This window comes from Rhinolophus ferrumequinum, chromosome 2 (assembly GCF_004115265.2).
Source record: "Rhinolophus ferrumequinum isolate MPI-CBG mRhiFer1 chromosome 2, mRhiFer1_v1.p, whole genome shotgun sequence".
Classification (NCBI taxonomy): Eukaryota; Metazoa; Chordata; class Mammalia; order Chiroptera; family Rhinolophidae; genus Rhinolophus; species Rhinolophus ferrumequinum.
Genome location: NC_046285.1, coordinates 87,447,289 through 87,591,467, shown reverse-complemented (window position 1 = coordinate 87,591,467; position 144,179 = coordinate 87,447,289). Strand labels below are relative to the sequence as shown.

The 144,179-nt window shown below is 39.1% G+C and overlaps 2 protein-coding genes and 1 pseudogene across 3 annotated transcripts; 2 read left to right on the top strand and 1 right to left on the bottom strand.

Annotated features, from left to right (window-relative positions):
- The first annotated feature begins 49,128 nt into the window (after positions 1-49,128).
- BTG3 (BTG anti-proliferation factor 3) lies at positions 49,129-67,292 on the top strand. The gene is made up of 5 exons (XM_033128261.1): positions 49,129-49,300; positions 53,082-53,260; positions 57,315-57,452; positions 62,135-62,342; positions 65,232-67,292. Exons 2-5 carry the CDS (start codon positions 53,088-53,090, stop codon positions 65,469-65,471), a joined length of 759 nt encoding a protein of 252 aa, XP_032984152.1. The 5' UTR covers positions 49,129-49,300; positions 53,082-53,087; the 3' UTR covers positions 65,472-67,292.
- Positions 67,293-70,402: 3,110 nt separating this feature from the next.
- Positions 70,403-112,251, bottom strand: CXADR (CXADR Ig-like cell adhesion molecule). 2 transcript variants are annotated; one of them, XM_033128247.1, is made up of 8 exons: positions 112,038-112,251; positions 91,249-91,415; positions 87,210-87,414; positions 79,778-79,933; positions 78,727-78,849; positions 78,068-78,206; positions 76,610-76,793; positions 70,403-70,444 (listed from the first exon to the last, which is right to left on the bottom strand). In XM_033128247.1, exons 1-8 carry the CDS (start codon positions 112,078-112,080, stop codon positions 70,418-70,420), a joined length of 1,044 nt encoding a protein of 347 aa, XP_032984138.1. In that variant the 5' UTR covers positions 112,081-112,251; the 3' UTR covers positions 70,403-70,417. The 2 variants fall into 2 exon arrangements, with proteins under 2 accessions (XP_032984138.1, XP_032984127.1); XM_033128236.1 differs by lacking the exon at positions 70,403-70,444 and having other exon boundaries at positions 75,267-76,793.
- An 11,463-nt stretch (positions 112,252-123,714) lies between these two features.
- LOC117014767 (uncharacterized) lies at positions 123,715-123,805 on the top strand (annotated as a pseudogene).
- Positions 123,806-144,179: the final 20,374 nt, after the last annotated feature.

Sequence of the window (144,179 nt, the reverse complement as noted above, 5' to 3'; positions counted from 1 at the left end):
AAAGCAGAGCCCTGGAGCAGGAGCACTGGCACCACCTGGGTGCTGGTTAGAAATGCAGGATCTCAGGCCCTAGCCCAGATCTACTTAACGGGAATCTGCATAGTAACAGGATTCCCAAGTGATCTGCACACTTTTTAATATTTGAGAGACTGAAAGACCATTGTGGCTGGACCTACAAAAGTGAGGGTTCGGGTGTGGTGTGAGCTGAGACTGGCCAGTCAGGACGAGCCCAACAGCCAGAGCTTCACTGGCCATGGTTAGAGTTTGGCTTTATTTTAAAAGTATTGAGAAATCATGGTGTGTGTGTGTGTGTGTGTGTGTGTGTGTGTTGGAGGGAGGTAGGAGACAATCTAGCTGCAATGCAGAAACTTATTAGACAGGAGCAGAATTAAATGTGATTGGCAATTAGAAGGTGATTATGATTGTCCAAGTAAGATAACGTGGGAGTTTGGGCTCTGGAGATGGTGGTGGAGTGGAAAAAAGTGAATGGATCTGAAAAATATTCCGGAAACAAAGTCGACAAGACATAATGATAGTTTAGATTTTTGGAGAGGGGATGATAAAATATGACATGCTTTCAGACTTACACAAATGGTATTTATGATGTTTGTTGATTTTTACTATCATAGTCATAAACCCAAGAGTTATATGCCAGCAGGTGCTGAATATTTATTGAGTGAATGAATGAGTGAACTGAATTGAAAGTTTGAGGTTTGGTTTTAGGGAGTAGATTATGAGTTTAGCTTTAGAATTGGGGATTGTTGTGGGTTGAATTGTGTCTCCCTAAAAGATATGTTGAACTCTAAACCCTGGTACCTGTGACCTTATTTGAAAATAGGGTCTTTGCAGATGTAATCAAGTTAAGAATAGATCATTCTGGGTTAGGGTGGGCCCTAAGTCTAATGACTGGTGTCCTCCTAGGGAGAGAGAGATTTGGAGATACACAGGCACACATAGGGAGAAGACAGCCACCTGAAGATGGAGACAGAAATTGAAGTGATGTGTCTACAAGACATCAATACTGATTACCATCAACCACCAGAAACTCGAAGAGAGAGCTGTGGAACAGATTCTCTCACTGAGCTTCCAGAAGGAACCAGTGTGTGTGAGAACTATGAGAATAAATTTCTGTCGCCTTAAGCCACCCCGTTTGTGGTATTTTGTTATGGCAGACCTGAGAAACTAACACAGGAACACCTTTCCAAGGAGAAATGTTTCCATGGTTCAAAATTTAGATGACACTGAGCAATTACCCTAGTGAAGGCTCTTGGTTAGAACCTGCTATTACCAAGATAAATACCTGTGGTAACCCCTGTGCCCTAGGAAATACGGGAATCCACTTTTGTTGTAAAGAACAGTCTATGCGCCCCAAGCACCCCTTCGGCAATCTTAGAGTTGAGAAAAGATAGATATACAAGAAAAGGAAATGTTACACATAAACCAAGGTAGGGTAGAGAGCACGGAGAACGCTGTAGCTAAGGAGCGCGCCGAGTTCTGCTTCACGGGACTGAAGATGCTTTCCTTATGTTTGAGACTGGTGTGGGACTTAACTACCCAGAAGTTTCTTGGAGATTTTCTCTAGTTCAGTCATCACTTTTTAAGAAGGGCTGGGAGATCACCTTTCAGGGCCTGTCCTGGAATGTAAACTTCATTATCAATTCCCTGTAAGACTCGAAAGGCCATCCTCATTTATCATGGGCCTGTCTACTTCCCAGGTAACAGATCAAATTGTTGCACCATGCTCCTCTCTTCAGTGCTGTCCCACATCCAGCACAGGCTCCGGTCTAACCCGGCCTTGAGCCCAGAAAGGAGAAGGAACGGGAACTGCTAGGGAATGAAGGTCTCATTGTCCATCCCACCTGGGTTTCTCTGGGTTTCTGTGGGAGATGGGTAGCCAGCTCCTCCTTCAGAGCTGGCCATGAGGGATGACCCTGACCCTTTGACCTTCAGCACGAGGATTAATTACTAGGAGCCACTAGAGGATAAGCCACTATCACATACAGATAGTTTCAGACAACGTGTGCTTCCAGAGTTCGCATCTATTTCAGTTGTCCAGAACTTGAAAGCATATCTTCATAGAAGGAAGCATGGGTGGTGGAAAGGGCCCCAGGTTAGTCCACCTGCTGAAGCCTAACTCACTGAATGCAACGATATCTGCTAAATGATTACGGTCTTAGAATTCCTAGAACACGCGGACTTACTGGCCAAAGCAAAGAGGCCTCTCACCTCTCCCCCTGGTCCCACCCTGTCCTACCGGCTGTGCAATCAGAAGTAAATATTTCCACAACTCTAAGCCAAATCAAATAATAATCCTCTAGGCAATACACAGAGACGGGCTTATGCAGTACACAACCCTAGGTGGTCAGGGAGACGTGGTCAAGTTGTCTCTGGCCAGATTTCTCTCTCCCTGACTCCTCTCCCCGGCTTCTCTTACTGCCAACTACTTAACTGTAGTGCTGTGTTACATGGATCCTCTCTGCAAGCTGAGGCATGAACCAAAACCTGTTTTCCCCTTCCCCTGGTCACAGGAAAGCGGATGAATATTTCTAAAAGAGAACTTGCAAAACAACAACAAAAACTAAAATAAAAGAAAGTACAGAAGTGTAAGTGCTCAATTTCCACATCACTGCCCAAGTGGGCCATGGATTGGAGAAGAGACTGATATTAATACCTAGGAAGCAACTGCCACTCACTTGGCTAGCACACAGCATGGGTGCTGCCCCCGTCCCCTGTGCCCCACCCCCGGAGCTGAGGAGAATGAAGCTGTTCTCCCTACTAAAGCAGGCCACTAAATCCATGCTAGGCATGAGCCAGCTCAAGCACACTCACTACAGGTGGATGGGAACAGACAGAGGAAAGGAGTAAATCATTTAAGACCTATCTGTGCTCTGATAAGAAGTGTTCAGCGTGACCAAGCAGTTAAGGGAGTGGTGAAAATTTGGGGGGTTGGAAGCCAACCCTGGCCATTGGGCTTGGGCTTCTACTTCCTTCTTGTCCTCCTTACAGGTGCCGGGTGTTGTGCAGCTCATCATCTTCTTGTCTCTTTAGATGTGGAGAGGGAGGGAGGGCGGGGAGAAATGAGGGAGAACCTCAGGCAGGCTCACACTTGCTCAGCAGGTGGTGAGAACTTGGGTCCCACCCAGCCTTGGAAATAATCAAGGCCTTTTGTTGGGAGAAGATGAAGTGACCAGAGATGCCTCAGCCGGAAGCAGTACTGCTGTCTGAAAAGTCTGCCTGGCTGCAGCCCCTCAGCTCCATTGATCTGCACTGGGGAAGAAATGTGAACCTGTGGGGAACTAAGAGTGCAAAGATAACGAACGTGTAGCAAGGACAAATAGTCTTAGCAACTCCGCACCTGGTTGCTGTAGACAGTGTCCATGAAGACTGAAGGGGAACAATTCCCACACCGGGAGAGGAAGAGGGCGAGAGAGAAAGAGAGAGAGAATGGGGAGGGGAGGAAGAGGAGGAGAAAAGGAGAAGGGAAGAGGAAAAGGGAGAATGAAGCAGGATGAAGGGGAGGAAGGCAGAAGACGGTGAGGTGACTGAAGAGGAGAATACTGAGGCTCTGACAGCTAGTGCTGGAACCCCCTTGTTCCCAGCCCCTGGTCTCCTGCTGATTATCTCCCAGGGCAGGCTCCCGCCTGACCCTATCCCCTAGTCAGAGGAGGAGGCTGCTTCACCACAGCCTTCCTTTCTGACACTATGTCTCAAAGTCCTCAGACAGGGCCTGCTGACGGAGAAGGAGCTGAACTCTATAGTTGCCCGCTGGCTAAGATTCTTTTGCTACTAAGCAAACCCTGGACTTGCAATCCCTTGTGTTCCTACCAAATATTTTGATCCAGCTCTGGGTTTCTGCCTGATTCTCCTCCTTCCTGATTGTTTTCCTAATACTCCGTGTTCACTATAGCATTACTCACAATAGCCAACAGGTGAAGCAACCTAAATGTCCCCTGAAGAATAAATGGATAAAGAAAATGTCGTCACATATATAGGGAACACACACACACACACACACACTCACACACAGGACGGTTATTAGCCTTAAAAAAGAAGGAAATCCTGTTACACACAACAAGATAGATGAACCTTGAGGACGTTATGCTAAGTGAAATAAGGCAGTCACAAAATGACAAACACTGCATGATTCTACTTAGGTATCTAGGCAATGAAACTCAGAAACAGTTACTGGGGATTCAGGGGGGGAATGAGTAGTTGTTCGATGGGTAGTTTCAGTTTTGCAAGATGACAAAGTTCTAGAGATCTGCTGCACAATATGCGTGCAGCTAACACTACTGTACTATACTCTGAAAAGTGGTTAAGGTAGTATAAACGGTAACATAAACGGAGCCACGTTAAAACAGAGTCCATGCTGCCAGGCCAGAGGAGCTGCCTTGTATGTCATATGTCTCAAATCTCTGGAACGTTAAAACGGCAAAATAACCTTTGGACTAGGCCTAGGGAAACATTGTGCCCCCAAAAACGATTTGCAAAGATAACAAGAAAGCAGTTATTCTGACTACCAGCCTGATGACTACTGCACTGAAAATCACATGGTTTAGCAAAAACATTGCTATGTTATGTTCTCTGCACCATAGAAATGCCTTCCTTCTATTGATGTAATTCTTCCCCTTCACTTTCTCATAAATACCCACTGCCTTTGTCTCCTAATCAGGATGTTATTTGGGCTTCTGCCTGAATCAATGCTTCCCAAATAGCTATTCTATTGATCTCAATAAATGCTTCTTGCCTCTCTCTTTGAAAGGCCCTTTTATCTTTACGTTAACAATAGGAAATTTTGTTATGTGTTTTTTTACCACAATTTTTTAAAATGGGAAACAACCCAAGTGCCCATCCACGGATGCCTGGGTAAACAAATCGTGGTGTATACAATAAGGGAATCTTAACTGGCTATAAATAGGAATGGAATACTGACACATGCTTCAACCTAGATGAACCTTGAAACCACTATGTTCAGAGAAAGAAGCCAGACACAAAAGGTCACATACACATATTATGTGATTCCATTCATAGGAAACATCGATAATATGTTAATCCACAGAGACAGAAAGCAGATTAATGTTCGCTAGAGGATGGGGGAAGGAAAGAATGGAGAGTAACTGCCTAGCAGATATGGGGTTTCCTTTTGGGGTGATGAAAATATGTCAGAACTAGATACAGGTGGTGGTAGCACAACATTGTCAATGTACTACCGTGCTTCCCCGAAAATAAGACCTAGCCAGACCATCAGCTCTGATGAGTCTTTTGGAGCAAAAATTAATATAAGACCCGGTCTTATTTTACTATAAGACCGGGTCTTATATAATATAACATAATATAATATAATACCAGGTCTTATATTAATTTTTGCTCCAAAAGATGCATTAGAGCTGATAGTCTAGCTAGGTCTTATTTTTGGGGAAACAGGGCTAAGTGACACTCAATTGTTCACTTTAAAATGGTTAATTTTATGTTACGTGAATTTCATCTCAATAAAAAAATTAAAACATTTTTATAAAGCAATATACAAACAGAGCTCTTGGACCAACGACTTCTTACTGCCTAACTAGATTAAATAAGACAATTGGGGGCATCCACTATAAATCCCCTCAGTTTTAAATCCTATCACCTTACATGCAAAAGTGTGGACATCACACTTTTGCTACCTCATTTGATGCTAAGAGAATGACGTGTCTTTCCCATGTAAAAATAACGCATCCAAACACCTTCATTCTTTCTTCTAAGTTCTCACTCTTCCAACTTTCCCTTTTCTCTTAAATATTCGATCTTGTCTTTTCTGTTCTTTTTTCCCACCCTAAAAAATATTCCACTAACCTTGTCCTGTTGCCTGCAGTGGCTTTCTTCCATTCTCTGCCAAGTTTTCCAAATAGCAGTCAGCATTCAACTTCTGCCTCAGTTTGCCTCCCGAAGGTCACCAATGACTCCATACTATCAAATCTGATGAACAAATGTGTCTTCATTGTAAAAACAATTCCTTTGACTTCTTTCCACATTTCCTTTCTTGATACTGTTCTCACCACCCACTCTTAAAATATTCTTGTTCCCAAGGGCCCCCTCTCAGCCCACTCATGCTTCACGTTTTCTGGGTGACCTCAGACACTCTGTGGCTTTAAAATCACCTACATGACGATGATGAGTCTCTCACCTATACCTCTGGCTGAGACTTTCCCCAAAGCTTCAGACACATATATTCAATTTCGTATTCAACGTTTCTGCCTGGAGGCCCCATGGGAACCTTAGATGCCTAGAACAACACATCAACTTCCATACAAAGCGTTCTCCTTCTGTAGCAGCCACTCAATTAGCTAAGTCAAAAACCTGAGCGTCACTTTGGAATCTCTGAACTTCCTCACTCTACTCTCTCCTTTTTATGTGTTTTAGAAATTGCCTAATTCTTCCTATTATACCTCATAAATATATAACAGAATTGTAGATCAGATGACGAGATTCTATCACTCCCGGCCTCTAACTCTCCTATGGCTTTGCGTGGCCATTGACCTAAAATGAGAATTCCCAGGCCCCACAGAAACTGTGCTCCCTCCCTCTCCACCCACATCTCCCACCGCTTGGCCCCTCTGTTGCTGGGCTCTTGTCACACTGTGTCTCTTTGTGTTCCTCAAACACTCAAGCTCATTCATATCTCCAGGTTGTGCCACCTGAGGTTTCTTCTTCCTGGAAAGGTTTCCTGCCAGCTTTGGCATGGCTGGCTCTTTCTTCATACTCACTTCTCAACACAAAAGCCACTTCTGAGAGCCCTAATCCTACCCTACTACCCTCAGCAAGCAGACCGAGCCTCTTGGACACATCCCGTTTTTTTCTTCATGGCACCTACCATGATTTGAGTCACCCGATTTGTGTATTTCCTTATTGTCTGATTCCTTTCCTAGCATAAGCACTTATCCTTTTGGAAATATTATATTTGTTTAGGTTTTGGCCCATCTCCCCTACTAGAATTTAAATGTTATGAGAACTGGGATCTTGTATATATGTCTTACATAGCCAACTCCAGTCTGCTCTCTGGCCTGCCATGGATTCCTCCCTTACCCTTCTGGCCCAATGCTACTCATTTCTCAGCATGTTTTATGCCTGCTCTTGACTGAGCTATGACAAAGAAAGAGAGAAAGACAAAAATATCTCTTCATTCACTTTCTGAGAGGAGTCTGGAGCTCCTAGTTTCTGAGTGGTGCTGAAAGTAACATGCCCTCGCAATGGTGGGACCCTGTTCACACAAACACTCCATGATTCAACATTTATTAAGTACCTTCTATGTTTCTTGTGCTGTATTAAGGGTTGAGTGGTTACACTGGTGAATTCAGCATTATCTCTAGTCTACAAGGGCTCACATTTTTATCAGGGAAGACACATAAGCAACTGCAATTGTGGTCATCAAATATCTTACATTATCTGAGATGATTCCGATTGCTGGATCATGTGTCCTGGTTTGTGATTCCGAATATCCTGACCTTGTAACTATCAACTTCAAATGATAAATACCAACGGTATGGACAGTTATCTGGAAACATAAAAGCGGCAGTTAATTCTGCTGGTAGGATCAGGGGAAACCTCATAACAGACCAGTTGGATCTTGATGTAACTACAGGCTGTTTCAACTGGAGAAGATGGGGAACAGCATTCAAAGCAAAGAGAAAGTTCTGAGCAAATGTACAGAAGAGAATGGGCTCATCAAGTACTCAGGGGAGAGAGAGAGAGAGAGAGAGAGAGAGAGAGAGAGAGAGAGAGAGAGAGAGAGAGAGAGAGAGAACCACAAGGTGAATGACCACAGAATGTTGGGAGCTTGGTAACTGACAGCCTTGAATGCCATGGTGAGGAATATTGATTCACTGATTCCCCACCCCCACCCCCCCAATTCACCAGTTCCCCACACCTGTGCTGAACTGGCTACAGAAGAATTACCTGGAAAACTTATTTAAAATGCGTATTTCTGGGGGTCAGACCTGGATAATCTGATTCAGATAATTTGTAATGGATCCCTGGAACCTCCCCGAGAAATTCAAATGATGAGCTCAGGTTGGGAACATGATTGTAGAGAATGGAAGAAGCCCTTCTTAGTCCTGCTCTGCTTAGCATTACCAAGATGTAAAACTGGTCTGTTTAGCCTCGCAGTTTCCAAATAGGACAGGAAGTCGTTTGGTTACACCATACCGATGGGAGAGTGGGCTCTGGGTTAACTTCTGCTGTGACTCTCCACTGCCCAGTGAGTTTTGGCACTCAAGGCCCACTCCTCATGTGCCCAGAGCAATCATCGGGGCACTTGTCTCAATGTCCTCATCAGCAATCCAGTTTCCCCATAGACTTGCAGCTTCTGGAAGAACCCACGTTACTTGTTTTGGGTCTAACAACCTGCCCAACCCTGAAACTCCTTTCTCTGTAGAGCTGGGTCCTAACTGTTATAAAAGTCTTATTTCAAAGCAAAGAGAACCCCAGAGACACTGGTCCTCAACAGAATCAACAGAGTTATGGCCAACCAAGGTTTTCAGCAGGAAGATGACATAATCTGGTCTACATTTCAAGAGGATGTATTCCAAAAAATAGGGGGAAACACAGGAAAACATTTAGAAGGCTGTGTAGTCGTTTAGGGAGAGAGACAGTGAAGCATTGTGCAAACAGTGGCAGAGACAATGGGTAGGAGGGGGCTGAGAACTTGGTCACAAATTAGAGGCAGAAGGACAAAAACAAAGATGATGCCAAGGTTTCTAGTTTTATAAAGTGATATTTTAGTTGGATTAGCTATTTGCTTCTATATCACTTGTTACCTATTTTTAAATCTTACTCAAAGTGTTCATTGCATGGGGAAGGACCATTATTAAATGATGTCACAGTGTGTCACAGCCCATTTGTAAAAAGCACTTTAAGTACCTCAGCTTAAGCCTTTCTCCTCAATTGAACTAATTTTCTCCACCACAAATATCAAGTGTCCAGCAATGTAAAAAGCAATCCTTTTCAACCATGAAAAATAATGTTATTATTCAAACCTCAAAGTAATCCCTTGAAATATTATTTTGGAATTTTTTTTCTGCATTCAAGGCTGCTAACCTGAAAATAAAAATATTAGTGGCAGGCCACTCATCTTTTTTTTTTTTTTCACATGAGTATTTAAGCAATTTTATTTCTGATAAATTTGAACAAATGTGCCTACTTTAGCATTTGGCTTGGAGAAATTTTTTTTTGATAAAAATAATGCAAAGTCATGTTTTGTTTCTGAAATGTTTATTTTTCCTGAGATTCTGATAGATGGTCACAGATTTCAGGGAACAACTTAAAATTTACATTTACTTTGGGACCTTGGAGTCATCATTCAATTTATAAGGCTATTGACCTAAAAAACACTAATTTTCAAATGCTGTCCAATTAACATATCTTGATTCCTTGAAATATTACAGCTGTCTTCTTTACTCTGCTTGAAGTTGCAAAGTAGAACCACTAGTGAAATTAAACCGTAAACCTAGGGACTAGGATTCTTCATTCCTAATTTAGCTAGGGCCCAGCTCTGAATTAGAATACAACAAAACCCTCAGGTTTACTGGCAAAGAAGCGTAACTCAAATGCTGTGTCCACAGACTCCGACATGCAGCTTTATCTTCCTGACTTGCCAGCCACAATCGCTGTAGAAGTCACCACGGACCTGTAAATTAAGGCAACTCTTCCTTTGGCTGGAATTTTCGTTTTCCTGGCTTTCTTCTTCCAACAAAATAACAAAATGACTGCCAAACTCCTCTTCTGTTCCACAAATACTTCCCTACAATGGAGGGTGCTTTGAAAACACACACTATGAAGTTATTTTTCTCCTTGATGAGTTCGTTTCAGCCTTGAGTTCAGGAAGGAGGACCAACCCTTCTCCCCAAAGAGCAGAGGAGTGACTGCTTACAAGTAGGAAGAATGCTTCAGGCTAGAGGAAGGGAGTTGCCAGCTCCGGCCTCCGTATCACATCCCTGCCAAGTAACAGTTGGTAGGCTGCCCCGTGATTTTCCACACTCCAGATTCAGAGGGAGTGATGTTCTTTTTCATTCAGATCAACCCGAGAAAAGAGAAAAAAAAAATAAAGGAGCAATAGGTGTGGCCTAATTCACTACCGCCTGAACTCCTGAAAGAGAAGCAAAACCTTCTGACACCTGCATGTCTGAGCAAAGCTCAGCTTCATCGGGAATGTGGAATGGAAAGCCCGATTGCCAGCAGGAAGAGTTGGAATTGCCTTAAGCCAAGCTGCAGAGTGTCAGTATAGGTTATGACTTGATGGGATGCCTGAGGCCTTGACATCTCCCTTCTGTGGTTTCTCCCTAGCTGGTGTGTAAGAGGAGCTAGAGACCGAGTGACCTGAACCCAGAGTTCTCAGGAAATTCAAGAAGAAAAGCTTCTGTGGAGCAAAACTGAACTTACAAATCTTCTTCTTAAAAATGCTCTACACTTTCAGTAAAATTCTGTGTTTTAGTGAGTGGAGCAAATCCAGCTCTATTGTCTCCATGAGGAACGAGGAGAGAGGATGTAAATAAAAGAGCTGTTGAAATAACTTTCTTGGCCCAAGATGGATCCTTTCCTGACCAGAGGGCCACGTCAGCAAAGCAAAACTGAGATACTTGTTGTATCCTTTAAATGCTCTGCTGGACCAGAAACACAGTATACCTGTCAGCCAATCTCCAAACACCAAGCCAACTCTGGCCCTTCTCACCTCAACAAAGGTTGACTAGGTGGCCCCAGCCAATCAGATGCTTTCTGTCTCTTCCTTGTTCTTTATTCACTATCCTATGAAAGCCTTCTCTGAAAGGAGACTGCCCACTTCATGAAGTGTTAAATAAAGTGTGTTTTTATCACCTAACCTGTCTTCTGTAATCATTTTTTCACAAAGCCAAAGACATGTATACACCAAGCCTGCCAGAGCCACATCAGATTTTCAGTCCTTCCTGGACGGATGAATGTTGGCGCCATGTAACAGGCATTGTAACTGAAACTTGGAAATGTTACATCACTAGCTCATGGTCAAATGACTATTATAAGACAGAGCCTGAATTTGAACCCAGCATGGCCAAACTTCCAATCTGGGTGTGTCCTTTGTCTTAGTGGCTCCCAAATGCCAGCCCCTGGGCTGATGCCAGCATCCACTTGGGCAGTGTGGTCAAAATACCTGGGTCACAGGCTCCAGAAAATCTAATCCAATAGGTCTGGAATGAGACCTGGAAAACCCTTTTTGTTTTTTTTAAATATCCTTGACAGTTTTCTGCAGCCAGACTTGGGAACCATTGCATTATATACTCTTCTAAGCTTTTTTCCCATCAATTCATTAATTGATTTCATGGAAATCTTAGCTCGTCTCGTAAATCAAAGTACAATGCATCTATCGCTTTTAGGGAATATAGGTGACCTTTCTATGAACCGTAAAATATATTTTCCAAATATTTAAAGTTGCAGTGGTCCTTTAGAAAATGTCCTCGAGTTGGGACTCAGGGGTGCTTCTTTATGTTCAAAAAATTAGGGTACATCCTTGGGGCTAATTTGTCACCCAGAATTGTCTTGCTGCAAAACTCTATAGTTTTCTGCAGGGCTCAAAATTTTCCTTACCTCTTGGTGGCTGAGAATACCAGGGCTACAGATGCTCAGGGAAAACTCCCCATCTCAGACATTTTTGATTTACTAAGCCCTCTGGGCTTTACTTATTTTAGACGTGGGGCTATGCATCTGCTTCATCCAATTTTCTAAAATACACTGTCTCCTAAGACAGTTTTTTTCTTTTGGCTTCTTGCTAAGGACTCTGTTGAGCATTTCTTGAGGCCTGAGGTTAAGCTTTTTATATCCTATGCTCTCCAGTTAGAGATTCTGTGTGTGCGCCTATATCCAGGTCTCCAAAGTTTATTTCTCCTTCTCACTCACCCCTTTTCTGTGAAGGGGTCCACAGCTAGATTAAAGCAGGGTTCAGCCAACTACAGTCCTGGGGCCAAACCTAGCCTGACATCCGTTTTTGTAAATAACATTTTATTGGAACACAAGCAGGGCCATTCATTGGCCTGTCTATGGCTGCTTTCATGCTACAGTGACAAAACTGAGTAGCCAGAAGTAGACAGACCATATGGCCTGCAAATCCAGAAGCATTTTCTATCTGGCCCTTTACAGAAAAAGTTTGCCAGTCCATGGACTAAAGGAACATTTCCAATGAAAATATTTATAAATTTTCCTCTGATAGAGAAACACCACGTAGACTTCCAGGATGACTCCACACCACATACGCTGTGAGGATTTTGTAGTCTGCCTATTTTTCTTTATTTTTAATCTGTAGCTTTCGGGCACAACATATATATTCTTTTTCAATCCGATGTTCAGATTTCAGTGGTTATTAAAGAGGCAATACTATGGCCTAAAAAATAACAGACAGTCTTATCGCTAAAAGCCATTTTTGAATATATAATGAACCACTGTGTTACATGGATAAGGGAAGGAGTACGGAGAAGAGTATTTGAATCTATTAATTTGCCGTAATTCTCTCCAATTACCCTTTCCCCCTACTGCTAAAAGGAACCCTGATTTCACCAATTTGACTTACATTCCTGAAAACAAAAGGAAACAATTTTTTCTTTTGATTTTCCCCAAATCATCTTGATAACCGGTAATGACACAAAGTATATACCCGGGGTGCCAAAAAAAATGTACTTGTATTCATCTTTTGTTATCGGCATATATTATTATAATTTTAATAGTTTTTTCCTTTCTTAAAATGTGTGTACCTTTTTTTGGCACCCTCCATATCTAACAAAATATTAACGCAGGAAAATAAATTTTTAGAAAAAAATCTCATTTCTTTCTATGAAAATAAGAAGCAACGTGCCTTTAAAAACTTTATTGCTGTTTTCTCTTTTTTAAAAAAACTTTTATTTATTTACGTGTGTTTTTCCAGGACCCATCAGCTCCAAGTCAAGTAGTTGTTTCAATCTAGTTGTGGAGGGTGGATCGACCAGCAACCTTGTTAAGACCACTGTGCTCTAACCAACTGAGCTAACCAGCTGCCCCCACCTTATTATTGTTTTCAAATCTCGCAGATTTACTATAGAAAATCTTCCTGATTTCGTATGTAATGATTGCAGAAACGCAACCGGCATGTAGCTGAAATCTGCACCTGGTCTGTAATTGTGCCCACTTCGCCTGCCGTGTTCTTGATACTTAAAAGTACCAGCGCGCCCTCTGGCGGTAAATTGCAGTTACTGTTCTCTTCTACTAAGAATTTAGAAGTGTGGTATCGGCCCATTACGTTTTATGTAACTCATTTTACAAGAGCCCACTCCACCTTACATTTCATCTGTGATTGATTCATATGGAACAATAATCAATAATATATGCTGAGACTTGCAGAATGAACTGCTAAAATTTCCCTGGACTGTAATGAAATATGACGACCACTGTCTGACACCCAGTCTGAGTTCCCAAGAGCAGTAATAAATCCGCCGTCCATCTCTGGTTCATAGAATTACTTTGTAAGAAGGAAAAACGTAAAGTCTAACATTATCATATTCTTGCATATAAGGTGTTATCAAGAACTTCTATTTGCTCTGCTTTCCAATTTGAAGATGTGGATACACACATAAGGGTAAAAACTTTTTATCAAAGGGCACATGAAACTTCCCCAACATGGAAGAATAAAAAGGCTTTATCAAAATCAAATCTAAAATCCCAGTTTCTGGTTGTCTCCTTTCAAAGGGAGCTTTGGGTACCTGTTCTGGCCGCTCGACTTTGTGAATTCACTGGTTTGGACTATAGTGCAAGCCCTATGGAACCCCTAGTTTGTATTTTGGCACTTGTGAGACCAACTACCCATGATATATCCTCTAGACTGCTTGCGGTTTTTTTGTTACTGCTGTTGTTTTAAATATATACAAGCCCCACCACTTACTAGTTTAACTGGGATCCCTTGAGATCTATCAGCCTTAATTCCTCATCTGTAAAATGGACCGATTAATAATGACAACTTCATGTACCTGTTATGAGGATTAAACACAATAATAAAAGCTAAGCTGCCCAGCTCAGTGCTGGTCACATAGGAAGAGTTTAATAAGTGCTGTGATCATTATGATTTTGAGGTTTCTGAACATATTTTAACACTGCTTTCTTAGTATTCCTTCTCTCCTTGTCACTCCCCCCTTTTCTAATGTATTTTTTGTCTGTTTACTTTTTTGCCTGTTTATGTTTGCTTTTGCTTCCTGTGTAGCAATGGAAAAGCTAGGTTTAAAAGTGTGGGGCTTTGTTTTAGAGCCCTACATTTCAATAGACTTATTACTATCTCTAACCCGGCAGTCTGCACCATAGAGCCAATACCAAGAAATGTGAATAGTGAAATATCTCTGTGGTACTCAGGTATTTGGACCCTGTTTTTATTGGAGAGCTGAACTAGGTCTCCAGAAAGACGTTTTTTTAAAAGTAGGAAGAACAATACAATGAAGTACTTACTGTCTGTACTTTCAGAGGTCAGGAGATTTTCTTCATCTATCTGGAAGTTCCTAATGCAAGTTGCTTTCGTGAGGAAACACTCCCCCATCATGGATCTGTCCATTAGAAGAAGAGTAAACGTTGACTATGCTACATCACTGGACAGAAAGATGCTCCAATATTGAGGGTAATATTTTGTCCACAGCTGCATCAAACATCAACAATGACTTTATAGGTCAGCTCTAGCTGAAAAGTAGTTATTTTAGAACAGTGATTTCTCTGTTTCCTTAGCAATGCTGTGATATCACGTCAAGGTTCTTACACTCAAAATTAGGGCCTAAATATGTTTGGTGGTTCTCCGTATACAGCTCTGTAGCGCAGGGTGTCACGCGGGGTCTCTGGTCCCGCTCCCTATATAAGAACACAGGACACGGTAAGGCCAAAAAGGAACACCCACGGAGCCATAGGTAGGGGAGTCATACTACTATACTCTCACTGGCAGCTGGGTTGGAGACACAGGAACCAGGAGCAACACAATTCTCAACCCTCACTGTGCCGTTTGCTAGCTCAGCCACCATCTTCTTGCTAGCTCCCATTTTTCTGTTAGCGTAGACACGGCAGTTATATTAGTGGCCAATAGCTCACTGGTTACAGCTGACGGCCAACTAGCCACAGCTGACGGCCATTTGATCACAGTCGACGGCCATTTACTACCTGAGCCAGCACCTTTCTATGTGAGGCTGAGAGCCTGGAAACTGCTTTTTGGGGCTCTGTCCCCACAAGCTCCTATTTGCAGGCGTTGCAATCTCCTCATTATATGTAGCAAGCCTAAAATATGCTAGGGGTGGGGGTGGGGTGGGGACTTTTCAAACATCTAATATTTAAAAAATAGAATTTTTACCTGTGCCCACTCTAGTATCCACGATTGTTGTCTGTTACCTAGGAATTAACTGGTGAGTTGCAAGGAATGATCACCATAGTAACTAGAAGGACACTGAAACGTTGTAAATGTGGGAAGATGTTAAATTTAGATCAAAGTGAGTATATGTCACATTATCAACCCTCTTCCTGTAGGAGCTAATTTTCGTCAACAGATCTTCCTTATACATCACATGAAAGGCCCTTTTTCTTCCTTTGTGCCAATTTTCAAAACTGTTTAAATTAGCAAAATTTTATTTTTGGTCTTCAGAAATACTTGTTTTTGTTTTTTCAAACTATAATCATGTCCCAGTGCTATTTAGCTTTCACTGGATGACGAATAATACAAATGTCTTGTGTTTTCTGGATACACACTTTTAAGTAACGCTTTTATATTTTTAACACCAGAAATACAGCATCTGACCTGCATTGTGACTGTTTGCTGTGAGTCATTCAAAAGCTGGCATGTTGTAGGATTTTAGTGCTTTTTGTGGCATTAACTTCCCAACCCACAAACAAACAGCCTTCATACTACCAAGATGAGATCAAACAGTTGATGGCATTTATATTTTCCTAAGCGTCAGAAAGAATGCAATCCCACAAAATTAAATGCCTTTAGAAGAAAAAAAGTTACCATGTGGATGTTTGACATCAAAGACAGAAATATCTTCCATCTCTGTTTAGTGTTCCCAAACTCCAGGCAGCCTTTTTTTTTTTTATAATTTTGCTTTTTCTCCATTCTCTTTCCTTCCTGGCTCTCTGAATTATAATTAGGAACCTGGAGGATAGATTTCCTTCACTTGTGCTCATTTTCAGTAATATACAGAATCTAATAAAGGACCATTCTGCTTCTTCATAAAAGATTGATTCTGCTCCTTTGGTGTTCCCGACACAAACCTGTGGGGTATTTGGCAACTGTCTCACCAACAGTGAACTCCTGAAAGAGGACTGTGTTCCAAGTAATGCAAAAGCTTGTGTTGCTAGTTACATGCCTTGCTTTGTCCATCACCTATTGTTGTCTAAAAATAACAAACATTCATGATCCAGCTTTTCACTAAAGCTTTCAGGAGAAGTTGACCTTCCTTGGATCGTGTCTCTGGAAGAGCTGAGTGAAGGGCTGTACTTTGAAAGACTGTATTTTGCTTCCAACCAGACCCTCTGACAGAGCAGGCACCTCCCATTGGTCTGGACTGAAGAATGGATGAGAGGTGCAGCATTTCCGTGGTCCAACAAAACCAGCTGGATACAGTTCGTAACAATCGAAATATACCCCCCTCTTTTCTGCCTAAAAGTCCGAGAAGAATGAGGTATATAGCTCATTACCAAAAACAAACAGTCCTTCTGGTAACTAGTCCAGAGAATGTCCAGAGGTGAAATATTCATGTTCCAATGAGTTGCCTGACAGTCTTGGTAGAGTCTGTCTTGAGTAAGAGCCCAGGAACCCCTTCCCCTACAGTCTCCTTTCTCTCCCCACTTCTCCCATGATGCCTAGTCTCCTCCCTGGTGCTGGCTCCATCTCGGGAGTGGAGTAGACAGTAGGATTTCTTAAAGTAATGATGACCATTTCTCCTAGACAACTCAAACTCCATTATACTTGCATTCTCCCTTGTAAGGCGAGGCTTCGGCATTTCAGAATCTTCTGATTAGAGCATTGAAAATCAAGATAAACCCTTTTACTTATAACATTCACAATTGTACATAGCATCACATGCAATGTGCTTAAAATTTCATTCACTGAAGTCTGTATTACAAAAGTCCCCTAATCACAGGTAAAGAAAGAAGAAAAGATAAAAATCTATATGTACATATCCATTCAAGAAGTCTGAACATGACTTAGTGCCTTCTTTGAACCAGGAATTGTAGTAGGTGCTGGGAGTACAGAAATGAGTAATTCATAGGCACACTCTCAGTGTCTATAAATTCAGAAATTAACTGTGGGTGGTGTAGGAGTGGTAAACAGACATATAAAAAGTTAATGGCAGTGCAGTCCTGTGAGAACTTGCATCTAGATATGAACAAAGTATTACGTTGGCTCCGATGAAGGCACTCGTCCCTGGGAGAGGCTGGACAAGTGGGAGGAACGCAAAACAACACAAAGGAAAGCACATACCTTGATTAGTTTTCCTGGACCTAGCCTCAGCAGAGCCATTTCCAAAGTGGGCGTGCGCCGTTTTACACAGTGGGTCCGCATTCCACACGGGTGTGTAACTACCGTGAAATAGACACAGCCACATATCAAGTGGAGATGCCAGGAGGCAAAGGGGACATGGGTTTGAATAAACTTAAGATGCTCAGACAGACCACTGTAGAGTGTATTCATTTGCTAGGGCTGCCATAACAAAGCACCGCTGACTGGATGGCTAAAACAACAGGAATTCATTTCTTCACAGTTCTGCAGCCTAGACGTCTAAGATTAAGGTGTCGATAGGGTCAGTATCTTCTCAAGGCCTCGCTCCTTGGTTTGTAGATGGCTGTCTTCGTCTGCTGTCTTGACATGGTCATCCTTCTCTGTGTGTGTGTGTGTGTGTGTGTGTGTGTGTGTGTGTGTGTCTTAACCTCCTTTCCTATAAGGACACCAGTCATATTACAGTCCACCCATATGATCTCATTTTACTTTAGTCACCCCTTTAAAGGCCTTATCTCCAAATGCAGTCACATTTTTAGGCACGAAGGCCGGGGGCAGATGGGGGAGGTTAGGACTTGACAACGATTCTCTCGTTGACCAATCTTTGGTCGAGCTCTTCTGAGCTCTCTTTTTGACTAGGCCTGACCTTAGGCTCCCATGCCCTTCCCCGTAGAGTCCATTTCTAGCAAGAACCCTGCTAAGTCATCACTTTAACCAAAATCACCCATCATCATCCAGGTGAATTGATCAACATGGTCTGCCTTCAGCCAGAATCCTGCTAGGTCCATTTAAGCCAGAATCCTCCCTTACGAATGACGTTTCTTAGTAATTTCCCATCTACTGACCCCCTCCCCTCACACACACACACCCTTTTTCTTGGCTACAAATTCCCATTTTTCCTTGTATTTGGACTTGAGGCAATCTCTCTCCCCTACTACAAAACCCTATTGTAGTGGTCCCTATACCTATTTTGATAGTCCCCAAAATAAAGTCGGCCTTACCCTTCTCTAACAAGTGTCATGAAGAATTTTATTTTTAACAGGCTTCAACATATGAATTTTGGGGGACACGATACAGCCCATAACATAAGATCTTGACTTTGGCAAAAGTATGGTAAGGAAGCTCCAGTCACAAGCTTCTCCTTCAGGAAACAGGGAGAGGGAGAAGGAGAGGGAGAGAAGAGAGAGTCCTCGTTTTCTTAGAGCTCTGTAGGACATTGATTGTTTGGGATAACCAGGAGAGTAAGGAGGGGAGAAAAGGAGAACAGGACAAAGTAGTTTGTTGTCATCCTATAGGATGACACTTCCATTTAGTTTAGGAAAAATAAACTTAAGAAAAAAACCAAAATCAACAAATGTTACGACATTCTGCCATATGTACCTCATGGCAATTGAAACTCCAACTACTATTTTACCACCAAAGAATCATTTTTATAATTATTACCAGTTATTGACTGCCTACTAGTTCAGTCAGGCAGAGAAGGTAAGGGCAAGGACCCTCGAGTCAGACAACCCAGCATTTGAGTCCCAGCTCTACCACTTACCATGTTTCCCCAAAAATAAGACCTAGCTGGACAATCAGCTCTAATGTGTCTTTTGGAGCAAAAATTAATATAAGACCCAGTCTTATTTTACTATAAGGCCGGGTATATAATATAATATAGTACAATATAATATATATAATACCAGGTCTTATATTAATTTTTGCTTCAAAAGACTCATTAGAGCTGATTGTCCAGGTAGGTCTTATTTTCAGGGAAACAGGGTACCATGTGACCTTGAACAATTCAATTTCTCTGTGCCTCATTTTCTCGCCTGGAAAATTTGAATAACGGTGTCTTCCTCAGAAGGCTCTGGTGAGGATTATATGAGATTGTAAAGATTATTGCTATCTATTGTTAATATTTTCCCGGACTCTGTGTAGGCGGCGCTGTATGTAGTTTCTCTATGTCACTCTCCTAAGAAAGTCCTACGAGGTGTATATCAGCAGCCCCAGAGCCTCCTAGTACTCCACCTGCCCCTGCTATCACTGACAACAACTTCCATGAGGACATTCGTGAGAGTTTTACTCCCGAAAACTGATGGAAAGAGTAGCTTCACAGTCACTGACTTCTTCTCTTCTTTGGATGTTGCATTCTATTCTGCTCGTAGCCGCTCTCCTGGCATAGTTTCTATGACAACCTGTCTCTGGGATATTTTTATGTTCATCCATAGTACTCATGTCTCTTCTTGTCACAAAAAGAAAATCCATCAAATAAAGCCTTACATAAAGGTTTTGTTAATGGAAAAACTTCTGTTCATGGGGACTCTCACAAAGGAACCATGATGCTACATCGACCACAGCAGTAAATTACTTAAAATTGCTTTTGTTTAAATGTTATAAAGCCCCATATACAACTCATTCTCTCCAGCATAATAACTGGAAACATGTGTAATTAGATCTCATACTAGTACAATGCAAAACAGATGTCCAGTTTCATTCTGATGTTGGAGCTTTCGTAAAACTTTTGTCTTGATGTTTCTTTTGGCTTTATTGCTCGCTGTAATTTGCATGACCATACTGCAGTATGTAAACGTTGGGAACTCTGTGCACAATCTCATCTACACCCTAGGAATGGATAAGCGTATGAAGTGGCCTGATAGAGTTCATGCCCTAAGAACTGGCCAGGCGGTAGTCAACAGTATTCTTGTCAAAACGAACACCAGAAGTGTTATTATTTAGCACATTGTAAAGAATTTCTAATCGGCGAAATAAGTGGAGTTTAAGTTAGGCCAGTGTTAGAAGTTGGGCATCTCCACCTTTGCAGGAACAACGTATAAATAAATACCTGTCCAGGCAGATACTTCCTACCAGGGGGACGCCGCTGAGGCCCTGTGCCTCTCCCATCTGTGGATGACCTTGTCCTCCGATCTGAAAGGCCTGACCTGCCTTACGTCAGTACGTGCTTGTCTTCACCTTGAAGGTGTGGGTCATTTTGTCAAGGGTTGGGCCTGAAAATATTGCAAGGATACACAGGCAGCATGATCATTTTGTGCCTGCTTGCTAGCAAATATTTGTTTGCTTAGAATATTATGGTCTGAAATGTGCTTTTGCTACAACTGCCTGGTAGAAAAGGGGTGGGTAGGAGACACAGAGCTGACACGCCCCCTTTAGGTGCTGGAGAGTTCTGATGATGTCCAAACCGACCTGACATTGCTGGGATGGTAAAAGGGGTTAAGGTCGTTCAAATTCTCATTGTCTATTCTTCAACATATACCTCCTACTACCCCTGTGTACCTGAATTTCCTCCTGTCACACTAGTACTTGTCTTCAAGAACAGGCTCAGTGATCTTGACACAAGGACAGCCTACTGGTCAGCATACTGGTATTATATTCAAACAATGTAGAAATGCTCTGGTTTCCATAACCACCGCTTAGGTACTGAGTCATGAATCCTCATGCTAGCTCCCAGACTCTGTTTTGTTTTGTCTTTTTTCCTTTTAAATAGGCTTTATTTTTTTAGAGCAGTTTTAGGTTTACAGCAAAATTGAGAGGAAGGTACTGAGATTTCCCATTACCTTCTGTCTTCACATACACACACACCTTTCCCCACTCTCAGCACCTGCCCCCCCCAACCCCACCAAGTGGTACATTTGTTGCAGTTGGTGAACATGACCTGTCACATCATCACCCAAAGTCCACAGTTTACATTAGGGTCCACCCTTGGTGTCATATATTCTATGAGTTTTGACAAATGTATAATGACATGTATCCATCATTAGAGCATCCTACAGAACAGTTTCAGTGTGCTAAAAATCCTGTGTTTCACCTATTCATCCTTCAACGTATGAATTGGGGTGGGGGGATGACCCCTCCCCCACCTTCACCCCCACCGGCAACCACTGATTTTAGTGTCTCCATAGTTTTGCCTTTTCCCGAACATCATCCAGTTGGAATCATATGGTGTGTAGCCTTCTCAGGTTGGCCTTCTTCACTTAATAATACACATTTAAATTTCTTCCATGTCTTTTCATGGCTTGATAGCTCATTTCATTTTAGGGCTGAAAATATCCCATTGCCTAGATGAACCAGTTTGTTTATCCATTCACCTACTGCAGGACAACTCGGGGTTTCCAAGTTTGGGCAATTATGAATAAAGCTTCTATGCATATTCATGTGCATGTTTTTGTGTGCACATAAAATTTCAACTCCTTTGGGTAAGTACTGAGAAATTTGAGTACTGTGTCATATGATCAGAGTATGTTTAGTTTCATAAGAGACTGCCAAACTGCCTTCCCATTTTGCATTCCCACCAGCGGTGAATGAGAGTTCCTGTTGCTTTTGGTGTTGTCAGTTTTATGGATTTGGGACATTCTAATAGGTGTGTAGCTGTATCTCCTTGTTGTTTTAATTTACATTTCCCTAGTAACATATGAAGTGGAGCATCGTTTCATATGCTTATTTGCCATCTCTATATCTTCTTAGGTGAGGTGTTTTTCAGGTCTTTCGCCACTTTTTTAAATCAGGATGTTCATTTTCTTATTGTTGAGTTTTAAAAGTTCTTTGTATATTTTGGCTAGCAGTCCTTTATCAGAAATATCTTTTGCAAAGATGTTCTCCCTGTCTCTTGACCAGGCTCATCGTCAATGCAGTGAAAACATGTGTATATGCTTATGCACTGGACTAATTCATTCATTTTTTCTTTCATTCGTTCAGCATGTATTTATTAAGCACCTGCTAAGTATGAGGCACTGTACCAAGCACGTGGTAACCAACATAGGCCTGGGGTTGCATTTGCCTCTAAGCCATGATAGGTCATAGTTTAAATCCTCAAACATATATTCCGACCCTTAGTGATTTAGCCTCTGAAATGTTGTGGAGCCTGACCTTTTTTGATCCCCAGAGACTGCCCTGATTACTCTCCTTATTGCAGATAATAATCACACCTAAGTGGTCTCATTTTTCACTCACATCTCCCTGTTCCAACTCTTCCTCTGCACACAGGTGATATTTATCTTTCTAAAATTTAGATACAATCCGGTTATATTTCTGGTTTAAAAATGTCTATCACCTATAGCTGTAGCAGATATCAGCTTATTCTATAACACTGGAGTGCAAGAGACATCACTTCTCTTAACTTCTTTAAAATAGTTAAATTATGCTGAGCCCTCTTCTACTCAATAGGAAATACAATTGCGGTCTTTTTATCAGGCTCCTTCCTTCCACCCAGGTTCTTCTGAAGTGTACAGGAATCTCTTACAGAATATTCAAGAATGGGCCCTCTGGTTTACAACGCTCACCTCTGATCTTCACCTTGACTGTATCCAGTTGGTCCTATGAAAGTAGGTAAAACCAAGCCTAGCTCTTTAGAAATAGTTGGTTTCTGCCCAGCAATACAAAAAAATATGAGACAAGGAAAAGCAAAAGTTAGACACCTTCTTTGGTGGTAGAAAGTAAATATGTATATATGTATATGTACATATACATACAAATATATATGTATACATATATATGGAGAGAGAGAGAGAGAGAGAGAGAGAGAGAGAGAGAGAGAGAGAAAGAGAGAGAGAGAGAGAGAGAAACAAAACCATTGAGTAATATTTCAAATTATCCTGCTTTGTGGAGACAGTCCAAATTCTTTAGCCTGGCTATAAGACACATCTACATTTTGGAGTTTCACCTTCATCCTGTGATGTGTTGGAGCCAGTTCACACCAGCTCATGAAAGCCAAGTGCTAGACTTTCAGGCATGTTGTGAGCCAGTTGCTAAACATAGCTATTATTAAAAATTAAATGGTATAAATATCCCTCCCTCCCCCTTCCCATCTCCCTAGAGAGCCTTCTCATCCCCATCTGAGCTCCCAAAGTACTTTGTCAGTATTTGTATTACAACAAATCTGACATTGTTCCTGATTGTTGTTTTCACTAAAATATCCCCAGACTATGATCTTGTCAATAAGACTTTTCATTCATATATGTCTCACTTGCTCTGAGACCAGGGCCCGGCACATGGTAAGAATTCAATAATTGTTTGGTGAGTAAGTGAGGAAATGACTCTTGGAGATTAAAACCTATTCTCCTTCTGATATCTTGGGATCTCCCCTCTACCCAGCAGCACCCACGGTTTCCCAGCTCAGGCTTTACATACCTAGGAGTCTGAGTCCTTCCCTTTTTTCATCAGTCACCACAGGAAAATCTTGGTTTCCCTCCACAAGAGACGTGACTTTCATTCTTCAAGGCTCTTACTCGGGGGAAGAATTAAAATACAGATCAAACTCAAGTAGCAAAGAAACAAAGAATGTTTAACAATACCCTGACATACAGAAAGCCAATTACAAGTCTCAACATCCACATATAATGTCCTTTGTACATGAGCCTAAAATGGAAAGTTTATGTGACTGGATGGTAAGTCAGTGCAGGGGCTCTCTTCAGCCCAATCGATACTTTACAGACAGAGCATAAATTTGGTGAAAACTGTGGGAATGGCTAATGTGCCTAGCCTTGTTGGGTGGGTTGGTAATGGACAAAATAGCCAAGAGCATTGCTCATTACATCGATATGCCTGGGAAACATACTTCAGAATAGAATGTCATGAACATTCTGGAAGGTTCGTGTCAGAAATGTGACAAAGACTGGGAAAAACAAAGGTTGAAAACCATTGCTTTTGATTTTAGACTGTGCAACCTCAAGTACAGAACTGCTTAACCTAATTTCTGATTCCACAAACAGCTTTGGGGAAATAGTCATTGCTTTGCCCTAGTCTTCCCAGAACAAGAACCAAACGTCCCTGAGGACACCAAATGACACCACCACCCCACCGCCAAGCTGGCACTGGCAAGGATGTAGGCTATTTGCAGAGAGCACACCGCCTCTGCTGTGAGTGGGCAATAAACTACCGGCGAGATGCATGCTGCCTGCCTGGAGACAGGGTTGCTAGGTACCTCTGAAGTAGTGAGACCGAGAGGTGTACATGATTTCCCCCCCGCTTCTTATTTTACACAGTGACAGTCGTAGCCTGGAAACAACAGCGAAGAATGGCATCTGTGGTATTAGAAATAATGGCCAGCCAAGTGCCCTATGGGGCACGAGGAGCGGGTTGAGGCTTTTATCAAGAGCAGGAGAAAAAAGTAATGTGATTTGGTTTCACCATAATTGCTTAAGCAGCCTGGGTGAGAACTAATTGTGAGTTCATCTGGCTCCAGAGAAACCCCCCTCTTCCCTTCTCCAGGATGATACTAAAATATCAGCATTGCATCACCAGAAATCACTCCCATTGGTGGCCTTTCTTAAGGAGAGCAGTGTGCTCCGTCCCTCTGAAAGCCACTGGAATCTGTATAGACCCAGGAATTTCTATCTTTCCAAGGCAAATAAAATATTCCTGGCACTTACTTGTCACTTGAAAACTCAGAGTGCTTGCCCGTTATTGCATCATAGAGGAACTGTTGTTTTCAAAATGTGGGAGTGATGAAATGCAGAGAAGGAAAGGAAGGGACACATTACAGGCCCTATGTCACTACAACAGCCCTGCCGTTGTTAGACTCGAGGGAGATCCTGGGTTTCAGACCCATGCTGTTCATTGATGATATCTTGACACTCCAAGGCACTCACCAGGCTCCCATGGCCCTAAAGAGACAAGTACATTTGCTCAGAAAGTTGGTCGCCTAACTCTCAAAACAGTAGCGCTAACACTGGAAGTCAGCAGGATAGGACTTGTATTCTATGTAGGTTAGTAGTCCAAATTACAAATCTAGATGAAAGCTAAGTAACGCTGCTATACTATGCTTATTTGGGTCCTATGTGAATGAGAATGAGGTGAGTTGGATTGCGGGAGTAGAAAGAACATGGGTTCAATTCCTGACTCTGATGCTTAATAACTATACGTGAGCTATATGTAAGTTAGGTTGGTGCAAAAGTAATTGCGGTCTAAAAGCTTAAAAATAATTGCAAAAACCACAATTACTTTTGCGCCAACCTACTAGTTGCCTTCACTGAGTGTCAGATTCAACTGAGAAATGAGGTAAAAATATCAGTCTTCTTGCAGCATCTTCTCCAGGATGATACTAAATAGTAAGGATGAGAAATAATATGTAAAGTGTCTAATGGCACTTGGAACAGAGACTATACAAGATAAATGGCAGCACCTGTCCCAGTTCTCTCTAGGTGAAAAAGCCTAATCTGAGCACCTCTACGTGACGGGCACTGTGGAGGTTACAAAGACACACCACATATGAGTTTTGTCTCCTAAACCATCACAATTTAGATGGGGAGGGGAGTGGGGCAGAGGAGGAATAAGGGCTATGTGAGACAAGCAGCAACAAAACAACACTATAGAATTCGATTTGAAATCATGTGGTGCAAACTCTAGGTGGGATAGGAGTTCAGGGAAGAGGAAGAACAATCTGAGTGGGGTCATAACTTCAACCACTTGAACAGAAAGACAGATACAAGTGGTATTTGCCAACGCTAAGATTTACACAGAAGTCAAACTGTCGATTTAACAAAAAAAAAGGAAGACCAATCCACTGAGAAACGGCTCGGTATAGCACCCAAAGGACTGGCTAGTAAAACCAGCCAGCTCTGGGTCACATTCTCAAAGAAAATGGGAGCTCTTTGCAAGTTCGCAGTGTGGACCTTGGCTGGGCTCACAGGGAGTGGATAGGAGCTATGGGCCATCTTTATTTTGCAAATAAAGTCAGTTTACGCTTAGAAAATGAGGAGCAGAAATGAACCATTCGACTTCATAAAAAGTCCAAAGTTCAATACAGTTTAAAACGTAATGCTTTATAAAGTTAAATGGCTTACTGTACCCGTGACTCTGCTGATCTCCCTTGCCATAGATTCCGTTAAATATATATTGGGCTTATGCCCAGTTCCATAAACATGAATGAACAATAAATAGCACTTTATTTTCTGTAATTCATAGTGATTTGAATCTGTACCCCCAGGAAAAAATTCATTGTTCATCATTAGTAACCACCTGCTTAGTGCAAGAAGAGAAAAAACACAACAGCACTGACAATGTATTTAAGTTACTCCCATGCTTTATATTTTGTACAGATTTTTTTGCCTGAATACCATAGGATTTTGAATATAAATATTTTCTCCAAAAAAGTATGCCATAGAAATAAAAGAAATTGCCTTCTATTTAAGTCTCTACAAAGCCCCTTCTGTTGTAGGAGGTCTATTCAATTATTTTAAAAAGCATGTACCTGAATTAAAGGTATAATTTTTCCCCAAATTTTCCTTAGAGATAAAAAAGTTCACCTTACTTTGAACCTGTACAAAGCCTCTCCTGTTATAGGAGGCCTAGTCAATTATCCTGATTTAGTTTCAATAAGTAGAAGTTCAAACTGCTTGTAGAATTCAGCTAAGAAAAATAAATAAATAAATAAATAAATAAAAAGGGGGAGGCAAAAATATTTTACATATCGAAATTATTCCTGGAAGTATAAATTCTAAATTATAATAGTTGGGTGAAATTATAAATAATTCTTTTAAAGATCAACTGAAAAAGCAGTACAGTAAGTGATTAGATTGGAAAGTTATAAATACAGACCCATGGTATGGACTGAATATTTATGTCTCCTCAAAATTCCTATGTTGAAATCCTAACCACAGGGGCCAGCCCAGTGGCTCAGGTGTTTGGAGCACGGTGTTCCTAACGCCGAGGTTGCTGGTTCGAGTCACACATGGGCCAGTGAGCTGCGCCCTCTACAGCTAAGATTGTGAACAAACAGCTCTCCCTGGAGCTGGATTGCTGTGAACAGCCAGAGGTTGGCATGGCATGTGCTGCTGTGTGCTGCCGTGGGCTACTGTGTGCTGCCAGGAGCAGCCGGTGGCCAGTGTGAGTGGCCGGCAGCCAGGGAGAGCTTCTGTGAGCTGCTGTGAGCGGCCGACCGACGACCAGTGACCGACTGCCTCAGCCGGGGAGAGCGCAAGGCTCATAATACCAGCGTGGGCCAGGGAGCTGTGTCCTACACAACTAGACTGAGAAACAACAGTTTTGAACTGGAGTGGGGAAGGGAGGCGGAAGAAGGGGAGAAAAAAAAGAAATCCAAACCTGCTGGCCAAGTGTTGTTGTATGAATGACTACTTGTGTCTTGGGAATAATTTTCCAATGATAGCATCATACACAAATTCTTTTCATCCCTAGTGTGGCCATCTTCTCTTCTAAGCTTCCTATAGGTTTTCTGTTCTATATCATGATTCCTGACTCCAAATTTTCCCACTCAATTTCCCTATGGCCTCCCCCATGTTTCACCTGCCTGCATTTCTTGCTTAGACATATAAACCTAGTACTTCTAAATAGTCCTTGAAAAACTATAGGTATGTCTTATGCTTTTTTGAAAACCTAGCACCTGATTCTATTCTTGCAACAGTATGGACACATATAAATATTTCCTGGTGATAATTTATTGAATATACATTACGTGATACAGTCACTTTATACATGTCATCTAATTTAATGCTAAAACAACTCTGCAAGGTGAGTTTAATATTCACCATTTTCCAGATAAAGTAGGGGAAAGAAAGGGCAGTGAACATTTCACCATAACTCTGAGGGTAAGAAATATCATATGATTTTGTGTAAATCAAATTGAGTTGCTTAGAGCAGCAATGGCTGGCAGGAAATTCCACTTCAGCATTTCTGGACTGCCCTCCTCCACTCCCATTTCCAGGTGATAACAAAGGTCAGGAGTGAGGGTGCCTTACGCAGTCAAAAATATTGGAAGGAAGGCTAGTGGTCCACACTGGTCCCCACTGGTCCCCACTGGTCCCCACTGTTATGCTCATTGTCCAGGCCACATGATCTGGTCCCTGAGGGAAGTTGTACTCACAGATAAATTTGAACAATTGTCCCTGTCATCTCAATTTCTGAGATCATGGCTCCTGGAGTTCTTCCTCCTTAGTATCCTGTGGCAATCCACCAAACCAGGAGTTAACCAGCAGGACTTGTGCTGTTTCTTTGGAAACTACCCAAGTCCCCTTCCCCTGGCTCAACCCAAGGAATTGCTTGCCTATAGTCAGTTCTATTTCCAGCCATCTCCCAACCCCAAAGCTCTGTCTTTCTTCTCTTCCACTCTGAATGAGGTGGCCTAATCCCCATAAAGGGTCTAGTGTTCCAAAACAAAAGGAACAAAAAGGAATAAAGCTGTCCTCTGGCAACATCTGCTTTCCATTCAACAACCCAAAGCCCCTGGGGCAAAGAAATACAATGGCTTGGCTACTTTCTTGGAATGGGAAAGGAAAAAATACCTTTAGCAGAGAAAACAACGCACAATGTTTTTTTATTGTAGAACAATAAAAATTAAAATACTACCTCTAATATAAATACACATATACATATGTAATATAAAGAAGCAGGTATTTATACAGTATATTTAGAACATACACAGTGGTTGAATGAATACCTGTGTGAAAGGGAGACTTTCACTGTAAAAGCAATAACTTTTATTACAATGACCTGTCTTATCTTCTAGTCTTCTACTAGTATTGCCTTTGAACCACATTCCAAACTCAGGGAAAACAACATGTTTATAAAACTGCAAAGGTCAAGGCCAGTAATGGAAATTGATTTTACATGCTCAGCGGAGTGTTTTTAAAACCATGGAACAGTCGAAGGGAAAAGAAATCTATTTAATTACTCGACAGTATTTTGTAGTCCATTAGAAAAGGCTCCACAATTGTCTACCTCTCCTGAACCAACTTAACATAAATCCCTCCCATTAAAGAAGCACTTCTTAGAAATTGCACAGAATGCACCCTTCTAAAGAGGTGAAAACTCCAGGGGATGAACTCAAACTGAGAATAATGATTACTATATGAGGACAAGATGCTTCCTATAAATGTTTGTAATGAGGCAGAAATGTTCATTTGAAGTTCCTGCCCAACACCTGAGTAGCTGGTCACTTTGAACTTGTCTTTTTCTCCCTTCACTTTCTGTTTGATGAGATCATGGGGAAGAAATCAATAATAGCTTATGCTTCAGGAGCAATTACGGTCCATTTCTGTCTTTATTCTTTTTGAATTTCAGTCTATCATGGTCAACACTAAAATCTTTTTCCCACATTTCAAAACAAATTCATGATACGTAATTTGAAAAATGATTTTACTGTTATTAACAATGGACTGCTTTTTAAATTCTTACCATTTTAGATGGGAGACAAAGAAGACGAAAACGGTACATAAATTAGGCTTAAGGAGCTGTATAGCTCAACGACTATTTGGTTATACAAGCAAGTGTGCTTACCTTGATAGGTCAGTGCTCAAATGAGTCTCTTGGGACAATTGTTCTCCAGTTAGGGGAAGTCAGACTGCAAGTCCTTCTAAAGATCATTACGTTCATTAGATCATTAATTCAATTGATTCCATTTAATTAAAGTTCTTGAATAATGGCAGAGTTAAGTACTATTGTCTGGAATTTTAGTAGCCTTTCTACATAAACCATAATTAATTAATTATGCATTAACTATTCAGCATCTGTTCTAAGATAGTAACTAAGAAACCACGATGATTTGTAACACCATTATTAGCTTAAACAAATTATATTTCAGGTTGATTTATAGTGCTCGCTCTGCCCATACTAACAAGATTTCGCTATATTCAACTGTTATGTCAAGGTAGGTACTCATCTAAAGCTACTTCAACTCTCTTACCTGAAATTTAGCTTTCTCCAGATTCCTTCCCTTACAGCCTATTCCATTACAGCCTCTTCCCTCTCTTAGTTCTAAATCTGCAAGAGAGTTGCCATTTTTCTTCTTGCAAACTGTGGTTTCCAGCCTGCTTTTGAAAAACTGCCCTCAATAATTTCTATTGCTCTTTTTGAAATTCATGCTATTTGCTTCTATTAGCTAGGCCCACCTCAGCCAGGTATTCATGCCCTTCCATAAGGTTTTGAACAACTAGATTTGTTTTCTTCTCTATCTATGATAAGCTAATAAATGGGACCTCAAAATGCACCCATGCCCTAATCCCTGGAACCTATAAAAGTTACCCTTCTTGGAAAAGGATTTGATCTGATTAAATTAAGGATCTTGAAATGAGGAGATTGTCCTGGATTATCTGTGTGGGCCGTAAATGCTGTCACATGTGTCCCTTATATGCGAGATGCAGAGGGAGATTTGACACACACACAAAGAAGAAGGCAACGTGAAGACAGAACAGAGATTTCAAGATGCTGGCCTTGAAGACTGGAGTGATCACAAGCCAAGGAACGCCAACAGCCATCAAAAGCTGCAAGAGAAAAGGACCTATTCTCCCGTAGACCGTCTGGAGGGAGCACACCCCTGCCGACATCTTGATTTCAGCCCAGTGTACTCATTTTGGACTTCTGTCCTCCAGAACTGAGAGAGAATAAATTCCTGTTGTTTTAAACCAAGTGTGTGGTATTCCAGAGTCATAGAAAACGAACACACTATTCTATTCTTCACTGTCATTCTCGAAGCCTTTATCATCTATATAGTGCCAAGAAGTCATACAGAAAACCAGTAGAGGAGGAGTCATAAAAGCCTATGCAACATCTCAAGAACAAGGAAGTAAACAATATCTGTAAATATTACCAAAAGATTGAGATAAAAATTTTAAAGAGCCCGCAATTATGGAATTAGGAAGTCTTCAGTAACCACAAGAATAGTTTCAATATGGTGGTATGGATGGCAGTCCCTCTGATGAGTGATGAATGGGAAGTCAGAAAGATGAAATCCATAATAGATCCAATTTTCAAAAATTGTGTTTGTAATAAACTGGTGCCCATGGACAGGGGACTACGCCCCCTCTCAGCAGGAAGTAGCAAGAGCAGTCACAGCTTGTATTCCTGGATTTAAAAACTGTCTTAATCTGTTTATAAGGAATAATGTAGTTGTTTTGTTTCCTCTCTAATGTAGCCTTACTGATTTTACAGAAATAAAATGAACAAAGGACAAGGGGGATTGTAACAGTGACCTTATATCTTCTATTTTTGAAATTTAAACTTCTGATGTAATTCAGCTTGACAGTGGTTTGGCTTGGGACTTTTTGAAAGTTTTCTTCTTTTCTTTGCTTCCCTCACCTCCCCCCAACCTTGAAGACTGTCTGTTTACTGTGCATTTCCTATGCACACCAGTTCCGATGGATCTCTTTACTTCAGACCAGTGAGCACACCTGGCTGGTCACTTGGGAGGAGCTTTTTGCATCTGTATAGGGTTCACTCCTGACCCTGCGGGCAGAAGAGCCTCTAGGATGCACCTTTTCCTGAAGTTGCCTGGCCAACTTCTCCTTCCTTTGTTCTGCTCCTCCAGTGTGTCTATAAGATTTTTGGTGATATTAAAAGCAGGAAGGCAGTTTTTGTGAAAGGGAGTCCACTGTCTTCCCTTAATGCTGGCATTTTGGAATAAAACCTACTTTTCTTTCCACCAAAAAAATAATAATAATGTTTGTACATAGAAACATAAGGTAATTATCTGGAGCAGAACACAGAACCAAAGATGAATTTATTATTCTTAAGGAGGAGACTTGAGGATATTCATAAGAAACCAACAAGTAGAGGGAGAAGACTAAACACACAAGAGGAGAGATGCTTGATAAAACAAGGTCTCTGAAGAGATGGGCAAGGCTAAGCACAAGCTGCTATGTTAAAAGATCAGCTATGGACAGACAGAGGGACACCACTTCCTCTGAGATGGGAATGAAGAAAGTAAACATGGGTGAAAAGGTAACCAATTTTGTGTTAACATATGGCAGATTGCATATGCGCTCCAGTAATGGAACTGTACCACTCCTCCGTGGAAAGATGGTCTTTCTCCTAACCTTGAATCTAGGTTGTTCTTAGTGATCTGCTTGACCAATACAATGCAGTAGAACAGACATTCTGGGTCTTCCATGGCTTATGACATACTTTTGGAATGCTTGCTCTTGGGCCATTCATACCCAGCGACCATGCCATGAACAGCCACATAGAAAGGCTGACCCCATGTAGGTGCTGGTCCACAGCCCTAGCCCAGCTCCTAGCTTACAACTAGCGTCAGTTGCCCAGCCAGGTGGGAGAGACATCTTGGGCATCCAACTTAATCAAATCTTCAATTGTCTATAGGGCAAACTGTCTACAGCTCAAGCTGCAATAATATGAAAGAGCCAAAATAACAACTGCCCACCTGTGCCCGTCAACCCACAAAATCTTAAGAGAAAAATGATTTTTGTTTTAAGTCACTACATCCTGGAATGTTTTGTTACCCAGCCAGGGAAAATCAGAACATGGAAGAATGGGAAGTTAAAGAATTCATGCTTTATTTTCTCTCAGTTGAGTAGAATGCTAAATGATTCGGAATTGCTAATATGAGGAACAAAATAATTGATCAGGGAGGTGTAGAAAGATTGTTAAACAGTGTTGAGGGTCCAATTCATGTGATAGACTCTAAATCTATGATGACACCAATCCCTTTTATGATTTTTCTCTAGTAGAGCTCAAAAGATTCATATAGGTTTGAGGTTTGGCAGTACAGATACACAGAAAAACAAAGGGCCAAGAGTGCAAAGGGTGGTGCTGAGAAAGATGGTTAAAGCAGCAAGTCAGTGCCTAAGAGCAGGGCCGACTGATGCTTTAGGCACAAAGTTTAGGACCCACAAAAACGTTTAATTTCTTTTAGGATCAGAAGCAAAAAATAAACTCCTGGACCAAAGAAAATATTATAATATATATTAGTATATTTATCTTTATATAAGTACAATTGCAAAATATAACTTTTTTTAATGGAGAAAGGGGCCCATGAAGACAAAAATATTTAGGGCTCATAAAAGTCATTATGTAGGTTCTGCCTAGGAGAAGCAGACAATATGAGAAAAAAGAGAGATGCCAAGGGTCAGAGGTCTTGATGAAACTATTTTGAATTTGTAGCCAAATTAAGAGGTCAAGAGACCTAGAAGAATAAGAGATTGTGAGGAGGGAGTGGAACCTGAGTTTTAAGTTTTTAGAAAAGAAGAAGGGTCTCATAGATGATGAGAAGTTTTGAGATATGTTGGTGAGAAATGGGAAGGTTCGTAGCTGTTGAAGTGAAGAAAATCAAGGACCATGGTGGATAGGAGATCGAGAGAGTCATTAATACTGAAGTGATCCACAATGGCGGCAGGAGTTAAAAAGACTAGGATTCTAGATGGACCAAAGATTTGTGTGTAAAAATTGAAGTACTAGAAGAAACAAAGGAAATTTTTTCTTAGTTGACATAATTGGCAAAATTCACATTAAGTGGAATTTTGAGAAGCTCCTTAGTCAAGTGTTACAATAATGAAATATGTTTTAAATATTTCTTTTCTACCAAAACTAATACGAAGTTCCCTTTTCTTAATTGAGATATAATTGACATATAACATTACATTAGCTGCAGGTGTACAACATAACGATTGCAAAATGATCACCACCACAGTAAGTCTAGGTAATGTCTATCACCATACATAGTTACAATTTTTTTGTAGTGAGAATTTTTAAGACCTACTCTCTTAGCAACTTTCAAATATTCAATACAGTATTAACTATAGTCACCATGGTGTACAGAAACTTTACAATTATCTCAAAATAGGGGAAGTATAGGAATGATATGAGATCTAGGTAGCAAAAAGGAAAGGTTGATAAACTAAACAGTATACAAATAAAATTACTCTGCATGACAAACACCAAAACCAAAAAGGCAATTCAATAAACTAGGAAATAATATATTGCAACTCATATTTCAGTAGAGGTCTATTTTCCTTATAATATAAAGACCTACAACAAAACAATAGGTCAGTAGATAAGGGTGCTGCACACAATTCCAACATGTGGATTCCACCAAGCAATTCTCTGATAGCTGCTAGGTGTTCTACAATTCAACCCAATTCTGACATCATCTACCAAGAGAGAGCATCAGACTCCACAGGCTCAGGGCTCAGTCCTACAAGACTGCCTTCCACTTCAGATGCCAATCACAAGTTCAGCTGTTATCTGTGCTTCTGACCTAATGGCTGTTAGTCAGAGGTTCCCCACAACATCTTCCTTGGGTTCACTTAATTTGCTAAAGCAGCTCAGAACTCTGGAAACCCATTTACTCAAAGGGTATTAAATGATACAATCAACAGCCAAATAAAGAGCTAGATAGGGCAAAGTCCCAAACAAAGGATCTGCTGTCCTCTTGGAGTCCAGCATGGCGGCACCAGGAAGAGTTCTGACTCACAAACCCAGGAGCTCTCCCAAACCCATCCTTGTGCATTTTCATGGAGGCTTCAAAAGCATGATTGATTAAATCATCAGTCATTGGTGACTGATTCAGTCTCCAGCCCCACTCCTCTTCCCATAGGACTGAAAGTTCCAAACCTCTAATCACACAGTTGCTTCTCCTGATCTTAAGTGCCAAAAGTCACGTCATTAACATAACAAAAGATATCATATTGCTCTTGTCACTTAGGAAATTCCAAGGTTTTTAGGAGCTCTGTGCCAGCAATGGGAACCAAGACCAGAATATTTTTTTCGTCTTATAAATCATAACATCACAATAGGCAATGGAGATGGCCAACAGTTCACAGAAAAGGAAATACAGTGTTAAACAATTGAAATGATGCACATCCTCAAAGTAGAATCACAAATTAAAACTTCAATGAAATATTTTTCAGTTGTCAAATTGACTAAGGTGAAAAAAAATGAATAAAATATTGTGTTGGCAAGGATAATGGGAAACTGACTCTTTCAAATATTGCTGATGACTGTAAATCAGCACACAGCCTATGGAGAACAATTCTGTCAATATTTACTACAACTTAAAAAAAAGTAAATAACTTTTGATCCAGCAATCTCACTTCTAGGAACTAATGCCACAAATAACTTGCAAATATAAAAGATGACATAGGTAAAATGTTATTTATAGCAGCTTGTTTGCAATGCAATGGCAGAAGACGTTTTTTAAAAAGGAAAATTTTTATGTACTCTTAAGAAAAACTATTCTAAATATTTTGTTAAGCAAAAAAAAGAGAAAGGTTTTAGAACAGTATATATAATATCCTACCATTTGTGTATTTCTAAAGAACAAACAATAAACATACACACACACACATATGCATATGATTATATTTGCATAAAATATGTCTGGAAGGATATCCAAAAATTGGTGATAATAGTTGCTTCCAGAAGAGCCCTAGGGGACTAGAAGACAAGGGGGAAGGATAATTTTTATTTCACATTCTTCTTGATAAGGAACCACTTATAATCCTCAGTGATCCTGGAAGTGACCAGATTAGTTGAGGAAGGGTAGTAGGTGTTAGAGCTGGGTATCATACAACTCAAAGAAAGAGGGCTTTTTGGATATGATTGGAGAGTCAGGGTTTGGAAGTCACAATGAAGGTCTAAGTGAATATCACCTCCTGGCCCACATACAGATGAAGAAAGAATGGACAGCATCTTTAAGGCAAGCTGCCTGAAAAGTAATGATGTCAAGGAAAAGCCATGTTTACATTAGGACAAGAACATGGTGAGTTCTGAGAAGAGGCTGAGGATGTTGAAGAGAATAGAATAGGATTGTCAGGGAGCAATAGAAAGTGTTGTGAGAGAGGTCAGCAATGGGAAGCAATGAGAAGATGACTCAGAGAAAAAATGTACAGAATAGGATGGAAAAGAATAAGAAGGAGATGCCCTGAAGAGCCTGTATTCTAGACCTGAGGGTAGCAGCCATGAGAGGTATGAAAGGAAATAACAGCTAACAAGGTTCTGTGGTTTTATTAGCGTCAACTTGGGCTCATGCCCCAAGTGACCCAACGGTGCTACCTGGTGGCCCAGACTATAAATGCTGAGATGGGCTAGAACCTACATGTTAGCAACTGTTTGACTATGGCATTTATTCTACAGATTCTTTGCACAGTGGCCCTAATAGAAATTCAGTAAAAAATTATTTCTGTGCCACCACAAAATTCAACCCTAGGTAGTACTGACCACCCACATGGAGGGCCTTTCCCCAACCTCATCATCAACTTGAAATTTCACTTTCTTACCTATTTTTCCAACATTCCCAATCACTCACTATAATTCTATCTTCAGACTGTGTGGTTTTGATGGCTCTGCCTCACCCAACTCCAGGTGGGACACTGGACATGGGCCTGAGCCTATCAACTCATCACACTACCCAGGCCAGGCTAATACGTTTAGGTATGGGCAAGTGACCCAACCCAGACTTAGATGCAGCAAGACTTTTCCTGAGACTTCCAGGACAGAGGCAAATACTCCTTTCTGGTGGCCTTAAGTCTGAGAAATTGTATCTGGAACTGCTGCACCCATTTTAACCATCACAAGAAGAGAGGATGTATAAGAACGGTGCCAGAAAGAAGGAAAAGAGCAGAGATCCTGGGAAAGAGATACTGGGCCCTGATGGCATCACAAGTCCCTGAGCACAATTTTCAGCTACATGATCAAATAACCCCCACTTTTACTTCAGCCAATGTGTGTGTTTGTTTTTTTCCTGTCCAAAGCAAGAATAGAGTTCAAACTGACTCAGCTATTATTATTGATGAGATATTGAATATCAAGATTGAAGAACATAATTGAGATACATATTTTAATTACTCAAAATTATGCCAAGCTGACAATTATTTTTATAATTTGCATATTACCTCAGAAAACAGAAATATTAGGTTGGTGCAAAAGTAATTGCAGTTTTTGCCATTTTTAATCTTTTAAACCGCAATTACTTTTGCACCAACCTAATAGAAGGGAACTTCCTCAAACTGATAAGAAGCTTATAAGAGAATCCTATAGCTAGTGTCATATTAATGGTGAAAGACTGAACACATCCCTAAAATTGGGAACAAGGCAAGAATGTCCACTGCCACCATTTTATCTAACACTGTTCTAGAGGTTATAACACTATAATAAGGTGAGAGAAAGAAAGAAAAGCAAACAGGTTGGAAAGGAAGACACAAATCTCTGTTTATTCACAAATGACATGATCATATATGAAAAAATCCTAAACAATCTGCAAATAAGCTGTTAGATCTAAATTGGAGTTTAGAAAGATGGCAAGGTTCAATGTCAATATACAAAAAAAAACAATTGTGTTTCCATATGTTAGCAATAAACAATCAAAAATTAAAATTTACCATTTACAATGGCATCAAACATACAAAACTCTTAAGAATTTCACAAAAGATATTTATGACTCATATACTAAAAATTACAAACATTGCTGAGAAAAATTAAAGAAGATTTAAGTAAATGGTGAGACATACCATGTTCATAGATTAGATTCAATATTGTTAAAATGTCAATTCTCTCCAAAATGATTTATAGATTTAAGGCATCCTAGTCAAAATCCAAGCAAGCTACTTTGTAAAAGTGGCAAGCTGATTTTAAAATATATATGAAAATGCAAAAGATTCAAAATAGCCAAAACAACTTGTGGGAAAAAGAACAAAGTTAGAGGACATTTTGGATTTTTTAAAGTATTTTTCTAGGAAGTCATTTCTAGAAGTTATCCATAACTATTGGATAAAAGACTAGAAATATCTTTAAGAAAAAACAAGCTTATTAAATTTTGCAGCTCAAAACCCTTTTAGATTTGAAATATTTTAAAAGTAAATTAGTAGTTTTCATGATCTTGAGAAATGCGTGAGTGACTCCATCTTTCAGACACCAGGTGAAAATAAAATGGGATGGGTGAAGGTATGACATGGAATTACCTGCTAGTGAAGAATATGATGGACAGGAAGAAAAATTTACTAAATAAATTAATGGAATTACCTGCTAGTGAAGAATATGATGGACAGGAAGAAAAATTTACTAAATAAATTAATGTAGTGGTAAATTTACTAAGAAATACAAATAAAATGTCCTATTATGTAGAAGATACTTTACAAATAGTTGATGCTTATGATTATGCTTTAATAAAGCAAAGTCAGTTTTTAGAAGCTACAGAAAATGCACTGAACTGGGAATCTGCTGACCTAAAACTTTAGTCCTGGGTCTGTCACTAACCAGCCTTTGGGCATGTAAACTTTACCTCTCTAGGTCTTAGCCTTGACATCTTCAAAAGGAGGTAACTGAAGGAAATAATTTCTATGGGCCCCTTCCAGATCTATACCAAGAATTCCATGCAGATCTTTCTGTATTTTTTTTCAGTGTTACTACATTTTGAGATAACTTCTATTCATTTCTTCTCTATAGACTCCAACTCCTTGAAATTTACACATCTTTATTAGAGAACATTACTATGGGATTGTTGTGGTTGTGGTCAAGAAATCAGGGGCTAGGAGGAGATGCAAAATGGCGGAGAAGATAAACACTGTGCCTGCTTCCTTCCACGAACAAATTAAAATTACAACTAAATTATAGAACAATCAACCTGGAGAACCATCTTAAGTTTGGCTGAACAGAAGTTTTATAACTGAGGCTATAAAGAAGCCATGTCAAGACTGGTAGGAGAGGTGGAGATGCGGAACTGGCTAACCCCAAACCTCCGTGTGGAGGTTGAGAACCAGGAAGGATATCTTGGCTACGGAGGTTACCCCCAAAGGAGTGAGGGATCCCAGCCCCACACTGGTCTCCCCAACCCAGAATACTGGTGCTGAGGAGAGGAACCCCCACAACAACTGGCTGTGAAAAACAGTGGGGATTCCGATCATCTAGGTGGGATGGAAGGCCGTGGGAAACCCAGGGTCCCCACACAGACTTTCTCTCTGCCAGGCACTCACCTTAGGCTCCAGCAGACGAACAGTAACTCAGGGGTGTCAGAGACATACGGGGGCAGAGTGAGTTGTATTGCTTCAGATCGAGGGCTGGAGGACAGTCACCATTTCCCTGTGAGGAAATCCTCCTTCAGTGCAGGTGGCAGGTGGCCGCCATCTTTCTTGTGTTGAGCCTACACACCCCGCCCCCAGGCCAAATCTGAAATCTAATTGGTCTGGTGAGCTCAGCAGTTCTGTCTTGCTGACTCACTGGGACCCCGCCTCACCCAACTTCCCCAACATGGGAGGTACTTTCTCCAAAAGCAGCCAGCCCTGCCTTCATTGCAATCGTTTTTGGAAACTATCAGAGTCCGACAGACCCCAGGCTGGCAGCGACTGGCCTCAGTGTGCTCTGAGACCTTTGCTGAGTAACTTCAGGTTCAGCCCTGGCATCAAACCAGAATTTACATTAACCTGGTGACCACAACTTGTCCCACTCTAGTGACTCCCTGAAACTCTGACTCACCCAACTTGTGTACCACATGAGGCTTTTTTAGTGGCTGAACCATATCAGTGGCTGAACCTTAAGGGAGCTGGAAGGTGGCAGAACTCCATGGGGTATCCTGGCTTTTTGGGGAGCTATGTGGCAGTTGTCCTAGGTTCACAGTGTGGCCTCTTCCTCAGGCCTCCAGGGTTAGCAGAGGCAGCAAACAACTGCAGATTGCTTTGCAGCTCTTATCAGGTAGTCCCCGGCAGGTCACAGGCAGTGGGTGACAAAATAGACTTCAAAAACAAAGGCTATAACAAGAGACAAAGATGGACCCAGTAATCCCAGTAAGAAGTACAAACAAACTGCCTGATCACTGCACTGTACACCTGAAGCTGAAGCTGAACAATAATGAATGTCAACTACAGTTTTATGTATATAGTTACGAGAAGCGGAGTACAGCATTAGGAATAGAGACAGTGGAAATGTAATGGCTGTGTGCGATGTCAGAGGGATAGTGGATGGGGGTAGGGGGATTGACACTGAGTGAGGGATATAAATGATAAATGTCTAACTATTACACTGTTTTGTGCACCTGAAACTAATAAACAAAAACAAACAAAAAAGAAGTAGAAACTGATAGTTACAAAATAGTCATGGGATGTAAAGTAAAGCACAGTGAATATAGTCAATAATATGGTAATAACTACGTGTAGTGCCAGGTGGGTACTAGACTAATCAGGGGGATCATTTCTTAAATTATATAAATGTCTAACCACTATGCTGTACACCTGAAATGAATATAAAACAATATTGAATGTCAACTATAATTGAAAAATTTAAAAAGCGAAAAATTGAAGGGGAATAAGAGGTCCAAATTGCCTTTGTAAAACAAATTTCCTTTGTATAAAACAAGTAAGTCATGGGGATATAATGTACAGCATGGGGAATATAGTCAATGATATTGTGATAGCATAGTACGGTGTCAGATGGTTGTTGGACTTATAATGGTGATCACTTCTTTAAATATATAAATATTGAATAACTACGGTGTATACCTGAAACTAATGTAATATTATGTGTTAGCTATATTTTAACTAAATTTTTTTTAAAAAGAATAGGAAATCAGGAGCTATTTAATGGTTTTCCCTTTCACCATCTAGGACCAGTAACAAAGGCATTTAGCATGTCTCTACCACTGATTACGGATATTTCTATTTTTTCTTCTTTCTGCAGTCCTCTGAAATGCAGTCTTTGACACATCACATGCATAAAATACTAGTTATTTCTTTCTATTGGTTTCCAGAGCAAGCTAGGGTATAGGAGGATACATAAGTAAACTTAAAAAGATTCAGCATTCTAAGTGGAAATAACAAGTTCAAATTCACCAACTCACCTCTCTCCAGCTACATCTGACAAGTTCCCTCTGATAATTTTGTAAGTCTGATTCCTTACTTACTGGAAGAGCTATTGTGCTTATAAGGATCTTGTCCAAAAAAAAGCCGTTTAGCTTTTCTCTTTCTAGTGCATAAAGCCAGAATTCAAAAAGATAAGCAACATGACTAACATTTTGGAAAGTGTTAAAAAGTACTTGTCTTAAATTTAACTAGGATAGAATGAGGTACTCCTACCTTAAACTGCCCCAGGCAGGTCCCAAATAGGAGATCATCCCTATAGGACTCCACTCTTATGTGGATTAAGAAAGATGAAATCACTCTTCTGAAGATCATACTCCTGGACTCATGACCTTTTGAAATTTTCTTTCTTCTTCTGTTCACTTTATTCCGGAACATATCATCAGTCCAAAATACCTGCTAATCTTTACTAGTGTGTGGGAAGCCATTCTGAGATATAAGCTTCATATAGCTAAAGAAAATTCCAGGTGTGGTCTCATGTTACACAAGTACCTTAGTACAGGTTTAAAGAATTGGATTTAAACCTTGGGACCATCTTGACCATTGCTGTACCCAGAATCTAAGATTCCTCCTTCAAACTCTTCATACCTACACACACAGGCTCTGACCTGTTTGTTCCCTTTAGTTTTAAGTAGAAGTTGTATCACCACTGACCACCTGAATTGAAAACTTGGCTTGTGTCTCTTAAATGTTGCCCTTGGGAAACCTTGACCAGTTTGTCCTAACCCCTTTTTAGCTGAGCCTCCTTGAGTTGCATCCTAATATGCAACTCTTATTCTGCATGCTTTCCTTATCTGTTCTTTTTTATAGTTCTTTTCGTAGTTCTTCCCATTCTTGATCTTTCCTAAGGCTGTTAATTCACATTGTATTCTCTTAAATTTCCCTCTGAACCCTTAAACTTTGTGTTTTGTAGACTTTCTAACTCAGGTGCCAATCTTAACCTACAGACCCTCCACTCTTGGAGACATGTGTGAATTTTGTCAACCTCAAATAGTCCACTCTGAATCTTTTACTTCATGGTACTGAAACTGGAAGTAAGTTATTTATACTCAAATTCAGACATTTTTTAAATAGTGTGAAATAAATCTCATCTTCCCTTTGTTGTCACGATAATCAAGTAGTGTTTAGTCTATTGCACTTGGGGGTGGCTAGGTAGCACAAACAAATATCCTTAGTTTATAGCCAATCATAGGGGCAATAATGTGGAGAAAGGTATAAAATGATAATCTATAGAGAAATGTATAAAATGAAAACAATATCAAGAGTAAATGTTTTTAAAAGCTAAAATTGTTAATATTTTCATGTTGATTTCAGCTAGGGTCTGCCCATGGCTCCCAGAACCCTCTCTCTGGTCCTTGCTCATGGGACCCTACAGCTCAGAGACAGCAACAGTGTGTGCTATTCTTCTCACACTTGGAATCTCTCTGATTCTCCCTCTGCTGAATCGGAAGTGAACTGAATTTAAGAAAAGTATTAACCTACTAAATAGATTATTATTACATTGGCATTGTAGATTCTTTAACTGAAATATAGAACTAACAATCTATGAGAATGGATATTTGATATATTGAGGTGCTGCTGGAGTCTATATTTATTACTTTACACTAAGCTTTCAAAGGTAATTCTGGCAATGATTTAGTGTATTTGGAATTCATAAAAATTATTTCATTAAAAAATACAAGTTGACATGTGAATGCTATCTCACACTTAAGTAAAAACAAAGTCAGCTGCCGCCTGGCTGCAACAGTACTTTCCTTTGACACTTTCAAATACGTGGCATAAAAAGTAGTAGTACGCTGGCCAACAAAAAGCAAAAGAGCATGGAAAGCACTGGGGCAATGAAATTGGGTAAGAGCACGACATTTTCAGTTCAACTGTTTTATTTTACAGTCTAAGATTATAAAAGCAACAAACTAAAATTATACTAAACCGTTTATCACTGAATTCTACATGATTCTACAGTAAGTATCATGATCTATCCTTTCTTTAAGAAAAATTGTTAGTTCTATATTTCAGTTAAGGAACCTACAGTGCCAATGTAATAATAATCTATTTAGTAGGTTAATACTTTTCTAAATTCAGTTCACTTCCGATTCAGCAGAGGGAGAATCAGAGAGATTCCAAGTGTGAGAAGAATAGCACACACTGTTGCTGGCTTTGAGCTGTAGGGTCCCATGAGCAAGGACCAGAGAGAGGGTTCTGGGAGCCATGGGCAGACCCTAGCTGACAGCCAGCAAGGAAATAGGGACCTCAGTCCTGCAAACATAAGGCATGGGATTCTGCCAAAAACTAAAGAAAACAGCTGAGCTAACTCAACTTCTAACCTACAGAACTGTGAGATAGTAAATTTGAATTGTTTTATACTGTTAAATTTGTGGCAATGTGCGGTCATTTGTTATGGTAGCAATAGAAAACAAATACAGACCATGACACTGGATTAAAATGAAAGAGGAGTGTAATAGGATATGAAATGAGAGGTGGGGACGATGGATTGAAGGAAGGTAAATGAGGGAGCAGCTCCTGTGGGGCCTCCTTGTAGAGCACTGTAAGGCCATTTGAATGGGCCAAAAACAGTGGAAAACTCAAAGGATGAGTCAAGAAGATTTGCTCATAAATGGCCTATTGGGTGTTAGGCAAAGAGGAGAGATTGTTGACTCCCAAATCATTGGCCTGAGCCAAGGGTAGAAGAATTGTACTGACATAACAAGCAATTCAGGAGGAGCAAGTTTAATGGGGGTTGAGACGCAGGGGCAAATAAGGGTTCATCTTGAGACATGTTATATATGAAATGCCTTTCAGACATCTAAGTGGAGTTCATTAAGCTGTTAGATATAAAAGTCTGGAGTTCAGAGGATTGTCTGGAGCTGGAATTATTAACTAGGAAGTCCTCTCATATCAAGTGTTCAAAGCTATGAGATGATGAGTTCAAATACCAAGGAAATGAGTTTAAAGAGAGGAGTGGTGCTTTGTGGCTCACCCCTTTTTGAAAGTCTCTCCTAAACTGCACATTTTTTCTGTTTTGCAGCTACAAATATATGAATAATCCCACAAGCCAAAATACTGTTAAATGTTTAGTTATGTATTTCATGTTACCTGCCTTTAAAATAAAATTGAATGAAATCCAACTATTGTAGAAAATCCAAAATAAAAAGTTATCACAAATATTAGGTCTTCCAAATTAAACATAGATACTCTAGTTGAAAAAGCCCATTGAAATTTGCATAAGCTATGCACCCATATCAAAAGACTAATGAATTATGTTCCTCCAGTTGTTGTTGCTCGGAGACATTTTAATGTCCAAGAATTGTGTACATTCTTATATAACATTTATGCTGAACATCTGGTATAAGGAGTATTATCCTTCCAATTCATTTTGGTTCCTCAACACTATGAAAATTCAGTATTTACATGTCTGCAACTAAAAACAAAACAAAATTACCAACGCAACCACTTTGTTCTGCTCTCATTTCCTTCCACACATACTGCCCCCCACAGTGTTTCAGTTCTTGTTAATGATACGGGTCATAGCTAGTTTATTATTTTCACCAACTTTCTTCCTGAAAAGAGAAAAAGCATTTGTGAGCCCTTTAGGCTGGTATAAAAACACTCAAAACTCTCTCTGTCATAATCTCTGTGTCATAAACATCTCTCTGTCGCTCTCTCTCAAGGTAAAGCATACAATATAGACACTTTTTATAACACACACACACACACACACACACACACAAAGAGTTGTTGAAACCTTCCTACAAGGTGGAGAAAAACCTGACCTGCTGCGATTATCTGCCTGAAGAACAGTTACAAAATATTTTTGCCAATCACGTCACATCACAAATAATTATTGTGATAACTTTATTAACGTCATAACTTTAGCTCCATGTTTTGAGCTGCTTCTGGACTGGGTGTGGGGTGGGGAACCTGCTCTGTATGGCAACACCTCATTGGATCACCCGCTGACAAAGCAGATTTTTAAACCTTATCCATAATCACCCTAATTGAACCATCAAATGTCAGGACTTGTTGGGTGAATTTGATGAATTCTAGCCATCTCTGTGGCGCCACTGACATTGCCCACATAAAAGGAGTGACACTACCTTGGAAACAATTTCCTCAGGCTTATAACCTCTCCCCCTCCACCTGCCTGTATTGAAAAAGTAGTAAGGAAGGTTTGCAATGCTGTCCTCACAAGTCTGTGAAACTTCCTTTCAGTTGGAAACACAATCAAATCCAAACCCTTTTATATACCTACAACACTATTACCTTGATATCTTTTTGTGGCACCTAATTTATAATACAATTTATAATGTGTAACATAGATTGTTCATATGTCTCTACCTCCTACTAGATTGTAAGCAATTTGTTTATCTTTTGATCCTAATAGACACGCTGTCCCCAATATTCTAGCACAAATATTTCACATGGTTATGCAAAAAAGGGCCCCTGAAAACTGACATCCAGTCCTCCCTTCCCCACCCCCACCCACCGCCACCACCACCACAACTGACTGAACCAAGCGAAGAAAAGTGAAAACAAGGGGATTTGTTTTCTCTTTTTTCTTAAGAGATGAATGGATGCTATGTATGTATGTATGTATGTATGTATGTATTTATTCCCCCATTTTTTTTTATTAGTTTCAGTGGGGGATTTGTTTTCTTAATGAAAGCATGCTTTATGTCGTTCACTAAGGTATTTAATTATACTTAAACCTACGGATCTTGTGCTTTTGACGAAATAATATTGAATGAAGATTGTTGTGATGGTTAAATTTTAAGCATCAACTTAACTAGGCCATGGTGACCAGTTGTTTAGTCAAACACTACACTAGATGTTGCTGTGATGAGTATTTTGTAGATGTGATTAATATTTACAATCAGTGAACTTTAAGTAAAGGAGATTACAGTCAATAATGTGGGTGGGCCACAGTCAGTTGGAGGCCTTAAGAGCAAACACTGAGGTTTCCCGGAGTAGAATGAATACCACTTCCTTGAGACCGTGACAGAAATTCTGCCTACGGATTTTGAACTCAAGACTGCAACCTCAACTCTTGCCTGAGTTTTCAGCCTGCCAGTCTGCCCTACAGATTGCAAACTTGCCAGCTCCCCCAATTACATGAGCCAATTCCTTAAAATAAATCTTTCTCCATATATGCATTCTATTGGTTCTGTTTCTCTGGAGAACCTTAACACTTGTATTTCAAAGCAGTTCCTTCGTTTATAATATTTGTGAACCTTCTGCTAAATGAATATAACTCTATTCTTAATTTTGTTACACACAACAAGGGTAGGGATTTGTATACTACTTATTAATAGAATTCAGTTTCTCTCCTGTAATGGAGAACAAGAGGGTATTGTCAAAGAAACTCAACAACGGTACCTCTCCTGCCAAGCAGGGAAATTTTACACCAGAGGTTTTTAATATGAGCCCAGAATGTGTGGCCCATCTAAGTATTATAGCCTATACATTCTCCTAACTTAGTTCACAAGAATTAACAAATCTGAACCAATTACCAACAAAAAATCTGAGAAGCTGGATCAACACATTTTCTGAAAAAGATGGGACATGTCTGAGGTATAGTTAGGGCAGGGAGGGTTTCACCAGTTAATGTAACTCAAAATAGGAAGTTGGTGTGTCCAGTTTCCATTGCTTCATTCATCAAGAGAGTTTGTGTTGTGACTTTTGGAAGTCACTTTTACTGCATGATGTAAAGGAGAAAATAATGAACATTACTAATTTTCTTTATGCTTATGTTTCTTTAACCACCGCCACTTGATGTGTATTTAAGAAGTGAAGCAAAGAAAAGTAGATTTAACTTATTTTAATTTAGCCAAATGGTTAAGTCCTGGAAAACTTGAAGAAATATATTGAAGTGTTTTTAGAATTAAAGAGTCTTAGATCCCACTTCCTAGACCTCCAATGGCCTCCAAAGGCTGCATGAACACTTTTCCCTGATGTTACAAAACAGAACTTTCTCTGTCCACTATAAAAGTGACAGTTTAGTATTCAGATTCCAATTTGACATGCGGATTGAGAAGATGTACCTGAGACTGTTTTGTTTTCAGTACTGAACTTCTCTGAGCTTAAAGGAATAACAGATATTAAAGACTTACACAGTTACTTAGTGGAAAATAACTCCTGATTTGGAAAGCTAGTCATGGTTTTTGGTGACTGAGTGTGAGTTGTGTTTTCTGTAATTTGGGGTACAACCACAGAATGTGTGTGATTTTAAAGCCCCTGCTCTAATAAGGCGGCTCATTTTCAAAAGAAACCACTTGTGCTAATAGCAAACTACACCTATTCACAGACCATCTTAATGAACATTTAGAGTTCACTGTGAAAGGAAAAATACATATTAATGTGTAATTGTTTGTATCAGATCTGCTCCCTCTTCCAGCCTCTTAAAGAGAAGGGTCCCACATTGCTAGGCCAACTCTTTGGGGTTTTTGTGATTCCGACTCAGGAGGAAAGACTACTGAGGGGAAAGATCTGAAGCACACAGCCAGGGCTGGAGAAGAATCTGGCCAAGTTTTGAAAGACAGAGGCATACAAGCAGCTACCTTGTGTGAGAACAGTGGATAACAGAGAAAAGATGTGTTTAAGATGTGTTGTTTGTTATTTATCTGCTTCACAGTATTCAGGCTATGGTACTGCTCTAAGTCTGGACCGTATGGGTCACAGATTTATAAACATTACAAAAAATAGCCATCTTGAGCTATAGAAATTTCGGAACAATTTTTGAGTAATGTTTGTGGCTACCTAATTTTATGAAATTGCACAGATAAAAGCTTTCATCAGTAGAATAACCTCAATCAGATTGTTATGAGTTTAGAAACACCGTCATATCTCCTAGAATAGTCTAGGGTATAAATATCAGTAACCTCTTTAAACTGACCAGTCCAGTAGCCCTAAGGTAAAAAAGTATAATTAAAACAAAATAAAGTTTATTGTACTGGTCTTGGGATTGCGTATTTATAACTGCTAAAAAAATTGTTTTGAATTGCTAATAGCCTATAATCACTAACATCAGTAATAAACATTTAAAATATTCATAAAACTGGGCTGAAAACATGCTCCCAGGCCTAGTGGGCTGTGAAGAATCTGGTCAATCTATAACTTGAACAACCAGTTCTTGAATAATTTATAACATGAAAAATGGCTCCCTTTTAATAATTTTTAAAAGTAGAAATATCTTGTATTTTGGGGGCTGGCTGTATTAAAAGTTCTTTCACAAAACGAATACCATGGTGTCGATTCAAAATAAAACTTTCTTCAGAAAGTTAGTGTACATTTTCCACATTTGTATTTGCTCAAAAATTAAGCTTTGTATCTGGAAAGTCCTTGAATAGAAGCATCTCAGAAACAGAAAGCCTGGACTCTCAAAGTTTCATTCATTCAGTCGATATCCCAGGAGCCTCTCCCTCATGCACGCAGGACACTGCTCAGTGCCAGGCTGGGCGGGATAAATGGGTCAACAAAAGGTAGTCTCTGCTCTGAGGGAAGGACCCAACTAGGAGTTCTAAATAACCTAAAATATAACATGGTGGCTGCACAGTTGACATGCCTGCCATTAGTACTGCTAAGACAAGGATCAGTCCATTAAATGCAGTCTTCTTTCCGTCCGGTCCGTGTTGTACCCCCACACCAAGCCCTGGGTCTAGAGAACTGGAGCTCTACAGAGCTGGACCAAGAACTCGCACTCCTGGCGGGAGGATGTCAAGGGCGCAGAGCGGTAAGGAGAGACCAAAGAGGGAAGCAGAGGCCCAGTGAGCCCTGGGATCCTGGCCTGCGCGACCCCCGAAGATGCTGCAGCAGGTAGGGCAGGCAGCGAGGATCGGCTCCTCCCCGAGAGCGGGTCTTCCCTGGAAACGACAGCCTACAGCGTTACGCGGCCCTCGCCGTCGGACTGGAGGGTCTGCGCCTGGTGCCCAGCGGCCCGGGTCTGGGGGACGGGCTCTCGGCGAAGCCACGCCCCTAGGCTCCTCCCCCCAGATGCGCAAGCTGGTCCCGCACCGCGCCAACCCTTTCCCGGGTCATCGCCCCTCCCCTCTTCCGGGCCGCGAGCCCCCCGCGCTCCGCCTCAGGTCCGCGCTCGCTCGCTCGCGCGCGCGCGCTCGCCCGCCCGCCCGCCCTCTCAGCGCGCGCTCGGCTGCCCGACGACGCGGGAGTCGCACGCGCGGGACAAGGCTAGCTGCGCTCCCCCGCCGCCGAGCGCTGGCTCAGTGAGGCGGCACCCTCGGTTCAACGCCCGGAGAGGGTCGGGGCTGCGGAATCTACGGACACAGCCGCGGCGGCGGTGGTGAGGAAAACTGACTGGCTGGGGGAGGCGGGCATGTTGGAGCTGAGGGCATCAGGGGGAGGGTGGTCCGGCGCCCCTGCGGCCACGTCGAAGGCTTGCTGGAGGGCGGCGCGCAGAGGAACTGGGAGGAGTGCTGGGTCGAACCGGGTCGCGTCGGCTCCGGCTCTGCGCGAAGGAACGGCTGGGGGCCGCGGGGGCGGACCGCTAGGGTTTCCGCGGGACCCTCGGCGGGATCGGGACCGAGGAGACGCCGCCTCGAGGCTTCTGCCACGTTTCCACCGCGCGTTACCTTTCTCTTCGGAGTGGGCGACAACCCTGCGTCTTCCCGCACCCTGCCACCCCGCTTTCGCGTCCGTGTGTTTCCTGGAGCCCAGCTCGCTAAGAGGAGAGCCTGACACCCGGAGACCGGACCCTGCCTGGGGGCCGCAGACCCGGGAGCAAACAGGGGCTCCCACTGTGAGGATGTCTGGGGGGAGGAAAGGGAGGGGGCTCCTGGGCCCTTCCCCCTGAACTCGGGAAAAACCGCGATGGCACAAGTTGGACGCGCTTGCAGACCGTTCTCTGAGAAGCGGGTGGAGGTGTTGGATGCCTACTCACCTCGCACGCTTAGAACCCGAACGTGAGCGCTTAGCAGCAGGTTCTGATGGCTTAGAAAGTCCAGCTTCCGGCCCCGTGGGAATCCCGCGTCTCCTCAGCGGCCGGAGCCCGCGTTGTAACGCTGCTGAGGCTGGTCCAGGGCTCGTCACCCCTACGGTCAGGGGCCCCGCTTCCTCAACCTTGGAAACGTCTAGCAGGAGAGAGATTTGTTTCTAGAAAACGGTTGCAATTAGCTTTTCGTTACCAGGGAGGGAAAAGTACAAAGTTATCAACTGGAAGGCAGGGCTGGGTTTTCCTCTGGGTTCCATGCACGCCCCCAGGAGCAGAGGAGCCTGTGGAACAAAGTACAACTTGAGGAGCAGCCGCCGCGGTGACGACGTCCCAGGATGACGTCACCGTGCGATATTTAAAATGGGAGCTTTTCGCTCTGAGTGTGGGTGGAGGAATTGCGGCCACTTAACTCCCGGCGCCGAAGGTCCTATGGGCCCTGCTTGCTTCTGGTTTCACTCTTCTGAGTTTCTCTAACTCTCCCTCTTTTTACCTTTTGGTACTCCGAGAATGCTGACTGATGGAAGCATTTCTCAGCTATTCCAGGCGTCATTTCTTCAAACTGGGAGGGAAAAAAAAAGTAATTCCATATGACTCATCTTGTGTTACAACCAAGAGCAACCACTAAGTGGTTCTTTCCTTCCTTTCTTCTTTTATTTTTGATATGAAACAAGGCAAAAAAAGGGGGCTGGGGAATAAAACCTCCCAAACTCGTATATGTAGAACATAGTTGGCAAATTGAATGAATGAGGGAAATGATCTAGCTAAGGGTTCAGTGCATTTCTTTAGTGTGGTTCCTTGTTTTCTTTGGTGGCGTGGAGGGTAATGTAGTTCCACCAGCAACTTTTATCCCAAACCATATATTAAATTGCATTGGGTTTTCTTTTCCATCATAACGTGGTGGAGAATAAATATAGCTTTATAAAGTGGAAATGGCTCACATTTTTTTCAGGAGGAAGCTGCACAGCAGTTGTGGAGGGCTGGGGTTTTGGTGCCTGCACACTCTGATGTGCAGCCCAGTACCTGGTAGCTGGCCATAGAAAGTGGATTTGGCATTCTAGGATTCCAGGAGGAAGGTTTGGGTGTCTTCCCATCCAGGATCAGGGTGGCTATGCTGCCAGCACACCTCTCAGATAACTATATAGAATTTATTTCACAGTGAGATCCCTTGTTTGAATTTGCACAAGGAGTAAGGGAATCATATTATGAAGAGAGACTTTAAGAACAGGTTTGAGAAAAAAAGGAAGTTAACAGAATCAGCTTTATTTTTTGAATGTGTGAGAACACAAACTATCAGATTAGTCGGGTTTTATACTAAACATAACAGAGGCTGTAAGTCTTAAATAATTGGCTTAGAAAAAGGTGATGTTGCTTGGTAAATGCAGCATCTGAATAACTCCCAAGTTACAGCAGCCAAATGAATGAGCTCATCGCATAAAGACAGAATATACATCGAAACAATCCCAGGACAAGGTTTTTTTGCCTTTATGGATTAATCAATGATAAATCAAATCTGCCATTTAAAGATCTGCCTTGAGGCACTTCCAAAATGCAAACAAATTTCTGATTTTTTCTTTTTTTTTTTAGTTTGATTTTCTGTAGATGGCCCTGAGTTTCCATTCTCCTAAGAGGAGAGAATGGAAAGCTGCAATTTTTTTACATCTTGTAGGTGAATACAATGGGTGCCAAAAAAAATGTATACACATTTTAAGAAAGGAGAAAACTATTAAAATTGTAATACTCAATATATACTAATAACAAAAGATGAATATCATGTTTCCCCGAAAATAAGACCTAGCTGGACCATCAGCTCTAATGCTTCATTTGGAGCCAAAATTAATATAAGACCGAGTCTTATGTTACATTATATTTTATTATACTCGGTCTTATAGTAACATAAGACTGGGTCTTACATTAATTTTTGCTCCAAAAGACGCATTAGAGCTGATGGACCGGCTAGGTCTTATTTTCGGGGAAACACGGTACAAGTCATATGTACATTGTTTTGGCACCCTGAGTATATCTGTTCCTGAAAGAATGCTTATAAACACTCCGTACTGAATTTTTTTTCTTTATGTATGGCAACTTTATTGAAATATAATTCACATACCATACAATTCACATTTAAAATGTACAGTTGGTTTTAGTATATTCATAGAGTTGTACGACCATTACTGTCAATTTTAGGATATTCTCATCACCTCGAAAAGAAACCCTATGCTCATTGACATCACTCCTCTTATCCCTCCATGCCTCCTACCTCTAAGCCACTACTCTACTTTCTGTCTATATATTAGTATTTGCCTGTTTTGGACGTTTCATATAAATGGAATTATACAATTTTTGGTTTTTTATGACTGTTCTTTCCCTTAGCATGATATATTCAAGGTTCATCCATGCTGTTGTGTGTGTATCAGTACTTCATTCCTTTTTGTTGCTGAATAATACTCCATTCCATATATTTATTTATCCATTTATCAGTTGATGGACATTTGGGTTGTTTCCACTTTTTTGCTATTATAAATAATGCTGCTATGGACATTTGTGTACAAGTTATTTGTGTGGACATATATTTTCATTTCCCTGGAATTTGTAGGTAGGAGTAGAATTGTTTGGTCATATGTTACCTCTTATGTCTAACCTTTTTAAGAACTGACAAACTTTTCTATAATGGCCCCGCAATACTGGGTTTTAAAGTGAACATTTTGTGTTTTTAAAATTCAAATTATTTCACAGAATTTTAAAACTTAAATTATTGCAGTTAAATTTCGACACATTTAGTAAAAATTATACAGTAGTATTGTTATAGTGGTATTATTACAGTGCTTCTCTGAGTGATATCTCTGATTTTATTTTAGCCAACATGCACAATTTGGTGTGCTCTCTTTACTGAACTTCTTCACAAAGCTGTGATAAGATTCTTAAACAGTATTCTATAATAAAGTCTTCATGGCATAAATTGGTGATTGTTCTCTACTCCAGATAAGAGCCAATGAATGACAAGATAAAATTGGAAGGAGGAAGGGGAGCTGAAAGAAGGGATATTTTGCAGAGCTTTATTTTCCAGTTTTATGTTTCAGGGTTTTTTGTTTTGTTTTGTTTTTTTGTTTTTTGAGAAAAACTTTTATCTTTGCAGGGAAAGATGAAGAACGAAATTGCTGCTGTTGTCTTCTTTTTCACAAGGCTTGTTCGAAAACATGATAAGTTGAAAAAAGAGGCAGTTGAGAGATTTGCTGAGAAATTGACTCTAATACTTCAGGAAAAATACAAAAATCATTGGTATCCTGAAAAACCATCAAAAGGACAGGCCTACAGGTAAAGGGTTGGATTGGAATAAGTGAAGAGGCTTATCAGCTCCTGAAATGAATGCAAGGCCAGAGGATTGAAGGGTGTCCAGTCTATGTCTTTCATAGTTTATCTGCAAAATACGTAACTCTGGGTGTTTCGGTATTTTTTTCCTTACTCATTTCTAAAATATATGTTTTTGCTGTTAGCGTCCCACTGCCTGGACTTGGGAGGCTGATACTGTAAGCTCATAGGAGTTAGTCTTCTTGTGGTTATAGTTTGGCTCCAGGTTGTGTGAATTCTTATGTATAGCACAGGTACTTGGGGGGTTTCGCAATTCTAGAGGACCTCTGTAGCTATCACCCATAAATGGGCACAGTAGGAGTTAAGGGAAATGAGTCTATAGAGGTAAATTACATGCTACATGTGTTTTATTTGTTTTTTTCCCCCTAAAAATAAAAATTTTATGGCAAATGGAAACTAAGGTTATTGGACACCTAATATGTTCTTGATACAAGATTAATTTCATTTATACTATGCATAATTCTTTATGGGTGAAACCAGTGTGACTATTTTATAGGTGAAGGTAACTTCCTATGATCCACAACTGGTAAATATTAGCTGTAAGATTTGAACTCCCGTATAACTGACCCTAAATTCCTAATGGGCTTTCTGCACACCACACTGTGGCTCTGACACGGAAGGTAATTCTCACTTGCAGCTGTCTCTTGTTTTCTGGTTTATAAGTTACATTTACAGCTTAAAGTAAAGAAGAGCAGACTCCTGCAGAACATGTCCTGGCATGCTCACTCCCTAGTATTTATGTGACCACTTGGAAACCTGACTTGAGAATGTTCTGCTAAACTGGTCTGTCAAACCTTGTCCCATTTGTGGATGTGGTCACAAAAAATAAAAGTGGAACAGTTGTGGATATCAAATCTACAGAAATTCTTGATGCATGTTGCTATCCCCAAAGTTTCCTCCACAAATCAGAACTTCTGTGCTGTGATGTAAAAAGGACTTCCTTTTAGTCACTAAGCTGTTGCAAATGCAAAACTATTCAAGGAATCTGCAAGGGAGACGAAAATATGATTTATTTTTCATTTGCTAAAAGCCAGGTGAGCTTGTGTTCTATTGAAAAGAAAAGATCAAAGTAATTGATTTATTTTCCCCTTCATTTTTATCCAAAGAGGTTTCCTGGTAAATTGGAAAATGTGGGGAATTAAAGTAGAAATATGGATGTTCTGTATATAGCAGACTCAAGTTACTTATCTTGTCACCTGATTCTCTTTAATATTTTTCTGCACATCTTCATTTCTGATAGAGTGAGCTTTTGTGAGTTAGAGCTGTTGAGGCTTTTTACACTGATGTAATTGACATTGGACAAAGGCTTTTGGAAGTGCCAAGCCACTGTACTATCACTGAAAAAGGAGACACTGTCAAGTAAATGCTTAAAGGTCAGACAGTGTACAGTTTCATTTCCATTAATTCTAAAAACTTCAGGGAAAAAAGTTAGCCAAACAGGATTAAATTGGCATGTGATCAGAAGTATCATTAAGTCATTTTGAAGCCATCTTTGAAGTAGAAAACTATTAGACTTAATAGTAGGTCACTACTATTATAAAAATGAATAAAATATAGGATTAAACAGAATTAGTATACTCTTTAATCCATAAAGTAGGTTGGAAGTGTTTTTTCTTCTAATGTGTTTATAAATTAAAGTTGTTTCTCCACACTATATACAAATAAGATGCTTTTGGAGGGCAGTTTGGCATTGTTATCAAGATGTGTAAAAATATTCACACTCTTTAAACAGTAAATCTAAACATCTATTCTAGAAGCATAATCAGAAATGCAGACAAATATATATAAATATGAATATGGATGTTTCTTACACTTTATAATTGCAAGAAATTGGAAAGAACTAAACTGTCAAATTAAGTAATTGACAGGCTATTTTTACGCAACTCTTAAAATCCTGTTTTGAAGAGTGGTTAATGGATAAGTAGTCAGCATATAGAGTGAAAAAACAGCATAAAAATATGTAAGTTATGTAAATTTTGTTGAAGCAGAGTCTCTATTTAAGCATCTGTATTTACATATATATATATATTTTTTTTTAAGCTTAGAGCCTTCATTGCTCTCAATATAGGTAACAAAAATACATACGTAATATCTAAGATCTGCCTCCTTACCCTTGACTGCTTTTGATCCTAGGGCACCTGGGATTTTTGAATCAACCTACACATTAGAATGTATAACATAGGACCATCTTACAGAAACGAACAAACAGCATCTTACATACTATAAAATAATTTATTTTGCTCAGAATTTGCTAAATTGTTGATGATATTAATACAGAATAAGGTATTTAATAAAATGAACTTTGGAGTCTCTTGGTCTGGGTTTGGACCCTGGATTCACCACTTTCTGACTGAGTGATATGGGCAAGTTACTCAGATTCTTTTTGCCTCCTTCTTAAAATGAGGGAAATAGTATCTAATTCACAGGATAATTGTAAAAACTAAAAGATTTAATACATGCAAAGCGTTTTAGGAAATTGTCTATTGCGTAGTAAACCTTCAAAAAGTTGTTAATTACAGTTGACCCTTGAACAGTTGACACAGGTTAGGGGCGCTGACCCCTGCACAGTCGGGGGAAACAAAAAAAAAAAAAAAAAAAAAATATATATATATATATATATATATATATATATATATATAAACTTTTGACTTCCCCCAAAACTTAAGTTACCCTAAGTATCTGAGGGGAATTGGTTCCAGGACCCCACTTGGATAACAAAATCAGTGGATGCTCAAGTCCCTTATGTAAAATGGCATAGATCATTGCATACAGTTTTGTCTGCATCCCATGGACTCCCAACCGAGGATCAAAAACAAGGTACTGAAAAATCTGCACATAAGTGGACTTATGCAATTCAAACTTTTCAAAGATCAACTGTATTATTATTTAGATAATATGTATTAGCTGTTACCTAATGAGAACTTTTTCACTGTTTTAAATGAAAATAGAAATCAACTTAAAAAATTTAACTTTTAAAAACCTTAAATAGCATATTCTATTGATGTGATTGTATTATTTAATGGTATAATTACTGTTTGTCAGTTACATTGTATTTTCCATATTTTTAGAGCTTTGGGTCTGAGGAAGAAGTGAAATGGCTTAATCTAAATTCATCCAATAAGTACTAGGACTCGTACTAAAACCTAGGTTCTCTTGATTGATTTCTTAGTTGTAGGCATTAAATACTTTTCATTGTAGCTACCATTATTCTAGGTAAGCGGTATGCTTATTTTAACCTGTATTTTTGCATTTGTACAGGGAGCCACCTTTGAGCATTCCATCAGGTAGATGAGGTTTTTCTTAGGTTAGGTTAAAAAATAATGGAACCAGAGTCTTTATTGGTTGAGAAATTTTTTCACTTTACTTTGACAGTGATTAAAAAAGAAAACCTATGGGTAACAAGTTAAATGAAATAAGCCAATAACACTTTTGGATTATATTTTAATCTTAAGTATGTGATATGAATGCTTCTCTGTCCTTGACTGATTCTATATTTATTGAACAAGTATAAGTAAGGCAAAGAACATCCTTCTTAACACTTGTTTTATTATTTGTGACATATAAGCAAGGTAATGACAGATCAAAACTTGTCACAAGAATTAATATTATTTGAAAAATTCGTTGAGATCTTTTGTTAGTTGGAGATTTTGTTGTATGTGAACTCAGTCTATTAAAACTTTACCTTCGTGGCTCTGAGTAAATTCATGCAACTTTATACTCCTTGCTTATTTAATGTACATATGACCTTAGTAGTTTCTAGGTAAAATGAGGTAGAGCCAGTTCTAGTGATTTCTCTGGGCTCACACAAAAGCCCTCTTTTTACTAGACTGGGTAGTTTGTTGATGCTGCCTCTTTGTCTTTAGTTCACATCTACTTAGGGTAGATACATTACTGGGTTCTCCACCAGGGTATTTTCTTTTTCCACATTGTCAAATACTTATAATGAGACTTAAGATTATAGTTCTATTAAAGCTTTTAACTTTACTCCACTTTGTTGTAGATGCATTCGTGTCAATAAGTTTCAGAGAGTTGATCCTGACGTTTTGAAAGCCTGTGAGAACAGCTGCATCTTGTACAGTGACCTGGGCTTGCCAAAGGAACTCACTCTATGGGTGGACCCATGTGAGGTGTGCTGTCGGTGAGTTCTTGAATTTGGTGGCTGAACTGATTACCTTGCTGGAATTGACTTTATGAAATTCTCTCAGGTACTGCCTGCCTGTGTATCTTTACGGCCAGAAGCTGGTTGCTTGGCTTTCTCAGATGTGGATTTTGTAAAGTACTCTTCTGGAAGTGGTAGTGAAGGACTGGTTATATTCCTGTTTTACAGCTAAAGAAACTCAAAAAACCTGATGGGCAAGGGTTTTTCTAGAGCTTTACCAGGATGTTTATTTGTAGACTAAGAAGTAGAATTTAAACACCTAGACTCCTGTAGGTCTATTACTGTTTTCTTTCAGTGGTGGTGCACTTGTCTTTCCTCTCTTCAAATTAGAAAAGAAGCCACTCCCAAAAAATACTGGATAAGAACTTTTGGTTGGTCTCTGTTTCTATTCTTACCTCCCATTTGGGTTAAGTAACTGATTGATATATTCATGGTTTTGTTTTCATAATGGAAATTATTTCTTGTCTTCTAATGAACAGAATTGTAAAAGGTTGAGTGTTAGGTCTGAAGTTTAATTGTACTCCATTCTAAAAACATTCATTGTGGACCAGGCATTCTTAATTATGGCATTTTTAAAAATGAAAGTGTCATTCGGTTTTCAGGTAGTTCAAAGTGTGGTAAATCAGAAGAAAGAATAAGCAGATTACAACGGAGTGTGATTTGTGCTGTAATAGAAATATGTACAGAATGCAGTGGTTGGTAGCACAGTGGAGAAAATTACTGCCTCTGCTGAGAGTCAGGAAAAACTCTATTGAGTAGGTAATACTTGAGCTGGTTAGGGAAGGATGAGTTACAGTTGATTAGATGAGAAAGAGGGGAGGACATCTCCAGGCAGGAGGAACAGGATGAGCAGATTCTTGGAACCCCCTGTGAGTAGGTTGTTTTCTACAGTTGTTCCTTTATGGTATTTTTCTTTGGTTTTGAGGTACAAGTCACCTGTTGACTATAGTGGAAATGCTTTTTGATGTAACCCTAATACATTCCAAAGGTATGTATTAACAGTAGCCTTTGACTTGATCTCCAACAATGAAAGTAGAGCTGAAGACATGTTGTGCCAAAAATAACATGGTTATTCTTCCACTGAATTTCTGGACTGCCCTGAAGCTGTTTTTTATAAGCTGTTGGTATAAGCTTTTTGCTTTGGGAAACCGGGTGTGGGTAGTAAGTAGATACTCTAACACTTCCTTCTCAGTTAGAAAATGGAAGAGCACGACATCTCAAGTTTTGGTCCAAAAAGGTCAAATAATTTTAGATTCTGGGACTAATTAAGGACTCACCTGAGGCCAGGATCAGACTTTGTAGACTTTGGCCACTGAACGCCTGCAGGAGACCTCAATATACAAGAAATAAGTATCACAAAGTTACTGTATTGATTTGCTTACATTTTTTCAGTTCCCAATTGGATCCTGATTGACTCTTTTAGGTAGTTGTAATATTGACTCTTTTAAATAGTTGCATAGTTTTCCAGCCCATAAAGTATTATAAACAGCATTTGAAAGGGGGTTGTTCATAGTAGTATAAGTTACCCCCCAAAAATGTCATATAGTCAGCAATTGAGGCAGGAGCGAAAAAACTGAAGAGTTGGTACAAATGTATTATTACACAAATAATAAATATTTAATACAGCAATCTTAAATCATTACGGTAAAGTTTCTCTGTCCAAGGATGTTAAGAAGTCGGGTAATTATGTAAATATTTTGGGTATATATATTTGAAATGTTTATATCTTGGCACCTAAAGATGAAAGCTTTAGTTATGTAGACATTCTACTTAAGTGGGTACTTCATTACTTGATGATGCCAGATAATGAAAAATTATTGTACTTTCATCTTGTTAATAAAAGAAAATCTTTGCATTCAGTAGCTTTCTAAATTTTGTATATGATTAAAATTTTACCAAACATTGGCTGTTACTCAATTTTTTTCACAGATAATAGAAATCACCTTCAAAATATGGGGTGCTCATTCAGTGATAACAGGACCCAGAAAAGAAAGGCGTGTTAACAATTGTGTATAAGTGGTGCTACAAGGTAATAGACGAGATTTAGAGAGTGATTAGTGCTTTTGGACCAAAACTGAAAAGAAATCCTCTGAAAATTAAAACAAAGCTAATTTAGCAGTTACACAATTGAATGAATATCTGAGATTCATTAAATATAATAAATCATTGGTATACTAGAGACTAAAGGTTATGAAAAAAATTGAAATGCACTCCAAGAGAACGTTCTTCATAGTCTGAGTTACTCCATCAGGATAAAATATTGGAAGGGTGCAGTGTTACGTAGTTAGAAAGGTTATTACTTAGTGAAATGTTTGAGAGGATACAGAATAGATAACATCTTTCCGATAAGAAGCTGGCAGCTTTATTATCTACTCAACATATTTCTATGCTTTTTAAAATAGTTTCTATAATCCTTTCTTTTCCTGATAAAAAGCATTAGATACTATTGATTTGTTTCAAATTAACTAAATTGGCCTTAATGTTTTAGAAGTGTGTCATTGAGAAATGGAAAGTTTAAAAGTTGTTCATTACTAATTCTAAGGAATTTACTACACATTCTGATGTTGCAGTAATATAGTAAGCGGCTTCACTTACTGTGAAGAGAGCATTCATACCAAAATACTACGAAAGGAAAGATGCAGAACCTAATTGAACTTGCATGTCAAAGAAATCTGAGTTTAATAGAGCTAATCCTTCAGTCAGTAGATGTCTGTCCTTGATTTAAGTTTGTGCTTCTACAAAGGCAGGGATTTTTCTCAAATTTCCTGCCTTTCTTCTGTTTTGCCTGAATTTTGACTCCATTAATGGACAAAAGTGAAGGTAGGCCTAACCCCATTGTTAATATTGACATTAACATATGAATGAACCTTTGATTGTATCAATGTTTGCTGAGTCTTTAAATGCTGGAGAGGATTTAGGGGTAAATTTCCATTGCTAAAACTCTGTGCTAAGTAAACTTGAAATTATGAGATGGAAATTCTGTGTTGTGAGGAACTCGCCTAACTGTTCAGGCATCTTATACTAAGAAGAATCACCAGTAGAAGACCAACCAGTATCCAACCAGCTCCAGCGTCTTCACCCAGCTGATGGGGAACTGAGGCCTAGACAGATTAAGTGACTTGCCTATGGCAGAGCTAGTTAATGGCAGAACCATAACTGTCCAGTGCTCCTCCTGCCATCTTGTAGCAGCTCCTCTCATGAGGTAAACTGAAAAAGAATACAAGAGGGAGTTATGCACCATATTTCGGTAGCATTTATGGCCCTATTCAGCCTGTGAGAATGGAAGACAGCACAGCTATATAAAGAAATAGAACTCACCTATGAGACTATTTGCTTTCTCTATGAACTTTCAAAGGCTTTATTGTGGTTAGGCTTTTTATTTTATTGTGGATACCCTGATTCAGAAATAATTTGAGACATGAATTATTTGAAATGAAATTAATTGACATCATAGTCAATTATAGTTAACCCTGTTTTTCTATTGAAGTTCTCATGTTCTTAAAGCTTAGAATCACTTTGTCTAACTTTAATTACTATTGTGTAAGAACTACTTAACAATTCATTTCCTTTTGTTTGCTAGAAATTGTTTCATAGTTTTTATATTGTGCAATCTATTTAAGTAGATTTGTGGGTTTCTCCTTTGTCCTCTGAATGAAAACTCCTAGTTTTACTGTTCATTTTCCCTCATTGCAGAAATTATTTTCCTTTTTTTAGTAATCAACAGCCAAAGTTACATATTCTGACAATTATTTTTTTTAGATCAAGGCTTTAAAAACATTTTGCAAGGATAAAAAAAGGCTTGCTCATTTTATTTTTTAAAAAAAACTAAAATGAGAGGTGAGCAGTTATTCTAGGAACCTCTGTGAGGTAAGTGGTATAATTAAAGCAAAACCCCTTTATTTTCCTCAATAGTTTTTTTTTTCTTTAACCTCAGCAGTTGCCTCATTTCTCATTTTTGTCGGTGTGGATGTAGGAAACACGGGCCCCTTTTTATTTAATCATGATAAAAGTAAATCTCAGGAATGTCTAGTTCACTTGTGACTTGAATTATTAGGATTTACATTACAACAGTCAGTTAAAAATACATTAGAAAATGTTACTGCCAATTCTAATGGTACTTAACAAAAATGTAATCAAAACAATGAATTTCTCTTTGCTGTTTTAAACAATTATTTTTATTAGGAGGCAGCAGAAAATAAAATAGAGTCACTTTTACTGTGGGTGCCAAAAACATGTATATAAGTGGACACTTTGGTCAGTGTTGCTCAAGCAGTAGTTCACCGTAATCAGAAGGGTCTGGACACTGATGGTAACTACTTTAAGCACCTCTTGTAATTGCAGAAGTCAAATGTGACTTGTATTTACCTTTTGTTATTGGTATATATATTGAGTATTACAATTTTAATAGTTTTTTCCTTAAAATGTGTATACATTTTTAGGGCACCCTCTGTATTTGTACTTAAATAGAACAGAAGTAGAAAATTGTGTCCTGCATGTTAGCATGGAGCTGTGTTAGGATACTATACATGTAGGGTCAGGTTCTAGAAGGATTACTTCTTTGCCTTGGACCAGTGGCATGTCCAGACCTATTTAATTGTTTTTATGGATATTTCTTTGTTGGTGTGACTTAAAGGTAATACTTTTTTTTTTTTAATTCCTAGGTACGGAGAGAAAAACAATGCGTTCATTGTTGCCAGCTTTGAAAATGAGGATGAGAACAAGGATGAGATCTCCAAGAAAGTTACCAGGGCCCTTGATAAGGTTACCTCTGATTATCATTCAGGATCCTCTTCTTCAGATGAAGAAACAAGTAAGGAAGTAGAAGTGAAACCCAGTTCGGTGACTGCAACCCCAAGCCCCGTGTACCAGGTAACTGAAACGGCTTCGTATTGAAGGTTTATGAGCAGGGCTTTGCCAAGTCAATCCATGTAGTTTTACTCATGTTGCCCAAGATTTTTATGATTGAGATTTTGGATCACAGTTCTTACCTTTCCACATGAAGCTGCACCTCTGAGATGTAAATAGGTATCCTGAGTCACTTCATCAAAGGTCTGCTTCACTACTCAATTAGTAGGATAAATATGTTTCAAAAAGTGTGGTAAAGAAGATTAAAAAAAAACATGATGATAAAGCATTCCTGATGTTTTGAAAGTCCTTATTATATTCAAAAATGGCCACTCATTTTTTTGTAGTCTTTAACACTTCCATTTCGTACCTTTAGGTTTAATTTTCTTGTTCTTCTTTTCCATGAATAAAGAGAAAGTTCACTAAATTATGCTTCGGTTAATTTTTCACTCAAGCCAAAATAATATCTCCTTTGTAACAGTTGAAGAGTTACATAGCTACCGTGCATGCACTTATATGTTCTTAGTTACTATTTTTACCCCACATACCAAAGAACATTTAATGTACTTTAAAAAATTCTTAACACAACAGTACTCAACAGATATTTTAAAGTCAAAAAATTTAAAGACGTCTTTTGAGTTGAGCCTCAATGTGTACATTTTTCTAATTTTGAGCACAGTTGACCCTTGAACAACATGGGTTTGAACTGCACAGGTCCACTTATGCAGGTTTTTTCCTTTTTCAATGAATACCTGTCGTACTGTTTTTCAGTCCAAGGTTGGGAGTCGAAGGTGTGGTGGGCCATCTATGCATTGATCTATACAGGACTTGAACATCCTCAGATTTTGGTATCTTGAAACCAATCCCCTGAGTCCCTAACCCTTGTGTTGTTCAAGGGTCAACTGTATATTTTTAAAAATATACCTATTTTATATTATTAGGTTGGTGCAAAAGTAATTGCAATTTTTGCAGTTATTTTCAGCCTTTTAAACCACAATTACTTTTGCACCAACCTAATAATTTGGCCCTAATTAGACATAATGAAATATACCAGGTTTATGGTAGAGTTGGATTTAGGCTAAAATGAAAATTTAGACCTTAATCAGAGTATCAGAGTTTTGACTATGAAAAACTAAATCTTTAAATTCAGCATACATTTATATAATGCATATCCTTTCAGTATAACTTAATTTTTAATTTCTAATTTTTTTCAGTTGAATTACCCTTCCCAGGCTTGAGAGGAAAATTAGTTCTGGTGATTATCATATTTTTAGGGATATTTGTATATGTGTATTATAAGATAACATAGCACCTGCTTTTAAAAACAACTTCAAATAGTATAATAGTGACAAGTCTTCCCTCTCCCCGTAACCACTAGTCCTGTGCCCTTCCGTGGAGGTATTTATTACCAGTTATTTTTATATTCTTCCTGAGAGATTTCCCATATAGATAAGCAAACATAATATTTGTATTTCAGGGATCATTTTTAAGACCTTTGCCTTAAATATATTGGGCTTTTTTTTACTTTCTCTGCATGATGTATTATATACTACAAATTACCATTGTTTAATTGCCTGCAATTCATTAAGATATGTGGCAATTTTATTATTTGTTGTTGCTCAACAAAGCAATAATGTAATTAAGTCCCAAGTTGAATTGATTGCTGATAATACTTTATAAGTAAACTGACCTTTAATTATAGAATTTATTTTAAAATTTAATTGTATTAATTTTCCCCCATGTTGAAAACCTGTTAGGATAAAATTATAACAAAGACATGGAAATGGAAGTGTCTTTCTTGTGCTTTTTAAATAAAACATTTCTCCTTGACATTATATTCACTAACCAAAAATTTCATGAGAGAGAATCATGGTTATTACAAGCCATTGTGTAGGATGCTGGTGCAAATGTCCAATTTTAATCTTCCTCTCTAATTTGCATTTTGAGCCTGCATTTCCAAGAACTTTAAAAAAGGGATTATCAAAGTAAGGACAAAAATTCGTAGCTTAGGGATCTTTGTTCTATGCGAGTCTGCGTACTTCTAAAAGGTACCCCCAAGATAACTTTCTACTATTTAGGAAGTAAAGATTATATCATTTCTCCCCAAATTCATCTATAGATCTAACTTAGTATCAATCAAAATCCCAAAAGGCTTTTTAACTTAGAAGGTGACAATTCTAAAACTTAAAAAGAAGCGTCAAGTTGGAGGCCTCACACTAATACAAAGCCATTATGTTTATCAAGAATAAGTGTGGTTAATAGTTCAAAGATACACAAATATATTAATGTAACAGAAGAGAGTCCCCAATATATTGTCTTTTTTTTTGTTTTGTTTTAATATGCCAAAGCAATTCAGTAGGGAAAGTCTTTAAGAACTGGTACCGAAACAATTGGATAATCTATATGAAAAAGAATCATCATCATCTAACTGCTACTTGACACCATGCACACAAAAACTAGAGATGGATCACAGACCTAAACATATAAGCTAAATCTCTGATGTTTCTAGAAGAAAACATAGGGAGATTTTATTTTTCTAAAGTTAAATTTGTAAAAAATTTTTCTTGTGTGTTTTCTGTCCCCCAGAAGAAATCTTTGCCTATCCCAAATAATAAAGCTATCTCCTTACAAGCTTCCATTCATTCAGTGTTGTGATATTTTCTAGTTGAAATAACCAGAAAAAATTCTGGTTGCTTTAGATTGCTGTGTTTGAGCTTACTCCTTTTCATTTATTTAGAAAATATATGAGGTTTTTAACATACTTAGACTTGACCACAGGAATGTCATTCTTTGGGTTGTGGGTGAGTGATTTTGTTTTTCTTTAATGAGGAATCTGGAAACTCACCTAGTTTTTATGTAACACATAGATAGTTTTTCCTTTGAATTAACTTAACTGTTTTCTCTTCTCTACAGATTTCAGAACTGATATTCCCACCTCTTCCAATGTGGCACCCTTTGCCCAGAAAAAAGCCAGGAATGTACCGAGGAAATGGCCATCAGAATCACTACCCTCCTCCTATTCCATTTGGTTATCCAAATCAGGGAAGGAAGAATAAACCGTATCGCCCAATTCCAGTAACATGGGTACCTCCTCCTGGAATGCATTGTGACCGGAATCACTGGATTAACCCTCACATGTTAGCACCTCACTAGCTCCTTTTGATTCTGTTGGTGTTGAGAAGGTAGAATAAGCCTGATTACATGTTAAAAGTTAAAAGTTCATATTCATAGTAGTAAAGTTAGATGGGTCAAACCATCAAACTTATTTTTATAGAGAAGTTATTGAGAATAATCTTTCTTAAAAATATATATGCACTTTAGCTATATTGATATAGTTTGAGAAACTTTATTAAAGTTAGTCAAGTGCCTGAGTTTTTAATATTGGACTTGAGTATTTATATATTGTGCATCAACTCTGTTGCATATGAGAACACTGTAGGAGTGGACGATCTGTTCTAGCACCTTTGAACATTTACTTTATGGAGAGTATGTAAGTTATTTATACACAAGGAAATATATTTTATGTCGTTGTTCAGAAGAATTGTGTGAAATCATGTAGTTGCAAATAAAAAGTAGTTTGAGGCATGACAATGTGTGCTTCTGTTCCGTGCATAAAAAAGAAGGGAGAGAGCACAGGGGATGTTTCACTTCACTGTTGAAATATTTACTAAAGAAAAATAGAATAAGAGTTTAAATTTTCCTTTAAAACTTTTTTTCAAACCATTCCTTTCCCAAAGACTACATTATCAAAATATGTATAAAAAAATCTAAAATTAGTTAGTTGTAGCTAATTGAAAATATAATAAAACATCTTTCAACCATCAGAGTCACTATTCATAGATTTTCCTAGCCAAGAATTTGGCCCATACTAACTTTGATATGACATCTGACTTTATGTGCATAATGCCATCGCATAAAGTAGACATGTCCTTCAGCCACTCTAATTTCTGTGCCTTGTGCTTTTTTCCAACACGTTAAAATCTTTACTAGAGGTCTAAAATAAAACCAAATAATACAGTACTTCATATTCTTCAGTAGTCCTTCATATTTGTACCACTGTAATTCCATCAATCTTGTAAGTATACTTGAACTACAAAAAGAGATAAGAATTTGACCAGGTCTTACATTAATTTTTGCTCCATAAGACGCATTAGAGTTGATTGTCCAGCTAGGTCTTATTTTTAGGGAAACAACAGTATGTATTACATAGTACTCATTTCATGAGAAAAAAATTAGTACCTAGAGGGAGAAAAATCCCTATTAAGAAGAGTATTAAATACCTGAAAAATAAGCTTTAACAACAGAAAGGAGTAAGTCCTATAGAAAAGTTCATAAAAATTTTTACAAATACACTGCTTGTAATGTCACTCAATATATCAATAGAGCTGATGGTCCGGCTAGGTCTTATTTTCAGAGAAACACAGTATGTATGCAAATAAGGCCAATACAAGAATGATCGGTGTCTACTGATGTACAGAGTTGTCCACTGTATTGTGATGACTGAAAATAGGTGCAAAAAATGATAATAGAACTTAATAGGTTTACCATAGAAAGTGAGTCTCAGAGTATTCAAGTAAGTTGCCCCAGGTGACCTAAACTAGCAGGGCCTCAAACCTCTGGCAGTGTGACTCCAGGACACATGCTTTTAGGAGATAAGAGGGTTGGAAAGAGACTAAACCATTAATAATGCTACACTTAAACTGTTAATAATAGTGTGTATTTCTTTTTTTTTGCATATGGAAAATAATAAAAGATTTTGGTACCATTGGTTTATTTTACACTAGATGTCAATGAAAAACAAATTATCTTTTAAAATGGCCACTAGAGGGCATCAAATATTTTCCAACTTCCAAGCTAAAGGTTGTATTTGCAAATAATCTCCCTTCTCCACAAAAAGCATTAGTGGTTAGTTTAAATCATTGCTTTTCCTATGGGTCTACAGTAGAAATTGCCATTGGTAATGGAGATTTTTAGTTAAGTATGTTATAGTTAGTTATATATACAACAAAACATTTACTAGAATTTTCTGTTAATAAAAGTAATGCTCATTTAAGGAAACAAATAGCTAAAAACACAAAGATCATTAAAATCACCTATAATCCCTTCAGCAAAAATAACCACTGTATTTTAGTGGATGGGGATAGTTACAAGGAGGAGCTTTTAATTTATATACTCCCATACTGTTGTGTTACGAAATATATTCATTTTGTGATCACAGTTTTAAATGTGGAACATTTTATTGTGTCATTGATTTTTTTTTTCTAGAACATGATTTTTAATAGTTTCATAGTATTCCTATGTATGTGCGTTAATTGATTGAACCGATCTTTATTAGATACTAAGCTACAGATCTCTTTTGGATGTCTTTTCAGTCATATACTAAATAGTACACCACCTTTGTTGAGGGTGGGATGAGGGGAGGAGAGTACTACTTTCAAGTCCAGAAATACATGGACAAATGGACCTCGTAACAGAACTGCCAACTTTTTGAAATCACATACAAGATAATAGACAATAAATTTTTTAGAGTCAAATTGATAAAACTATAAAACTCAATATAAAACATCCAGTGTGACTGACCATTTATCTCACTAAATTCAATGGAAAAAACATTGTTTTTGCATCTTACAGATCACCCGTCAAACACTTCTAAAGAAGTAAAACTTACTGATTAAAAAGTAAAGTATACTTACAATTTTGAACTTTGTGTAAAGGGAGTGGAACATGAAAAATATAAAATTCACTTTTGTCATCTGTGTTATTAAGTGAAACCTATTTTATGTTTCCTAAATAGCCCAGTGATAAGACAGATAATACTTAAAATCTGCTCTTGATAGCTAATAAGATCCTATGGTAAATAATTTTGAAAATACCATTTGTGTTGCTTGATACTGTGAAATCTGGAAATACACAAAATAAGTTAAAATACAGGATCTTGAATAAATACTGGCATGCAGGTTTACAGTAAAATCCATCTCTCCCCTGATACAATTAAAGAGTGCCAAAGTTTAAGTAGGAAACCATTAAGAATTATATATCCTTAAACAGTTTTAAATATATAAAATAGATCAGTATACTTCCAGTCACCAAATTTTTAATGTAAAGAATTTTTCTTAAAATTTGGGTCGATGGTAAGGAGTTAATCTGTTTTCTCCATAACGTATATCCGTAATATATCAATCTTCAAGTTTGGTTTCTTTTTTGAAGGAGTGTGCTAGCAGAACCATTTCCTCAGGTACGTTGTCTTCACTGTATCTAGTACAGTTGATATGTATAATTTACATTAATCAACATAAGCATAAACAGGTTGGGTACCAATCAAAGCAGACTCTTGTCAATCATACACTCCACTGGGGCCACCATGGGCCCCATGTGCTCTGAGCATCGGTGAGCACGTTGTGAAACGGAGCAGAGGGCGCTGGGTAGGCCAGAGTCTGGTCTCCTTTCACAGGCCTTCTCCTCGGCTGGTGTTGCCGGGAGCAGTGAGGTGAGAAAGCACCACACACTCCAACTCTTTCCTTCTTGCCTTTCATTTAGTTCTTAGCCGGGCCTGCCAAGGACTTGAGGTTCCTAGAAAAATACTAAACCGGGAATCAGGAGACCTGATTTTGTTCCTATGTGGTCTTTCTCAATCGATTTTTTACATAAAATGATACTGAGCTAGGTAACATATAGCCTATGGATATTTTGGGGGGTTTTATAAAATTCGAACTGCTATATAAATTTTCTTAACTATCACAAATCTTTTGCCCATATTACAGAAAGTTTAAATCAAACCCACATAATCATGTTCACGAAGTCCTGTTGGGCTACCATACGGCCCATCTTTACTTTGTCCTGTACATAACCGATAGTATCTTAGTTGGCAGGGCAGAGATAACATTTCCTTTCACTTATTTTACTTCGTGTTCTGTTGTTTCTGTGAACACATAAAATGTCCCCTTGTCAGCAGATCAAAAGACTGGTGGAGGCTGAGTGCTGGAGCACTGATTTTTCCAACAGGTTGCAGATCATTGGGATCTTATCTCGCTCAGAATTGTAGTCATCCTGTTCCTAGAAATGTTCTCACTGATGACATTTCTGGGACAACGTGAGAGGAAAAGTGTCCTACTTACCAATATTAAAAGAGCACAGTGCCAACTAGCCAACATTCAGCTTGGAATAGTGTATGACAGCTGACCTAACACATGACCCATGCACATCTGCTTTTCAAGTGCAAGGTAACTAATTCTCTTCATTAGTTTGTGCTGATTCTATAAAACTGCTCTGGGCAAAACCTCCAGAAACGTGAAAAAAAACAAACATAAATGAAGATGAAACACACTATAATGGGAATACATGTGGTGATGGTCAACTGAACAAGTTCCAGAATTTTAAACCATGAGATAATTTTCTTCTCAGAGATCAGGAAAGATCAAAAAGTTGGATAAGAGTACTATGAGGATTTGGGGGGGGTGTGTGTGGCAATAAGCACTCATCCTTTGCAAGCGTAAGCTGCTACACTTAAGGTATTTTAATAATTGCTATCAAAATATTTTACTCAGCACCACCTCCCTTCCTAGAAATTTACCTTAAAGATGTATTTACACATGCAAAATGATGGAAATACAAATATACTGCTTGTAATTTCACTCATATCAAAAAATGAGGTCAATTTAAATGGCCATCAATTGGAGACTGGTTACGTAAGTTAGAGGGTACCATTTTGATGTAAATGTTAGTTTTGAAAATAAAGTTTTAGGTAGATGTACAGATAATAGATGCAGATATAGAATATCTGAGGATTCTTTAGAGAAACGTGTATAAAACTTGTTTTTGGAAAAAAATATATATGCATATGCAAATATAAACAATAAGTATGGTAGTGGAGAGCAGTGAAACTAAAGCCTGGGAGAGAAAAAGTCCGACTTCATCCCAGACCTAGTCAGAATCTCTGAGGAGCGTTTTAGAAACTTATTTCTAAAATGTTCCTCTGCTTCTCGAGGTTTTTATAATAATTAGGTTTAAGTTGGCTCCTACTGAGTCAGGTCAACCCGTTCGTTCTGTTTTGTGCAAGTTACCTTTTTAAGCGTTCTGTACCTTCCCCTCACCACACGTCCTCACGCACCCTTTCTCTCGATACTGCCCTGTGGGAAGAAACCAGACCAGTTGTCTTGCAGAACATATGATGCAAACTGTTTGAATGCATATTTGCTCCCAGTACCGTTTCCTTTCTAAAAACTCATTCTTTACTGAGCAATATGCCAGCCGGTTAGGAACTGGGTATAAAGGTGAATAAACCAGGTTCAAGCTCATAAAGGGGATCTACTGAGTATATTAATTAGTATTACAAAAGGTTGTGTGCCATGAAAAACCTATACTGGCAATATTGAGGGCCCAGTGCACCCCCAAGTTAGCTTGTGAGGGACCAGGAAAAACGAGTCAGAGGAGATGGAGTTTGGACTTACACTTGCAGGGCAAATATGCACTGGGCAGGTAAACAGGAGAGGCTGTTCTCTTGTTGAGGAAATCGCATGTTCACAAAGGTTTGAAACCCCAGCTCCCAGCAGGCACCTAGAGGTGGACCCAGAGGTGTGGAGAAATCCACCCCAGAAAATGGAATGGGCTATGACCCTTTATATCACATTAAGGTGATCTGGTTTTTAATATGCTCATATTTAAATTTTAAGACAACCAATCCAGTAGGACTGGGAAAGACAAGAGCACGACGACTTTGTTGGAGACTGACATCATGCTTCTGTAATTTCCTGTGTCTTCTCCCACCTCTCATCCTCCATTAGTTAGAATTTTCACAGCTCCACAGAGAAATGAGAAACAAACTGATCATGGACCTAGTCCTGGGTTAACTGAACTGAAATTTATTTCTCGGTTCTTCATTAACTCCAGAAATTCTTTTTCTATAGTTACCTTAGGACAATAACTATTTTTTTTCTAGTTGTCAAATTCAGAAAAATAACAACAAATCACTTAACAAAACTGCCTTCCTGATCTTTTCACTATTTCCTTTCATTGCATTTAGAAGTTACATTTAATTATGCCTTAGACTTAAAACTAAAACTTATTTAATAACACATTATATTCAGTTTTGTTTCCATTTCCTCAGTTTTGCCATTTGGTATTTAACCAAAAATATGATCTGGCCTTTAGAGTTGCAAGATTAAAACATAGTCTAAAGACATTAAATTACACTGCTTCACTTAGCATATTTTATTGTAATTTGGGTTCTTTGAAAAATCTGTGTATCATTATATAAACATCCTAGCTACCAGGGACAAATGCAGAGACTTTTCATTGTATCAATCCTATTTCTTTAAAACCTTACAGCATCCCCGTGATGCAGGTATTTTTATCCCCCTTTTAAGCACTAGAAAACTGAAGCTACGTTAAGAGTGGTGTTCAAACATGTCTGACTTCAAGGCCTATGCTTTTGTCCTTTTAACCTCTGAGTAAAAAGTTTCATAGTATAACTACCAGTGGTTCTCAACCTGGGGGCAATTTTGCCCCCCACTCCAGTGGACATTTGGTATGTTTGGACACATCTGGGAGGAGAGATGAATGCCACTGGCACCTAGTAGGTAGAGGCCAGAGATGCTACTAAACAACCTACAATGCACAGGACGGTCCCCCACAACAAAGAATTATCCAGCCCAAAATGTTAGAATCGCCAAGGTTGAGAAACTATAGTATAAACAAAATATTCCTCAAAATGTCTTCTTACAGAAGCATTATTACCTGATCCTGTTTTTTTTCTGAAATCATATTTAGAGTCAAAGAAAACAGCTTTAAACTATAACCAGATATGTACTTAATACATATATCCATGCATTTTTTTTTAATGCAACCGAAAAACTCTTGAGTTTATACTGTAAAACAGTATGAAATGATCACAGAATTTTGGAGGTTTCAGCCTCAATTACATACCTGTCATAAATGCACAGGAGTGGGGAAATATATATGCATGTTTGACATGTTTTCACTGATGTGTGATTGTTCTGATCTTTATTGTTTAATAAAGTATGCAAGGGTAGGTGGAGGAACCTTCACTTAGAAAAGCAGGAACAGCATATTGAAGCTTTATAAAGTAGACATTTCTAAAAAGGCACAATGAAGCCACACTATGAGTCAGAAAACTACTTTTCTTGATTTTATTTTAAAAGTACACAACATCACAAAACTAGAGCAAGTTCTTGGTTTTTTAACCAAATTTTGTTAATTTTAAAATCTGCACCATTGGATATTTAACCCAGAAATTTTAAATACAAAAGTCAGTATTGAAACAGAGACTATCAATTCTCTACTTGCATATGTGAAGTGTCAAAATATTTTTTTCTCAGTAGTACAAGTGCATTTACTACAAAAGTTCACAGTTTGGGATGAGAATAAGTGAATCAGTGAATTGTGGTTCTCTTAACACTTGTGTCAAGTTAGTAGAAAACAAAGTTCTTCCTTGATTGGAACTTTTAGTGTTTGTTCATGACCAAAACCAAACCCAGCTGATATTCACCACATTCTTAAATTACAAGATACGGTATTTTGTAAAACTTGATTTTAACAGTTAGAAGCCAGATGCAGCAAATATTTGCTGGTGTTACTATCCGTAAGATAACATATTTGCTGGTGTTATATCCATAAGATATTTGCTGGTATTACATTCATAAGATAATACATTTGGTAGTGTTACTATCCAAAAGATAAGCAGAACTGCAATTCACAAATTTACTATTCTTCCCTGCTTCTATAACATAAATAGAATATGTGCTCAGTTATGGACCATATTTTAGTGTCAAAATAGGCACATGAGTAAAAAATCCAACTACAGAACATGCTGCCTTTATTGAAAGAATATCCAAAGGCATTCAAAATATTAAAACTTGCCCAGAACATTTATACTAAACACAGGAATATTACAAAGATATATGTACATTATATATTGTCACAAGCCACTAAAAAGTTAAAATGATGCCAACATTTTCTACAAACTACTCCTTACATGACATATCAAAGCATTAACTACATAATATGGACCTTTTCTGTTCACACTGGAATTAGGCATCTGAAAGCCCTAAACACTGTAGAGATGAAAAGAGATTAGAAAAAAATTATAAACATTCACATAATTTCAAATTTACATGCTGCACGCACACAAAAAGAATGGCTATTTTAAGAAGCCATACATTACAGAATTTGATACACAATTTCATGCAATTAGATTCTTTTTTATATGTAATCAAAATATTTACTTGCCCCTTCACTATGCTCTAAATTTCTGGAACTCAATTTTGAAGACTATCTTTTAAGTAAAATTAGGCATTAATCCATACTGATAATCTTAATTGTGTTTCTTGATTTAACTTCCCCCTATAACACACACAGGCTGTGCTTCCACTGTAATGACTCCACTGCATATAGGTCAAGTTTAAAGTAAGTTATTTCCCCGGAATAACTGGTCAGTGTAAGCAATAAGATTTGGGGGCGTGGGGGAGGGGCTAACGGGAATATTAGTAAGAATGCCAATAAGAAAAAGAGCACCTGTAAACTGCATATTCAAAGCACAGAACTGCATCCTCTCCGGTATCTCTTCCTTTCAAGTTATCCTGTGTAACTCAACTCAACACAAGATGGTGTCTCGTCTCTTAGAAATAAAGTGGAATCAAATGGTTCTGCCTCGAAGATGCAGTGCTGTCCTAGACTGATGTTGTTTAGCTCTAATGGAAATGCCTGAGTAACAATTTTTTGTTGAATTGCTTGATATTATCAATAGTAATTCTAGAACAAATATTTGATCTCTGTTTCAACTGAAATTATCAGTGGGAATTGTTTAGCAAGTTATCAGTACTAACTTTTGAATTGACTGAAATTTACAATGAGTAGTTGGAAACATAGCCTAAAACTGAATTCTGTCCTGTAAACATCATCACGCCCAATAGATCTCTTCTGGTTACACAGCTAATTTTTTATAAGCCCATTTCTCAGGTAGTAGGTGGTATGGGCCTGAACTGAAAGAGCTTCTGGAAGAGATTCTGATTTACTTATAGTTAAATTCTAGACTTACAGTGAAGTCTAAGGGAAGGAAGGCCTTCCATATGTCCATTTTTTTGCAGTAATTTCCACTTACATCACATAATCTTCATTACATGAAAATGGGAAAATACAAAGGACCAAACATTTTATTAAAGTTTGTGCTGTTATTTATTCTTATAATATCTTATAAGTTTTATTCATATAAAACAGACCAGATATCTGGTATTAAAAAATAGTTACTGTTATAAAATCAGAAACATGAAGCATGTCGGGGATGCTGAAATTTAAAAATCTTTATGAATAACGCAGTTAACATCCATAAAGAACAGAAAAGAGAAGGAGGCAAGATTGAAAGTATGAGGATAGAAAGGTGTCACAGTGATGCATTTTTATGAACAGTACCTTCGCCTCTAAGCACCTTCCAGGTGATAGCTAGCTCATAGGCACCAGAAAGTTTGTAATAAAAATTAAATTACCAAAAAGGCACAGATGAAAATGTTAACACAAGTATAAAAGCAATATTATGTAAGGTTAAAAACCTGTTTAAAAAATGCTTCCAAATGTGTAAAACTTTACACTAATCCATTACACAGACATTCAGCTTAAATTTACCAATAAAAAGTGTACACAATACTCTTCCTAATCATAAATTCATGCCGACATTAATTTATAATGTAGCATGTATCACCGCAGCACCCAAAGAGATTAGCAGAAACCAACTCCCTACTAAAATCTAGGGAAAAGGTTTTAGAGCTAGTGAAATAATTTATTGCAGGATTTATTTACTATAAAGAAACTGTTGGCTCATTCTACTATATCCACACTCCCTCACAATCTTAAGGGAATACAATAAATTTAATTTCTTTTACTACAAGTATTTAACACATTTGGCAGTTAGGAGTATTCCTTTTACTTCTTTTCCTTTCCTTTTTTTTTTTTTTTTTAAGAATAAATCACTTTCACAAAACTAAGACTCAAATTTTTCAAAGCTCAACTTGATTTTCTGCAACTACACGAAGACACCTTGGCCATACAATAGCAACTGTACATCCTCCCAAGTCTGAAACACAGAACTGATGGAGGACACCTAACTAGCTTAACATGTATTTCATCATTGAGTCTATGAAGAAAATGTCCTCCAGTAACTGCATTCAAGAAGGCAAATTTAGAGTTACATGTTTCTAGAACATTTAACATGCAACACCATCAAAAGACAACACTGAACCAGAAAATAAAATTTTAATTTAGAACCAATAATTAGGGAATTTCAATCAGTATCTGTCAAATAATAAATGAGTTGTAATTTTTCTTATGAGAAAAAATATGACCTAAAGTGGAAAGCCAGCATCTAGTTGGGAACTGCAAAATACTCCATCCTTGATCTGGCTGGTCACTGTTTTGAAGACCACCACAGGCCTCTAGGTATCAATTACTCACCACCCAAATCCATCCTCACTATTGCACCACTAATGTCATTGTTCTATGTATTCTAGCTAACAGCACATTTTCTAAATGAATCCATTTTAGCAGATAAAAGAGGTTACTGTGTCCCTGTTGCCTGTGGCAGTCTATTAATTAAATACTTAAGAAATCATTTCATAGACAAGGTTTATTAATGACGTGAAAGTAAAACTAGTAATTTCTGGAACACTGTGGTGTTTTCTGTTACTAGAGCTATTCCAAACACATTTAGAGTTTTCCAAGAAGCTATAAAAATAAGAACAAACATGCATATCAGTGTGTTTTGCCACAAATGATCCTTTATCCATTTTGGGGTACCACAGAGTCATAAATTAGTTGAGAAGGGCATCCTAAAAATAATGGTAGAAATTATAAGGTACCACTTTCGATGATTCAAGTATCAACTTGGTGTGCATGTTTAAGTTCACCAATTTCTTTACCTGTGATTTCATATTCAAAGTGCTACATATTACTTAAGTATTAATATTGAGAAACCTATAAAATCAACCTTTTCCAGGAAATCCTTTTCAGATGGTGAATTTGTCTTCAGTAACTTTAATGCTATTAGCATTTCAAACAAAACTTTTTGAAGTATAGTTCTTACAGTTTCTGGTTACCTTCTTTTTGATCTGTTTTTGAGGCTGGTAGCAAAATTTACACCAGAATCTGTTTTCATATTTCGAAAGAAACGAAACGCAGTGCCCACAGATGACACGTGCAGAGGCTCTCTACACGATAGAGCCGTCCTTGCTCTGTGCTGGGATCATCACGGGCACCGCTCCCATCCTACTGAGATTAGGGGCAGCTACCTTAGTGGGGGGGAGAGTCGGACTCTGAGGCGCGCGCTCGAAGTCTTCACTTGGCACCTGGTTATACTGAGTCTTGGAATATCCTTCCATGTTGGAAGGAGACATGGATCCTAGGGATGAGTGATTGCTGCCGATGTAGCTTCTGGCAGTGGATGTCCGGCTCTTCGGAGGAGGCACGTCTTCCCTAGAAAGCAAAGATCCTAATATAAGCTCAAAGAATAAGTTTCTAAAAAGTTATAATCACGAAACGTCCTAATCATGGGTGGGGGTGAGGGAAGAGCCTTTACTTAAGCATTAAGTATATAAAAGTGTGTGTGACACACAAGAAAGCAAGCACAATAAAGCATAACGTTATGAACTGTGTATCTGTCCCATACCATTTACAGAGTATGTATCTTCACATGTAATGAAATGGTTTTTTTTCCTAAGAATTTATGATTCTATAATGTTGTCTTACAAGGAACAAATAATTTCATGTTCTAGTATCATTAGTCAAGATAATCTAATTATAGTCATGTAACACTTTACAGTTGATAAAGCACTAATACCTACAGATATATGTCTATCAAAAAAACATCCTTTTTGTTACAAAAGTTACTTGTCTAAGATCTGAGCTGAAAACTTAGCCGATTCAAGTCTGAGAAAACTAGGAATAAGAATGTTCATACCAAGGACTGACAAAAGAATATATATATCTGAATCACCTCTGGTGCATTTCAAAAATACAAGTGCCCAGACCCCACCCCATACCTACCAAATGTCAAATTCCTGATGTTATATAAGTCATGTTATTATTTGTTAAAATTCTATAATCCAATGTGCACTTTTAGTTAAGATCTATTGGTTTAGAACAGGGGTGTCCAAACTGTGGCCCGCAATCCATTTTTAATTGGCCCACAGCAAATTCCAAAAATATATTTAGTTTACTTAAATAAACCAGGTGAGGCAATACGTACTTCACCTCGAGTGAGTGGCCCGGCTGTTTGTGTATTTTACCGCATGTGGCCCTTGGTGAAAAACGTTGAAAAAAGTTTGGACACCCATGGTTTAGAATATTCTAAAAAAATAAAATTACATTACCAACAGTTCTATAAACTACCTGTGTCACTTGATATACTCAGGTCTGTTTTTTTTTAAAATCTCAACCTCTGGTCCATGTTTTTGAAAACCTCATGCCTGCACTTTCCTGGGAGAACGCAGACAGTCCTGAGATAAGTCATTCTGCAGTGGCTCTTAAAATAGGGTCCGAAACTGGAGGAGTTCAAGAGGTGGGGCACGAAGGAGGTTGGCTGGATCTGCACACTTGAAACTGACAAGTAAAAGCTTTAAATGGATGGAGGGGAAGAGCTATAGCTTTTACCTAATTGTCACAGGGGTGAATGCTTTGGATGATTGAGAACTAATGCGTTAGGGACATAAACTTAGCATACATCAGTAAATTCTTGTGTCACTTATTACCTGATATCATGATGAACTTCCTTTTCATATTTTTTTTCTCTGCGCTTTTTATGACAGCAAAAGATGATCAGACCAATCAACACTAGAGCCAGCAAAGTTCCTATAATAGCTCCTGCAATTGTTCCGGCTCTATTTGAAGCTAGAATAAGATGTTCATAAGAAAATAATGAATAGTAAATAACACCGTAGCAAGTCATGCAGAAGGTAAGGATACATATTGACAGAATGATTTCCTTGCATATATTAACTTTAAGTGACAAATTAATTAGCTATTTTTGGTCCAGGGGAAAAATCCACTAAAAGAACTTTCATCTGAACAGTATAATCTCTTTCAAGCATAAAAGTGATAAAAACCAGATTAAAAGATTTTAATATTCCCAGCTACTTTGGTTGAGATGCAAGAATATTCTAAATAGCTTTTACTTATAATGGCTAAATGTGGTGTAACAGTTGACAGCTCTTATCTTCTTAATATCGCTACAACAATGAAGGTTTTATGAATAAAATGTCGTTTTTCCTTTCCATGATTTCGGAAAGCGAATAACTAAGCCTCAGAGCACTTTGCTCACAGTTAGTACCCACCTGCCATCAGTGCACACTTGCTGACTGAACTAAAGGGAAACGACTGTCATCCCAACAGACAGAAGAAACACACTTACGAGGAACCACATCCAGGCGTAACAGGCACTGATCAGAGCCCACTCTGTTGCTGACTGTACAGCTGTATGTCCCAGAGTACTCAGTAGTAGCGTTTTTGACCGATATAATAGGTGAAGTCATTTCTAGGAAAAGAAAGGCAGGGGAGAGCAAAACACATTTTTACAGGATTGTATTGATGAGTTTTTGGTAAAGGCAAACCCTACTAAATTTGACAATCCAAGGAACAGTGAGACAGGCTGAAGCTGGGTGCAGAAGAAAATGCCAGGGAGACACACACGCCTGTCTCCAGAATACAAACAATTGTGCCACCAGTTCATTTCTATCAAGGAGAAAATAACCATGAGTGTCTTAGCACAGTCTCAGCTGAAGCAGAGATACACGGATTATAAAAAAATATTCCATGACACAAAAGCTCTTTGGTGCAGTAGGAAGATTTGCAAAGCCCATCTCACCCACCCCCCTCTCCCTATGTTGGATGAACATACAATACAAAGTCAGAAGGGGTCACACAGTTTGCCTCTTAGTTTGGAAAAAAAGACACAGAAGTGGAGAATAATCCTACTTAAGATCAACCAGTTTGAAAACAGGTCAGTTGTAATAAAGTGAGCAAACAGATTTAACCAATGTGTAACTTTCTAGTTAGTCCCACACAGGTGTTTTTCAGGTTTATTTAGCTTTCATTGGCACAGCATGGATAAATTACCCCATCTTCAACATGAATCTAGGCAAAAATCTCAAGATCCAATTCTTGTAATAACTTAGCCACTAAGTTATGATCATGAACATTTTCTATTACTATTACCATCAATTAAAAAATGCATACCAAAGAAACCAATTATAATACCCAAAACAGTGAAACCGTTATAAAAATATCTATACTACATGACACTAAGCTGTCATAAAACAAATAATTCCCAGGGGATCCTGATTGCTCTGTATAGAAGAGGGAAGGTATTTGGGGACTAACACACACACACACACACACACACACACCCACTGGAGTTAGGCCCAAATCAATGGCACATGTACAGGTTGTATAGTCAGTGGTACCTGCTATCAATGACGTGGGCATTTTCTGTGCGTTGGACAATTTCTGCCATGCATATTCTAATGGAAGTGAACCTTCTTTTGGTTCGCATTTTAGTTTAAAGTCATTTCCAATTTCTTCTGATCCATCAACGTAACATCGTATACCCGAAGGCTTAACTGGGAAAAGAAAATAAATTAAAACTTCACACAAAAGAATGGAATTCATACTTGAACACAAAGCTTGCTGCACAACCACGGCCTCATGACATGATCCTGGGTTCTGCGTTGACAAGACTGGAAGAGTACAAGTGGTCAACACCAGTTCTCTCAGCTTTGTCCAACACAAAACAGGTAAGCAGCCATTGCATAGGGAGGTCTGGCGGCATCCCAGGTGCGGCTCTGGTTCCATGGGGCACCCCTGAAAAAAGCAAGCATGAAGTGGGCCGCACCCCTTCTGTTCCTAACCTGTTCCTCTACTCTGCTGGACATGTAGCCCTCTGGGAGTATGTGCCTTGTCACATCCCTCTGGGTGCCGTGATTGTGCCAATCAGGGGGTTTGTATTAAAGAGTGCTGATAACACGGACAATTCCCTTAGTACAGCAAGGACCAATTAGTATTCCGCATTTACATTAACCCGAGAGTAGTGTTATAAAAAGGTAATAAATCTGAGGCTACACGCCAGGTCTCTCTGGTAACTGTTCTGAGTGGCTGCTAACCCCAGTATCTGCAACTCACCCCAACACTGGATTAACACCTTGGCATTCATACTCTTTCATTGAACTTTATTAAGGCCTAATATACAATAAAATTAACACATTTTAACAGTGTGGGTTGATCACATTCAGCAGATGCTGAACACACGCACACACACACACTGTTAAGCACCACTCCAACTTCCTCCTTCCCTGTGCTGGTTGCAACTGATCTCACTCTACAGCTCCGCTGGCCAGATTCTACTGCTGTAGGTTAGTTCTGCTGCATCTCAAGTCATATAAATAGAATAATGCAGTATGTACTTCTTTTTTACAGTATGTACTTCTGTCGTGCTGTTATTCATCGTAAGGCTTTTGAAACTGATTCATGTTGTTACATATTAAAAAGTCCATTATTTGATGGCTGAGTTGTATCCCATGGACAGACTGTAACATAAATTTGCTTATCCACTCCTCTATCAGTGAACACTGATTCCAGTTGTGGGGTTACTGTCAAAGCCTAATTAGCTAAATTGACCAGCAGAAGGTGCGTGGCCTGTCCTCAGCAGACTGACTGACCAGTGAGAAAGGCAGTATGAGGAGCTGGGAAATGTCACTGGCAAGAGCGAAGAGGGATTCTGAAGGATTCTAGGAGGGTCTCAAAGAAGCCGAGATCGGTTCTGAGTCTGACGCTGTTTCTAAGGCAGGACTAGTTGAAGCTGGGACTAAACTGGCAACAAGGGCCAATCAGCAACTGAGTACCCCCAAAAAAGGACAGGCTGTGCAAAGCGGGTTTGAGGTGACGCTGCGGTGACAGCAATCACCTCTTGTGGGGACAGAGCCCCAGAGAGCATTTTCCAGGCTCTGAGCCTCACATAGAAAGGTGCTGGCTCGGGTAGTAGACGGCCATCAGCTGTGACTAGTTGGCCATCGGCTGTTACCGGTTAGCCATTAGCTGCAAATATAACTGCCATGGTACGCTAGCAAGCGCACAGTGTGGCGGAGTGTGGATTGCGGATCCTGTGGCTCCTGCTTCCTGTGTCTCCAACCCAGCAGCCAGTGAGACTATAGTGGTATGACTCCCCTATCTGTGGCTCCGTGGGTGTTTCTTTTTGGCCTCACCACCATGTCCTGCGTTCTTATGTGGGGAGCGGGACCAAAGACCCTGCGTGACTCCCTGCATGACACCTCTAGTTTACAGCTGCCCCACCACCTCAGGAGAAACGACGTTCCCTATAAACTCTGCTGCTGGCTGTATCTATGTCTGTCCTCCACGCCTGATAAATGGCAGAACTGCTTTCTTCTTTATTCTGACCTGGTTTTCCTTCTTTCAGTTGTGGATGGGCTCTTATTCTTCAACAATAAATAAAGGTGAGGTTTTAGTTTTACACCATTATGAACATTCACGTTGATACTGGCATGTTTTCCTTTTTCTCGGTAATTGCTGGGTTATTTATGCTACATGTATATTTAACATTAAAACAAACTGTCGAACTTTTCCAAATCTGGCCAAAAAGATCCATCCTACCCGGTGGGACATTTTTAACCAAGGTTATCAGTCGTGATCTCACTTCTTCACGCACATCTTGGTAATTCTTAAACTTGATGGTATTTCTCCCCTTCATCTGTTACTACTTGTACGGTTCCCTAAGATCAACAGGTGCATTTAACTGCATTGTTTTCCTAAGAAAATCCGTTTTTGTCAGACTGATCAATCACCCTGGAGACTACATCAACTGGATGTTTAAATCCGTTTTGCAAATTATTTCATCCTGAGTCTTCAACAAAATGAGCCTTGTTCTCTATTTCTTCAAACTACCAATAAATCCTTTATTCTATAAACTAGCAGTGAGATATGAAAACAATGCTTTGTATACCAAGCATCTACTGGGTGATACAGCATTTTAACCCTAACCCTCCTTTTTTCTACTGAAAATGACCCCTTCCCATACACCAAACGTTTCCAACAAATGAGCAGTTACTTAAAGCGGCTGCTCAGGAGATTCAGGACCCCACTGAGTTTGAGATCTCAACATACTCCACCCACAACAGAACAGTATTTTACTAACACTGGTTTTGGAGTGTCACATTGGAGGGGCCACCTGCTTTCCATTAAGAAGAGAAAGTACAAGTCTTCTTTCTATATGTCAACCCCAACCACCATACCACAGCGAAGATTAACTCTTCATCCATGGCACTTGGCTGGATCAAAAGATAAAACCACAAAGGGACACAGATGAAGTTTTATCCCCTAATGTCCCTTTGGCCTAGAGTTTCAGGATACCTAGCCACTGTTCTCAGAACAGTTGCCTCCCTGGTCATTAGCACAGCTAGCAGTTCTTCTCAGGTAAGGGTACATGACCATAAATTGCATGTACTTGACCTGATCCACCAATTCAGTAACGCTGTGCTCCATGTGATACATACAGAGGGTGCCAAAAAAAATGTATACACATTTTTTTTTTAATTTTTATTGATGCATATTGGGGAATAGCGTGTTTCTCCAGGGCCCATCAGCTCCAAGTCGTTGTCCTTCAATCTAGTTGTGGAGGGCGCAGCTCAGCTCCAAGTCCAGTTGCCATTTTCAATCTTTAGTTGCAGGGAGCACAGCGCACCATCCCATGTGGGAATTGAACTGGCAACCCTGTTGTTCAGAGCTCGCGCTCTAACCAACCAAGCCATCAGGCCACCCTGAAATGTATACACATTTTAAGAAAGGAAATAACTGTATTAAAATTGTAATACTCAATTTAGCAATAACAAAAGACGAATACAAGTCATCTGTATACATTTTTTTGGCACCCCCGGTATGTATCACATTATCATCCCTCCGTGCCAGTGGCCTACCTCAGTCTATCGGAAACACTCTGAATCCCCATATGGGACGCCATAACTTTTAACGTCATTCATCCAGCAATGCTAAATTTGGTTGGCTCAAAATACGCTGACTCCGGGCAAAATCCATGCATAAGATGCTAAAAATCGATAGGCAAAGTTTGAGGAGAAACAAGGTATCTGCACAGTCTCAAAGTGGCTCCCCGAGATACGTTTTTAATTATGAAAGGAGACACTGTAAGTTTACAGTGGAGAAACACATCAGATAAAACTTAAGTGGTCATGATTAACAATGAGCCACGACCGTGCGCCCTTGACTGGAGGAGACTAAGGAGACGTAAATGCAACATGGATCTTAGACTTGACCCTGGTGCAGGAGGACTCTGGTAGGAAACTGAAATTCAAATGAGGCCTGTAGTTTAATTAATAGTATTGTCCCAACATTAATTTCTTGGTTTTGATAATTGTACTATCATTTTGTACCATGTTAATATTAGGAGAAATTAGATAAGTACACTTTCAGGAACGCTCTAGTATTTCTGCAAATTTTCTGTAAAACTAAAATTATTTCTCACACACACACACAAATGCCCTGCTCTGTACCAATGGCTTGCAAATCCCAGTGCTGCCTGAGCCACCATACATGCTGTGGCCATTATGTTCTGGTGGCACTTGAATGCACCATACACGTCCCGGAAATTGTGCATCTCTCCGCTTCGAAACAACCCAGACTCTTGTACCAAAAAGTCTCTATAATAAGCCGTTTTGGAATTGTGGGGAAAGGCTCTGGTGATACCTTATTTCCCCGAAAATAAGACCTAGCCGGACAATCAGCTCTAATGCATCTTTTGGAGCAAAAGTTAATATAAGATCCGGTCTTATTTTACTATAAGACTGGGTCTAATATAGTATAGTATACTATAACATAGTATAATATAATATAATACCAGGTCTTATATTAATTTTTGCTCCAAGAGACACAAAAAAAGCTGATTGTCCAGCTAGGTCTTATTAACGGGGAAACATGGTATGTGGCCACCATATTAATCCACTACTAATTCCCTTTGTCATCATCACCCCCTTTCAGCTTCTTTATCGAGCTGTGTCCAAGCGCACATTTGGGCCAGCATGTTACCCCTCACACCCAGGCAAGTAACAGTCGCCCCGGCTCGTGTCCACACAGAGTACAGGGCTCGATGAATGTGCTCTCATTACTCTGCAAACAGCATCATACCATATCTCCCCCAAAATAAGACCGGGTCATGTATTAATTTTTGCTCCAAAAGATGCATTAGGGTGTATTTTCAGGGGATGTCTTATTTTTTTCATGTACAATAATCTATATTTATTCAAATACAGTCATGTCATCTTCTTCTGGAACATCGTCCTAATGTACTAAATGCGTCCGTCTGGCTGACGGTCTTAACTGGGGCTTATTTTCAGGGTAGGTCTTATTTTCGGGGAAACACGGTAGTATCTCCACCAGATTTCCCATAAATGAACCAAAGTTCAGGCCGAGTTTGTAACAGTGAACCAAGAAGCAAGAACTCCACTGTACTACCACTCATTCTGGGCCCTAGAGGGCATTTTGTCTTTCCTCCAGATTGTGTAAGCAGAATTTTCAGGAAAAGCTAACAAACAACCTTCCATCCAGCTCTCACTTTCAAGAGAAAAAACTCTGATAGTTTCTCCCACAGCATGACTCATCTGAAAAATGTAAGCGAGTCACAAGAAATTCTCTGGGTCTCAGACAGTCTCGCAGGATCTTCTCGCAGGATCTGAGGATTAGTCACCCAACTTCCACCCAGCAATAACTTCCTCCTTGCTCCTCTTTCCCTTTATTTAACTCCTCTCTCTCTCCCTGGTCCGAATTCAGAGTTTGCTTGGCCATGATGATCCCCCGAACACTAACAAAAGATGTTACTGTGCCAACGCCTCCCACTGACCCATTCTGAGGAATTCGATGTTGGGGTTGTGATGTTTAATGTAAAAGGGCCGTTCTCCCTGCCCCAAAGACATAGCTGCTACTATCAGTGTGCTTGGCCATACTATTATGTGCCAACTCTATTGTCCAACCTGGCTTCTTGGGTATGTGCTGCCTTGTTCTGTAATGATCCCTTCAATAGAAGCCTGCAAATTCAACCCAGTACCCAGTCCTACAGAATTAACCCCCCCCCCCCCTCTCTCTCTCTCTCTCTCTCTCTCACACACACACACACACACACACACGTCCACACCTCTTCTGGGAATACGAGATCTGGGAATGCCAATCACATCCCTCCCAGTGTACCTGTCCCGATCAAACAGAGAATTCACAATGAAAAATTCTGATACGATGATAAACTGGTATACTCTGCTTGGTACATCATAAACCAGTTAAAATTCCATGTATATCTTATTCAGTGCTTTTTGGAGATCAGTGTTAAAAGACGATATATAGTCAGGGTTATAACCCCAGGTATACCTGGGTTTGAGATAAGAGTTCAGACAAGTTATTCAGCTTTTACTTGCTTTCACATTTATAAAAAAAGAAAGGTAACTCCACGTTTACTGCGTTTAGACAGAGAAGGCTAGAATTTCTGATGTTACCCTATTCCTTTCCTTTTCTTAGTTCCTTGTTCAGGTTCACGTGCTTTCATACCAGAGGGAACACTGTGAATGAATGCCATTTAGACCCCCCGTGTGCCCACTCCACGATGTTGCAGTGGGAAGACTGCCTTTCCAGCCAAGACAACCCCTGAAGTTGCCACTGGAGTGCACGAAAATCTGCATTCTTGTTTCTGCTCTGACATTCAGTCTTTAGAAAAGAGTGATATTCAAAATGATTCTGGAACCCAACGTGCTTAACCACTAATTAGTTCTCTAAAACAAAAGGAATGAGGAAGTCGGGGAGACCTCCCTTAATTAGTTAATTCCAGTGGTATGGTAGGCAATTCTAGCGATCAGTATTTCCTATGTAAAGTGGGTCCCCAAGTATCCCCCCAAACCTTAAGTTACAAAACCGTGGAATTTACAGAATAGAGAATAGTTGTTTTTCTACATGGGAGCCATTGTACTTTTGTTTAAAATCTACGAAAACAAGATTTAAGAAGCATATTTATGAACAATAACCTTTCAGAATTTCTCAACTTGAAGGGGTTTAGAGTGCTTGTGCATGACCACAAAAGCTAGAGACGGATAATAAACTTCGCAGTCTCCTTGACAATTTATAAAGGGTTTACACTTATCTCCTCCTCAACTATCCTATACGACAGAGAGCTGTATGACATCCAAGTGACCATCTGGCTAATCCTCCCACTGTATGGACGAAAAATAGTGATGGTCATAGAGGTTCACTGACTACGACGTGTAATGGCCTTCTCCCAATTCAATCTTCCTTCTACCATTTACCTCCGTTCTAAACACTCCAGTTACGCATCATGGAAACCTCACTCTTTGGGAAGTTTGAAATGAAAAAGTTTAAAGCACACATAACATTTTGAACTGAATGAGACAGAACAGAAATTTAATGATAATTACATCTTGTAATGTTTCCAAAAGGTAGGCTGAAGTCCAGGAAACGAAGAGGTTCTATTTAATTTTCAGGGCAAATCTGAGGACAATGCAAAAAAACAAAACAAAACAAAAACAAAAAAACCCTGGATCTCCTAATTCCTGGCCGAGGGTTCTTCTTCCATATCACAGAACTTCTTCATTTACTTTCAAATTCTTTTATAAATTTCACAAAGAAGTTGGTCACTTATTTTTTTCTAACCTAACAAGTATACTAGGTTTGTATTTTATGCTATTTGAGGATAACAGAATTACTTCAAATGTGTAAAATTATTACTCTTAAAAAACTAAGCTTTGTCTCACATAAATGCTGCTACTGTCATACTGTGACCACCCACCCCATTAATAAGTAACATTAATATAAATAACTTACCAAGAACTTTCAGCTGAATCTTCTTATTTCCGACACCAGGGGCTTTTTTCACTTTGCACTGGTATGTGCCAGTATCTGACAACTGTAAATTTGTTACGTTTATTGATGCATCACCAGATTTGAGATCACTACTTGTAAAATGCACTCGTCCTTTCAGATCTGGATAGTAGTCATCATAAATTTTGTCTCCAGAATATAAAATAATCTAAAAGAAAACCAAAATAAAACTGGGAAAACAAAACAAAAACAAGCAAACCTTCTGTCTCGTTAAATCCAAAAAAGAATAAGAACACAGTATTATGAGGAAACCTACAATTATTCAAAGCACAGATTAAGAAAATAGAAAGAGATCAATACGATCCCTAAGTATGGTCACACACTCTCATTTTAGATGGGGAAACCAAAGCCCAACATGATTAAGCGATATAGCCCTATATTAGAGAGATTTAGTGAAATTGGAGAACCCAGATTTGTGAATTCCTATAAACTCTTGTTTTTCAGCAGCCAATCAAATGTATAAAGTGAAGTACACACACCACCACTTCCAAAAAAGGGCGTATGGTAATTTACCTGTGAAATTGAACGAAAAACCAAGACTTTTTACTTTAATACGTTGGAGAGTTAATATTTAATATTTCAGGGTTCTAGACTCTAATAGATAAAGTCATAAAATAAACCTTTTAAGACACGTGGGCCCAGGTGAACAGGACCTTTCAATTAATCCTCTGTGAGTAAAAGCAAAGACCCCTTCCTAATTCCACTGCATTTTCTGAGCCACTGTTACACACTTTATTGAAAATAACTAAAGGCTAAATTTAGAAGGAAAATAAACTCTGTGCTATACCTGATTTGGAAGAGAAGTAAAATAGTCACTGCTATAACCAAAATTAATTTAACGCATTTTTCACATTTGCTAACCACATCCTTCATTCTGGTCAGCTGAGACCCAAGTGTCAAAGAGTAATGGTGCCAAACTCACATCATAATCAGAAAACACAACAGGCTACATCCTGCAAATAGTTTTTAACCGAGATGTTGATTATGGACAACACAATCAGAATAAATGTCAACTGTAGGAATTTTGAGGGGAGGAACTTGAGTTCTTTTCTGTATTATCACCTCCCCTACCATGCTGACCCCACTCCTAATTCACTAAAAATGTTTTATTTATGTATTAAGTGTCGGCTTCTAGGAAGCACTCCACAGCAGTTTGCTAAGTAAATAAAAGAAGCAGTTGACGGGTCCACAGCTGCCTTACTCTGTAAACACAGCCATTACTTCTTCGGTTCCATCTCACCACACCCACTTGTCAACAACACAGAACTCCTCAAATGAGGCTGCCGTATCTTCCTTTGTATGTTAACTATGGACTCCCCATAAAGTTCAATTCATTGTACTTTCAGTCCCTCATTTTGCCACTCACATGTTAGTAGTCTTCTGAGGAGGGCCTGACAAATAAGATGTGTCTCTACTGTTAGTTATTTTGTAAACTATCTTAGTATGTTCCCACAAAAACGATGTTATGAACAGTACTTAAGAAATGGCAGTTTCGATTCCTCTTCACAACCCTGCAAGATGGTGGCACTATTCACGGTTAACCTTCAGCCTGAGGAAAGCAGTGCCTCTCACAGATCAAAAGTCACATAGCTCAGATGCAAACCAGATCTCTTTGAACCGGCCCAGTACACTGACTTCATTAACACTTCTATATGACTTGTAGGTTTATAAAACTCTTATGCATACAGTATTTCAGTGAATTCTCATCATTATCCTAAGAGGTGGTGTATTTTTTCCCATTTTCAACCTGAGGAAACAGAGGCTTATGAAACATGAGCGACAGTACAGGATAGGGCAAAGGTAAATAAGGTGCAACGGGGGGAGACAGGGTACAAACCCCAGCTGCATCTGTTGCCAGCGGTAAGGCCCTGGGCATGTTCCTTCAAATCTCTGAGCCTCCGTTTTCTCCTCTTCACGTGTATAATAATAATTCTCAGTTTAGAGAGTTATATACTTATTATGTAAGGCTCAAGTAAGTATATATAATCAAAGTACATGACACCACAGAGCATATAGTAAGTGCATGATACACGTTAACTGCTGACTAAAGAGATCACACAGGGAATAAGGGTGGCAATTTCTCCAGGGCAGTCCCCCACACTTCCTGCTAGCTTAAGTATATTAAAATAAGGGCTCAGCTAACATACAATGTAGCTAAATTCCATGTAAGCATCCTCTTCTGGACCCCTGTCTCCCTAACCCTTCTGTCTTGCCTTTGGTCTGATCTCACTATGTTTTAGGTTACAGACTAGGTGTTTCACCCACAAATGGGCACTTAAACCCAGCCCCCAGTTTCTCCCTGTCTCACAAGTCCTGTAGGCAGCAAAGCTAGGCCTCTCTCAGCACCAAAGACTTCAGGTACTCCTTCCACGAAGGGACACACAGGCTACAGGGCACACTGTGCTGCTTGGTCTCTAGAAGCACTTTGTCACAGGGTTTCACTCATGAGTCTTAAGCCAGAAGCAGTTAAGACACATGCTCTCCATTCATTCATCTTAACCTCGGGAGCAGAGTCCTGGACTCAAAAGGCACATGGGCACTGCACTGGGCACTGCACTGGCAAGTGTGAGGCAGAAGTCTCTATTCAGGGTGCTGGCACTGCCATGGGAAGAGAGAAAGAGAAGAGCAAAGCAGGGAGGCAGGGAACAGGGTTCTGGGCTGAGTGGACAGAATGAGTCAGGCTCAATTCATTTTCCTTATGACGGAATTGCCAGTAGCAGACTCAAGGCAATGGTATGTCCTTAGAGGGGGTGGCCCTAGTCATTTGCAACTTGGGAAAGCACCTTAATTATTTCACAAATAAGTAAGGCAAACTGCCTGGCTTTGCCAAAAATAGTAATTACCTAACTGCACTGATTCAGATATTAAAATGGCTGAAGAACCCCTTCTTTTATGTGTACCATACGTAAAAATAAAATTTCTCTTCCAAATATATATACAGTTGACCCTCAAACAATACAGTGGTTAAGGGTGTCAGCCCCTATATCATGCGGCCGAAATTTGCACATAACTTTTGACTCCCAAAAACTTAACTACTGATAGCCTACTGTTGACAGGAAGCTTTATCGGTAACATAGTCAATTAACACAAATTTTTATGTTACATGTATTATATACTGTATCCTTAAAATAAAGTCAGAGAAAAGAATTAAGAAAATCATAAGGAAGAGAAAATACATTTACAGCATTTATCGAAAAAAAGCCACATATCATGGACCTGCACAGTTCAAACTTATGCTGTTTAAGGATCAACTGTTTTACCATATTTTCTAACTATTTGGACTTATTTTTCTCTCCCTGGTTTAATAACTTATTAACATTGACTTTATATTTTAATTGTGTCAGATGAAGCTAATATGCAATATTCTAAATTAAGTGAAATATTCTGTTACCATTATAAGGCAAAGGGTGATATATATATACACACACACACAGATGAGATTATTGGGTAATTTTCCTCCTTTGTGCTACTTTTGGTTTTCCAGGTTTCCTACATTAGGCTCTTATTTCTTTGTATAATAATTAGAAAATTTTCTATAACAATACTTTGATATTTAATTTTTTAAATTTAAGATGAAATATTTTATAAATTGCTGTTTAGCTATGAAGACTGTTTTGCTTTTAAAGAAATTCATTATATAGGATATTTAACTTGAAGAAATACAGAAAACAGACTCTGTAATAACATGTAACTGCATTACACTATGTCACACTTAATGACCCTTATCCTGGGATCGGAATCCTTGTGTTTGAGTTAAAAATTCAATTCTATCCACTTTTCACAAAGTCTAGTTTACTCGCTATCCCTCAACACACATTATGCGAATTTCTGCCCCACCGGCATGTCTGTTCCCACCCCAGATTTTCAGAAGGTTCCCAAGTTCCTGTGCCCCCGACTCCTACGTGACCAGCAGCCCAGTGAGGGGCACCTCAGACAAGACCCACAGACGTGTGCTGAGTGCGCAGGCATTTAGCAAACTTACCACTTGGTCCACCTGCTGATTATCAGGTGGTGACAGCAGCCACTCGATGTCCAGCGGGCCGTGGTCTTCCGGACTAAGGGTAAATTTGCACGGCATATAGGCAGTTTCCCCTTTGGCCTTTTCAATCATCTGATCAGGAGTAGTGATACTCAAACTTCTGGCGAAATCTGGAGAAAGACATATATACACGGACTAAGCATCACCTGCACACACTCTGTGTACCCAGCTCGTTCAGAAGGAGCACAGGATATGGTGGAAACAGGATGCGATTTGGGACCGGAGTGAGAGCATTCAAACTCAGCGGTGCCCAGTTTTTCGTTTGCGACTCTGTAAAAATGGAATGACAATACTAATATCTATCTTCTTCAGTACAATTTCCTTTAAGAGCATTATGAACTTCCCAACTTAATATGAAATATAAGTTTAAAAATAGTGGGTGTTTTACATCCAAGCAGATGTTTAAATCTGAATTTAGCTAGTCTCTGAAAGGTCCATTGTGTCACACTAGTACTTCAAGGCTACATTAACTGATGCTTGCTTCGATGCCACAAGCACACGGGAATTTCCTTGTCACTGGGGCACATACTGATGAATTTTGACACATTTTCTGTCAAGACTTCTTTAGTTCTAAATTTTTATTCAATTTGATTCTGTAACTTTTATTAAATGCTTAAAAATATTTCTAAGCTAGGAGAGTAGATCCCAGGAGTTCCCATCACAAGGTAAAAAATATTTTTTCTTTTTCTTTCTTTTTTTGTTTATATGAGCTGATAGATGTTGGCTAAACTTATTGTGATAATTATTCACAATATGCGTAAGTCAAACCATGCTGTATATCTTCAACTTATACAATGTGTATGTCAATTATATACCAAAACTGGAAAAGAAAAAAATATTTCTAAGCAATAAATTTTTATGACAATTCGTGGAGAGGAAACTGTCAATTTATATATTTTAAATTTACCAGTTGACATCAATATTACCTTTAAGCTATTTCCTTCATCCCTATTTCCCTTCTGAAAGTGAATGACATTTATATTATTTTTAAAGACATCTTAAAAACTCCATAACTTACTATGAAATTTGTATTAAAACTTCCATATAGATCACACTTGAAGAGAAAATTAATGCTGAATGGCAATATCTGAAAAATACATGAAAGCCAAAATAAGATGCCCTGAGCCACAAACAAAAATTCCAAGAGACTCTTCTGATTTTGTTAAACAGATGGCTTAAACCCACTGAAACACTAAAAAAAAAAAGTCCTTTTTGCTGTTAATGGTTTACAAAACTTATCTTTTGCATGCAAAAAAGGTAGAATATTCTATGAGCAAAATCTCTTGATCTATATAAGAGAAAAAATACCAAATGTAATCAATTCACATCTTGTTTTTCAAAAAAAGGGGCAATTTTATTCACATCAATTCACACATAAAAATACGGCTGTTCATCACTTATGTCTTATGACAAGACTGAAGTGTGAACAAGCCAAAAACTTATAGAAAATGCAAATTTAGTCTGTAAATGAACTATCACACAAAAATTTTATTTTACTATTTCTACTCTAAAAGTTTACACAGCACTAATTTGTCAATCTATGTATTCCTTATGATGACTCAACACTTCCTTACGTATAAGTTCAAATCTCTGATGCATACAGAGCCAAAGTGTCGACAACACAGCAAATTTTAGCAGCTCTACCACTTAGATCTCTACCATCACTGAACACTGACTTTCAGGGCTGAATAATGACCTAAAAGAGGCACCAGGCAGCAAGCTTGTGGCACATGGGTCCTGGCTCTCTCTTCTGCTCGTTCCCTGCTCCTATCATAAAAATAAACACATTAGAGCAAAATTTAGAGTAAGTAAATCCAAGTTCCCAGTTCTCCACAATGACTACTTCGATGCTATTTTTCAAATAATAAATTCCAACAGAACAAACTAAAATGAAGAATTAAGTCATTAACTATCCCATGATCCTTTCCATTAGCCCTAAAAGAAGCTTAATACACAATGACTACCCACTTGTAATAAAATGTTAATAAAGTCAAAGCCAATAGATTGAGAATAAAAGAAAAGCCAGATTACATTCAAGACCACTTATATTCAGGAACCATCCTAAGCTTTTAATCACATTTAAGTGCACTCCTCAAACAGCAGATTAAAACTGGGCAGACTCTCTGCTCCCTTAAATCAGAGGTTGTCCTAACTTTGACCAATGGAATACAACAGGAGTGTTGCTGTACGGAGTTTCGGAGTTTCGAAGCTAGGCTTCAAGAGGTCCTGCTGCTCCCATTCCAGCCCTGTTGGACTCCTGCCACCTGCCACGGAGTGAACAAATCATGTTGAGAGAGAACTGAAGTGTTTGACCAATGGCTGCAACTGCCCAACACGCAGCCACCCTAGAACACCCAGCTCCATGAGTGAGCCCAAAATTTTCATCTCGGGCTAGCCTACACTGGCAACCCAACAGGATCAGGAACTAACACATGATTTTTGCTTTAAGCCTCTAGAGTTTGGGCTGGTTTGTTACACAGCAAAGATTGATGACTCACCATCCAAACCCATTGATTCGGCCCAAAGGGACTACTTAATATCGCCCTGAAAAGTCCATACTACTCCAATATGCATTTCATGTCCACATATCTGTTTAAATTATATGGTTTGATATTTATGTGTACAATCTCAAGACTTTTCTAAATTAAAATTCAATCCTCCAAATACATACTTTCTACCATTTCTAATAAACTCAGCTCCATCCCTACCTCCTTCATCAAGGCATTCTCCTACCGCTTTACCCTACAATTTTTCTTTCCTTCTACGAAATATGCACAGTACTTTGCTTTCTGCTATCTGTATTATACTAATCTTGGAGCTTTTTTCCTTTATAAACCTTATTGTGAAGTTGACAAGGTAAGCTCCATGGTTTTGTCACATCTTCTAGATGGTGATGAGGTTATCTTCTTCCCATACTACTTTGTTTTTCTAAATGAATTTTTTTTACTACATGTCCTGATCTACCATTAACTCACTAGCTCCATTACGGTTGGGAGAAATTGTGGGTACCTTTATCTCCTGTTGTCATTCCCTGCCCATTAGTAGAAAAGAACTGGTGACTAGATTATAAGTTTGATCAATTTTAGAAATGTTGAAAGAGCATTAACCTACCAGAAGTTGTTGCTGCTACTTCAGGATCTCCTTTCTATAGACACTACAATTTGTCACCTACATTTAATTTGTTTGGGTATCAATATTCTATGTATTAAGATAAAAACAATCTCATTATTCACCAGAATGAAAATTCCATTCCAAAATGAATCAAGACATAGCCCCAAAATATAGAGGTAAGAACATGAGAATGAAAATTTGCTATTAAAAGACAATTAAAACATCCTGGTTACTCTGCGCTTTTAGGGTTTTTATTTTGTAAAAGTAAAATCATACCTACATGTGTCTAAATTCAAATGCTAATTATGCTCGCAGTACTTCTATTAGTCATTAGAATAAAATGCAACTTAGTTTCCATGATAGTATCTTTCATGCTTTCCTCTTTGATACATAAAAATTATTTTATCTTAAAAGAGAACCATAGAAAAGTTACATATGTATAAAAAGAATCTGGAAAAACATATACTAAACTGTTAACAGCAGTTATTTCTTGAGAACTGAGATTTTAAGAAAAGTGACTGCCCATTTCTGATTTATACTGAGATTTTCTTAATGTGTATACTGCTAAAGAAATTGTAAACGGATTTTTAAATGGCTTTCATCTATTTTTTCCCCAAAAAAATGTTTAAAACATTCAACAGCTCATTGTGTTGCACTAGAAATGAATTAAAATCTCAAGATCATACAAAACAGTTATTAGGTTTCCTAGCAACAATAAAGGTGCCTCTTTGCTCAGAGGCATGGTTTTTCAAGTGTTGATACATTCAACAGTCACAAATTGTAGAAGACAAAAAGCAGACACTTGGTCTCATGCAGTGTCTCTGGGGATTCTTTTCTAATACTGCCTAATTCTATTCATGAAGCAAATTGAGTGATAATGTAACTTGCAAACTACTTGCAGGTTCAAATATAAGTCTGAAAACGAAATCGTGTAAGAAATTTTCTTACAATTTTATTCAAACATGTTCCGAGTGTGACGAAATATGTAGCACATTACCAACAAGTATCTGCAAGGTCCAGTTAATAAATGTGCACCACTGGATTATGTAAATAAACTGAATCACATCCCATTTTGGCAGTGACTGAAATAACATCTCCCAGTTTTCTGCTTGTTTTTATAATCTCCAAATTCCTAATCCCTTGAATCTGTAGAATTTCTCTTCTGCCCAGTCTGACTTTTATCTGAATATCAAAATGTCATGCATTCATTGGACTGTTTTTTTTAGTTTTTGATGTCGTTAATTTCCTACTACGGTGTTTCCCTGAAAATAAGACCTAGCCGGACAATCAGCTCTAATGCGTCTTTTGGAGCAAAAAAATAATATAAGACCCGGTCTTATAAGACCGGGTCTTTGTAATATAATTTATATGATATAATACACGGTCTTATATGAGGCCGGGTGTTATGTTAATTTTTGCTCCAAAAGACGCATTAGAGCTGACTGTCCAGCTAGGTCTTATTTTCGGGGAAACGGGGGGAAGGCCTCAGATTTGTTTCTACTCTGCTAATGGAGAACTGGAGATAATGGTAGGCACTCTAGGAGGCAGGCAGTGTTTGGAACTCATAAACTGCCTTGCTTTCTTTAATTTGCTTTTCAAATATAAGCTACAGGTTAACTTAAATGGTCTTCAGCAACTGTTTTCTTCTGACAATCTTAAAAGCATAGGAAGTTGGAAAGTGCTCATGAAACTCTGTAGTCGATTGATTAAAAGAGAGAAGTAAATGTGTGTAACTGTTGTTTTGAGTGAGGGCAGCCTTAGAGGAAAATAGAGAATACAAAAGCTATGAAGGGAACGACAAATTTAACAAAATCAAATATTTTAGGTTAGGAAAATCACCAGCTAGCATTCTACTTGCTGAATGAAGGAAAGTTTTCTGTTATTCTATCAGGGAGAAAACAACATAAAAGGAATGCTTTGAGACATGTTTTCCATGTATTGACCTATACCAGCAAGACAGTAATAAACGTCTGACCTGTGATGGCATTCCCACAGGAATTTTAAAGGCCATGTCTCAGTAGGATTGGAGCAGTGACAGGTGAGGTTTTTTCCTACCCTGGACCCTAGTGACTATTTCACGTCTGACTTTTTTTTTTAAATTAGTTTCAGGTGTACAAAGCAACATAATACACATTTGATTTTGAGGCTAAAGACCATGCTTCCTGGTTTTCACTGGTTGCTGTTAGCAGAGTGAAATTTCACGTCTTTAGCTAAGTAAGTAGATAACAAATGAAAATCTCACCGGCACAAGTACCCCCATATAAGGGAAGGGAAACAGAGAAATCTACCAGAGACGAAAGATGGTCTGTTTCCAAATAGTGGAGCAACATTCAGTTGCAATGTGGCTAAAAGTAGGTGAAAATAAAATAAGACCTTTATCTATTAAAGCTGGAACAGTGAAAGTGTGCTGGTCTGGCGCCTATCATACAAGGAAATCAAAGATGAGAGGAAGCACTAGTGAATCAAGTCCCTATTTGTAGAGCACTTGTGTCCATGCAGCTCTCCTGTCTGAAACGCCCACTTTCTCCCTCTGAGAGGACTTCCAGCCGTTTATCAGATGATCTCTTACCTTTCACCTCCTCTCTGAAGTTTGCACCGATCCCCACAGGCAGTGCTGCTTCCTCCTCTCTGTCACACAGCACCAGTTGTTTACATGCCCCTTCCCTTAAGTACATAGTTCCACTCACTTAACAGGTTCCCTGGACTTCATCTGTGGAGGGTATGTCCCTAGCCCTACTTCATAAGCCCCTCTCAATCCATGTGTGCTTGGAGAAAACTGCTCAACTGCAAGTGGAGGGTGGGAGCTCTGAGTAGAGGGAAGGTGAAGGAGCTATTTGAAAGAGTAGAGATGGGAGAGAGGACCACCAGACCCGGTTGGGGAAAGCACGGGGCGGAAGACCTTGTACCCAGGGAAGCGAAGGGGTGAAACAATGAAACCCAGACAGGAGACACGGATCACAGGAGCTGAGTGGGCCTGTCTCGTGCTGATGAGAGCAAAGCTGATGCTTATGTAATATGCATGTTATAGGAAATGTTAGCAAATCTGGTAGGAAACTAACATGTATGCAACATTATATGCAGTTATGTTAACATGAGAAATATGACATGAAGAAAAACTTTTATTTGTGAATATTCTAAAATACAACTATGAAGAAAAGTTGCTTGTCTCTTTCAAGTACCTCTATCTAGGACCACATGAGGCAGAAAAATACTACACACTGATGTGTGGTTTCTTAGACTATCTGGAGTCATTCCAAACATATTAACAAAAAAGGAAAAAAACTGAGAAATGAAAATCAAATTTTACATTTGACTCCAAAAGTCTTGCATACTTCTTTAGTTTCTTTGGAAAGGGGTATGTTATGGTGATCTTTACACCCGCTGTTATAAAGAATTTGTTTGATATTGAGGGTTTTGAGAAATGTCAAAGAATATCATAAGGGTTACTATTTTAAATAGAGAGGTCACATTCAATTGGATCATTGCATTAGGATCACAGAATTCAAGATCCTTACATAGAAACACAATTATAGTAAAAAATCATCCACTAGAGCAATGTTAAGAAATAAAATGGATAAATCAGGAACTAGTATGTTTGCAGGATTAATTGGAACAAGCATAATTTTGTTGTGTGTTTGATAAATACCATGTTTCCCTGAAAATAAGACCGGGTCTTATATTAATTATTGCTCCATTAGGGCTTATATTCAGGGGATGTCTTATTTTTTCATGTACAACAATCTACATTTATTCAAATACAGTCATGTCATCTTCTTCTGAAACATCATCATAATGTACCAAATGTGTCCTTCTGGCTGACGATCTTAATTGGGGCTTATTTTGGGGTAGGTCTTACTTTTGGGGAAATACGGTACTACAGATGTTTGGGTTAGCAGGTAAGTCACTGTGATATTCCAAAATCTGTGCAAAAATGCAACTGCCATGTTATTTGGATCATTTCCTTCTCCCCTTCAACAGATGCTAATTCCAAACTGTGCCAAAGTCTTTCTCACCAGGAAGTAGCAAGGGATCAGCAATATTTAAAAGACCTAAATAATGAGTATTTCTAGAAAGCAAAAAGAAAAATACTTTAAATTATGTTAATAGTAGTTAACCAGTCCAACCAGGCTTTTAATGTTGCTGAGGTACTGAAGAAAACATAGGAAATTAGAAATTATGCTCTTTGCTGTCTAAGAGTTTTAGTTGTTTACTCCGTGTGTGCCACTCAGTACAGTATGTTAACATGTACTTAGAGCTAAGAAAATAACACAGTCAGATAAGTTAATAACAATGAGAAATGACACTAAGTATACTTATTTGCTTTTCTATGTAGTTTTTTTAAATATAAATTCCCAGCTCCCCACCCCCAATGAGAAATCAAAAAGCAGGTGCCCAGGAAATAAACTGAGATGGAAACCATCATCTTAACGAGAAATAGTAACTAACAGTGATTGAGTACTTATTATGTGCTAGGCGCTTTTCAAAATACTTTGTGCAGAATAATTCTTTCAATTCTCAACAATTCTGAGGGAGGTACAACTATTATCCCTATTGTAAAATGAAGAGATCGAGTCACCAAGAGTTACCTAAGCTACTAAGGGAGCAAGATACAGATCTAGGCAGCCAGGCTCCCAAGCCACACTGAACCAGTAAGCAGCAGTCCCAGTAATCACCCTGGACAGAGAGATTTTGTTTTAAAAATCGCTATAAAACACAGTATGTTATTAGATTCCAATCACTGTGGTGGAGGAGAGTTCAGAATGTATATTATTCCTCTCCTTTATAAAATATCTAAGGAGACATTTTAGGTAGCACGCGGTTCGGGAGTTTGGGGGAACATTTTTTTTTTTTTTAATAACAGGGAAATAAATACCAGACTAGGAATCTGTTGTCAGGTTTTCCACAAGAAAAGCTTGATCATTCTGGACACACTGCTTCTCTAGGGCACAAACATAAATTAAGGGTGTTGAACTGAATTATCTCTTTCAGATCTAAATATGTCCTGATTTTAGACCATCAATCAACCAACAAACCCTCCCTAGACACCCATCTCCTCCCCTGCCCCACAACTCAAAAACAGTAACAGCGGTTCTCCAAATGCAGCCATTTCTGAAACGGTAGCATATGGATTTAAAGAAGCAGTTCTCCCCATTAATAGCGTGGGTTCTAAATTCGGACTGGGGTTCACATTCAAACTGAGCTTTCTAAATGCTTGGCCATAGGCAAGGTTCTAGCCTTTTTAAGTCTTAAATGTTTTCTTCTTTAAAATGGGAATTAATAGTAATAATGCCTACTTCACTATAGGGATATTAAATAAAATAAAACACGTAAAGCATTAGGACAACCTGGTATGATCCTTTTCAAACAAACGGTATCTCCTGTGACAATTCATTGTCATCTTATATGCCTGTCACTACTACTGGCATATAAACTCCTCTGGTGTTGGGAAGGTATCTTTTAATTTTTTATCCCTTACACCTAGCATATAGGAAGAACTCAAAATTTGCTGTGTAAATAAGTAACACTGGAATGTAAGTTCGAGGTTTGGGAATCACCATTGGTGACTGCGGCCTAATCTGGTCTAGTGAAATGCTTTGTGGGGCGTAGCAATGGGGTATGTCTGACGACAGAGGCTGAAGTCTGAATAGAGACAGAAACGGTATCTCCTGTGTAGAGACAGTAAGTGGATGACGACTGTTTTGAGGAACTTGTCTCTCAAGGACAGGAGAAAAATAATTGAGTGTGATGTGTGGTCAAGAAAAGTTTGTTTTGAAGTGAGAAATGCAGAGCATGTTTGTAAGTCAAAAGGAAAGAGCAATAGAATGGGAGAGGTTAAAAATACATAAAGTAGAACACTCAGAGCCTGAAGGAGCAAGACCCCAGAAAAGAATGACGATAACGCAGAAAGTGGGAGCTCAGACACCTTTAAATAAGAACGGAGGGAAGGACATAAGAGGATCAATACAATTATGGATAAGTGTTGAGGAAGTGGAGCAACTGCAACTCTCAGAGTCTGTTGGTGGGAGTGTCAACTGATATGACTAACTTTGGAAAACTGTTTGGCCAAATCGGTCATAGCTAAGCATATAACCTACAGGACCCCAGAAACTCCATTCATGTATGCACATGTGCACGAAAACCCACACATGAGAATGTCACAGCAGCATTTTTCGCAATAGCCAAAAAATGGAGGAAAAAAGTGTCCATCAACAGTAGAATGGGTAGATCAATTGTAGTAGAGTCACAATAGAACACCATACAGCCGGGCAATGAATAAATGAGAGCTACACAACATGAATAATCTTACAAACGTGAAAGTGAAAGTCAGACAAAAAGCACAGACTATATAATTCCACTTATATAAAGCATTAACACTAACCTATACCGTTCGAAATCAGAAGAGAGAGAAGAAAGTGACTGGAGGGGGAATGAGGGGACTTCTGCAATGCTCTATTTCTTGATCTGGGTGATAATGACTTAGATATGTCTCCTCACCTGCACACTTATAAATAATGCTCTAAACGGCCTATTTTTCTACATAGGAATGCCCTACTTCAAATAACACATTTAAAAATAAATGTAAAAAGAGTTGGAGACAAAAGTTATTTTTCTTGTTTTTGTTAAAAATAAAATGTGCTGATGTTTTATAAATGTACTTTTACAAAAACAATAGCCAAATGACAGTAAACCCAGTCTCCTTTTGTACAGTGGTGCCTTTGCACTTTCTCCCCAGCTGTGCACCGCAGGCCAGGAGGAGCAGAAGCAGGAAACTGGCCTGGAGTGTTGATCCACATCAGGAATGGGAGGGCGCTGAGGTCTGGTCTGACTGTGGGAACCAGAATTAGTGAAGAAAAAGTCTGGTCGTAAAGTGACCAGAAGAGGGTGAGGGTGGAAGAGGGCGGTAAGGGCTCAGAGATCTCACTGAGCAGAGTGACAGAAGCTCAAGACAGCGGGGAGACAGTGATAATAGAGTTTCAAAACTTCAGAGGAAGGACTAAGTATAAGGAGAGGGTTACCCATTCCCAAATAAAATGGACAGAAAATCACTGTATTTGAGAGGTCAAGGAACTGTGGTATAGGATGTTGGGAAAGTGAACTGTAAAAAACGTAAATCCTAAAACGCCAAGATAATGCTATAATGGAGGGGGAGGGGAGGGGACAGGAGTATGAGGTATAGGGGTTCATAATGAGTCACCCCAAGATGTACATCTGTAGGATGCAGATTATTTTGAGCTAAAGGCAAATGAAATCCTTAAGACTCCAGAGAAATTCTGCCCTCCCCTGTTACCTACCTAGAAGTTGAATTACGGGCCTTGCCCATAATAAGCTATATGGCAGGGCAAACAACTAATTACTGAACATCTGCTCTTTTTATGTCCTGCAGTGACCTTCTGAAGCCCCGAGGCACCTTACCTCACCCTTCACTCAGAGCGTTGTGTGTACATCATTTTAACTTTCTTTTCCTGAGACTCTCGTGTATTGGGCTCTTTCTCATATATGTGGGTTCCCATATGTACATTTGTATTAAATTTGGTTTTCTCTTGTTTATCTGTCTCATGTATATATAATCATTAGACCAGCCCAAAGAGGCAAGTTTCTTCCTCAGTGGCAAGGCATTTCTTCGTCAATGTGGAAAAGCAACCGGAAGTTAGGTATAAGCAGGAGCCTCAAGGGCTGAAGGGTTCGTACACAACGTGGAGGGAAAATGGTCTGGAGAAGCCAGGGGAACGCGAAGAGAATAATCAGAAAACCACACGTTTTTACATTGCATGGCACATCTGCTCCGATCCCCACTGTGCTCTGCTGAGTATCACAGCTGAGTAAGTACCTGACTCCCTCCTCTAGGTTGAAGCTTGCTGAGAGTATCCAAATGTGTCTTTCTCTTATCTCCTGAAGCACCTATTTCAACACCTTACCCATATATGTGCACACATTATTTACTTACCCCCAAACTTCATCCACAGAGACTGATGCTCTGTGTAAGATTTAATATATAATTTATAAATCAGGACCCAAGGAAAACATGTTATAATTGAAAGCCAGACAAGGGGAGTTACAAATGTGAACATGTAGACAGACAGATTTTCTGTAAGTATTTGTTGAATTATAATAGATTGGGACTCACCTCTTTCTCACCACACACACACACACACACACACACACACACACACAAACACTCATCTCAAGAAAGCATTCAAATTACAATTCTGATCAAAATGAAGTCTCAACCTTTTTTCAATCTATGTAGTATACTGCCTCCCCTATGTTCTCTAATACACAGATGCTAATTTCAGAATTCTCTGGCAAAATAAATGCAAATAGGATGTTTTGAATTATGGGTAAAGGAGATCCCGTTGCCATGGTGAATATTTTCATCACCTTCATAGAATAATCTGTACTGCTCCATTTTAAGAAAGCTGCCTTTGCCTCCTTGCTCATAAAATCCTCAGGCTCTCTTCTCTTCCTTTAATTAGCATGAGACAGGAATAGTGACTGAGTACTTGGCACACACACACACAAAAAAGAAAAACTCAGGTGAAGTGGCTTACAAAGATGAAACTACAAAAAATAAAAAAGCAAAGAAATAGACATAGCAAAATGAGTAAATGTTATCTCTTTATGAAAAATCTCAAAGTTAATAAAGAAAGGGTTGATTACAATAAGAAAATCATCCCTGTTATAAGCATGTCTAACTTGATTGCCTCAATCTTGGCATTAATTCCTTTCTAATATCCCAAAGTGAATTCAAATTTCCCTAGCAACCATCACCAGGGGCCCTTCTATCCTTATTTTCTACCTCACAATAAATGCATTCATTTCCCCCATAGGCAACTTAAAAATGTGATTTCTCTGCATAGATTTGCTTTTTCTGCCTTAGACCTGAAATATAAATGCATATAACTATTGAATAAGGACCGTTGATATAATTTGGTGCATACGTAACAAATGCTCTGATGATTACAAGAAACTAATTAAGAAACAAGAGACTTCAGCTTGTTGCCAACAGGAAACCTATGTAATACAAACAATTATTTTTGAGTTAAAAATCTCATGAGAGCAATTCCAAAGGCACGTTCCATTTGACAAAGCTATTTTGATAGCACACCAACCCATCCTTTTTTATTTACTGGAATGTTCTGAGACTATATATGGTGGAAGGTGATTCGAAATAAAACTCTAAGTTCTAGACTGGTGCTGGCCACATATGGCAGCTGAACACTTGAAATGTGGCTACTGCAAACTGAGATGTGCTGAAGGTCAAATATTGACCAGATCACTAAGGCTAACTATAAAACAGAAATTTTAATCTCAATAATGTTTAATTTGATTACGTATGGAAATATTTTATATATATTGGGTTAAACAAAATATATTCTTCTTGACGAACTAGATTGTCTCACAATTCTGGTCTTAATAAAGGTATAATCTGCTAGGGCTGAGGAAGAGACGAAGAGCTCCAATGCCATCTGAATTCTACCACTCCCATAACATCTCCAGATGTGTTGAAAGAAGGGCAGAAAAAAACTTTTTAAATTTAAAAAAATGAATATACATTTTTTTCACTTACAAAAAATATATTAATTTGTATATGTATATTCAAATTAACTTCACTTAATCTTTTTACTTTTAAATGCCACTACCAGAAAATTTTAAATTACACATGCGGCTTGCATTATATTTTTATTGGACAGCACTGTTTAGACCAATGCCGCAATTTATTAGACTTAGGCCTTGGTTTTAGGATTTGATTCCTATAAATGAGATTGTACATAATATGAGGTATTCTTCCTAACCCAAGGTTGTCAGGAAGAATGGATTCAAATGAGATGCGTGTGAAATTGTCTTAAAAAATAAGGTAAGATCACTTTTCTACCCCAGAGTAACCAGTTCATTCTAAAAGTATCAGATATCACATTGTACAACCAAGTAGATTAAAAAGTCCTCTCAATTCTTACTGTAGAACTACCTGAAACAAAACACTTGAAAGTTTTTGTCTGGTCTAGCAGAGAAAAACCCATGGGAATTGTCTGGTATTCAAGAGTTCAAAGCACTCTCCACACTGGGGAATCAGACTGAGGAGGGTCAGCTAGAGTCACTCTAAAAACTTAACAAAGAAAGATGTGGCTCAACACCTTTCATTCACTGTATCCGAATGTTCCTTGAGATTCCTTGAGAGCATTTCAATCTGTGCAGCCAAACCATCCTTCCTGTGGATAAACCTATACTCACAAAGAACATACAACTACACTGGAAAAGTGAAAAAGTAACCACGATTAGTTATGATATTTCTTCTTGAAATCTATACACATTTTTATCTCTTAGAAGTAAATAAAAACGAAGTCATTCCGATTCCAACTGATAAAATACCTTGGAAAGAATGAAAGTGACCTTAATAGTTTCCAAAGGATTTTGTGTTATCTCAACATGTATAAACACCTGTTAATTTGACTGTTAATCCTTTTCCTCAGCAACTATCAAAGGACAAACTAAACCAAGCCATTGGTTTCACATCTACCCTAAAAATAGACGTATTCACTCCTTCCCTTCTAAGAGCACCCAGCCCATTAAAATAAACTGCAAACACTGCTGACTCAAGTGAAGGTCTTTAAAGCTTAAACTCTAATTGGCTAACTCTGCTAGGAACCACAATGTATGTGTCAATGAGGTGAGGGAAGAAAGGCTACAGAAAAGACCGGTGGGAAAGCATCAAAGATAAAATGTCTTTACGTCACCATTTTGCCATTGAATATAGAAACATTTAACTTCCTTCCCATTTTGTTTTACATGGAGACAGGAATGGATTCAACAAAGTGAACAAATTACAAAGAAACACCACTAATAGAGCCCCAAAAGAACACCAAAGCAAACCATGAACTCGGTACCAGCTTCCTAGACAGATCACTTCACCATGACGTGACACTCTTCCATCCCCCTCACACTCCGCCATTTGTAATTTCAGCCCCACTGAAGAAACCAAGTAGAAAATAAGGTAGGGAACTACTGATCCTTACTTCTACTTAGCACCACTCTTAATAGAAACCAATCTAATTCCAATACCAATCTAACAATTATTCCAGAATATCAGATTTGTTTTCTTAAACAATACAATACAGATGAAAGACAGCAAAATAAAGCCATAAGCTCATTTTAGTTAGATAAATTTTAATTACTTTCTGGGTTACTTTAATAATTACAGTTCATAGCCATTATTTGCTGGCCACCAAATGAACCAAATCAAAAGTTCCCAGTCTCGGGTCTCGCGTTTATTTAATTATACTTTACAATGATTTGTGGATAGAGGAAAGATGGAAACACAGAGAGGGGGGAGAACAGGCTGCAAACAAGAGATTAACATAAGACTAGCGTGGTCATATAAATTCATTCCATTACAGAATGCATGGCGGCACGCACGCACACACGCACACACACACACAGCTGGCTGATGCACGACACTGAGCCCAGCCCTGCTCACCTCTTCCACAATGTACCTATTCTTGACCTTCAAATGTACTTTCCTGACTAGGTCTTTTTCTCAAGCCAACAAACACGAATTCCTGTCTAGTATACCTTTTATTTATTCAATTAACAAGCACTGTGATATATATACATATATATACATATACGTATATATATATATGTATATATATATGGGAATGAAATTAAGAATAAACAATCCCTGACCTCATAAAATGTACAGTCAGTTGAGGAAAAACAATCACAAAAAAGGAAAGCTTGATTAAGTGTTAGAACATGCCCCACTATCAGGAAGTGCCTGGAGCATAGGGGAAAGCTCACGTACTGGTAGTCAGATGCCAATGATGAAGCTATTTCGAGCATCTTGAGAGATATGTGGATAAGCTGGAATAGAGGCTGGAGAGAAACAGTGACTTAGCAACTGACTGGACGTCAGCCAGTGAAAGGCTAGGAAGAGTCAAGTAAGATACCCAGATTTCTGCCTGGGCATTGTGGTGAGTGAAAATGCCACTTACTGTTTAGAGGAACAGTGGTATGCAGATAGGTTCAATGGGAGGTGTCTGTGGGAAGTCTAGGCAGAGATGTCAAATGGGTGGTTTAAAACTATGGGCAAAGCTTACGCAATAGACCAGAAACAGACGAGAGGCTATATAAGGACAGTGGCAACTGAAGCCATAAACTGAGGAGCCCCAACATTTAAGGTACAAGGAGGAAACTGGTCCCACAAACAAAAAAAAGGAACGAGATTCTAGGTCTGGGTGGCTGGAAGTCCGTAGAGCCCTTATCCGCTGGCTTCTACCTTTTCCCCTGGGTCGGCTACTGTCCCCTGGAATTACAGCTACACTGTCAAACCAACTGCAAGGGCACAGTACATTTCTCATTCCCCACTTACCTGAGGCTCACTCCTAAATCAATTAAAATCTAGCTTTACTCTAACCGCTACAAAAGCTGTCCTCCCTGTGGAATCGAATTTCCTGAAGGTTCTCAATAATCTCCTAAAGGTAAGACTCACTAGCCTCATCTGTGCCAGTTTCTAGGATAGCCTCATCTTCTAGTTCTCTCTCCTGCATTCCCTCTCACTCCTTATCGGTCACCTCCTGGCTACTTGCTAGCTGTTGATTTTCCCAGGATCATCTTTCACCTTCTCTTCTAGTCCTACCTGCTTTTCCCGGTTAACCTTACACAGATGCCACGTATCGGCGGTGTTCTCAATTCTCTATCTCTGATCTTCGCCTCTCTCCTGAGATCCAGTCCTTTGGGGAAATCTTCCTACTGGATATTTTTTACCTTCATTCCCCTCAGGCACCTCAAATACAATCCGTGCAAACTCAAGCTCATTGTCACGTCCCCAAAACTTGCTCCTCTCCTCTTTATCCCCTGTAGGTTAGTGACATCACCGTTCACTCAAGCCAGAAATATTACTTCTCTCCCAACTTTTTTTTTTTTTAACCTCTCCTTCAACCAGCCAGATACCAGGTTCTACTGCATCTCTCCCAAAACAACTTTTCAGGTCAAAGAGGAAGCCCAACACCAGTCTGCTGTGTTTCAACAGAGGCTGTGTATGTCCGGATCATTTCACATGGATTCTTACCTCGTATGTATCAGTTCTGCCTGCCTCCAGAATGCTGCAGAGTTCTGCATCACTCAAAAGAATGATGTCAGTGTATATAACCTCACTTCTTTAATGCCCCCTCCACAAGCTTCTTAGTGCCACGGGGGCATGGGGGGAGGAGGGTTATCTTGACAAATGTCTATTTATTTGTAATCTCCTAGTAAGTTCCTGAAACAGCCTTTAGATCTTTGCCCACTCAAGTATGGTCAGCAGGGACATCAGAGGGAACTTGTTAAAATGCAAAATCAGACCCTACCCCACAATTTTTCAGGTGCACATCAAAAGTTTGAGAAGTGCTGGTTAGATGCTTTATATATGCACTGAATTTCTCAACTCACACAATTTCTCAACTGTAAGACACATCATACCCTTTCAAATCGCCACATCTTTGCAAAAGCTGTGCCATCTGCTGGGAATGTTCTATCAAACCTGTACCCTGCTAAGTCCTATACTACTGTAAGGGCACCTAGAACAAGCATAGTACATAGGAGGCCACAAATATGTGCACGATTGATCATTTAATAAATTAATTAATAGATGAGTCCGAGGTACTGAAGTGCATTCAGTCGGAAGTTGAATGTGAGGCAGCTGGAAATAGGGGCCCAGAATTCAAAGGAGAAGAGGGCTGAGCTGGCAATATTTTTCAGTCACTAGCAACTACCCTGTTTCCCCGAAAATAAGACCTAGTCGGACAATCAGCTCTAATGCGTCTTTTGGAGCAAATATTAATATAAGACCCAGTACTTATATTATATTATGTTATACTATATTATATTATAAAGACCCAGTCTTACATTAATTTTTGCTCTAAAAGACACATTAGAGTTACTGTCTGGCTAGTTCTCATTTCAGGGGAAACAGGGCATTTGGAAGTTACAATAATCAATAGGTGAAGTCACTCAGGTTTAAAATGGAGACTAAGAGGAACATGGGCCAAATCCCGGGGAAGGTCGATATTTCAGGGACCTATTGTAGAAAGCAGTGAAAAACAGGTTAACAGGGTAGGAAAGAACCAAAATAAGTGTCAAGGAGCTCCAAAAAAATACATGGATTAGGCACAAGATTATTGTTACCTTTGGCAACTGAAATGGGGGCTGAACAGTGAGGTCAGAGATAAAGCAGACACTTGAATTCTTTAAGACTAAGAACTGAACGAGACCAGGCTAGTAAAATGCTCACAAGGACTATCTTTACTGGATAAGAAGGGAAAGAGAAATGGAACCGATGAGAGCTACTATCGTATACATGGGCCTGGTGGCAAAGGTTGAAAACTTTCAGTCACGCCACATTTGCTGAACACTTGCTACTATCTGCCAGGTGCCACAAGCTAACACTGGAACTGTAACAATGAACAATACAGGTAATGCCCTTGCCCTCTGACCTAGTGCAATGAGATAAACTGAGTAATTGGTGGAGCCCCCACAACAGATTAAGGAGCCAATAAAAGGGTGGCTCGCCTGGGAGGAGAGGCAACTTTTGCTCTGGTGGTTGGTACAATGGCACTAATGTAAATGCTGAGAGAGAGGTAAGTGGAGGGGATAAAGTTCATGCCTAATAATCTTCTTTTTTTTTTTTTTTATGTAAAGGAAAAGACTCCAGGAAAGTAAAATGATAAACATTTCACTTTGCTCAACAACCCTGAGGTAGTACGACCCCCATTCTTGATACATAAAGCAACTGAGGCACACAGAGAGGACAGGGACCTACCACCATCAAAGGGCTAACAAGTGGCTGGGAGACCAGAGTCATTGGCCAGGACTTCTTTTAGTTCCCTTCACACTGACAGTGTGAAAAACAGCAGCACCCCAAACTTTATCAAGATCCCCAGACTGCTGGTACATGGGCCACATTAGTCTGCAATACCAGTTTAAGCCCTGGATCCTCTTGTTTTCACAGTGCCTGAAAGTAGTCAACAAAGAATTTAAAGGGCTATGAAAAGCCTTCATACTTGGCACACAGTCAAGCCAACAGCAGGTTCTTACTAAATGAGTGATAACCAGTAATAGAAATTTAGGATGTGGATTAGAGGTCATCAGAGGAAAGGAGCTGCTTTAGAGGCAGAATAGCATAGTTATAAGAGCAAGCACTAAGGAGGAAATCTGTGACCTTTTCAACTTCTACGACCACTCTGTGCCTCGGTTTCCCCACAACAGGGATAATACATAGGGTTGCTAGATAGATTGAGTATGTGTAAAACCCCTATTTAATTGCTCAATCAAGGCTTTAATGTTATTACCATTGCAACTGCTCTAAGACAACTGGCCCTACCATTACCAGTACTGTATAGTATGACGTGCTATGAGGTTGGCAATCAAAACGCATCCAAAGGAGTTTCACCAGCAACCAGAGTGTAACACAGAACTCTTTACAACTCCTTTAGAGACAGAATTAGAGGGAGGTCTACTGCTGATAGCACTGCAATTTTTAAAATATGTAAACCTCCACCTTGTTTTGCCAATTGTCGGAGCCAATCATGCAACCACTCAACGTGAGGTCATAGCAATGAATTTCTACATTGGCAAGAGGTATCTGAAGAAATAACTCAAATCCACACATCAATCACATAGTTTTCAAGTTGTCTCCTAAGCTGGAAAATGAAAAATAGTTGTCTTGTTTAGTTAAAGACAATAGTCGTTTAATGAGATGTTCGCTGCACCCTACTGTATACACTTTATGGGCAGAATGACTCTAGCATGTATCAGTATATCCTTGGGTGAGATTGTGCAGACCAAAGTGAAGAATCCAAAAAAAAAAAAAACAAAAAACAAAAAAAAAACCCAAGTATCCAAACATCCCCGGAAAAAGAAATTTCTTTAGATGGTTTATGTTCTTCCACTTTTCTGATTCAGATGTACCCTAAAACACTTTTTTCCCCCACAGAGAACAGAAACACTGTGTTCTCAGTTTCAACTTTAGTTTCATCCTTGACAAAACAAAAATGGGAATGTACCATGTAAATTGGCTGCTGATCCTTCATCTTTTCCAGAAGCTTTACTTCAGAATTTTCAGCCATTCTAAATGATATATACCGGCTTCCCCCAAAATAAGATGTAGCTGGACCATCAGCTCTAATGTGTCTTTTGGAGCAAAAATTAATGTAAGACCCGGTCTTATTTTACTATAAGACTGGGTATAATATAATATAATATCAGTCTGGGTCTTAGATTAATTTTTGCTCCAAAAGACACTTTAGAACTGATGGTCCAGCTACATCTTATTTTCAGGGAAACACGGTATCAAAAAGGTGGAGGTAGTGTTCTAAACTCAGATCGAAGATTAGACTTGTTAATAGAATGTTGATCCCATGAGTAATGCTCACAGCTGTGGCATCCAACAATGGAATTAACATTTCAACAGGAAGTAGAGAGCCATCCCAACAGAAAGGGCCACCTCATCCTGCTTTGGAGCACTTTAGAAATTATCCTTCCGGAGGATACACAAAGTGTGTCTCCTAGGGTCCCCACCTATGGATTTTTTTTTTCTTTAACGAATCATTTAGGTAAAAAAATGAGACAAGGGCTTACTCTGACAAACAACATTAGTTGGTTAAAAAACTGACAAGGAAATAGATCAGTCTTTTAAAGTACCAAGGATTATGCTTTCTAATGGTCCACGCGTTTTTTTAAATGGCTTCTTTTCCCTCCAGAGAAAGGCGCAGTGGAAAAATGGGCTTGGAGAATCCTTTAGGAATTACCCTGTACACGTCATCCCGTCTTATCTTCAAAAGGAACCACCTCCTTATATACTCAAAACCCATGTTACGAATTTCTCCTTCGCACTTTGCACCCGGAACTGCGGAAATCAATACTGCATTTCTGCAGGCACCTACTCTTGATTTCCCAAGGTCTACTCCGAGTTACCGTCTAGCTGGCAGCTCGCGCCTGGGCTAGCCTCTCCGACTAGACCAGGAGCGGGAGCCTTCCCGTTCTTTCAGCGCCTCTTTCCTAGAGGTAGCCTGGACGATCTCAGGCACTGAAAAGCTCAGTGTCCATTTAATCATGGCGTTTGTAATTCGGTCTCCTCGCTTGGACTGCTCGACACCTGAAAACTCGCCGCCCAAGGCTTTTGAAATCGGATAAACCCGGACGGACACTACACCGCGGCTAACAAGGGAAGAGCAAGAGCAAATAAAGCAAAGCCCGGACCGGCGGCCAAGAATGGAGTGGGGGAGATGCCAGGTGCACCCCGCACGCCGCGCGGGGGAGGCCCCTCCACCGCCGCCCCTTATCTCGGGGCTCGGTCCCTAGCTCAGCCCCCGCCCCCGCCCCCGCTCCCCGGACACCCCACGCCCCCGCATGGCTCCCTTCCGAGCCGCTCCGCCTTCGCGGCTCGCGCACCCGGCCGGGCAAAATCACCCCATACAATTCCACCCGCACAACCACGACAGCCGCAAAGCCCCCAAATCGCACCCGTCCTCTCCCCGCCCGCCCGCCCCCTCCCCCACGCCTCATTGTTCCCGGGTGGCCGCAGGCGGCGAGCGCCCCGGGTCTGACCAGTCAATGGGGACACTAGGGATAGAATTGCTCACACTCACCAGCAACTCCACACAGGAGGAGGAAGAGCAGCAGAAGCCCCATGGTGGCGGCGCGGCCGTGGGCGGCGACTGCAGGTAGGGGGATCTCGCCCGGGGTCTGTCTCCCGGCGCCTCGCGCGCTCCCGACTGGCAGGCAACTGCGGCACCTCGGCACCCCAGCCCCACCCCGCCCTCCTTCGCTCGGCAGGTGAAACGCGTCACTTCCGGCAGTGGCTCGGCCGCGCGGGCGCGTGGGGTTGCCATGGCAACCGCGAGCCGGTCGCTGTGCGGGGAGCTCCTCGGCGGGCGTGTGGTGCTGGGAGCGGTGGCTCTCCGCGGCTACTCGCGCCAAGCCCGAGCCTGCGTCCCCGCCCCCATGCCTTCGGTTAAAGCAGAGTTTGTGCACTACGGTCGGGCCCGCCCCTCTCCAGACAACTAAAATTGCGGTCACGCCTTTGCTTCAGGGCGCGCCAGCGGACAATACTCGTCCGCCTGCCGCAGGGACCTGAAGTGCGGCTCTAGCATTTGGCTGCCCGCGCTCACCCCTCCCTTCTCTTAGGGTAGGAGTGGGTGGGGCGTCTCCAGCACGCGTCCCGCCTGTGAGGGTTTGCTGCGCTGCTCGGAGCGGCCGCCTAAGGCTCTGGGGAAGGGCACTAACCCCCAGCATTTGCTTCGGTCTCATTGAGTCGGATGGCCTGATGGAGAAGGCTTGAGAATGCTTTTCCTCATTTCCAGTAATGACTGAACCCCTAAACTGCCGCTACGGACTTGGGCAATACCCAGACTGGCTTTCCTCGCCTTGAATTTAAAGGTTATTCTGGCCCTGAAATTGGCCAACAAAGACCAGTGAGCTGGGAAAGTGGGGCTAAGTGAGGATATTTAAAGGCTTGGGGTAGGAGGTTTGGGGGACCGGGGAATTAGAGATCGTGAATCACCGGGTGCAATGTCCCTTCTTCCTCCTGGTGCCCTCCACACGTGTTCTCATTTCATTTCCCTGCGTGTACTCAGTTGCTCAGGTAGGTTTATTTATAGCTGCCGATTCACCTGTGTTTCCCATCTGTTCCATATCAGGCATGAATTAGAGGAGAGAAGCAGCGTTACGCAGTGGGTAAGTTTTTGGGCTCCGAAATGAGTCAGTAACTGGGCAAACTATTTAGAAACAGCTCCTACCTCTTGGGTAGCTATGAAAACTAGATGAGATAATGCAGGAAAGAATGGTTGGCACCATGCCTGGCACAATAGTAAATAGTAAAGTGGAAGCTAATGAAATTAATATTGGAAAATTCTTATTTATTGAACCAGAAAAATCAGTTATCAGGAAAACCAAAACTGCCCAACTGCAATTTAGCTTGTAGTGTGCAAAAATACCACTACCTGAGCCCCACTCCAGAGATGCTGATTTAACTTGTGTAGAGTGGAATCCTGGCTGATTTAAGAAGAGTTCAGAGTAACCACTAGGGACTTCCTATTAGCTGAAGAAACAGGAATTCTACTGGATATAAATGAAGATATAAAATATTTGGAACCTAAATTTTTACTCACCACATTATACTTTATGAAATTAGAGATTAAGCATTGAAGTTGTTCATATCTATTTCAGACTATTTTATGATAACTTTTCTAGTACTAATCACTAAAAAGTAGCACACATTTGTTATAAAATTGCTGCCGTGAGTGTCTTTTCCACTGGGTTGAAATTAAACCCATTCTACAGGGGTCATCTCAACCACATATTAGAGGAAACCTTTAGAAATTTCCTAAAAGGATATTCATCTTAATTCTTTTCCTTCTGGAACTTTTTTTTTTTTAACATTCCTTACATTTTGCCTCCTGTGGTAGGTATTTTCATGTCTATCAATCACTTCTCTTACTCTTAATCTTTCTAGAAGGCCAAAAAGGCACTCTTGGAAGTGCAACCCATAGTAGATTCTGTAGTATTTGTTGAATGTAAAATATTTAATTCATGTATTAATATATCGACATATATTGATAAAAAAGTACCTCCCAAATCATTACATCTTAATATATCTTTTTAGACTGTACTTTTAACAATGTAAATTTTACAAAATTAAGGTTTTATGCTTCTTTAGGTTATACTTCCAAATGTATCATCTCTAAGAATTAAGTAACTTTGAAAGGAGCAGTTTAATCTTTTTTAGGGAACTATTCTTTTTTAAAAATTATATTAAAGCTGGGGGAAAAATGGGGAAAAGTGATATGTAGTCATCTTTGGACTTTGGTTGTGACTACATTATTTCATATAAACAGTAGCTAAAATTATGCAGTTATCTGAAACTTTTTTTTTTTAATAATGTTTTTGAGATTCATCTCCTTTTTTTTAAATTGGGGAACAGCGTGTTTCTCCAGGGCCCATCAGCTCCAAGTCGTCCTTCAATCGAATTGTGGAGGGCACAGCTCAGCTCGAAGTCCATTTGCCGTTTTCAATCTTTAGTTGCAGGGGGCGCAGCTCGCGCTGTATCCAACTAAGCCATCCGGCTGCCCCTGAAACTTCTTAACAACACCTTTAAAAGCCTTTGTAGCTATTGTAAGTTTGTCAATTGTCTCCTGGAAGCTGTAATGAAATAATCTCATTAATTCTGGAATGTACAAATTGTTGATTGTTTGGCATCTTCAAACCAAGGTAACAAATAGTGCACAATCATTAAATGACTTGCCCTATCTTGGCAAAACACCAAGCACTCCACATTATATAGCCTTTAAACCAGCAGAAAGGTGGTTCTTGGCCCCTCAAAGAAGGTGATAATTAATTGTAGAGACATAAATAATTCTATGGCTAATATAGCATCTGTCCTTACAAAGATTTCTCAGCAGTAATGGATTTTTCAACACACCTACAGATGATTCAAATCCTATAATCACATTCAGAGATTGACTTACACTTAAGAATTAAAGGATTCTCACCTCTTATCATCCTGGAATATGAAGGCATGTGAAGCAAGAAACTTTCTTTCATATGTGACACTGCTGATTTTTATATTTTCTGGAAAATAGTAATGCTAGTATCAAGGAGTGAAGGTTCCTCACGAGTGTGTCCCTATATTACCAACACCATTGGTTTTAAATATTTTTTGAGGTGGGAGGATGGTTGATACCATCCCAGTCTTCTATGTGCCGCTAAGGAAATGAACTTATAAACACATACATTTTTATAATAGTTTTATGCCATATATATAATATTTATAAGTCAACCCTTAGCCAGTGACCCAGAACTTTGTTTAAATTCCTAATAATGTGGATTCCAAATGAATAGACAAAAGTGATCAATTTATACGGACCAAAATTGAGGATTTTACTGATGGTCTTTTAAAATGTTCTTATCTGGGGCAGCCGGTTAGCTTAGTTGGTTGGAGTGCAGTGCTCATCACCAAGGTTGCCGATGTGATCCCGACATGGGCCACTTTGAGCTGCACCCTCCTTATAAAAAAAAACAAAAACGTTCTTATCCAAAAATGAATCTTGTTTCTTCCAGTTGCTTTCTTCTTCGTTTCTTCTCTGTCAGATGAGCTCCATCACTCTCTTCTCTTCTCAATCGCCCTCTAACACTCCTGTTCTATGAGCTGTACAGAGAAATCAAACCACATCTTCCTTCGTTGGTGACCCCCCAGGTTTTTTCACTTAGCTGCTCCACTCAATTTGTTGAATCACTTGAAAAACAGCATCTGGGTAGAAAAATTAAATTGTCAGGCATTTCCTCAGCAACTTTTCCTCAAAATATCTAAATTAGGGCATTTCCAAGGTCTCATTTTGACTTTCAGGGGACCTATGAACTTTTGCCTTTGTGGACCTCTTTCACCTCAAAAAATATTTAAAACTGTCTTTTACGACTGTGTTGGTATAAAGGCAAATTTAATCCAGGCTGGATCATATTATTATTTCTTTTGATTCTAAAAGAAATGAAAATGTTTTCATAGGCTCTGGATCAATTGCTCTGGGCGTTGCTTGTCTCCCTTCCTCCCCTAATCTAAGTTGTTCTGGTGATACTAATAATATTAAAGATTTTCCTCCGAAAGGGAAGGAAAGGAGTGACCTTATAAATTTCCCTCTCATCTCTGTCTCTATGTCACCTCTTTTGCCCAAAGTCCCCTTTCTTATAGTGTCTTCATCTCCAGTCCCTTTCCTTTTCTTCTCTTTTCTTCTTAGGCCAAAAACAATCCACAAAGTACTAAATTTGCCCTGTGCTAAAGATAAGAAAGACACAGGTACATACCTAGGCATGAAAATTTATTGCTTGTCTTACTTAAGCTCTTTCTTTGTTTCCACAGTTCCATAGTTTGTATTTTGGCTTTGAGATGTTTTGTTTGCCCGTTTGTGTATAAAGAAATAGGACTGGTAGAATAAACCCAGAGCATATATCCTCTTTCTAGGATTTTACGCTAACTTTGATGATGACCTTTAGAAAGAAAATTAAACTGAACTCTGTCATGATCCTCAGGAAGAAAGAATTACAATGTCTGGTGTCTGTGGCGTACATATAGGTTGTTTTGAGAATACATGACTTGCACAGTGCTCTGGGCATTTTAGATCAAAGATGCTGTGCTTACCTAGTATTCAACCCATTTAATTCATACCCAGACAATAAATTTAAATATTACAGAAGTGGATGGAGCCTCCATCTACTTTATATCTTGCTGGTTTCTTTTTGGCTGGAGACAGCTTTCCATCTGATAGGTAATAACAATGCTTTCCATTTATAGATCGTGTAACATCTTTTATCCAAGGAGTTCAAAGAACTCAGCAATTATGACTCACTGTTCCTTAAGATATCTCTACAAAGCTCGAGATGACACACATTGTGATAAACTGGTAATAGGTAAAGAAACTGGAGTCACGGAGATGTTAACGTGTTCATAAGGTATTTTAAGAGACAGAGGTGGAATTCCGAATAAGTCCCCCTTTCTTTGGATTAGACCATAATCAGTAGCATATATTCCCTTCCCATGAAGATATATTCTTCAGGGGCTTCAGTTTTGTTTATGATGAAGGTAATACTTCTTGACTCGGAGGAGTTTAGCTTTCACATACCTCTCTAAGCTCATCCCATACTCCCTACCCACCCATGCCTACGGCCACTTTGTAGATGCTGTCTCTCCCTTCTGCCTGTAATATTTGACCTTCTCAAGTGGGTATCTCCTAGTTATCCTTCCCATTTCAAATCAAGTGTCCCTTCCTAAGAGAACCCTGATTAAGTTTCTCAATACTAGTACCAGGCATCTCCCCTTCAGAGCACTTGCCACAGTTGAAATTTTATATTTTCTGTGTTAAATATTTGAGTGCCTATCCCACTCACCCAGTTGTAGGCTCCGTGAGGGCAGGGAACATGTCTGTTTTTCCTTACCATTGTAGTCCCAGCATCTAGTGTTGTATGTGGTGCTAACTATGGCCTCAAAACATATTTGTCGACTGAGTTCATTTAGATTTTAGGAAAAGTGTTCTTATAGAATTTGAGCCCAAATCCTCAGCTTTGACTTGGACTTAGAATCAGGAAGAAAATGGTTGGTATTCTAAATTACTATTCTAACATATTTGAATGGGAAAATGTACAGAATGTCTTAATAACTTCATTCAAATTTAATTTGTTTTAAAACAAATTAAAAACAAATTAGGAAAATGGTGGGAAAGGAAGATCTCAGAAAAACTGATGAAGGTGAGCTAATGTAATTTAATACGAAATTTATATCTGGTCTTTGGAAATCTGAGATTAGACAGGGAAGCCAATGGGTTATTTCTATAGCAGGAGTCCCCACTTGAGCTCTAAAAGTGGACTTCTGTTTGTATATTTCCCTTTGGCTCTTTGGCTTCTAGTCATCTTTGCATGTTAATTTGAATGGTCGGGAGAGGCTCACTGTAGATTTTTCTAAGGCACCTGAGAAAGACTGAGAGACTAGATGCATTTGACTTCTCTATTTCTTGACCTTATTGAATGGCTCATGTCTAAGAATCCTGGAGAGTTGCTGCCAGCAAAAGCCTTAGATGTACTGACCGGTTGTTCGAGTATAACACAGCGTGGGCAAGAATCCCTCTTTTTAGAAGTCAGTCCTTTTGATTTAGCAGAAAGAACAACCAAAGGGGTTTTGTGTATGTGTGTTACTGTTGTTGCCTTTTTTGTTTTTTGTTTTAAAGAGGACCTATCATAATCCTATCTGTGTTGTGGAAAAGAAAATGCCTCTAGAGGCAGTACCAAGAGAATAGGAAGAAACAAAAGGAAGAAGATCATTGAAGAAATTATTGTCATAGTTATAGTAAAAGCTGGTGGGGTCTGAACTCAAGTTGTGGTGGTAAGAGAGGTGTGGGAGATATTTCAGAGAAAGAACTAGCGGGATTTTAGCCCTGCCGGTCATAGACAGTGAGGAACAGGAAACAATCAAAGCCATCTCGGGTTTCTAGGTTTGGGCAATCAGTGGATAAGGGTGCTGCTAACTAAATAGGGAATAGCTGACAAGCAGGTTTAGTGCAGTGTAAATGTTAGGTTTTTGGCACCTGAGGGACATCCAAGTGGATATGCCAGAAACAAAGACGACCTGGCGAGAGATCCAGATTTTGGAACCTAGATTACACTCCTTTGAGGAATTAGCTTGCTTTTTATATTGGTTGTAAATCTCATTGCAGCCATGCTGGAAATGTGATTACTTTCCCCCCATAAACACCCATTTAGACTATAGTGTTTCTGATAGACAATGATGAAGTGTCATTCATGAAAATGTCTCTTTGGAGATTTGCATTCTTAAGGCCAACTCAGCACTTCAGTAAAGCAACTTCTCTCACTCAGACATAGAACTGGGAGCCAAGACTTCTAGGCCAAACCTTATTCTCTTCCCAGGAACAATGGAGCATAGAACGTTTAAGGGCAAGTCGCATATATTATGGTGTGGAACTAGTATTGTTTGTAGTTTTAGGGAGGAGGGACATTTGCTTTTAAAGAAGTGACAGAGAGTTGGCAGGCCTTTCAGGTAGGGAAGCGGATCTAGCATGAATCCTGGCCGATGGGGATGCAGTGTAAAGTTGGAGTGAAGGACCCTAGTTAGAGCTGAAAGACTGAGTGGCTGGAATGATGAATCATCAAGAAGTAAACCTGAGACCCCAGATTCCAGGCAGCTTTGGGGACTTTATTGATGGTTTGGGAAGAGTCAGCTGTGATACTGTGATTTATAAGATATATATATACAGAAGGTGCCAAAAAAAAATGTATATACATTTTAAGAAAAGAAAAAACTGTATTAAAATAGTAATACTTGTGGGAAGTAAAATCGATCACTCCCAAAAACATCTTTTGAGCAAACGTCATACTACACATTGCTACTGTAATTCAACTCAACTTCGGAAAGTAATACATATTACAGATAACATCTCTTAAAATGTGCATACATTTTTTTGGCACTCCTGGTTTTTGGTTGTTCTTATTTTTCATGTATGTATTTGGTCTTCATCCACAGTGCTGGCCTCACAGCTCCCAAAACTCCCTGAATCTCCTGAGTGATGAGAGCACTGGGAGCATCTTTTGTTATGATATTTGGTCTCTTGTCCTCCGTTTCTGAAAAGCTCCAGAGCTCTAACTAGGAAACGGGTATCTTATTATTCATAACAAGCTTCTTTCCACCATCACTGGGCTTATGTTAATGAGGTGACTTTTGGAAATCCCCTAAAGATGAGGGCTGGTTGCCAGGAGAACCAGCCATGCATAGAGAGGTGGACCTTTCAGTCCCACTTACTGATTTCCAGGAAAGGGAGTGGGGCTGGAGGTTAAATCAGTCACTGATGACCATTGATTTAATCATTCATGCCTATGTGATAAAGCCTTCATAAAAATCCAAAAGAAGGGGATTCAGAGAGCTTCAGGGTTGGTGAACCAGAACTCTTCCATGTGCCACCGTGCTAGGCCCCAAACCCCACCAGGACAGAAGCTCCTTTGTTTGGGACTTTGTGTATCTCTTTATCTGACCATTGATTCAGATCTTTTAATATTCTTTGTAATAAACTCGTAATCTAATCAGTAGATGGGTTTCCTGAGTTCTGTGAGCCACTCTAGCAAATTAATCAAACTCAAGGAGGTGGTTGTGGGAACATCTGATTTATAGCCAGTTGGTCGGAAGCACAGGTAACAGAAGTACAGGTAACAACCTGGACTTGCAACTGGCTTCTGAAGTCCGCTGTAGCAAATTAAACACACCTCAGGAGAGGGTCGTTGGAACCTCCAATCTATAGCCAGTTAGTCAGAAGCACAAGCACAGGTGACAGATAACCTGGTCTTGTGACTGGCCTCTGAAATGGGGGTGGTGGTGATGGGGGAGCATCTTGTAGGACTGAGGCCTTAATTTATAGAATCTGATGCAATCTTTGATTTGGCAGTGTTGGAACTGAGTTCACTTGTAGGACACCCAGCTGTTGTCAGAAAATTGCTTGGTGTTGCAAAGAGACACCCTCCACCCCCACCAGCATACACACTGTAGTCAGGGAGCAGAACCTTTATCAACCATGCGTTCTGCTAAGCAGTAGTGCGGAGAGAAGGAAGGTGAAGGAGGGGAGGGGCCAGGGGAAGTGGGAGTGGGCAAGGAAAGGGTGTTCTTTGGACTACCAAGTGACTCCCTGGCTGGATAGCCATTCATGGGGATAGTAGATATTTGTAATTCCAGATTGCTAGTAGTGAGAACATATCCCAACTCCCAATTCAAGCTCCACAGGACTAGGGAATTTTTAAATTTCTGATAGAAGAGGAACTTTCCTATTGTGTAGATAGATGGGCGTGCCTGTCAAGGTGATCTTACCTGTCCCTACTTTTATAGGTTTAAAAGTCAGATATGCATTCCTGATTCAAAAGCACTCAAAAGATTTAAGAAGTCCCCTTTCATTAAAAAGCATTGTGGTCACTGCTGAGTTTTATGATTTCTCTTTTATATAAACATTTTTTGCATATAAAAATAAACTGTGGCTGTGTTTATTTTATTTTATTTTATTTTTCTAATTCCCTGCTGCCGTTATTGCTAAGCAAGGAAGGAATATAGTGAGTGTCACGGAAAGGAGATTAATTTCTGTTGTATCAGTGAGTCAGATAAACTTCGGTTTGGTGAGAGATTCTGGGTGGGGGTCACAGTTGTCCCTTTGAAGTTACATAAGAAAACTGAGGAAACAACAGTTAAACATGTTTAATATGTATTTGCTTTAAAATGTATTTAGGTACCATGATTCCCTGAAAATAAAACCTAGCCGGACAATCAGCTCTAATGTGTCTTTTGGGGCAAAAATTAATATAAGACCCGGTCTTATTTTATTATAAGACCGGGTCTTACAATTAGACCGGGTCTTACATAATACAATACAATACAATACAATACAATACAATACAATACAATACAATACAAAAGTCTGGGTCTTATATTAACTTTTGCTCCAAAGGACGCATTAGAGCTGATTGTCTAGCTAGGTCTTATTTTCGGGGAAACACGGTAGCTCCAATTTGTAGTATTTTAGTTTTTGTGTAATTCCAACAGAGATTAAGTATACTCTGTCTTTACCAAGTAGAAATTCACTGAGTGCATAGTTGGACTCTGTTAACATGATAGTAATTTTCCATACTGTGTCCTGTGGATGTGTTAGGCCATATCTTTTTTGAGTTCTTTATTCCAATACTATACTACTTGCTTCATTGAAGAAAGAAATGAACTTCTGGTGAGTAATCCCAGTATATCCCATATGGCTTTCAACAAATGGCTGCTGGCTTCCTGACATTCCTTTCGTGTAGATGCTCTTTCATGCATTAAAATTGCTTAATGGGCAGGAGAAGAATCAAATGGACAAACACTGGCAACTCAAATAGAAACTCAGATGACAGCTCAAAATGGATAATTAGGTTTGGTCTGCAGAACTGCAAAACGCCATCTGCCAAAAGATATGCCTGCAGATTCCAGGGGCCGACCTCTTAATTAATCTCTTAAGAAGGATGAGAGCCGTGTAAGGCAGTAAGAAGGAAGGGTCTCAGTTCAAGTCAAAAAATACATAAACCAAAGTAGGGTGTAATCTTCAACAGAATGAGGATATAACCGTTTAGCCTCCTGATAACCTAGGTCAACTCTTTTTTCACTCCTCTTATTTTTACCTTCAGTCCCCAAAGGGCTGCTGAGAATTTTTAAGGAGTGATGCTGAGCACAGAAGCCTAAAATACTAGGAAGAGAAATGTATTTTCTCTAGTGTGGATGGAGTATAGTGAGGTTGAATACAAAGTAGGGTTTAACATAACCATTGCAGGATCAGTGAAAGCAGGTAGTTTTCCAAAGATGGATATAGAATTGGGCCCATTAGCGGGTATTCTGATTGTAGTATCGGTTGGTTAGAGTATAGATGACCTAAGTGATAGCTAGAGTTGATGATCTATAGAGGAACCAAAAGGGTAGTGGTTTGACTTGGGCTGACCCTGAGGTACAGATTTGAGTGCACGTTTTTGTTTAGAAGGTGATCCCAGGAAGCACAAGTAGGGAAATGCGGAGGTGAGACAACCATGGAAGAAAGTCAATAGAAGGTACGTTGATGAGCAGATTGATTCTGTGGATAATGAGTCAATCCCAATGGGAGAACATGGAAGATTATGTAGAGTAAGTCTTGGAGTTGTCCCATCTCAGCAGTGAGGAGCTAGAGTATTCATTCACCAACTCCCACCTGTTGATGGCTGAAGGTTGTTCCTGGGGATATTAACTGCCCAGCAATCCCCCTCTTTAGGAGTCCAGCACACCCCTGCAGTTGGAGAAAGTCCTCAGGCAGTCAGCCAGTCCTTGGTTCTTACGTGTAGAAAATATGGGAACAGTAAATGGTGAGTTACTATGGACCCGGCACCTACCGCATCTGTTACATGGTTCTTAGATTTTTTGGTCATCAATCACATGGAGAATTTGGTTACAGTTAATGGATCCTCTCACTAGAAAAAAATGAGTACATATAATGTACATGATTTTGCATTTGATTTATTAGGATTGACAAGTTCCACCTGAAGTGCCAAAGAGTCTCTGTTTTTGGCAGTTCTATGCTGATCTATAGAAAAATTTTGCCTTGTCTCAGCTTGCTAGAAAGTGAATATAGGATGGCTGGGCCAGCCAGTGAATTATTAATCTTGGACAGCCTTCTGGAAGAAAGTATTGTGAGATCTGAATGATACACTCCATAGTTATATTGAAACACCATGTTCTTGATGGAGGAATGGATATCATCATTGGCAGGACTCAGAGATGTGAAGGAGGGAGGTCCAGGTGGCATGACTGCGTGGTTACATCATTGTAAAAGTGTTAGCAGGAGACACACCTAGAGACTGAAGAATAGTGTTGCTAGAGATTAAAGGTTTGTTTCCCTCCCAAAATTCAAATGCTAGAATCCTAACCCCCCAATGTGATGGTATTTGGAGGTGGGGCTTTTGGGAGGTGATTAGGTCATGGAGGTTGAACCTTATGAATGGAATTAATGCCCTTATAAAAGAGGCCCCAGAGAGCTCCTTAGCTCCTTCCTCCATGTGAGGACACAGTGAGAAGGCCCTTTATGAAGTAGAAAGCAGGCCCTCACCAGACGCTGAATCTGCCAGTGCCTTGATCTTGGACTTCCCAGTCTCCAGAAGTGTGAGAAATGTTTGTTATTCAAGCCTCCCCACTCCAGTCTATGCTATTTTGTTATAGCAGCTGGAATAGACTAAAACAAGTATCTTCCCAAGACTATACTTTTTCAGGGATCATTTCTATAGTTCATTACAAGTTATCTTCCCAAATTTGGTGAATTGTGAACTTGGATTTGGTTCTAGTAAGGCCATCTGAAATTCCAATAGGAACAACACAGTAGTCTATTTTATTTTACATTTTGTTTGTTGAATGGGTAATGCAACTGTATGGCTCTAACTTTAGTAGCTGTAAAGATTATAAAAATAGATTTTTTTTTCTTTATGCCCTGACTGCCAGCCATCTGGAATTTCTCCAGAAGCAATAACTTGTCAGTTTCTAACACAGTAGTGTTGATGGCTGTGGGAGGGAGATTTCTAATACCTAGGAAAATGAACCATTATTGAAATTGCTATGATATTATTCATGACCTTGAAACAAAGGCATCACAAAATCACTAAATACAGTCCCCCATACCTGCTCCAGGTTTAGAAGGAGGCTTCTTGGTTTACGGGTGAGATTTCTGGCATGGCACAGACCTTGCACGTGGTGAAATGCAAACTCTCCTTGTGTAGATGAGGAACAGTGGCTATTTCTTAGGGGTGGGTTATGTCTTAAAGAACTCCTGGTGACCCACTGGTGGGGAAGGTGGTACAAAGTTCTGGATTCTGGTACACGCTTGGGGGCTAGACAGGCAGCAGTCTGGTTCACTGCTGAGATAGAGCTCTTCTCTTAAATGGGAGCTGGTCAGCGTAAATATCATAAAACAACTCTGAAGACATAAGAATTCCGTGCTTTCGTTTTCCAAGAGAACCTATGGATCCAAAGGAGAATAAGTGGTGGCAACACGTTTGGCCTACATGGTTCCCATGTGGTGCCTGAGTAACTGGGGATGAGTAGTGGGGAATGGGAACCATGGTTCATGGGCCAGAAGCTCCAATTTTGGGGTGCCAGGAATATAGCTGTTTCAGAAAATTAAGGTAGAAAATACTGGGAATGATTTTCTATTTCTTAACTAATTTAAATAAATTAATGGCCAAAAGAAGGGAGGGGGAACAGCTGTTCGTGATTCAGCTTCTTGATAATCTGCCAGTGCTTGCTTGTGGTTCCCGGTATAGCCTGTTTCAAACACAGCCTGACACCCCTTAAGTAATTCGACCAAGTCTCTAAGGCCAGCCTGATGCCCAAAGAGTTTTGGCCTTTGATTCTGAGTGTGTGCGTGTGTGCATGTGTGTGTGTGACAAGTCTGATAGTGCTGCTTGCCCTGAGTCATTTAGGGGAGAAATGTGCACAAGGAAAGAAAAAACAGATTACGACCAGCATCTTAGTTCAGGTCCTTTGAGAAGCTGATATCAAGACAGGATTCGAAGTGCAAGAAATTTCTTGTGGGAAATGCCTGTAAGGGGAAATGGAGAGGGAGCAGAGGAAGCTGAGAGAGCCTCAGACCACACTACTGATGTGAACCCTGTGAAGGAGAAAGTGAAGGCAGGAAGGGCAGGTAGGAAGACTCAGACCGCAGAGCAGTTCTGAAAGTTTCTACAAGGCCAGTGGGGAGTCTTCAAACCCAAGTCACTGCGTGAGGAATGAGCCTGTCTTTGTTTCCCTGTCATACTTGGTCATTGGCTGGGAGCAGCTTTTGGATTCAGAGCACAGTCACTGGAGTCACCCCTGAGGGCCATGTAGACAAGGATGCTTTCTACAATTTTGAAGATCTCTGCAATACATTTGTGTATAGGAGTTTGGGGTATTTCAAGATGGTAGGGACGCGGAGGTGACATTTCAGTGAATAACAGCAACCTGAGCAACTGACATTCACGTGTACACCACGCATTTGTTAAATACCACGCATGCCTTAAATCATGTAATGCTTGTAATGGCATTGTCGCGTGCTGTATTAGGTAGGACACTTGATTGGAAATGAGAGAACTAAAATGAACTTGGGCGAAAAAGAAGAATTTATGGAATTTGTCTGCTCACAAAACGAGGATGTCTCAGAGCTGGGATTAGAAGAAGGCAGTTGAGGCATGAAAGTGCAGAGTAGGACCCTGCTTTTATTTAAAAGGTCGATATTTTTTTCTATCATGGGTTTTTTATATTAATTTTGATTTTGAAAAGTATTATTTAAAATGCTGTTTTTTTAAATAAGAGGAAAGAACAAAGAAAAAATTTTAAAAAGAAAATGCTACTTTTTGATTACTGAGTTTTGTTTGTTTGTTTGTTTTTGCATCCCTTTCAATTTTGCTCCATAGATGAGTGCCTCATTTGCCTCACCTTAGTCTCAACCCTGCTTCAGGCATAGCTGAACCCAGAGGTTCATATGATCACGTGATCATGTCATGACTCAGCTAGCTCCTTTGCTTCTGCTGCTTCTTGGTTTGACTTTATTTTGTTTGTAGGCACCTTCTACATGTAGCTTTTAGCAAGCAGAATTTCAGAGGGAGAGAGACTTTCTCTGTTCTGCACACTCTTGGATGTTTGAAAGGACTGCTTGAATCCATCTGAAATCTAGGGCATTCTGAAAGAATTTTGAATTATAGGGTACACTTCAATCGAGAAAGGATTGAATTTCTGGATTAATTCTTATTGCCTTCTTCTTGGAAGCTCAATCTTTAAAAAAAATCGTATAATTACAAAATTCTCATTGGAAGACAAACATAGTTTTAACTAACTCCTCAGAGTGACTAGGTGAGAAAACCAAAGTGTCTTTCCTTGAGGCAGCTTTTTGTGAAATGTTAATGTACTTCTCTTTGTGAAATAACAATATATCAAGGATATCTTATTAATTGAAGAAGGCAAGATGTAAAGACTCTACCATATATCATTTGTGAGAAATGTGTGTCTGTGCATACATGCATATGATTATAGAATGTGTGTCTGTGCATACATGCATATGACTATTTTTTTCTGAAAATATTTAGGGAAAAACTGATAGTAGTTATTGCTTCTTCTTCTTCTTCTTTTTTTTTTTTTTTTTAAAGAATTCTTTATTTGTGGGGGGAAGAGAACAGGACTTTATTGGGGAATTGTGTTTTTCCCAGGCCCCACCAGCTCCAAGTCAAGTTGTTGTCCTTTCAGTCTTAGTTGCGCCCCTTAGCTGAGGGCGCAGCTCAGCTCTAAGTCCAGTTGCCATTGTTCAATCTTCGTTGCAGGGGGCACAGCCCACCATCCCTTGTGGGAATCGAACCGGCAACCTTGTGGTTGAGAACACGCACTCCAACCAACTGAGCCATCCAGCCGCCCGGCAGCTCAGTGGCAGCTCATTGTCTTCATTATAGTTGTGGAGCACGCAGCTCACTGACCCATGTGGGAATCGAACTGGCAACCCTGTTGCACAGAGCTCACGCTCTAACCAACTGAGCCACCTGTCCACCCCAGTTATTGCTTCTGAGGAGGGTAGTCGCGTGGCTGATAAACCATGGGAGTAAAACTAAGTTTTCACTGTATATCCTTTTATATATTTTGAATTTTGTACTATATGCATACATTACCTATTAAAAAAATAAATTTTAAAATACCTATTCCAAATCAAATAATTTTTTTCCTAATAAATATGTGATGTATACTATTACAGATAGTAGGGACAAGTTAGGGAACAAGACAGAAAAGTTTTCTGTGCTCCTGGAGTAAATCATCAGGCCTTAATTTAGAATAAATTCATTATAAGTTCCTTGACGTGTAATACAGTCAAAGTGACATGACTATGTTTGAATGGTCGGTATTGAGGTAGAAGGCAGTTTTCCTTTTTTCACTTCAGATTTCTCTTACTCAAAATGAGACACCAGCAGAGGTATAGCCGAGGCATGCTAGAGTCTTGACAGATGTCCTGAGATTAAATAGACAGAAAACCAATGTTAGTTGATAGTGGCAGTCTGTCCCCAAGAAAGAATGCAAAGTAGAATTCGTTACTGACCCCTGCCCTTAGCAATAAATAGAGGTTGTCTTGTCAGTAATGTTAAGGGTTCTATGAGCCTTTCATGGATATTGGTAGCCTGAATTCCTGGAGCACTTGGGCGTTGGTTCAAAAGGGAAGAATACTACTTTCATGAAGCCCATTTTCTAAGAGAGCAGAAGTGCTTCCATGAATTTGCAGGATGTCTTGTTACTATTCTAGGAGCCAGTAGGGGGTCATGACAAGTGATAGACAATGCAAAAGGTCAAGAATGCTTGTGCTAGGCGAGGTGAGGGCAATGTATGCTCCTTCAACTAGGAGACCTTGAGAAACATTGGAAAGAATAGTGATTCAGCAATAATCAGTAGAATTACCTCCTGTTGGCTCCTATGCTAAACCCCATTAGGTCCAGTTTCTGGGATTAAAAACTTCAATCCCCAAATTTACTGACTCAAAATGTGTTAATCCCTGGAGGAGCTCAAGGGCAAATGATAGTTGACTTCAATGAACCTGATATTAGTAATGCAATTCCCAGAGTCTGTATCTAACTAGGTCAAAGTCTGCGTGCTTCCAAGATCAGTCTTAGGAGCTGAGGAGGGATATATGGATGTGCAGGAACCCTGGGCTGAGTGGATCTCCCATATCAGAGGTAGGAGAAGGCACCATCGAGCTGCCAGCTCATCCACAAAGAACTACTCTGCTGCTGATGGGGCTAGATTTGCTTCTGATAATTTCGTCCCTAGACTTACAAGTCTGGAAGAAACAGCTTTTCTACCTTCATTTTCATCTTTTTTTTAATATCTTGAACTTTACTTGTATGAACATAATTGCCATTAATAGCTTGGTTATTCAAATCTGTCTGGACTTGGTTAGATGAAGTGCCTAGCTGGTGTATTTAGTTTTGGTATTTCCTCCTCTTGCAGTTTTAAATCACCATAGATTGTTTTCTAACATCTCTGTTACTGCATCATAGACCTTTAGACACGGAGTAAAACCAAGAGAGCAATCCATTTTATTCATTTTGCAAATGTGGTTCAAGGAGGAAAGGTATTAATCCATATTCAAAGAAAAATGATGTTGCTAAAGTTTGTTGACAATTTGGAAAAATACGTTTAGTAGTTCACTTTACAACAACATATTCCAATGGACTAATGAATTAAAAAATGAAGTAATAAGAGAATCAGAAGAATATAAGTATGTATATTTGTGTGTACATATACATATACATACACATATATGGGCTAGAAAAGATCTTGACTATTTTTGGTAAATTTTATTGAACTATAACATACATATGGGAAAGTGCACAAATCGTAAGTGTTGGATGAATTTTCACTGAGCAAACACTCCCATGTAATTAATTACAAAGAACCAAGGAAGAAAACATAAGGGATATGACTGATAAGACTGACAACATAAATAATTTAGAACATCTGTATGTCAAAAAAATGTCAAACAAAATTACAGGGGAAAGAGACAAACTGGGAAAATGTTTTCAAATATATGACAAAGATAATTACCTTAATATTTATTTTATTCAAAGTAAAAAAATCATTAAGAAATTTGGGGTATATATGTTTTTTTTTCTCTCTAATAATTAAAGAAATTGGAAATACTGAAAAATATAATACCCAATGATGGAAGGTGCTAGAAACAGGCTTTTGTATGCCTTTCTAGTAAGGGTATAAGTGGAGTCTAGTTTGAATGTGGGGTGGGGACAGGGGCTGTGGCTGTATGCAATTTGCAGTAGGTATCATTGGCCTGCAACATGTATGGACACTTTTACCCAAAAATTCTACTTCTAGAAATTTGCTGTAAAGCACAAGAAATCACTTAAAATATCTAAAAATTGGGTTTGGTTAAACAATATATGTTACAATCTTCTCCAGTCATTAAAAAACATTACAGAAGAATATTGAATAACATGAAAAAAATTGCAATATGTTAAGTGAAGACATCAAAGTATAAAACTAAATGTATGCTAAGAACCCAGATTTTTAAATAAATGATATATACATATGTGCCGAAAAAAATACTGGTAGATCTTACATCAAAATAGAAGAGGGCAAAGGGGGTCAAATATATGTTGATTGAAGGGGAACTGAAATCTGGGTGGTGAGCACACAGTGTGATGTATAGATGATGTATTACAGAATTGTACAACTGAAACCTATGTCATTTTACTAACCAATGTAACCCCAATAAATTTAATTTTAAAAAAGTGAATAGGTTTAAACCTGGATGAGGAAATATGGGTGATTATTTTCCCCTCTGTGCTCTTCTATATTTTCCAAGTTTTCTGTAGTGAATATTAATTTTCTAAGCAGAAAAAATATTATAGGTAATAAAAATAATTTAAAACTTTTCTGTAGTGTGATTGCATAAAGTCTGTATCCTAAAAGATAAAGATAAAGATCTTTACCTAAAAGGTAAAGATTTTCTTTCTACCTGTATTAGCTGCACATAAAAGAAACAAAAATACTGACTGATTTCATCCTCTGTCTAAAATTGGTAAAAAATTCTATATTCATCTTTAAAGATATATGCATTATGGTTGCCTCTGTGGTGAAATCCAGAATCTTGACACAGTATCAACATAAACGGCAAGTTGAATCAAAAACAACCATAAACTACCAACATAATACCCTTGATAAACAATAGAGATAAATATTCTCCTGCAACACCATCTACATAAAAGGTATTAAATTACTTGTGTATAAATTACTATGCTAACAATGTTGAAGTGTTCCACTCAATTCCACTGGATTACAAGTACTATATAAATATTAAGCTTTTATGGACTTGCCTAATGAGATTATTTGCCACATTTATGCAGTGGGAGGGATTACTTGAATGTTTTCTCTTTTTTTTACAGACAATATTGCCACTCCCTCCTTGCAGGGATAGAGATGGAAGATCACCTTTTGTATACCAGAGGTGCATGGGCAATGCCCAGGAGAAAGGTAAAGAGTAGCATTTAGTTTCAAGGCAGCTCCTGAGCTGAGAAGTATAGGGAAACCATTTATAGGAGCCAGGGGTCTTTTGGGAAGGGAGACAAATAACTTGTCTCCTTGCCCCACAAGTGTTCTACCTGAGGCTTGGTTTCTGGTAGAGTCACAGATTTGGACTAGGGTAATCATATTTTGAAATACAGAAATGTGCAAAGAAGAAAATCATAACCATAAATATTCCCACCATCTAGCATGATTGCTAAACATATTATTTGCTTTTATTATATTTTAATTATTGTTAAAAATTACTCAATTATTATTATAAGATCAGTATATGCAGATTACAAAGAATTCATGCAATGCAGAGAAGTACAAAAATGAAACTGAAAAAAAATCATCAAATTCTGTCAATAAATAACACAGTAGTGAACCTCACTTAGGACATTTTTCAGTGAAAGAAGAGTGAAAAATAAACGTCCTACAAGTGGGATAATAATGTAAATCCTATTACTAAATACAATTTACTTTAAATATATAATATAAGAAAAACAAGAAATTAAAGGAATTGTTGAAATTCAAACTCAGGACATAGTTCTTCACTACAAGAGATAATATTTTCTAAAAGATTCTTCTTAAGTTAACAAAGAACTTATGAAAAATACAGAGATTGGAGTTGTGTGTATTTTTTAATAAAATCTTTATATCTTACCTGATACTAATTAATATCCTGCTACGAAAAGATCTAGAACCTTAACACTCCTGCAATTCCTCCCAATGTTGTTTGTTATTATTATTTAGTTTATACATTGTATGATTTTTAACATTTATTTTCCAGTCTGTAGTAAAATTTCCGTAGTAACTCAGTGTCATTTCTCGATTTTTAAGAGTCAATACTCAGAGTTTTCACGATTTCTCTGTTTCTGAAGTCTTTGCTTTAATCTCATGATTGGCTGATTCTTTTTTCTGAACAAGTAGTTGTTTTTATTTTTTTAAAGGATCTTGCATTGCCTGATGTTATGAAAATACCTACTTGTAATGTTTATTCTTGAATAATATTTTGTCTGAATAATTATTCGTGGGTTAGACTGTATATTTTTCTTGGGTCCCACACTGTTTTCCTTTTTGAGAATTGTTTTAATTATCTATTGCTGTGTAACAAATTACTTGAAATTTTAGCCACTTACAACAAAGCTTTGTTATCATATACAGTTTCTGAGGTTCAGGAATCTGGGAGCGGCTTAGCTGTGGGATTCTGGCTCAGGATATATCATGATAACTCGTTCAAGTTGTGGGCTAGTGCTGCAGTCATCTCAAGGGGTGATAGGGCCTAGCAGATCTACTTCCATGATGATGGCTCACTCAGGTGGTGGTTGTTGAGAAGCCGTTTCTCCCTGGCTGGTGGCAAAAGAGTTCAGTACCTCAGTGCCTTGGCCCTTGCATAGCAGCAGGCTTACCCCAAAATGAGTGATCCGAGAGAGTGGGAGTGCAACCAGCACAGAGGCTGCAGCTCCTTTTATACCTAAGCTTGGAAGTGCCATACCATTGCTTCTACACAGACCAACCTTGTTAAAATGAGGGAGGGGACTACACAACGGTGTGAATGCCAAGAGGCAGGGATCATTGAAAGTCATCTTGGAGGCTGGCTATTCCTGCTCTTTTCTTTCTGGTGTTGAGTATTGCCATGGAGATGGCAGAAGCCAGCCTAAATTCTCTCCCTTGCTACCAGTTTAACATATAAAACCTGATGCCTTTAAAAAAAAAAATCTTTACTTTTGAAGCTCATTAGTTTCTTTGTGAGTTGAATGTTTTATATCAGATTTTCTTGGGGGTGATATTTTCTTCTGAAGACTCAGTTTTTGATTCACTTCAGGGATATTTCCTGAATTATGTCTTTGAATAAAAGTTTTCTTGCATTTTGGGGTTCTCTTCTTCAAGAACATCAGTTATACTTAGATTATCTTCCATATCTATTAGCTTCTTTCTAATTACTCCAATCTTTGGCTTTTTCATTCTGCTTTCATTGTAATCATCTCTTTTAGTAATATAATTTTTTTACCTGCACTTATCATATCCCTTACTATTTACTGTCAATTCATTAATTGTGTATTACTATTGCTTAGGTCCTCACTTTTTCTTTTAGGACTGCAATATTTTTCTTAAAATATCATTCTGTTATTTGGTTATTTTATCTGAGAGTTATTGATTTATTCGATTCATGTTTTCATTAAGTTGTTTCATAGTACCGTGTTTCTCTGAAAATAAGACTTAGCCAGACAATAAGCTCTAATGTATCTCTTGGAGCAAAAATTAATGTATGACCCAGTCTTATTTTACTATAATGTAAGACTGGGTATAATATAATATAATATAATATAATATAATATAATATATAATACCGGGTTTTACATTAATTTTTGCTCATATTATGTCAAAAGACATATTAGAGCTGATTGTCCGGCTAGGTCTTATTTCGGGGGAAACACGGTATAAAACAATTGTGAGACATTTTTTCTGTTCTATTCTTTATAATATGTGGCCCTAAATATCTTCCAGGATGATTTGGTCAGACTAACAAAAGTGAGAGAATAAAGAAATATTATTAAATAATTCTTTCAATTCTCTGCAACTTTCAATTGTCTCAGGTCTCAGGCACCACAGATAAGTGACTTTTTCCCCTCAGCTGGCTCTTGTGAACATGAAGAGGGAATGGATAATACTTAAATAACTATGTGGCCCTACCAGTTTTGAGATGTCAGTAAGAATCTGGAAAAGATAACCTGAGTGCAGGTTTAGTAGAAAGAAATTACCATTAATGCACAGTCTCCTTTTCTCCCTAAAGTTATATAATCATTAATCTTTCTTAAAACAAACTCCTGGAGATTATCCAAATTCTTCTGTTGGAATTTTGCCATATCAAATACTGTTTAAAATAAGTAAACTATCAGAACGGAGGGGTTTGGGGCATCATTTTGATTCCTAAATCTTATAGATGCAATTGATTTGTCCTTTGTCCATTCACAATTTTATGGAAATAGAAGTTAGCAATGTGTTCAATCAAAACATCTGAAACAGCTATTGCCACGGACCACCCCATCAGTAATTTCTAATATATGCAGTCTGGCAATTACATTCACAAAAATCATCCTAAAAAAAGTGCTACATACCTTATTGCTGAGTATCACTATGGTCACCTTCGAAGTATTCCCTTTGGGGAAGCTCTGCACTGATGCCAGCACCTAATCCACCCTTCAAAGCAATTTTGGAACTCTTTTTCTGTTATGGCCATCAGAGCTGTCCTCATATTACCATTGATGCCCTGAATGTCATCAAAATGTCTTCCTTTCAATATTTCCTTTATTTTCAGGTAAAGAAAGAAGCCATTGGGGGCCAGATCAGGTGAGTAGGGAGGGTGTTCCAATACAGTTATTTGTTTACTGGCTAAAAACTCCTTTACAGACAGCGCTGGGTGAGCTGGTGCATTGTCGTGATGCAAGAGCCATGAATTGTTGGTGAAAAGTTCAGATCGTCTAACTTTTTCATGCAGTCTTTTCTGCACTTCCAAATAGTAAACTTGGTTAACTGTCCAGTTGGTACAAATTCACAATGAATAATCCCTCTGATATCAAAAAAGGTTAGCAACATTGTTGCAACAAGTTAATGAACTTAATTGTCAGACCTCATATATTTCCAGAATTGTTTTATGTATATAAACCCACATATATATTTCTTTAAAACATTCACACATACACATGAATGGGGACATACTGAAGATAATTTTTTTTTTGTACCTACTGTTTTACTTATGGATATTGGAAATCTTTTCATATGAAAACAGAGATTTTATTCAATTTTTTTAAAAGGCTCCATGATTTAGTTACCTTCTTCTCTGCAGATAAGCATTTATTTACTTTTATGCATATATAAACACTGCTGTAATAAGCATCTTTGTTCATATATCTGTATATGTATATAAAAGTATGGCAATAGAACAAATTCCCAAGAGGAATTTATGAAATTCTCAATGATGGTTAGATATAGCCCACTAGGAACCATTCTGTAAGAAATACCTCACTTTATCTATGTTGAGCCTGGGCAACTCAAAATTTAGAGGAGTTTATCAGATTTGATGTCCTTTTTTATTTTATTTTATTTTTTAAAGATTTTATTGGGGAAGGGGAACAGGACTTTATTGGGGAACACTGTGTAATTCCAGGACTTTTTCCAAGTCAAGTTGTTGTCCTTTCAATCTTAGTTGTGGAGGGCGCAGCTCAGCTCCAGGTCCAGTTGCCGTTGTTAGTTGCAGGGGGTGCAGCCCACTATCCCTTGCGGGAGTCGAACTGTCAACCTCATGGTTGAGAGCCCGTGTTCCAACCAACTGAGCCATCCGGAAGCTCAGTGGCAGCTCAGCTCAAGGTGCCGTGTTCAATCTTAGTTGCAGGGAGCAGAGCCCACCATCCCTTGTGGGAGTTGAGGAGTCGATCCGTCAACCTTGTGGTTGAAAGCCCACTGGCCCATGTGGGAATCAAACCGGCAGCCTTTGGCGTTAGGAGCACAGAGCTCCAACCGCCTGAGCCATCAGGCCAGCCCCTGATGTCCTTCTTAACAATGCCTGCAAGTGCCAGAAAATTGTATTTTCCTCTCTTTTATCTGATAATTTTTAATTGGTATTTTAAAAAGGAACAAAAATTATTTTTATGCTGGAATTATGTAATTGATAAACGAGGTACGATTTATTAAATCTCCTGGATACTTGGGCCACCCAGGAGGAGTGAGTTACATTTGAGCCTGTGCACAAGAGTGTTTCAAGTGTAGCACGGTGTCTGCCATTCATGTTGTTCTAGGCCAGTCTAGGTCCTAAATTGAGGGGCTGTAATTAAAGACTAAGTTAAAAAAAAATGGGCAAAGCAATCTATTGTATGGAATACGGAGAGTGGCATCTTTCCCTTGCTTCATACCAATAATAGCCATATTAGTAAATCCCTAACTCGTGTTATAAACTGAATGCTTGTGTCCCCTCAAAATTCCTATGTTGAAATCCTGACTTTCAATGTGATGGTATTAGGAGATAGGCACTCTGGGAGGATATTAGATGATGAGGGCGGAGCCCTCACAAATGGGATTCATGCTGTTAGGAAAGAGACCCCCAGAGTGCTCTGACACCCCTTTCATCATTTGAGGAGAGAGTGAGAAGGTGGCTCGCACCAGACACTGAATCTGCTAGCACCTTGATCTTGGACTTTCCAGCCTTGAGAACTGTGAGAAATAAATTTGTGTTGTGTGTAAGCTACCCAGTCTATGGTATTCAATTATAGGCAGCCCAGGTGGATTAAGACGGTGTACAATAAGCACTCAATAAATGTTAACTAAGTGCTTTATATGCATTGTGTTATCTAATTACCACAATTAGATGAGGACTATAAAAGTTCCCATCTTATAAATACACAAATGTATGTCAGTATTAATATACCTAGTGAATGGCAAAGTTGAGAGTTAAACCCAAGCCATCTGACTTCGTAAATCAGACAAAGGAGATGTTGTCTTCTATTAGGTTGGTGCGAAAGTAATTGTGGTTTAAAAGGTTAATGCAAAAACCGCAATTACTTTTACACCAACCTAATACAGCAGACATTAGCCTCCAAATGGCACACCTCTGAATGTTTAACAGCAGTGGTAGCAACTTCAGCAAATATTGGCATCACCGTTGCTAGTACTTAGCAGATTGTAAGTGACCAGAGCTATATCTAATAACTGCAGTGAGCTTGAGTAGGAGGAAAAAAAAGATGGTTCCAAGAATAGACCAAGTTTCTCATAGAAAATAGTCTTTAGTCCCTCCTAGAACAATTCTGGAGGAATATGAGAAAATTGGAGTTCCCAAAAGATAAAAGGAGCAGATCTGGGGAAATACAAATGTGTGGCTGCTTTTGCCTATTGTTTTACCCTAGGCTTGGCTTACCTAAATTTAAAGACAGATACATATACAGCTCCTGATATACCTGAGAACCAAGATATTTAGACTATATGTGATCACAAAGGTGTGGACAAAAAAACAAACAAAAAAAACAGGTTCTATGGAAAGTAACCTCAGAGGGTGATTGATCATAAATTTTTAACTGGATTGGTCATGGTGGGTAGTCACACCCCAGGCATATAACCTTTTTAGTAAAAGGTTTATCTTTGCCTTAAGCAAGTGCTGTTTATTGTTCTTATTCATTTAGGTTAACACACCTTTTAAATACCAGAGTAATCCTCTTTTTTTCAGACCCCTCAGAAGCATAACCACTCTCAAAACACGTAACCTTGTTAACTGTCCTGTAATCTGTTCCTTGGCTTGCTTTCTCCCTCCCACCTTCATGTAATCTTTCTTACTTCTCTCCTAAATTCCAAATACATAAAAGAAACTGTCACTCTCCTAAGCATTTGAGATCTTGCTTCCTGGCAATTGTCCTCAGTTTGGTTCAAATAAACTCTTATAAAAATTCTCTACAGGTTTGGACATTACATTGACAAAGCTGTTGACTCTTAACACCTTCTCAGTAGGGTGTTAGAAAAACCTGTAGCTGAAAGCAAGATAAACAGCACTAACTTGTTCTCTTGATAGTTCTGGCTCTGAGTCATCTGTTGATCCTTTCAAAACTCTCATACCAGTTTTCGTCCTATAGGTTGTACCATACAGATTCATGCCAGTATGAATTGGCACTTTCTGGTATGGGGCTACGTAGAGAAACTATAAAATTCTCAATTTCTGGCTACAACTGTTTAAGGCTCAGACTGAAACACTCAGAGTTTTCATGTATATCATGCTAATTGTTCTAGATATTTCTGTTTCTATTTGCTGCAGTCAGCTCTGTGCACATGATTTAATTCTCCATTTGTACTCAGCAAAATGGCTATCTTTGCTTCCACTGTTATAGTGGGAGGGTTTTAGTGATGGCCTGCTTTTGGAGGGAAGTTACAGGTGGAGGGCTTTCTGAGGACTCTCCCACTATTTAAAAACAATTTACTTTGGTAATTTGGGGCATTACTCAATGCCATTGCTTTACCTGCATCTCTACCCCATTATTTATAATTATTACATAGCCTGAAGCAAGAAATACATTTGCATATGGAGAGCAAATTGTTAACAATGAAGATTTAGAATTTGATTGATGTAGATTCTGGTCTAGATCTTGTCCTTCCAAGCTTTGTTGACCTTGGGAAAACAATTAACCTTTCTAATCCTCAATTTCCGTGGCTGTAAAATGGCAATTAAATGACACCCAGCAACAATTCCAAAAGGTTCCCACACCCCTGCCTTTTGCATTTTTTTTCTTTTTTTAAACTTTTTAAATGTATTTTTTAAGTGTTTTTTGCCAGGACCTATCAGCTCCAAGTCAAGTAGTTGTTTCCATCTAGTTGTGCAGCTCACAGTGGCCTATGTGAGAATCAAACCGGCAACCTTGTTGGTTAAGAGCACTGTGCTCTAACCAACTGAGCTAACCAGCCACCCCTTTTGCATGTTTTAAACACTTAAAAGGAGAGAGTTCTTTTTCAACGTTATTTATTTTTAAAGATTTTGTGTGTGGGGGGGAGGGGGGTGGAAGTAGTGTTGGTAACTGAGGAATAGAGTAAAGAAATAAAATGGAGTCACTATAGTCAAGCTGCTAGTTTACTGAAATCAAACAGGTTGAGGTAGGCATGAGGAAATGATTCTATTCTTCTTTTAGTTAGCCTGGGAACTTAACTTTTAAACTTTCCAGTCCTGTGTCAATTTCTGGAGATACATCAAACCTCCAGATAACCCTCTGATTACCCACTGAAAGACTTAGGAAAGAATGTTCAAATATCAAGACCACCTTACATCTGTTATCCAGATTACTGGTTATCTAGGGGATTACCATCTCAGACTCATCTGGATGCTAAGAATGCGGGACTAATTATTTTCAAGAATGTACTGTTGAGGAAAAAGGGGTTCTATTGAAAGTAATCTCACAGGGTGATCTGATCATAAATTCCTAACTGAGCAGGTCATGGTGGGTATTCATGCCCCAGGCATATAATTTCTTTAAAATAAAAGATCTATCTTTGCCCTAAGAAGCCCTGTCCATTGTTTCTGTGCATCTAGGTTAACACACCTTTGTAATGTCCCCTTTCAGACCCCTCCTTCAAAAGCATGAGGACACATACTCTTGTCTAACCTGTAATTGAATCCCCACCTTGCTTTCCCTCACCTCCACGTAATTTTCCTTACGTTTTCTCCTTAATTTAAAATGCACAAAAGAAACTGCAAAACTGTTACTCTTGGGAGCATTTGAGATCTTGCTCCCTGGCATCCATCATCAGTTTGGCTGAAAAAACTCATAAAAATTACCTACAGGTTTGGACGTTTCTTAATCAACAGTACTTTTGTAATAGAATGAAATAGTCTTTCTGACTCCATCTTGCTCTAGCCTGACATGGATTAGCAACTTCTGCTTAGTCCTGCACATAGATATGCTAGTTATTAACAGAATCTAACCTGTAGCCTAGGAACGACTGAAACAAACAGCCTCCCTGCTCAAAGCTCTCTCCCCAAAAAGATAAGGAAGGTATGTACAAAATAATGATGGTTTATCAAAAGATTTATAGGAACATCATGAGGAGGACCACAGGAACGGGAGTTTGTTAACCAAAAATAAAGAAGATTCCCCATCCCCCAATTCTTGTTGACGTCCAGATGTTTGTGATTATCAATCATCTCCTGACCAAACCCCTCCAACCCCTCCCATTTCCCCCTTTCCCTTGACATAAAAGAAGCCTGAATTCTGTGATTTCTCACGATGGTTGTTTAGGACTTTAGTCCACCACATTCTTGGCTTGCTGGTATTCCGAATAAACCCGTTTTCCTTGCCCCAACCCCTTGTCACTTGACTTCCTAGTTGTCATGAGCTTTCACTTTTTACTGTACAAACCCTTCCCAGTAGCTTTTCTTTTATCTTCGGAACATTCTGGGTGTTGCCTAGTTGTGTTTCGGATATGCAAACCCTGAGAGATTTGAATAAATTTTTATCATTTATTTATAGCAAAGACTCCAGACTTTTTAGTTTGTTCAATAAACTTAACATTTTTAATTGTGAGAAAATTTAGCTTCTCTGAAATTTACAGTTCTACGTGTTCTTTGTTTAAAATTAAATTTCCTCAGAGATTTCGCTATTTCAAGTGATTTTCAGTTAGGTAATGATTTTCTCAAACAGAATTATTGATTTTTTAGAGTTTTTTAAAAAAATAAATGATAATTAGAAATTTATTCAAAAGGCAGAAGATGGTGAATTAAGAACTAATGGCAGATTTTTTTTTATTGTGGTAAATATACATAACAAAATTATTATTTTAACCATATTTAAGTGTACAGTTCAGTAGCAGTAGGTACATTCATAGTGTCATGCAATAATTACTACCGTCTATCCCTGGAACTTTTGCATGTTCCCCAACTAAAATTCTGTAACCATTAGACAATAACTTCCCATTCTGCCCTCTCCCTGTCAGTGTGAGAATGTCCAAAGTTGTAGAGAATTTTTATGAGTTAATTTGAGCCAAACTGATGACCATTGCTGGGAAGCAAGATCTGAAATGCTCTGGAGCATGACAGTTTTGCAGTTTCTTTTATGCATTTGGAATTAAGGAGGGAAGATTACTTGAAGGAGTCAGAAAGCAAGGCGGGGGTGGATTACAGGAGAGTTAACAAGACTATGTGCTCTCTGGAGGGTGGATATGCTTCCAAGGGGTCTGAAAAAGAGACATTTCAAAGGTGTGTTAACCTAGATGCACAAGAACAATGGACAGGGCTTGCTTAAGACAAAGCGAAACCTTATACTAAAAGAGTTATATATGCCTTGGGCGTGACTACCCACCATGACCTGCACAGTTCGGAATTTAAGATCAGATCACTCTGTGAGGTTACTTTCTGTAGATCCCCTTTTTGGTTCAAAACCTTGATCTCTGGCAACCACCAGGCAGATATCTGGAATAGCAGATATTTTTAAGGGGTAAAGAAACAGGATGGTACTTTCATAACTTGTAGTGGGCATTGCATTTCTGCCCATATCTGTGTCATTTCCAAACTATCCCACCGAGATTTTAATCTGGCTTCTCTAAATTGAAGTCTCAAAGGAATGCCCAGTTTGTCCAGAGTACCTGACTCTGGCTGGCCAGGCGGTACCTGGTTTGGGCTGCCAGGAGCTGGACATTAGACAGCACCTCCATTCCCACCTGCTGCTTTTCGAAAGCAGTTCTAGTCTTGATATCCTGTCATAGGGCCTGCTCAGCCTCTGGCTCTTCCTTTCAAGTTTTGAATTTCAAGCTCCAGCTGGTTTAATACCCGCCTGCCAATGTCAGCTCAGTTTCCAGGAATGTACCATTCAGCAACCCAACCCTGTTTCCTCCAGCCCAAATACTGACCTACTAAAAAAAGCATGCTAGACCTCAGTGCTTATCTGTAAATTGAAGAGGATGAATTAGGTAATCTCAAAGGTATTTTACAGCTCTAAAGTTGTTACCCCTCTGTTTAAGACAAACAAATAGTGATCCTGTTGTAATAGACTAGATAAGATTCTCCTATAGAAATTCTTTCTCATAACTGCTGTTTACCATGTTTTGATATAAATGCAAATGCTGAAAGTTTTATGTTTGCTTTAAAAGTTCAGCTAATAGTCAGCAAAGGGTTAATAAATTTAGCAGAAAATATAATCAGTTAGTATTATATAAAGTGTAAAGAATTTCATATCCTAAGTATAATCCCCCCCAAAATTGGAGATCTCCTAGGGGTTTTTGGATGGACTATGTTGTCTTTGTATAAAATGGTTTTGACTTTGACCCTAACAGAGCCTTAGTCCAGGGAAAGGCAAGTAGCTTGCTATTTGATAGGGCTATTTGCATTTCAAAGCTAATCAGTTTTAAATAATCAGCTAGTAAAAGAGGAGTAAGAGGGTCATTGTGTGTATTTTATTATTGTGTAAACTTGGGAAAACAAACCGAGAAGCTGAGAGAACTCACTCTAATTCTAGCAGATAAGAAAGTGGCTAATGTAAAAAGTCTCTTAATGGGTGCATTACTCATTTCCTGAAGAGAGAGTGTGAAAGGATCACATGACAGTTAGGCTTTATAAGGAAGTAAAAACCAGAGAGAATAACCATATTTATTTCCAATATAGACTTTATACTTAAAGTAAAAGTGCTTTTTAAATCTCTAGCTTTCATTTCTCTGTAACTAGATGGTTATTTTTCAGAGTCTTTGATAGTTTGAATTAATAATTACAATATTTCATTGGACAATTCAGATCAAACTTGATTGTAACTCTAATTCAGTGGTTCTTAACCCCAGTACATTAAAACCATCAGGGAAAAGAAAATATTGATGCTGGTTCCTACCCCAGAGAGTTGATATAATTACTTTGGGGTGGGACCCAATCATCAATATTTTTAAGTAGTTCCCAAGTGATTCTCCTGGGTTGAAGGTTGAGAACCACTGTTCTGATTTATATCCTGAGCAATCTTTCTTCTCTGAACAAAAGATCTCATTGATTTTTCTCAATGTCTGTAGCTGTGGTCTCAATTTTTGATTGCACACATTTATTAGTTAAAAAAATTAGAACATATATTGAAGTATCCCTGGGTGTATTTATGTACTATTTTACTGATATATTATCTATATTATAAAACAGAGAAAAGTAGACATTTATAGAAGCATAAATAATAAATATTTTCTTCCCATACTCTGAGCAGCTTTTCAGCTACTCCGCTTTGGAAATCACTGTTCTGTAGGATAAAGTCCAAATTCCTTAGCATTGAATTCGAGGTTTTCTCCAAATAGTGATAGAATTTTATCTCTTATCATCATTATATACCCTACTGTCTTGGGTTGAGGTTTTTTTGTTTGTTTGTTTGTTTTTTGATTGTTATGTATTTTCTAATTTTATATAAATATATATGTATTTTTAAAAAAATAAATTTTATTGGGAATAGTGTGTTTCTCCAGGGCCCATGAGCTCCAAGTCGTTTTCCTTCAATCTAGTTGTGGAGGGAGCAGCTCAGCTCCAAGTCCAGTTGCCGTTTTCAATCTTTAGTTGCAGGGAACTGGCAACCTTGTTGAGAGCTCGCACTCTAACCAACTGAGGGCTGCCCCGAATTTTATATATATTTTTAATTGTTAAGGTCCGCTTTCCTGGGAAATAGACTCTTAGATGGAAACTTGCATGGAGAAAGTTTATCAAGGACTGGAGGAAGTAGGGTGTGGCAGAAGATGGAGAAGATGCAGTTGTATGTAACAAAGAGTGACCTCAGAGTTTCCCCACCTGAGGCCGGCAGGGTTAGTCTCATATCCCCACCCTGCCTCTAGCATTAAATAGTTATCTGTGGGATTGTCCTGAGTAAGGGTTCTTTCTGAGAGCAAATCCCAGAGTGCTATCACCCACCAACCTGCCAGCTGTTGGGGGAATGCATGCCTCAATCGGGCAAGGGGATCTGGGATGCTCACCAAGCATCCAGTGTATTCCCTGTGTCAGGCCTTAGGACAGTTATTCTTTACCCTGGACTGTTTTACCCTCAATCTCTGCACACAGAAACCTATTGTTCCCTGGAAACCCAACTCAAAATACCACCACCTCCTTGAAGTTTCTGTATACTCCGCTGCTAGGAGTAGTACTGGCAGACATAATGGGAGAGCAAGGACTTTGGTGTCACAGACATTTAGGTTTGGATCCTGTATTACGGGATCTTGCTTGGGCAAGTTACTTAATTTCTCTGAGTCTGACTGGAGCTATTGCAACATACTTGGCGGGATTCTTGCATGGATTAATTGAAATAATCACTCAGCCAATGATATCATATTTTCTTTCAAGCCTTTACTTTCTTGTCTTTAAATTTCTGTAGTTTACTTAAATGATTTCAATGGCAAAATAAAAATAATTAGGATGCTGTAGTGATTTTTCATATAAGTTTTTTTTTTCAATTCAAAATCTTATTCTTTATTCTGAGATAAGGTTTCTACTTTTCTTTAAAAAAAAAAAATTATTTATTTAAGTGTGTTTTTCCAGGACCCATGAGCTCCAAATCAAGTAGTTGTTTCAATGTAATTGTGGAAGGTGCAGCTTGCACTGGCCCATGCCGGGATCGAACTGGCAACCCTGTTGTTACAAGCATCACACTCTAACCAACTGAACTAACTGGCTGCCCCAGGTTTCTACTTTTCATAAAAGATTTTTTTCAGCTTTACGAAAATCTGATAACAGATTTTTTGCGTAACAACTTTATGGTGGTATAATTTATGTAACAATGGATTTCTGAAGCAATCTTAATTAGGAAAATAAACTTTTGTCATATACACACATGTATATGCATTAATTAAAAAATTATTAGTTTATGAAATTAAATTAGTACATGCACTGCATTTTAACATTGGCCCATTATGCTAATATATACATATGTGTTTCCCCGAAAATAAGACTTAGCCGGACCATCAGCTCTAATGCGTCTTTTGGAGCAAAAATTAATATAAGACCTGGTATTATATTATATTACATTATGTTATATTATATTAATTGTATTATGTTATAAAGTATACAAATACTTTATATTATAAAGATCCAGCCTTATATTATAGTAAATAAGACTGGGTCTTATATTAATTTTTGCTCCAAAAGACACATTAGAACTGATGGTCTGGCTAGGTC

Excerpts from the sequence above, each read along its gene's own strand:
- BTG3 (XM_033128261.1), top strand. The coding sequence starts at position 53,088 with ATGAAGAACGAAATTGCTGCTGTTGTCTTCTTTTTCACAAGGCTTGTT. Across the intron at positions 53,261-57,314 it reads TCAAAAGGACAGGCCTACAG|ATGCATTCGTGTCAATAAGT; the intron begins GTAAAGGGTTGG and ends ACTTTGTTGTAG. Across the intron at positions 62,343-65,231 it reads CCCCAAGCCCCGTGTACCAG|ATTTCAGAACTGATATTCCC; the intron begins GTAACTGAAACG and ends TCTTCTCTACAG.
- CXADR (XM_033128236.1), bottom strand. The coding sequence starts at position 112,080 with ATGGGGCTTCTGCTGCTCTTCCTCCTCCTGTGTGGAGTTGCTG. Across the intron at positions 91,416-112,037 it reads CCTCCTGTGTGGAGTTGCTG|ATTTCGCCAGAAGTTTGAGT; the intron begins GTGAGTGTGAGC and ends GTCTTTCTCCAG. Across the intron at positions 76,794-78,067 it reads GAAGTTCATCATGATATCAG|GGAAGACGTGCCTCCTCCGA; the intron begins GTAATAAGTGAC and ends TTTGCTTTCTAG.